This window comes from Podarcis liolepis (assembly GCF_965112155.1).
Source record: "Podarcis liolepis genome assembly, chromosome: 5".
NCBI classification, from domain to species: Eukaryota; Metazoa; Chordata; class Lepidosauria; order Squamata; family Lacertidae; genus Podarcis; species Podarcis liolepis.
The window spans coordinates 96776012-96920190 of NC_139556.1; the positions used below are offsets into that span (position 1 = coordinate 96776012).

A 144179-nucleotide genomic window follows, 5' to 3' on the forward strand; every position below is an offset into this window, starting at 1 on the left:
AATGAATGTGAAGTTACTTTCCAAAATGCATAAACTGTTGCTAGAATGGTATGCTAAAGATGAATAAATTAAATCAGTGATGATACAATAGACAAGAGATATTGGGCATAATATACCATTCTCATCTTGGGAAAAGTTATGGAGGGAAGATTTAAAATTCACAGCATGCTGTACATGGAAAACTTTGTGAGAATGATGTATCGTGGTATCTAACACCTACTAAATTAGCAAAAATGTATAGAACTGCTACAAATATTTGTTGGATATGTAAAGATAAAGAAGGCACCCTCCACGATACATGATGACCTGCAAGATAACAAAACTATTTTGGGAAATGATATATAATGAGTTGAAACAAATATTTAAAATAACCTTTGTGGAAAAACCCAGAAGCGTTTTTACTAGGAATCGAAGGTGCAGAAATACCGAAGGAGCAGAAACGACTATTTATGTATGCGACGACAGCAGCACCGATACTTTTGGCTCTGAGAAGGAAAAAAGATAAAGTCCTTACCAGAGAAGAATGGTTGATAAAAATGATGGACTACGCCAAAATGGCAAAAATGACCGGAAAGATTAGAAACAAAGAAGAATAACTTTAATAAGGAATGGGGAAAATTTGTAAGTTCCCTTGGAGTATGGGTATGTTCGTAGCAAAAGGAAGAACAAAGAAACAGTGCGGTCACTCAGAGGAGAAGATGGTGAAATGCAAACAGGGGACACAGAAAGGGCTGAACTCCTCAATGCCTTCTTTGCCTCAGTCTTCTCCGATAAAGAAAACAATGCCCAACCTGAAGAATTTGTTGCAAATGATTCAGCAAAGGAAACAAAGCCCAGAATAACTAAGGAGATAGTACAAGAATACTTGGCTAGTTTAGATGTATTCAAGTCTCCAGGGCCAGATGAACAGCACCCAAGAGTATTAAAAGAACTGGCAGATGTGATCTCAGAACCACTGGCAGTCATCTTTGAGAATTCCTGGAGAACAGGCGAAGTCCCGGCAGACTGGAGGAGGGCAAATGTTGTCCCTATTTTGAAAAAGGGGAAAAGAGAGGACCCAAATAATTACCGCCCAGTCAGTCTGACATCAATACCAGGGAAGATTCTGGAGCAGATGATTAAGCAAACAGTCTGTGAGCACCTAGAAAGGAATGCTGTGATCACCAATAGTCAGCATGGATTTCTGAAAAATAAGTCATGTCAGACTAACCTGATCTCATTTTTTGACAAAATTACAAGCCTGGTAGATGAAGGGAACGCAGTGGATGTAGCCTACCTTGATTTCAGCAAGGCATTTGACAAGGTGCCCCATGATATTCTTGTAAAGAAGCTGGTAAAATGCGGTCTTGACTATGCTACCACTCAGTGGATTTGTAACTGGCTGACTGACTGAACCCAAAGGGTGCTCATCAATGGTTCCTCTTCATCCTGGAGAAGAGTGACTAGTGGGGTGCCACAGGGTTCTGTCTTGGGCCCGGTCTTATTCAATATCTTTATCAACCACTTTGATGATGGACTCAAGGGCATCCTGATCAAATTTGCAGATGACACCAAACTGGGAGGGGTGGCTAACACCCCAGAGGACACGATCACACTTCAAAACGACCTTGACAGATTAGAGAACTGGGCCAAAACAAACAAGATGAATTTTAACAGGGAGAAATGTAAAGTATTGCACTTAGGCAAAAAAAAAAAAAAAAAAAATGAGAGGCACAAATACAAGATGGCTGACACCTGGCTTGAGAGCAGTACATGTGAAAAGGATCTAGGAGTCTTGGTTGACCACAAACTTGACATGAGCCAACAGTGTGACGCGGCAGCTAAAAAAGCCAATGCAATTCTGGGCTGCATCAATAGGAGTATAGCATCTAGATCAAGGGAAGTAATAGTGCCACTGTATTCTGCTCTGGTCAGACCTCACCTGGAGTACTGTGTCTAGTTCTGGGCACCACAGTTCAAGAAGAACACTGACAAACTGGAACGTGTCCAGAGGAGGGCAACCAAAATGGTCAAAGGCCTGGAAACAATGCCTTATGAGGAACGGTTAAGGGAGCTGGGCATGTTTAGCCTGGAGAAGAGGAGGTTAAGGGGTGATATGATAGCCATGTTCAAATATATAAAAGGATGTCATATAGAGGAGGGAGAAAGGTTGTTTTCTGCTGCTCCAGAGAAGCGGACACGGAGCAATGGATCCAAACTACAAGAAAGAAGATTCCACCTAAACATTAGGAAGAACTTCCTGACAGTAAGAGCTGTTCGACAGTGGAATTTGCTGCCAAGGAGTGTGGTGGAGTCTCCTACTTTGGAGGTCTTTAAGCAGAGGCTTGACAACCATATGTCAGGAGTGCTTTGATGGTGTTTCCTGCTTGGCAGGGGGTTGGACTCGATGGCCGTTGTGGTCTCTTCCAACTCTATGATTAACACTGTACACAATTAAAAACATTGGCAGCATTGTAACAACACTTGTAATGTAACAATAACTATGGTAAGAATGGAATTTTAGGAAAAAATGGAGAACATTATATGATGCAGTTGAATGGAATCCATGGAATCTCAGCTCAGGGAAGTCCAAGGATTCAGAGAATCATATATGTTTATGATTATGACTTTTATTTGAATGTGAATGTTAATTGTAAAATTGAACAATAATTTAAAAAATACAATGTGTTTAACTGAATCACTTCTGTGATATGTATTGATCCAGCCCTGCTCTGGAGGGTAGGACTCAAATCAATGGCTTCATTGATTGAGGGCCCTGCTCTTGCCACTTACCATCTGGCCTGGGGCGGGGCCTGAAGCCTCATAAGGACAGCGTACTGCTTGCTGCCTGCTGCCCAGGAGGACTCCCCTGAGTGAGTGCCTGAGGGCCCTGTTCCTTCCTGCCACGTACCACCTGGCCCAGGGCGGGGCCTGACAGGCCTCACTAGGACAGTTGTTATTGCCGGAGGGGCACAGAGTGTTTTTAAAATGTTTTTTAAAATTTTCTTTGGATTTTTTGTATGTGGGGGGTGGGGGTGGGATGGATGTTTGGTTGGGCTTGGGGAATTATTATTTTTTTATTTTGATGTTTTTGTAGTTTTTACATTTTTTTGTTTGTATTGTTTTATTGGTTTTGTTTGTTTGTTTAAGGTGTTATTTTGTTCTTAGGGGGAGGGGTCAGGGCTGCTGGGGAGTGGGTCCCAGCCCACAAAATGGCTGGGGCATGTTCCACAGGGGGGATGCACTGGGACAACTGATCTCAGTGATCACAGGTAGGAGGAGGAGTTACGCTAAGACTTGACCATGTCATTACAGAGGGGGCAGGTTTAATCGTTGTTTGAGGACTATTCCTGCCTCCGGGTCTGGTCCTGACTGGATGGATACTAGAATCAGCAAGGGATACCCACATACCCACGAAGGGGGGCAGATATATCCCAGCAGCCTTTGAAGTCTTTCAGGCAAAACCTCTGGCGCAGTTACTGTATGGGGCACAAATATGGATGGGGAACCACTGCTCAAGTCTTGAAACTGTTCAGTCTAAATTCCTAAGGCAAATATTCGGTGTCCCCTCCTGTGTCCCAAACGCAGCTTTACGACTCGAGGCCTGCCTCCCATCTGTAGAAACTCAGACCTGGCAAAGAACTCTCAACTATTGGCTTCGCCTTAATCTAAATCCACCCGGTCTACTGCCTCTAGTAATGCAAGACCCCCATAAAAGCATGTGGTTCAAAACTGTGCATCAAAAACTCCTTACATGCGGTCTGCATTCGCAATCCCTACTATCAATGGGCCTTAGTAAAGCAAAGAGCCTAATAGGCCAGCGCCTGAAAGACATTGAACGGCAAAACAACCTGACTATTCTAAAGAAAATGTGTCCATGGTATACTTACTTTCCCCCTGCCCACTTTGACTTCCCAGCTTCATATTTGTCTAAATTAACCATCCCAAAATACAGACGCGCCTTTACATTGGCTAGATGGGATGTTCTTCCCTCTGCCGTACTCGAAGGTCGTTACCAAAAGACTCCATTTGAAAAACGACTCTGCCCATGCAGAGATGGCAACACGGAAACAGTGTCCCACGTCCTCCTATCCTGCCCCCTTTATAAAGACCTAAGGAACGAGATTATTACTCCACTCATTCTCTCCAACCCCGGCCGTCCACAAGACATTATACTGTTCTTTCTCTTATCTGATACGGACAGTCAGACAACAGAGAAGGTCGCAAGGTACATCGAGAGAGCTGTGAAATTGAGGGCCACCATCTGAGTGACAGACGTGTTCATCTGACGGACCTCCTTTTGTTTGTTTTTATCCCCTCTTTATGTTTATTTTATTTTATTTTTAATTCTTGTATAGCTGTGGCCTATTGGCTTTGCTAATAAAGTTCTGATTGATTGATTGACCCACATGACCTGAAGGTGCTGCTGTCCAATGCCAGGTCAATGATTCATAAGACCACTGCCATCCATGACGTGATCATGGATGGAGGACTTGACTTGGCATGTGTAACCGAGACTTGGTTGGATGAAGCAGATGGGCCTGTCCTTGCCGCTGCTTGTCCACCAGGTTTCTCTTACGCACAGCAACCCAGGTCATGTGGGCTGTTGAATGATTTCTTTACATGTAAAGGTTCATCATTGTTCCACTCCATGTGTATGTCTTTAAGGGGCCACAGCAAGGGCCAGAGCAAACTAACAAGACCCAGCTTTACAGCTGTGAAACATAGCAGGTGCTGCTGAGTTGTATTTGATTAAGGTGTGTCAGCATCTGGGTGTAGTATATAAGGAGCAGCACCTAGCTCTCCCATTACCCTGGGGGATGGGTTGGTGGTTGGGTCATGTTTGTTTGTTAATATATTTAGTGTAAATGGAGTTTTTGTTTTTCTTATTAAAACCTTTTTAAAGTTATTTTTGAGTCTCTTTTTAATGCATGGTCTCCCCAGCAAGCTCTCTGCAGCGTTACCATACTGCAAAAAGCCAACATCTTTGGTTATGGGCCCAGCTGCTGAGTGGATGACTGCATATTTTTGGACTCTGAGAAAGGTTTGAAAACTCCCTCTCCTGTTAGCGTAGTTTTTGTGGGTCTGGAAGATATCCAGAATGGTTGACCGGGTTCCTGAAGCTGAGAAGGCTCTGGTCTTCCCACAGCTGACAGATGAGAACTATAGTTTATGGTCTTTTCGGGTGGAGGCGCTTTTGACCTCTAGAGAAGTATGGACCTATGTAACTGATGACCCTCCTGACCCTGTAACTAATGCTTGGTCGAAAGGAGATGCAAAAGCCAGGGCGATAATTAATTTGGCAGTCAGTGACCAGCAAGTAGTCTATATAAGAAATAAGAAAACTGCCAAAGAAATGTGGGACAGTCTTGCAGCAGTGCATGTTAGAAAAGAGTCAGCGTCTGCATTGACATTTTTCAAGCAGTTGTACCAGACAAAGTTGCAGCCTGGTGGTGATTTGGCAGCACACTTGAGACGTCTGGAGGCAATACGCGGCGAATTAATTCAAAGGGACATGGAGATACCTGATATTCAGTATGTTTTTTATCATCCTTTGTTCCCTTAATGAGGACTTTGATGGTATAGCTAGCCAGATATCTGCCGTTCCACCAGCACAATTAACTGTGGAAGGGGTAACGGCAAGATTAATGGGCGAGTTGGATAGAAGGGAGGCTTGTGCCATAAGCACTCCTGTTTCCAGAAAGAATGAGGAACGCCATATGCAAACCTGTGGTGATACAACTGCATTTAAAGCTGCTAAGCGTTGTTGGTTCTGCAATAAGCAAGGACATTTTGCAAGGGACTGCAGATCCAAAAGAAAGCAAAGTACTCCCAAGTCTGTTTCTGTTCGTCAATCACGGTCGTCAGCCCAGCAGCCGACATCGTACCGTAAAGACAGAAACGAGCCGCGAGCTTTTCATGCTCGGACAACAGATCGTAAAAGAATTAAAGATGCCAAGTGGAAGTCTTTTGTTATCGACTCAGGAGCATCTCAGCACGTTTGCAACGATCGAAGCTTGTTTATTTCTTTCGAAGAGGAAATTGGTAATGTACATTTAGCCAATTCACAAGTCCTGCAGTCGCTTGGCAGGGGTACTGTTAAACTTGACTCTTTAAACATTACAATAGCGAACTGCATTTACTGCCCGTCAGTGGACAATTTATTGTCAGTAAGGTGTTTTGCCTGTCAAGGCATAACTGTGCGTTTCATAAAGTCAGTGTGTGAGTTTTTCGATGGGAACAAACGTCTATTGTATGCCCGGAAATCTGATGGTTTATATAGACTGTATTTTCGCACCTACTCACAATCGCCTATAAATTGCAGAGCAGCACAGTCAAGCCAGGGGTTGAGGAATGTAAGGCCACATTCTTGGTGTGTCGACGGGGCGCACAGAATTCTGGGACACCTGAATTTTGCTGATGTAATTAAGACAAAGAATATTGTCAATGGCCTCAACTTAAAACCATGTAAATTCTTTATGCAGTGTCTATCCTGTTGCAAGAATAAGATTAAGGTTGCACGCAAGGGTAGGTGCTCAGATAGAAAAGTAACTGAGCCATTTGAGCGTGTACATTGTGATTTAGTTGGGCCACTCCCACCATCATTAGGAGGTTCGAAGTACTGGCTTACCCTGATAGACCAGTATAGTAGATATTGTTGGACTTATGCAATAGCTGAGAAGTCCCAAGCATTTGAGAAGTACAAGGTTTTTTGCAACTGGGTAAAAACGCACTTTGACAAACCTATTAAGAACCTGTTTTCTGACCGGGGCGGGGAATTTGTTTCTGAAGATTTTGAGAAATTCCTGGAAGCGCAGGGGACTACTCATGAGTTATCTTGCCCCCGAAGTCCCTGGCAAAATGGGCTTGTTGAAGTTGTGCAGCGTGACCTGCAGGCAGGGGTTAAAACTTACCTGCACGATGCTAATCTGCCCAAAGTCTTTTGGGCCGAAGCGCTTAATGCCTTTTGTTATGTTAGAAATCACAGTTATCATTCTGGTTTAGATGTCACCCCCTATGAGAAGTTGTTTAAGAAACGCCCTAATCTGAAATACCTACGCATTTGGGGTTCAGATGTAATTATGCATTATCCTGCTAAGCAGAAATTGGGTGAGCGTAGTGTCCAGGGAAAATTAATGGGCTACCAGCAGGGGGCGTACAGAATTTACATACCAGCAACTGGCAAATTTCATATTACCAGAAGCATGATACAAACTGTAAATTGGAATGGAGTTGCTGTTTTCCAAGATTCTGATGGTATAAATGATACTGAGGAAGAAGAGGAAGAAGCAGCAGCAGCAGCAGGAGAAAATGGTGCTTCTGAATTAATGGGGAAAGACAAAAAGCCTGTTGAATTTGATAATTTGTTTGATTTAAAGTCACAGGCACCCGAGGGGAGGTTAGATTCTCTTGAGTTTTCTGACCGTGAGCTTAGCCTACAGGCACCTCTTCAGTCTGATAATGATGATTTACAACCTGAAACTAGTAGTTCACTTAGTCCCATTAAGTCTGAGGAGTCTGACTCTCCTTTTGGACTGAGACGTTCAGATAGAAAGAGGCAGAAACCACAACGTTTCACAGATGAACATTTTAATACTATGTATGCCAATAAGGTGGTTTTGAGCCAAAAAGCTACAATGATGTTCAGAATTTACCTAAGCACCAAGCTGTAAATTGGCATAAAGCTATGAACTCTGAGATAGCTTCTTTAAAAGAGCATAACACTTGGTCTCTTGTACCACAAACCCCAGATATGAGACTTATTGATTCAAAATAGGTTTATAGAGTTAAAATGAATGACAAAAATGAAGTTGTAAGGTACAAGGCAAGATTAGTTGCTAGGGGTTTTCAACAAATTCCAGGAGAAGATTATGATTTGTGCTATTCACCAAGTGTAAAATATGAAACGGTTAAGCTTTTGTTAAAAGATGCATCACAACGTGGACATTCTGTTTATCACCTAGATATAAAAACTGCATATTTGTTTGCAGATTTAAAAGAACAAATTTTTATGCATGTCCCTGAAGGCATAGACGCTGCTGAAGGTTTGGTATGCAAATTAAATAAATCCCTTTATGGTCTGCACCAAAGTGGAAGGAATTGGCACCAAACTTTAGCAAAAGAATTGCTAGATATTGGTTTTTCACAAGGAAAGGCAGACAATTGTGTGTTTATAAAGGAAAGGGCAAATTCTGTAACAAAAATATGTGTGTATGTAGATGACGTGTTAATTTCTACAAAAACTAAACAGGAATATGAACAGGTAGTTTCACAGTTACAGAAGAAATTTGATGTGGTGGAATTAGGCATAGCTAAAAATTACTTATCGATGCAAATTGAGAAAGGCAAAAATGAATCTTTTCTGGTTCATCAAACTGCAAAAATTGATGATCTAGTTGAAATGCTACGTTTAGAAAATGCAAATGGGAAGGAAACACCTATGGTGTGTGGTTTCACCTTTACAGGTGAAGATAAGCCATTTCCTAACAAAACTTTGTATCGTTCTGCTATAGGCAAGCTAAATTTCATTCAAAGAATCTCAAGATCAGATATAACTTATGCTTTTCACTTTCTGGCAAAATTTGTGGAAAAGCCCACTACACAATGTTTCTCTGCTCTTAAGAGAGTGGTAATGTACCTTAAACATACCAAACATTATAGGTTGCAGTTTACATCCAGTATTGATAAAGGTTTTGAAATTTTCTGCGATGCATCTCATGCAGTAGAACAAAATAATTGCAGGGGTGTGTCTGGTATGGTGTTTTGTTACAACGGTTGTCCATTTGAATGGAAGTCCCAGACACAAACCATTATTTGTCTCTCTACAACAGAGAGTGAATTATGCGCATGCGTTCAGGCCACTCGTGATGTAGAATGGTATCTGCAAGTATTTGCAGACCTACAGATGCAAGTAACACTACCAGTAAAAGTTTACCTTGATTCCCAGAGCGGACTTGCTATCCTGTGTTCAGAGACCAATACGCAGCGCACTAGAGTCATAAGGTTACATTTACAGTTTGTAAAGAAACTAATTGCTGATGAAATGGTTGTATTTAAATATGTTCCAGGTGACAATCAAATTGCAGACATTTTTACAAAAGCACTTACAAAGGTTACACATGAAAAACATGTACAAAGTATGCTTTATGTTTTTGTTCCACAATGATGAACCACAGGGGAAATGTTGAACCTTTACATGTAAAGGTTCATCATTGTTCCACTCCATGTGTATGTCTTTAAGGGGCCACAGCAAGGGCCAGAGCAAACTAACGAGACCCAGCTTTACAGCTGTGAAACATAGCAGGTGCTGCTGAGTTGTATTTGATTAAGGTGTGTCAGCATCTGGGTGTAGTATATAAGGAGCAGCACCTAGCTCTCCCATTATCCTGGGGGATGGGTTGGTGGTTGGGTCATGTTTGTTTGTTAATATATTTAGTGTAAATGGAGTTTTTGTTTTTCTTATTAAAACCTTTTAAAAGTTATTTTTGAGTCTCTTTTTAATGCATGGTTTCCCCAGCAAGCTCTCTGCAGCGTTACCATACTGCAAAAAGCCAACATGGGCGGGGAGGGGGGGTTGCAGTGATTTTTAGGAAGTCATTAGTTTGCACCAGGCATCCTATTGGGAAGACCCAGTTTTCTGAGTGCATGTTCTGGAAGTTGGGCAATAGGGGCAGTACAGGATTCCTTTTGGTGTACCGACCTCCCCGCTGCACCAAGGATTCCCTGCCCGAGCTGCTTCAGGTCGTGGCGGATGTTCTCCTGGAGACACCTAGCTTGGTCGTCCTAGGGGATTTTCAAAATAAAAAAATTCCTTCCAGTAGCACCTTAAAGACCAACTAAGTTAGTTCTTGGTATGAGCTTTCGTGTGCATGCACACTTCTTCAGATACACTGAAACAGAAGTTGCCAGATCCTTCTATATAATGAGAAGGTGGGGAGGGGTATTACTCAGAAGGGTGGTGGGAATGGGAGATTGGCAGATAGCTGAGATGAGCCTGTTGACGACTCTTAACGACTGCAATAGGTCTTACAGGAAAAGGCAAGGGGTGAGAAGGTGAAAAATGGCTACTCATGTATAATGAGATAAGAATCCAATGTCTCTGTTCAGACCAGGTCTCTCCATGGTTTTAAGTTTGGTAATGAGTTGCAATTCAGCAGCTTCTCTTTCCAGTCTATTTCTGAAATTCCTTTGTAGTAAAACAGCTACTTTGAGATCTTGTATAGAATGTCCTGGGAGATTGAAGTGTTCTCCTACTGGTTTCTCTGTTTTGTGATTCTTGATATCAGATTTATGTCCGTTTATTCTTTGGCGTAAGGTTTGGCCTGTTTGTCTTATCTATCTGGTACGTAGGCTGAGACCCTATCTGCCTGCGGACTGTCTCGCCAGAGTGGTGCATGCTCTGGTTATCTCCCGCTTGGACTACTGCAATGCACTCTACGTGGGGCTACCTTTGAAGGTGACTCGGAAACTACAATTAATCCAGAATGCGGCAGCTAGACTGGTGACTGGGGGCGGCCGCCGAGACCATATAACACTGGTCTTGAAAGACCTACATTGGCTCCCAGTACATTTCCGAGCACAATTCAAAGTGTTGGTGCTGACCTTGAAAGCCCTAAACGGCCTCGGTCCAGTATACCTGAAGGAGCGTCTCCACCCCCATCATTCTGCCCGGACGCTGAGGTCCAGCGCCGAGGGCCTTCTGGCAGTTCCCTCATTGCGAGAAGCAAAGCTACAGGGAACCAGGCAGAGGGCCTTCTCGGTAGTGGCGCCCGCCCTGTGGAGCGCCCTTCCAGCAGATGTCAAAGCAATAAACAACTACCTGACATTCAGAAAACATCTTAAGGCAGCCCTGTTCAGGGAAGTTTTTAACATGTGATATTTTACTGTATTTTTTGTTTCCATGGAAGCCGCCCAGAGTGGCTGGGGAGGCCCAGCCAGATGGGCAGGGTATAAATAATAAATTATTATTATTATTATTATTATTATTATTATTATTATTATTATTATTATTCAGAAATAAACATATGGAAAAACTGACTGACAGTAAGAGCTTTTTGACGGTGGAATGGTCTCCCTTGGGACATTGTGGACTCTCCTCCTTGGAGGTATTTAAGCAGAAGTTGGATGGCCATGTGTCGTGGATGTTTTTAGCTGAGATTCCAGCATTGGAGGGAGTTGGACTAGATGGCCCTCAGGGTCCCTTCCAACTCTATAATTCACTGGGACCCGGGGGAATGCCATGACCTAGAACCAAATGTAGAGACCCACTGGGGTAAGCACAACATGTAGGCAGTTCGGATCATACATTGCATTCATTTTTTTAAAAAAAGATATTTATTAAAGTTTTTAAAATATAACAATAGAAATAAAAAATACAAAATACAAAATATATAAAAACAATTAAAAAACAAACAATTTCCATAACATATCTTTCTTACGCTTATTTCCCCAGACCTCCTCATACCTCCCTTCTTTGTATTCCACTTAGAATAGAATAGAATAGAATAGAATAGAATAGATTCTTTATTGTCATTACACAAGTGCAACATTGCACAAAGTGCAACGAAATTGGATGCCATCCCTTAAAACAACAAAAGCAAAACAACAACAACAACGAAACAAACCACATTCCAGCCACAACCACACCACACCCATCAAACTCCCAGGTCACACTATCGAGTTACAGCATTCAAAAAGGCCACAGCTCTTGGATAGAAACTGTTTTTCAGTCTATTTGTCTTTGACTTGATGTTTCTATATCTCCTGCCAGAAGGCAGTAGTGCAAACAGACCGTGTCCCGGGTGAGATGAATCCTGCAGGATGTTATTTGCTTTCCTAAGACAACGGGAACCGTACAGTTCTTCCAAAGATGGGAGAGGATGACCAATAATCCTTTGGGCTGTGGTTATGACCTTCTGGAGCACCTTCCTCTCCCTAGCTGTACAACTGGAGAACCAAGCACAAATACAGTATGTAAGAATGCTCTCTATGGAGCCTCGGTAGAAGGACACCAGCAGTCTCTCACTCAGATTGTTCTTCTTTAAAAGTCTGAGGAAATAAATTCTCTGCTGGGCCTTCTTCACCAGAGCAGTGGTATGTGCGCTCCAAGTCATGCCCTGATCGATAGCTACTCCCAAAAACCTGAATTCCGCCACCCTCTCCACCCGTTCCCCGTTGATATACAAGGGCTGAATGTCCGCCTTTTTTCCCCTGTAATCCACCACCAATTCCTTGGTCTTAGCCGTATTAAGAGCCAGATTGTTCTCTCCACACCAAACACAGAGCCGCTCCACCTCGTCCCGATAGGCGGACTCATCCCCTCCTGAAATGAGCCCTACCACCGTAGTGTCATCAGCAAACTTGATGATTTTGTTGCTGGAATAGATGGCTGTACAGTCATACGTATAGAGAGTGTAGAGCAGGGGACTCAACACACAACCCTGTGGTGAGCCGGTGTTAAGGCTAAGGGCTGTGGACATGTGTGACCCTACTCTAACCCTCTGGGAACGTTCTGACAAAAAATCCAAAACCCAGAGACAGGTGGAGTTGGAGAGTCCAATCGCCTCTAGCTTGGACACCAGTCTATGGGGGAGGATAGTGTTAAAAGCAGAGCTAAAATCCACAAACAGCAGCCTCACATAACTCCCCGGCTGCTCCAGATGGGACAGAGCAGCATGGAGAGTGGTATTGATGGCGTCTTCCGTGGATCTATTTGCTCTGTATGCAAACTGGTAGTTGTCAAAAGTTGATGGAAGACAGGAAATAATGTGACGGCGCACCAGTTTCTCAAAACACTTCATGATGATTGGAGTCAGTGCAACTGGTCTATAGTCATTCAAACTACTGATTGTGGATTTTTTAGGCAGAGGGACAATAGTTGACGACTTCAGGCAGGGTGGGACAATAGACTGGTGTAAGGACTTATTGAAGATCTTAGTAAAGACCCTCGCCAGCTGATCCGCACAGCCCTTCAACACCTTTCCAGTGATGCCATCAGGTCCAGCCGCCTTCCTCGGATTCGCCATCCTCAAAACCTGTCTCACCTCATGTTCCTCTACCGTGAATGAGGGGCCCCTATGGGCTGGTGGCTGTAATACCGGCGTCTCAGGTGGCTCCTTCTCGAAGCGAGCAAAGAAGAGGTTAAGCTCCTCTGCCAGCAAGGGGTCACCGTCATACCTCCTCATACCTCCCTTCTTTGTATTCCACTTCAATTTGTTAGTTCAGCAAATCCTTACCATTAAACTTTTACCCATTTGTAAACTTTTTTTCTTTCGTATCTGCATTACAGCTGGAAACCCCTTAGTTTCTTTCCAACATTCTTCTAACATTCATCAATTTTACAACATTTCTGTAAATAGTCTTTAAATTTCTTCCAGTCTTCTTTCATCAACTCTTCTCCCTTGTCTTGGATTCGGCCAGTCATTTCTGCCAATTCCATGTAGTCAATCACCTTCATCTGCCATTCTTCCAGAGTGGGTAGATCTTGTGTCTTCCAATACTTTGCAATGAGTATTCTTGCTGCTGTTGTAGCATACATGAAAAAAGTTCTGTCCTTCTTTGGCACCAATTGGATGACAATGCCCAGGAGAAAGGCCTCTGGTTTCTTCAGGAAGGTATATTTAAATACCTTTTTCAGTTCATTATATATCATTTCCCAGAAAGCCTTAATCTTTGCGGATCATAAATTGCTTTCAGAGAGAGACTACAGTACTAATATTTCTGCTCTAAGTCAGTTTCTAAGAAGCACTGTCCTTGTCCTTCTCCACTGATGGTACTCTAACGTGGAGTCAGAGGCACTTTCCACCCACAACCCATCCCAAGAACCAGATTTACAAGGAGTAAGAAGACCTGTGCCATTCAAGAAGGCCTGTAGCTGGCCACACTACCAAATCAACATGGCAAATTACAGTAGAATCTGATCTATAAGATGCAAGGCCAAAATGGAGGAGGTGCAATAATAATAATCAAAATATCTTTCAAACACGGATGTCCCGCCCCACAATGAAGTAGTAACCATAGTCGTAATTAGTACAATCTCTGTTTCTCATTGGAACATAATGAACCATGAGTCAAGCACATATGTTATGGCCACAAGTCCATATGCCAGGGATCATTGAGGGTTTTGAGGCATGATGGCATGCACTGGCTGAACACCAAGGAATGGTGGGAGGTACGACCTGGGGAATTTCCAAGGGATGAAGAATGTGAGCCCAGGGATTTGTGATCAGACAGGGACAGTGTGTGGCAGAGAAAAGTCCAGAAGCAGAAGCAGAGGCAGAAGTAGGAGATACGAGAGGCCAAGAGGCAGAGATGAGGCAGGCTAGTGAAGGAGCCAGGGTGCCCCCCTTCTGCTGCAACAAGCTCCCCTCTCCCGGTGTCTCCCAGGACCAGAAGAGGGATAAAGAGGGAGGAGCAGAGAAGGGTGCATCAGTGGAGTCTCAGTGGAGTGAAGATACGAGTTATCTTCATCTTGTTGTTGTTGTTTAGTCGTTTAGTCGTATCCAACTCTTCGTGACCCCATGGACCAGAGCACGCCAGGCTGTGCTGGTCCCCGTGGGAGGTTACCGTGGGGTGAAGTCCAGCAGCTGAGTTGAGGGTCAGCAGACAGTCCTCCACAGGCGAAGTGGGGTCCAAAGCGAGGAGCCGGGCAAGGACAGGAACTCTGGAGGAACAGGACTGGTTGCTGGCCGAAACAGCTCTTCAACGACGTAGCTCCCGCAACCTGGGACTGACGGGCTGACTGGCCTTTATCATCTCTGAGGCCAGGGGCAGTCCCAGCCCCCAGGAGACCCGCCTCTCCTGGCCTTAAGGTGAGTACTCCTCCTGGGAGAAACCAGTTCCCTCCACCTCTCTGCCCTGAGCCTCTGCAGCTTAGGAGAAGCTGGAGGGATACTGGACCTGGGGGGAGACTCACCTTCCCCTGACAGGGCTGGGAGAGGCGCACCTGTAGGCATTGTGTCCTCAACCACCTCCGGAGCCAGAGTGGATTCACCTGGTTCCTGCTCCTGAGGATCCGGTACAGGTGCAGGCGCTTCGGAATCAAGGCCCTGCCCCAATTCAGCCGGCCCTGGAGGCGGGGACTCCTGTGCAGCCTGGGATTCCTCCAGTTCAGCCTGTGAATCGGATTCCCAGGCCATCACACAGGCACTCCTGTCCTCCATTGCCTCCCACAGTTTGGTCAAACTCATGTTCATCTCTTCGAGAACACTGTCCAACCATCTCGTCCTCTGTCATCCCCTTCTCCTTGTGCCCTCCATCTTTCCCAACATCAGGGTCTTTTCCAGGGAGTCTTCTCTTCTCATGAGGTGGCCAAAGTATTGGAGCCTCAGCTTCACGACCTGTCCTTCCAGTGAGCACTCAGGGCTGATTTCCTTAAGAATGGATAGTTTGTTAAAGGTGATTGATTTATTGCTCAGATAAATCTTGGCGTCCAGCCCGCTTCGGCTGTGCAGCTCCTGGCCAGGCCTCGGACTTCAAAGGCCACATTCCGATGCTCTGAGCAAAACGCAGAGATCAGCAGCGGTAAGAGAAAGCTTCAAAAAACTCCAGTGCTTGCTTCAGTGTGCGTAAATAAAGTCCACTCAGGAGCTTAGCAGCTAAAAGCAGTTTTATTTACAGCAGACTATCCATTGTTGAACAGCATCGTGAAAACACGTCCACTCTCCTCAAAAGCGAAAGTAGAGAGTCAGAACAAAGACTTGAGAAACTCGGAAATGACGCAGAGTCTCCCCCCTCCCAACAGTAGGCAAGGCGTATACTCTGAGCTGTTTAACCCTGTAAGCTCAGGTTCCCTTCACATAGTTTTGATCTTCTTGCACTCCATGGGACTCTCAAGAGTCTCCTCCAGCACCAGAATTCAAAAGCATCAATTCTTTAGCGATCAGCCTTCTTTATGGTCCAGCTCTCACTTCCATACATCACTACTGGAAAAACCATAGCTTTTACTATACAGACCTTTGTTGGCAAGGTGATGTCTCTACTTTTTAAGATGCTGTCTAGGTTTGTCATTGCTTTTCTCCCAAGAAGCAGGCGTCTTTTAATTTCGTGGCTGCTGTCACCATCTGCAGTGATCAGTGCGCTCCCTAGCCACAGACAATTTAGCTCTACTTTCTGCCTCTCCTCCACCCCACCCTGTGCCATTCAATTCCTCACACACTTCACCTTGTATTGAATTCTTTCCCAGAAAATACAATATTTAATTTATTATGTCTTAATAAAAGGTTTCAGGAAAGCAAATGGCATTTAGATGGCAGTTGACAGTTTTTTTAATGTAATTAAGTGGTAAAACAGTATACAGATAGGCCTAAATGAAATGTAGAAAAATATCATACTGATTTATTTCACAATGATAACTTTATATTATAATACTATATGATGTAAAACGGCATTGCTTTCACAGTATCTGTGTTATTTGGTTGATATAAATAAGAAAACTATTAACATTATTCACAAGTCACGTTACAAGTTCTTATTCAACTCTGGCTTCAAGTAGGAATCTCCTCAGTGAAGTCTCATGTGATTAGAACTTTATTTTTCTAGCTTTAATCAAAGAAGACTCAGTAATAATTTCATCAAAGTCGGGTTTTGATGCTAGTTCATACTATAAGAGGTGTGACAAAAATGTTAGGCTAAAAAGCAACTCTAACAGAGAGCTTACAAAATGCCTAAGTTAAAAATGAACTGCACAACACTATTGTAGACATACTTCCAACTCTTCAAAAGAAAAGAACTGTTGCTAACACAGATAAAACATTTGCTTAGATAATTTCTGACAGTCTGTGATACTTCACATAACAAAGCAGACCAAGGTACTACTAAAGTATGCAATTCGTGTAAATCACCTGAAGTGTCTGTCAGTATGGAATTTAGGGGCACTCTCCAAATGCATATACGGTACTTGACCACCTCAACTAAAAGTGCTACAAATTCTGCAAACCTCGAGCTATCGGTTTATTATACATTTACTATATATGTAGCACATTTAGCTTACAGAGTCCTTGGCTGTGTGCTTCACTAATCTTGAAAATTAGTGCGATGGATTCACTAAAACAAACAAAAAATAAATCCAATTTTAGAATCAGGGAAATTGAAAGTTGAGAGACGTTGGTTTTCCCAGTTGGTGGACAATCTTTCTAAGTCTGGGAGAAAATAAGAAATAGAAAATAAGAAATAGAAACAGAAAACTGAGGCAAGTAGAAAAGAGGTGCGTAGGTGTTTGTGTACAGCATATAGTAACAGCTAACTAATATTGCACCATGTACAAGTCTTTAAGTACATGTGGGAGGATTATATAGAGCATAATCCCACTTAAGAGTAGACATGATGAAATTGCCTGACATGACTAATTTAGTTTCATTAATTCCAATGAGTGTACTGTGAGTATGATCTTACATAAATAAGCCCCAAAGATCCCAAATTTTGTTGCAGGACTTGCTGCTTCTGTCTCTCCTGTGATTGAATCACAATAGGTTCAGAATCCCCCAAGTGGGTCAGGTGTCTATTCCTCATCAGCAGAAGCGTGTAGAAACCTTTTTGAAATTATGATTTAATCATAGACATACGTTACAGCTCAATTGCCAGGGATTAAAAGAATAATATCAGCACCAATCATTCTGTGTGACTTCAAAGAGCAAGAAGGCATGGCAGGAAGCCTGAGGAGCAAGTGCAGAATGTTAATGAGAGATAAAGCACTGGCTCCTTTCCCAGCCGGATTTTCCCGCTGGATATCTTTTTTAATTAAGTGTGGCTAGTCCTCATGCCATCATATGACACATTAGTTGGGGTGTATGAAAACCTGGCTTCAGCACATGTGGAGATTTGGTTGATTATGACATCTCTAAGAAGCACAAAGACTGCTTCTCTCGGCAAGCTCTTCCAACATCTTTTGGGCACAGACTCATGTAACAAAGGCTCCACCAGAAAACTTTTTGATTACACATTCATCATAATTTGTGCTCATAATAATTTCAAGGTGGTTACATCCAACTCCATTTTCAATAATATTTATGCCTGCAAAGATTTTGAGGTGGTCATGCAGTTTCATTTCCATTCTATCACATCCTTTAACTTTCTACTGAAAACTACATATGCACAGTCTTCTTTTTGTTGCACTTTTGCAATAGATATAGTTTCCCCAGACAGCAATAATGCGGGAGTGTTCAGGAAGCATTACAGAAGAACTAACAAAGCGGAATATTCTTCTCAAGAATACGGCACAGAATTCACCCTCAATAAAAATCCTGCCTGGTGGAACCAGTAGAACTAGTAACTGGTTGACATTACACATTCTACCCTTAAAAACGATGTGGGGAAAATTGGCTGAATTGGGTTTGTTTGCTGAAACTTTTCAGCATACTGACTAAAACAAATAAATATATAACCAAAATAAAAACAAAGAAAGGAAAAGAGATAGAGAGAGAAATGCCAAGCCCTCTCTCAAAGATACGTCTTAACTCTTGTCTCACACAGAAGGGAGTGGCTCCCAGCTCTCTCTCACCTGGGTGCTTCCCTTAGTTCCCCCAGTCTCCCACCCTGCCTCTCACACAGGGTCTTTCACTGGCCAAACATCAACTTCATGTGTGTATTCAAAATATTCTAAATGTTCATTCCAGTATGAGTCAAGAATAGTCCTCTTCCAATCCAGGATGATGACTTTATCTCTCCGCCCCCCCCCCAAAAAAAATTCCAACCTTTCCTCCATATTTGAAAACAATAAATCCTTCATTTTTATTTAAACAGGAAACTCTCCACTGTAGTCATTTATTTTTAAAAATCCATAGTTATTTACTTGTTGTATATTCATTATTTTACACCCGTGTTTATATCTTGCAATTCCATTTCCTGTAGGGAAATTTATCAAGAGAAAAAGAAAAGAACTTCCATTTCTACCACTTCCATTCTTTTCCCAATAGGGTCACCAGAAGCTTGATAGGTTTTTCCTCTAAATTCTCACCAAATTATACCCAGAATCCTTTCTGCATCATCTTGTAATTCTCTGCTTTAGAGAGACTAAGCAGCTCTTACATGCAAAGGCATGAACTTCAATAAACATGGTTTGTTCTGAGATGGCAACTTTTCACATTGATTTCTGTAAGTCATTATTTCTCACTGATTTTTCGTAGGTATTTTATTTTCAAATGGTCACACCTGGAGGCAACAAAGACAGTTTGGTGTAGTTACTATGCGGAAGCTGGGGCTGGGGAAGAAAGGCATGGAGCACCAAATAGCAGTGGAGGCCCATCAGCTTGTGGAATGTTTGCATGTTCAAAGGGTATGTGATGAGGCGTGATGGTGCTGAACTGGCGTATGAAGATATATTTGTGTACTACCTCTGTCCATTTTAGAAAAGAATGTGATATGTTTTTCTTGGTTCCTAATGGAGATCCCAGCAATTTCTCTTGACCACCATGAACTCCCACTCTCAGTATGAACAGGAGCAGCTGAGTTAACATTAGTATAACTTTATTTTGCAGGACAGCCACTTGACCCCTCCATGCCCATCGCTAATTCAGTCTCTAATGTGATATGTCCTGTGGCTTTTGGGCACTGGTTTGCTCTTGAAGATGATCGGTTCCAGAAGCTGATGTTAGCCATGGATTTTGTCATAAAAAAATTAAGTAGCTTTTGGCATATCGTGAGTAGTTGTTTTCATTTCTCCTAAGCCAAACAGGTCCCCCTGAATACCACAAATCAGGGCCTTAATACCACAAATCAATATTCTGGAATCCATTATGATAGAGGATAGAGGGTTGAAGAAGTGACATCAGGTTTAAATTGACTTGAGATAAGGGCCACTTACTATCTCTCCGCCTGCTCAATTTCTTATGATTATCATTGAGATAAAATAAAATAAAAAGCATGAGTAAGAAGACTTTGTCCACCACAGAAGACTCTTTGGAGGAATGATGGGATAAAAATGGAACAATGACCTTCAGAACAGGTCATCTAGAGGGGAAAGAGGTGAGCAAAATAATATTTTCACTAAGGGAATTACATACTTTTGTTGCCATCATGGAAAACTAAATGTGTCTACTCTCTACTGACTTAGCAGTGGCAATGATGATGGTGCCTATAGTGAGGCCCCTGCAGCTAAAACCTTGGCTGGAATTTTTTTAATGAAAGAGAGACTTGCAACTTAAGCACTGTCCCTACTGCTCCCTCCTGTATGACCCAACTAAACTCTTTTTCCAAACTTAAGTTCAGTTCTCCACATTTCTTCATCCCTTCCGGATCTTTTTTTAAAAAGTACTCATGAAACTTCATCAGCATTTTAGTGCTAATTTCTCCTAATGCACACACATGTGTGCAATTTTGCCCGAAGCAGGGCCTGTGTGTTATTTTCACTATTGTATGCATTTTTAGGCACACATGACCATATCATTTGCATTTCCATTTTTGTACGCATCACTTGACTGGGAAACTACAGACAACTTTATATCAGTGTTCTAGGCACATTTGAAATAAGGAATTTCATTAGTGTGAGCAGTTTCTGACTTCTGGGCACAGTTCTAAGCCTAAAATTTCTGATTAAAACTGCAGAGTGGAAGGAAAGGAGGACCTTTTTCTGCCTCCTCACTTCCAGCCACTCTTTGAAGACTGGAGAAGAGACTGTCTTAAGAATATTAGAGGGTCAGGTAGGGCAAGCATGGCTTTGTTTTTTACAGTATTCAGATGAGGACTAGACCATGTGAAAAATGAATATAAGATTTTAGCTGCAGTTCATTCATTTTCAGTTTTGGATTCTTGTTATTAAAAAGGCACACCTAAACATTCCGTTGCTCCACCCATAATCTAGGTTTAAGGTGCTATTTAGCTCAGAGCTTTCATATCTCAGTTTCTAACACTGCATTATATCAGTCCAACTTTAATTTTCTAGCTCCTTATGTATTCAGAAAATGTAAGTAATTGATCTTTAAAGAGAAAACAAGGAAGGAGAAAAAACATCCTTCTTCAAGGTTTAGTTTTTTGTGTTGAAAGATAGAATTACTTGACTGGCAAACTGGAAGATTTAATAAATACAATTAAAAATTTAAAAAATGGAGAAGTGTACATTTTGAATGATGGCTGTCTTTCCCTTTGTGTATTAGGCAAATTTGCTTTTAAATGTGAACTTACTTGAATTCCCCCAACACCCACCTACCATAAAAGCCACTAACTAGTTCCAGGAGGGGTCCTCTGATTGTGCCCAGTTTTGGAATGATGCCTGGGAGCTGGGAAAATATTTTGGGCCATAGTTTTCTTTCACATTTTCAGCTAGGGATAATTCACAGAATCCAATCATTGTGAGATTCCAGAAAAGCGATGGACACCTTTCTTCTTCTTAATGAGAAACTAATATGCTAGCCCTGAAGAATAGTGCAGATCATGTTTTTTAAAGTGCTAATCCAAAGCACAAACGGTGTGACCAAGCTTCCTCATGGTAATGGCAGCATTTCTGCTATCTTTCCTTTAGCTTTATGAAATTCTCCCACGGCTCATGAAAATCTCCCACGGCCCCACAAGAAGGCCTTGTCCTGCTCAGAGATGGTGCTTTCATTTGCAAAGGAGGAGATAGAGAAGCATAAGGAGAATCAGTCTCTGCATGAGCCACAAGATCTCATTGATTTCTATCTGCTTCAGATGGAGAAAGTAAGTATCTGCTTTGAAGCTGAATACTGCTCATCCAATGAATCATTACATTCCCTGTTATAAGTGAATACTAATCTCTTGCCTGGAAACCAGCATCTTTTTTTCCTGAATCTCAGTTGAAAATGGCATTGAGTTCCCCCCAAATATTTCTCAAAGTCAATTTAGTTGCTCAAGTGGGTTGACATCCATTCATAAGCATCTATAGAAATGGCTAGGAAATGTGAGCTTAAAGGACTGGAAACTGAAGTGTGTTAAGGGGTCTTGCTTTGGAGCATTCCTTCTGTACATAAATTATTTTGGACTGATGTTCATCTGACATTCAAATGTGGACTGAAAAAACAGAAAATCCTAAACAAAATGCTCTTAAACTAGAGTATGACTTCAAATTCCTGTCTCATCCATCTTCACATACTAGAAAGGCCAAAATATATTTTCATCCTTCCCTCTTTGAACAATGTTTATCATGATGACAAATGAATGGTTAAATATGTTTAGTGTTAAGTAATTATTTCACCATAATTGTCACATTTTTATGCCAATTATTCTTTTCAAAAAAGGGGGGGTGCGACGATTATTGGTGAAAAACCAAAGCATGACCCTTAATCGAGGAAACAGTATTTATGAAGAAACATAATTATGTTTATATTGCTTATTACTTGTTACTAACTGTTTTTGATGTGATTAGGATGCACAGAATATGTGTGAACAGGTACAGGAAGGATAATAGGTAGTCTGAATTGGGGCAAGGAATTCTCATGCACTCTTAGAATGCCCTGTGACCATTATGTGGTGAATGCTTTGGGAATGATTTGAAAAAAGGAGCTTGACTATTATATGGTGGTGACCATTAGGCAGTGAAATATGTAGCACACATTTTGAATATCTGCTGCCAGAGTTTCCGTTGGATCCCTCTCTTCATGCCAGTATTGGGTTATTATGCCAACCCACAGATCCTGAAATCTAGTACCAGCAGCTACCACTGTAAATACAGGAAAATGTGTGTGGGTTTCCTATCATAACCAGCTATGAAGCAGAGGGCCGGTCCACCCACAAGGCAGGCTGTGACAGCTGCCTTGGGCAGTGGAATGCCAACAGGAGGCATCTCTGGGGGTGTGCTGCCTTGCCATCTGAAGAATTAGACGAGCGATCACAGACTCCTTTCCTCATGACTATGAGAAAACATTTAAAGGGCTGTACAGAACAAAGGTTCTCTATTATTGTTGCACTCAACAGGAAATGGGTTACCTAGGAGCGAAGAACTAGGGGCTGAGGTCCCTTCAGTGCCCCCCTAAAATATGTGAAGGGGCCTGGCTCCTCCAAAGTTCATGGCAATTGCCATTCTAATGATGGACATGAGCCACATTATGTGATTGATTATGCGAGGTGGGGCTCACTTGCCCCCTTCCTCATATTTTATTCAAGTTGGCACCTCTGATGGATTGCAACTAGCAAGTGCTCTGTGGAAGTAGCAATTGTACTGCACTGTGGTTCGATTCATCTGCAGGTAGAAGTTTGTTGGCTTTTGCAATTGAAAGGCATTTACTATCCTGGCCTTCATTGCTGAATTAATAAGAGCTTGAAAGAGTTCTTAATGAAGGCTTTGACACCTACATCAGATTGGTACCTTCCCAAAGCACAGGTTACAAGGAGTAGCAATTCCATAAGAGGGAAAGATATCCATATTAAATACCAGATGACTCTCGGGGTACTGGAAGTAGATCACAGTCTCTTGGGAGAAAAAATTAAGGAGAAAGAGACAGCAAGAGAAGGATGGAGGTATGGGCACTTCTGATTGCTCTGCTGGTGGCTCTTCTGATTCTGCACTACCTGAAACAGCTCTGGTCACGCAGGCATTATCCTCCAGGACTTCTCCAGCTTCCTCTCATTGGAGCCATATGGAGGTTTGGATTCAAGATTGATGAAAATATTCTCATTCAGGTACTTATTGCTTCGTAATAACTCAGTCTGATGCCAGCAATTCTTTTATCTATTTCCCCCAACAATTGTGATATTTCAGCTTCAACAGTAGAATGGGTTAAAATGGTAAATGCCATAAGCCTCCGTTGTCAGAAGTTGTAAGCAATACAAATAATAGTAATAATGTAAATAGTATTATTATTAATATTGCAAAGCACAAAACCATATAAAAGTTGAAAATATGCATTAAAACCTACAGATCAAAAATATTTATTGTATGGTGTTAAACTGAGGAAGGAGGAGAGAACACCCTCAAAGGGAGAATGCTTTATGAATATCTTGGAATATGCAGAGATGGCAAAAATTGATAAAAGATACAAATTTAGAATCTTTTAAAGAAGATTGGAAAATCTTTCCGGTCTATATAGAAAGTTATTTCCCATATGCAAAGACCACATAACAGCAGAATATATTAAGAAACATGTTAGAGAGGCTCAAATCAGATAAGATGGAACTTTAAAATGCAATAGTATGTAATTCGAGTTATAAACATTGATATTGGGTGAGTGGGAAATCACTTGTTTTGTTGAATTGGAATATAGTGGTACCTTGGGTTAAGTACTTAATTTGTTGCGGAGGTCCGTTCTTTTTTTTTTTTTTAAGAATTTTTATTAAATTTCCAGTTAACAAACCAATCATATCACATTAATTCCAAATTATACCAATACATAATAAACTCCAAATATTTAGCGGAATTTAAATTTTTTGTTGGGGGTACCCATGCGTATGTAACCTGAAGTGTGTGTAACCCGAGGTACCACTGTATAATTGCTGAGTAACAAATGTCACTTTCTATATGGAAAATTTCTATATTCCAATTGTTTTGTCAATTGGAACATTATTATTATTATTATTATTATTATTATTATTATTATTATTATTATTAACCACCCAATAATACGCCCCCACAGAAAAAAAATTAAAAGGGCATAGGCCTAGTTTAAAAGGAAGGTTTTGCCAGGTGAACTTCCCTGGTGAGAGCATTCCACAGATGGGGAGTCACTGCAGAGCAGGTCCATTCTTGTGTTGCCACCCTCTGGACCTCTTATGGAGGAGGAACACAAGGAAGGGCCTCAGAAGATGATTTCAGGTCCGGGTAAGATAATATCGAAAGAGGCGGTCCTTGAGGTATTGTGGTTCTGAGCCATTTAAGGCTTTCTAGGTCAAAACCAGCCCTTTGAATTGGGTCCAGAAACTAATTGGTAGCTGGTGCAGCCGGACCAGGAGCGATGTAATATGCTCTTGTTCCAGTGAGCAACCTGGCCGCTGAATTCTGCACTAGCTGAAGTTTCCAAACGGTCTTCAGAGGCAACCCTATGTATAACACATTGCAAGTAATCTTACCTTGAGGTTACCAAGGTTAAGAAATGTAACTTTCTATATGAAAAAAGAATAAAATATTATTACAGAAAAAAGACAGACCACAGCATTCATTCACAGCAGCCTCTCAACAGGTACTAACCTCCATGCACTATTCAATCTTTTTCACTCAAACCAGAAGCACTTATAAAAAACAAACTATAAACTAAAATACCAAAATCTTCTTAATGGATCTCTGCGGTAAACTAGGGTTGCCATTTTTTAGGAAATTGTTGAGCTTTTTTCATTGGGTTGCCGTACATCTGGGTGTTCCCTGACATTTTGCCGATTCCTGTCAGGACATGTCAGGAATTTTCCTGATGTATGGCAAGCCTACAGTAAGTGCTAATCTCCAGTTAATACTCCCACCAATAATACAAGGCCAGGGCTGTGAAATCAGCTTCAGAGAGTCATTTAGAAAGCTGTGAAACTAATGTCACTGGGAAATGAAGTCTTGCTACCACTTACAAGTTGACCCATAGAAAATACAACAACATTTTATGTTGCCTTGTGTTTCCCCCTGATTTCACATAGCTACCCATGCTGCCATTATCCTACTTTGTATGGTTTTGTGCTTTTCAGTATTAATCGGAATCTTGCCCCTTAATACTAGTTTTAATGTGTGTCGTTCATAGCTGCTGGTTGAAGGGCACTCATCTCCAAAACACATTGTGTAACACAAGAAGCTGAATTAATAAATCATGATCTACCTGTTGGACATCCCTGGCCTAGAATGCTGTGTACTTCTCCCCTTCCAACAGGCGGAAGGGCAACAAGTTCAACTGGCAATGAAGCAGGAGCACATCAGCCTTTCTCAGCAGCAGCTCACGTGTAACTAGAGAAGACAAGAGACAAACAGAACAGGCACCTTTCCATTGCCTCCTCCGCAAGCATTAACTCTTTGTCAGACCATAGTTTAGTTTATTTGCTTGTTTCTTAAATAAAATTATGAGCTTTTTCAGAGAAAACTCTTCAAAAAATACAAAATTACTCAACCATCGGATATGAACATATTAACTTTTAAAACATTGGAATTGGTAATAATCTCTAGCCCAGACATGTATCATCTTAATTCCTTGCCATAGATTTGCATGGTGGTGATGCTCCTGCTGTAACCCACCGTGGGTCTGAAACCTGACCCAGGACTCTAGCCCAGCCTGTGCCAACTTGTTACCCTCCAGATGTTTTGGACTACAATGCCCATCTGCCCCAACAACCATGGCCAATAGTCAGGGATGGTGGGAGTTCTAGTTCAAAAGCATCTGGTGGGCTACAGGTTCCACATCCCTGCACACACAAAGATTGTGGCAAGATCATTTTCTGGCAATGACTTGTGCATCTTCTTGTCTGTCACAGGAGGGCTGGTTACTATGAAGTGTCTCTGCTGCTCTGATCCTAGGCAGAGGTAACATGGCTAAGAGGGAGTAAAACAAATGGGTTGGAATTCTGGGAGGGAGGGAGGGAGGCAGGCAGGAAGGAAGGAAGGGGAGGAGGAGGAGGGGAAAAGATGATAGCAAGACAACTGCACATAGTGAGAAACTGCAGAAGTGAGGGAGGATGATGTTCTCGTATTAAGTTGAAATATCCAACTGCATTTTTTGAACACATCATTCCTCTCTTCTCTTTTGAACCAAATGGTAGCTGGGAAAGCAACATGGAAATATTTACACCATATGGTTTGGACATCTACCCATTGTAGTACTGTCTGGATTCCAAGCAGTGAAAGAAGCGCTCATTGACCACTCTGAGGAATTAGACGAGCGACCAGAGTCTCTTTTCCTTAGGACTCTGATAAAAGGAAAGGGTAAGTAGTGAAGAATAAGAATTTCTACTGGTATTTTCCCCAGATGAAACTTTTAAAGGGCTGTCCAGAAAAACAGAACAAAGGTTCTCTATTACTGCTGCACACAACGGGAAATGCATTACCTAGGAGCCAACACCTAGGGGCTGAGGTCGTTCAGAGTGGCTAGTTCTCATGCTATCAAATGACACATTCATTTGGGTCCATGAAAACCTGGCTTCAGCACATGTGAAGATTTGATTGATTATGACATCTCTAAGAAACAGAACACACCGCTTCTCTCAACAAGCTCTTCCAACATGTTTTAGGCATGGACTCATGTGGCAAATATAACATGTGAACTTTGCAATCACATAGTTACTATCATCATTATACATTATGAATTGCTTCTTGCATGTATGTCTCAAGGCAACTTACAGAGATATAAAAACAGTTTAAACTATGAATAATCATAGTTTAGAAGTCCCGGCTCCTAAGTGAGTCAGATTATTATTATTATTATTATTATTATTATTATTATTATTATTATTATATTTTATTAGGTTTTGACAATAAAAGAGTTTAAAAAAAATAGAAAAGACAAAAAAGATACAAAATTATAAAATACAAAAATACAGACATTACACACAAAAAAAGAAAAGAAAAAAATACATATAAAAAGACAAAAATTCCCTCTTTCTTAATTTCTCCTCTTTAGTTAACTTATTTTCCTGTCTCCCTCACGTCTCCCATTTTTGTATCCCTTTTAAAAGTTGGTTCAGCAAATTCATGTCCTGTTAGTCTATCTATTATTAATCCAATCTTGCATTTTACCTTGTTGCTAAAACCCCTGCAATTCATTTCAATGTCCTCAACATTCAAAAATTTTACAATATTTCTGCAAATACATTTTAAATTTCCTCCAGTCTTCTTCCACCGTCTCTTCTCCCTGGTCTCGGATTCTGCCAGTCATTTCCGCCATCTCCATATAGTCTATTAGTTGCATCTGCCATTCTTCCAAGGTGGGTAGGTCTTGTGTCTTCCAATGCTTTGCGATGAGAATTCTTGCTGCTGCTGTAGCATACATAAAGAAAGTTCTATCCTTCTTTAACACCGATTGGCCAACTATGCCCAGGAGGAAGGCCTCTGGTTTCTTCGGGAAAGTATATTTAAATACCTTTTTCAATTCATTATATATCATTTCCCAGAAAGCCTTGATCCTTGGGCACGTCCACCAAAGATGAAAAAAAGTACCTTCAACTTCTTTACATTTCCAACATTTGTTATCGGGCAAGTGATATATTTTTGCAAGTTTGACTGGAGTCATGTACCACCTGTACATCATTTTCATAATATTCTCTCTTAGGGCATTACATGCCGTGAATTTAATCCCGGTGGTCCACAACTTCTCCCAGTCAGCAAACATAATATTATGTCCTATATCTTGTGCCCATTTTATCATTGCAGATTTTACCGTTTCTTCCTCAGTATTCCATTTCAACAGCAGATTATACATTCTTGAAAGTATCTTAGCATTGGGTTCTAACAGTTCTGTTTCTAACTTTGATTTTTCCACCTGAAAACCAATTTTTTTATCCAAATTGTAAACCTCTCTTATTTGAAAATAGTGTAACCAGTCTCGCACCTTCTCTTTAAGTTTGTCATAACTCTGCAATTTCAATTTGTCACCTTCCTGTTCTAAAATTTCCCAATATTTTGGCCATTTAGCCTCCATATTGATTTTTTTCAAAGCTTTCGCCTCCATAGGTGATAGCCACCTTGGGGTTTTACTCTCCAAGAAGTCTTTATACCTTGTCCAGACATTAAACAATGCTTTCCTGACAATATGGTTTTTAAATGCCTTATGTGCTTTTACCTTGCCATACCATAAATATGCATGCCACCCAAATATATTATCAAATCCTTCAAGGTCCAAAACATCTGTATTCTCAAGAAGTAGCCATTCCTTCAGCCAGCAAAAAGCTGCTGACTCATTATAAAGTTTTAAGTCCGGCAGGGCAAACCCCCCTCTGTCTTTAACATCAGTAAGAATCTTAAATTTTATTCTGGGCTTTTTGCCCTGCCAGACAAATCTAGATATATCTCTTTGCCACTTCTTGAAGCAATCCATCTTATCAATAATTTGCAGTGATTGGAACAAAAATAACATTCTCGGCAATACATTCATCTTAATGACAGCAATTTGACCCAGCAAGGAAAGCTTCAGATTCGTCCAGATTTCTAGATCTTTTTTCACCTCTGACCAGCATTTCTCATAGTTGTCTTTAAATAAGTTCACATTCTTGGATGTCATATTCACCCCCAAGTATTTTACCTTCTTTACTAGTGTTAAGTCTGTCTCTTTCTGAAATCTCTCTTTCTCTATTGGCGTCAATTTTTTCTCCAAAACCTTAGTTTTCAATTTATTCAATTTAAAGCCTGCCACCTGACCAAAATCCTGGATTACTTCTAGGGCCTTCTTAGTGCTTAATATCGGCTCCTGTAATGTCATAACAAGATCATCTGCAAAAGCTTTACGTTTATATTGTTTAACTCCGACCTGAATACCCTGAATCAAATGGTCCCTTCTGATCATCTTTAGCAAAACCTCCAGGACCGAAATAAAAAGTAATGGGGAGATTGGGCAACCTTGTCGTGTTCCTTTCTCTATTTTAAACTCTTCTGTAACCATATTGTTTACAATCAATTTAGCTTTTTGTTCAGAACATATCACACCTATACCATTTTCAAAGTTTTGTCCAACCCCCATCCCCTGAAGATTTTTCTTCATAAAACTCCAGGAAATATTGTCAAAGGCTTTCTCTGCATCTATAAAAATCAAGACTGCTTTTGTGTTAATGTTCACCTGCAGCTTTTCTAAAATGTTAATTATATTCCTCGTATTGTCCGATAGATGTCTTCCAGGGAGAAAGCCAGCCTGGTCTTTATGTATCACCTCTGCCAAAACTTTTTTCAGTCTTCTAGCCAAAATGTCTGCAAAGATTTTGTAATCCACATTAAGTAGGGATGTGGGGCGATAGTTCTTAAGTTGTGTCTTTTCAGACTCAGTTTTCGGTATAAGTGTGATATACGCTTTTTTCCACGTCTCCAGTGCCTTTTTCCCCTCCATAATTTCATTGCAAACCTCCTTTAGTGGTTGAATTAAATAGTCTTTCAAAGTTCTGTAGTACTTGGAGGTTAGTCCATCAGGCCCTGGAGATTTGCCCAGTTGCATATTCTGAATCGCGCCTTCCACCTCTTGTTCAGTTATTTTGTAGTTCAATGATACCTTATTTTCTTGAGAAATTTTTTGTAATCCATTAGTTTTCAAAAATTGATCAATTTTTGACTCAGTCTGCGGCCCTTGTGTATAGAATTGTTTAAAATATCTCTGGAAGCAGCTTCTAATCTCCTGTGGATTCTGTATATTCTTTCCGTCCACTTCAAGATTGGTAACCGTGCTTAGCTTTTGTCTCTTCTTCAGCTGCCATGCTAACAGCTTCCCACATTTATTGGCTGATTCGAAGGTCTTTTGTCTCATCTGTTTAACTTTCCATTCAATGTCCTGATTTATCATTTTCATGTATTGTACTTGATATAACTTAATTTCTCTCAATATCTCTTGTGATTTTGGTTTAGCTCTAAGTTTTTTCTCTCCTTCTCTTATTTTCTCCAAAATCTTCTCTTTTTTCTCATTTTGAGTTCTCCTTTTTATTGCATTTTGCTGGATCAAAAACCCTCTCATTAGAGCTTTGCTTGCGTCCCAGATTGTTCTTTTTTCCACTGTAGTCTTCAAATTTATCTCAAAATAGTCTTTTATAATTTTTTGGGACTTCTTGATAATTTCTGGATCTCTAAGCAAGGCGTCGTTCATCCTCCATCTAAAGGAACCAGTCAATGTTGGTTTCATTTCCATTTTCACAGGGTTATGGTCGGAGCAGGTTTTTGGGCAGATTTCCACTTTTCGGATCCTAGGAGCCATTCCTCTGGTTATCCAGATTTGGTCAATCCTTGTCCAAGTCTTTTGGGCTTCAGAAAAGAATGTCCCCTCTCTGCCTAGGGGGTTCTTAGTTCTCCAAATGTCAATTAAATCCATATTGTCTGTCATTTCAAAAAAGGTTTTTGGTAGTCTTCCGTCTTTTGTCACCACTTGTCTTTCTGACTTATCCATATTTGTCGATACCACTCCATTCATGTCTCCAAACATAATGATGTTAAAGTCCATAAAATCCAACAATGTCTCATGCAGTTTCTTGTAAAATTCTGATTTCCCCTCATTTGGTGCATATATCCCTACTATCAAAAATTTTTCACCTTGGAATTGTATTTCAATAGCCACAAATCTTCCTTGGTCATCTTTGAAGACGAATTTAGGTGATAAACTTTCTTTTGCATAGATCACCACTCCTCTCTTTTTAACTTTGTCTGATGAAATAAATTTTTGTCCTAATCTTTTGTTAATTAGTACTTTCCTGTGTGTTCTAATCACATGGGTTTCTTGCAAACATATGAAGTCCAATTTTTCCTTTTTCAATAAGTGGAATTTTTTTCCCCTCTTGTCAGGGGAATTCAGGCCTCGAATGTTCCAACTTAATACCTGCAGAGACATTGTGTGGTTATTCTGCTTCTCCTCCAACTGCTCCCAATGCTTGTTCTTGGTCTGTGGGTAGTCTCACTTCTGGTTTGTCCAGTACCAATGGCGGCTTTGCTAGGTCCAAAACTCCTGGTTTTAATTTTGGTTCTTTTCTCTCTGCCTCTTTTTGTAATTCTTCCTCGTGATCCTTCAGGAATCTCTTTTTGTCCTCCTCTGATCTTATCTTCACCTTTTTCCCTCTGTAAGTAAACGATAACCCCTGGAGAAATTCCCACCTGAAGATGACACTGTTTCTTCTTAACAGATTCACCAGGTCTCCGTAGTTAGCTCTGAGGTCCAATATATATTTTGAAATATCTTTAAAAATTTCTATCCTGGAATCCTCTATTTCCAATGATTTCTGGTAATGTAGGCCCAGTATTTTATCTCTCTCTTCTTTGGATCTGAGTGTAATCAAACAGTCTCTTACTTTGTTCTTTCTTCCCCCTTTGTTCTCTTTGTCAAGTCTGAAGGCTGTCTTTATCTTGAAATCTTTCTCTGGATCAAGGCCCCAGAATTCTTCAAATTCCTGTGTAAGAAAGTCACTCAATTTTCCTTCTTCCAATTCCGGTACCGCCCTGATCCTTAAATTAGCCTGTTTATCTTTCAATTCAATTAAGGACAACTGTGCCTTATGGTCTTCTAATTGCTTATTGTTGTTGTTTAGTCGTTTAGTCGTGTCCGACTCTTCGTGACCCCATGGACCAGAGCACGCCAGGCACTTCTGTCCTCCACTGCCTCCCGCAGTTTGATCAAACTCATGCTAGTAGCTTCAAGAACACCATCCAACCATCTCATTCTCTGTCGTCCCCTTCTCCTTGTGCCCTCCATCTTTCCCAACATCAGGGTCTTTTCCAGGGAGTCTTCTCTTCTCATGAGGTGGCCAAAGTATTGGAGCCTCAGCTTCACGATCTGTCCTTCCAGTGAGCGCTCAGGGCTGATTTCCTTCAGAATGGAGAGGTTGGATCTTCTTGCAGTCCATGGGACTCTCAAGAGTCTCCTCCAGCACCTTATTGCTTATTAATTGGCTGTAATTTTCCTTCTACCGCCAGCACCTTTTCTTTAGCCTCATCGGCAATCTTCCTTGTCAGTTTAGATTCCTGAAGCAGTCGGTCAATGGCCTGAGTATTGGAGCTGATAGTTGTAGTATTTAAGTCAATTTTAGCTGACAGTTTTTCCAAGGCTCCAAATATTTTGTCTAATGATGCGTTTAATGTCTCTTCAGCACCCGTACTTTTTGCTCCAGGCTGCCCAGTATCTTCTTTTTCTAAGACAGGAGGTGCTACTATTGATTGTCTTCGTTGCTGCAATCTAGTTTTTATCCTTGTAGGCTGGGGTTTTTCCTGATCCATTACTTTATCTTTAGAATTCAAGGTCGCTCACACAGTTCAAGCTTCCTTTCTAGTGAGAAAGTTTCTAAACCAGCTGTAATGGAAAATCCCCAGCTATATCCCAGGCCTCCTCTAGGGGAACACCTTGGCAACAATGTTACTTTCAAGGCAACTTTTCCAAAAGCAGTCCTGCCCTTTATAACTTTCACTTTTTCAATAAAAGGCAACAGTTCAATAATAGGCAACAATTGCAAGGAGTCCTTTCCAGTTCACATGCAGAGTATTCACCAACAGTTACAAATGTTTATAAGCGGTGCAACACTTTCTCACTGTCTCTGGCAGACCAATATCAGGGATTAGGCAGTGGTCTTTTTTCCTCACTTTTTAAAATCCTTAAGTCCAAAGTTTCCTTCTCCCCCTCACTCCAAGAGGGAGTTCTTGTATCTGGCATTAAAATTTTGACTCCTCTGTTCTGCTTCTCCAGCTCTAGCTTCAAAAGTCTTTGCTTTAATCCTATTTACAAAAACCAGAAGACGGACTTCCTTTTTGCGCCTTCCCGCTTCAGTGCCAAATTCAAGTTCGCTGCGTCGATCAAAGGCAAGCCAAACCTTTGATCTCCCGATTTTTAAACAGTCTTACTCATGGGTTATAATTTAGAAGCCAAATTTTCAAAGGAAAAAGGTCAGCGCTCTCCGGCAACAGCTGCGCGGCTTCACTCCACGGAAGTAGCAATCGACTCTCAGCACCGCGCCACCCCCGTTCCGCTCCGGAGCCCCTCGCGGGGTCCCTTCGCTACTTGGGGGGCGCTTCTGGCACCCGCCGAGTCCCACGGCCGCAGGCTTCTCCCGCCTGCGGTTTTTGGACGGGTCCCCACTGCGCCGTAGCGGTAAGACCCCAGGTTCCGCGGAGCTTCTCCTCCAGATCAGAAGGAGACCGCCATTGCCATTGGCGCCACCTCCGAAAGTGCTAAGTAAGTCAGATTATCCTCTATCAGGACCAGGGCCTTCTCAGTAATGGCTCCAACCTGGTGGAATGCTCAGTCCCATGAGACCAGGGCCCTGCAGGATTTAACTTCCTTCCGCAGGGCCTGTGTTGTTGTTGTTTAGTCATTTAGTCGTGTCCAACTCTTCGTGACCCCATGAACCAGAGCACGCCAGGCACTCCTGTCTTCCACTGCCTCCCGCAGTTTGGTCAAACTCATGCTGGTAGCTTCAAGAACACTGTCCAACCATCTCATCCTCTGTCGTCCCCGTCTCCTTGTGCCCTCCATCTTTCCCAACATCAGGGTCTTTTCCAGGGAGTCTTCTCTTCTCATAAGGTGGCCAAAGTATCGGAGCCTCAGCTTCACGATCTGTCCTTCCAGTGAGCACTCAGGGCTGATTTCCTTAAGAATGCCTGTAAGACAGAGTTATTCTGCCTGGCTTTCAATTTGAATTTAGCCTGGTCTTTTATTCCCCTTCCTCCCCTCCCCTTTTTATGAAGACTACCCACTCTGGGATCCCACAGCTAATTCTCCCCTGGTCTCCTCTCTGGCCCAAATAGGACTAATTTAGCCAGCTAGTCCTGGTGATCATCTAATGTTTATTGGCTGGATTTCCCCCCTAAATTGATTTTTGAATTCTGAATTTATTGTTATTCACGTTTTATACGGTATTTTATGCTGTTTTTTGTTGCATCAATTAAGTGTTTTAAATTTGCTGTTAGCTGCCCTGAGCCCAGTTTTCTGAACTGGGAAGGGTGGGGTATAAATAAAAAATTATTATTTATCATAAAAGGTTTTAAAACAGTACAAAAACCAACAACAACTAAATATGGGTTAAAACAATAAAAGGTATACACCTATTGAAGTGACCTTTGTACACGACTGGGAAAGCTTGTTGGGGGGAAAATGTCTTCCTTTTTGGGGGGAAAGTGCAGAGTCATATTCTGAATGCAGTTCCAAAGAACAGGGACATTCACTCTGAAAGACACAATGTGAGTTACTGTGGGGCTGGCCTGCCCAATAATTCCCATCACTAACTCCACAGTTTATTACTGGTGCTAAGTGCTCCTCCAGAAAACGTTTTTTAATTGCACATTCATAATGATTTGTGCTCATAATACTTTCAAGGTGGTTATATCCAACTCCATTGTCAATACTATTTATGCCTGCAAAGATTTTGAGTTCTCATCCTGAAGCAAAGTTCTTAACCTGAAACACTATTTTTGGGTTAGCGGAGTCTGTAACCTGAAAGGTATGTAACCTGAAGTGTATGTAACCTGAGGTACCACTGTACAATATTAAAAAATAACCCATAGTTATTTACTTGTTGTATATTCATTATTTTACACCCAGTTTTATATCTTGTGATCCCATTTCCTGTAGGCAATGATTTTCCATCCTAATTTAGCAAGAGAGAAAGAAAAAAGCTCCTTCCATTTCCACCACTTCCATTGTTTTCCCAATAGCATCACCAGAAGCTTGATAGATAGAAGTGAAATTTGATCGTGACGGCCTTCCATGGAAAGATCTAAACTTGTCGACATCACACTGTATCAGATACCAGTTTTCTCTTCAAAAATCAAAACGGTAGAGCTGTCAAGAAGTCTCACTTTTTACTGATACTGTAAAGTGCGGATGCATGTGACGTCATTCTGAGCGTTTGCACATGTGTGAGCGGCAAAACCCTGAAGTAACCTGTTCCGTTACTTCCGGGTCGCAGTGGGAGGCAACCTGAAAAGATTTAAGATTTAACCCAAAGCGACTTTAACCCGAGGTATGATTGTTGTTATTTCTCACTGATTTTCCATAGGTATTGCATTATCAAATGGTCACACCTGGAGGCAACAGAGACGCTTTGTTGTAGTCACTCTGCAGAAGCTGTGGCGGGAAAAGAAAGGCATGGAGCACCAAGTAGCAGAGGAGGCCCATCAGCTCGTGGAGGCTTTTGCACATTCAAAGGGTATGTGATGCTAAGTGATGGTGCTGAGCTGGCGTATGAAGATATATTTGTGTCCTACCTCTGTCCATTTTAGAAAGGAATGTGATATGCTTTTCTTGGTTCCTAATGGGGATCCCAGCAATTTCTCTTGACCACCATGAACTCCCACTCTCAGTATGAACTGGACCAGCTGAGCTAACATTAGTATAACTTTATTTTGCAGGACAGCCACTTGACCCCTCCATGCCCATCACTACTTCCGTCTCCAACGTGATATGTGCTGTGGCTTTTGGGCACCGGTTTGCTCTTGAAGATGAACGATTCCAGAAGCTGATAGAAGCCATAGAATTTATCCTACAATTTGTATGTAGCTTTGGTTATGCTGTGAGTAGTCATTTCCATTCCTGCCAAAGGGCTTTAATACCTCCCAAGGGCTTTAATACCACAAATCAATATTCTGATAGAGGGTTGGAGAAGTGAGATCAGGTTTAAATTGATCTGAGATAAGGGCCACTTACTATCTCACAGCCTGATCCATTGCTCATGATTATCATTGAGATAAAAAACACACCAAACCCCCCCATAAAAAACAACAAAAGAAGACTTTGTCCACTACAGGAGACTCTTTAGAGGGAAGATGGGACAAAAATGGAAAAATGACCTTGAGAACAGATCATCTAGAGCCTACCAAAGGGAACTCATGGAACTTTGAAGTGTCAGGCATAGCTCTAATGGCTTTAGCCCAAACGTAGCAGAGTTTTCCTGCACAGCGAAGAAGCTAGTTGAGGAGGAAATGACTAGTCAGCTAGACTCAGAATAACTATTTACAGGATTTATTAAAAGGAAAAAATAAAACCAGCAGAGTTTCTGCATACAAAACAAAGCAAAATAAATCCTTTCTTTCTCTCTGTCTCTCATAACCATACACAGCACTTCTACTCCTACTCCTAACACACCTAACACCAAACTGTGCTAGCATTTCTAGATAACAGGGTTGAGTTCTGGTCGTTAACCAATCAGAGTAAGTAGTTTCTAGGTCAAGCAGACCTTGGCTTTCTGCCAAGAGTAAATTGACACTGCCTTGAGTTAATTGTGTGAAGCCAGAATCTGTAAGTTCCCATGAGAATCAATTAACAGAAACTGAACAGAACAGAGGTGAACAAAATAATCTTCTCAAGAAGGGAATTACATACTTTTGTTGCCATCATAGAAAGCTAAATGTGTCTACTCTATACCCACCTAGCAGTGGCAATCATGGTGAGGCCCCTGCAGCCACCACTTGGCTGGAATTTTTTTTTAATGAAAGAGAGACCAGCAACTCAAGCACTATCGCTATTGCTGAGGAAAGCAGCCCCCTTCTGCTAAACTCTTTCCTCAAATTTAAGTTCAGTTCTCCATATTTGGATACAATAAAGGAACTGGAGGCCCCTCGACTGTCCTCGGGTCCAGTATTGGACCACTTTGACCGGATATCTCCAGCCGATGTGGACAGATTCCTCCAAGCTGGAAAGCCCACCACCTGTCCTCTTGACCCGTGCCCGTCTTGGCTGATTAGAGCGTGTCCAGACGAGGTGCGGGGCCCCCTGGGGGATATCATCAATTTGTCCCTTGGCACCGGGATATTCCCAGGGGAACTGAAGGAGGCGGTGGTGCGTCCGCTCTTAAAGAAAACATCATTAGATCCCTCAGATCTATCCAATTACTGCCCGGTCTCGAATCTTCCATTCCTGGGTAAGGTGATTGAGAGAGCGGTTGCTGAACAGCTTGGTAGGTTTCTGGATGAAACATCTGCTCTGGATCCATTCCAGTCTGGCTTCCACGCTGGTCATGGGACCGAGACGGCTCTGGTTGCCCTAACAGATGATCTCCGCAGGCAGCTGGATTGAGGCGGGTCGGGGCTGCTGATTCTTCTAGATCTGTCAGCAGCCTTTGACATGGTCGATCACGAACTCCTGGACCACCGCCTTGCCGACGTGGGGATCCAGGGCACAGTCCTTCAATGGCTGCGCTCATTTCTCTCTGGTCGGGGACAGAGGGTGGCGCTTGGGGGGGAATTGTCATCACGCCACCCCTTGGTGTGTGGAGTGCCTCAGGGTGCAATTCTCTCCCCGATGCTTTTAAACATCTTTATGCGCCCCCTCGCCCAGCTTGTCCTGAGTTTTGGGCTGGGTTGCCATCAGTATGCTGATGACACCCTACTCTATCTGTTGATGGATGGCCATCCTGACTCGGTCCCAGACACACTGACCAGATGTCTGGAAGCTGTGGCTGGATGGTTACGTGCGAGCTGGTTGAAGTTAAATCCTTTGAAGACAGAGGTCCTCTGGCTGGGGCGGGACGATATGGGATCGAGGGGGCAACTCCCATCTCTTGCGGGGGTGCAATTAGTGCCAGCACCGTCCGTTAAGAGTTTGGGTGTAATCTTCGATACCTCCCTCTCTATGGAGGCGCAGATTACAGCTATAACAAAGGCGGCATTTTTTCACCTCCGCCAAGCTAAGCAGTTGGCCCCTTATCTCTCTCGTCCTGACCTAGCCACTGTGATCCATGCGACGGTCACCTCCAGACTGGATTATTGTAACTCGCTCTACGTGGGGCTGCCCTTGAGACTGACCCAGAAACTCCAGCGGGTGCAGAATGCCGCGGCCAGACTCCTTATGGGGTCTTCGCTGCGAGAGCACATTCATCCGGTACTATACCAGCTGTACAGGATCAGGTTCAAGGTGCTGGTTTTAACCTTTAAAGCCCTATACGGCCTAGGACCCTCGTACCTACGGGACCGCCTCTCCTGGTATGCCCCACAGAGAAACCTACGGTCTGCAAATAATAACATCCTCAAGGTCCCAGGCCTCAGAGTGGTTAGGCTGGCCTCAACTAGAGGCAGGGCCTTCTCGGCTGCGGCTCCAAACTGGTGGAATGCTCTGTCACAAGAGACTAGGGCCCTGCGGGACCTGACATCTTTCCACAGGGCCTGCAAGACAGAGTTGTTCCGCCAGGCTTTTGGTCAGGGCGCAGCCTGACTCCCTCCTCTGGCAACCTGCACAGAATTTTGCTTAACTGGTTGCCATCAATTTGATTTAATTAATTTTTATAATGAAATATTTTTAGATTGTGTGACTGTTTGACCGATTATTTGATTGTTGTTAGCCGCCCTGAGCCCGGCTTCGGCTGGGGAGGGCGGGATATAAATAAAATTTATTACTATTCTTATTATTATATTTCTACATCCATTCCTAATCTGTAAAAAGAAAAAAAGTACTCATGAAACTTACCATATTTGAATTTTCCCCCATCCCTATTCTCCACCCACCTCCAAGTACCACAAACGGGCACTAACTTGTTCCAGGAGAGGTCCTGAGATAGTGCCCAGTTTTGAAATTATGCCGGGGAGCTGGAAAAATATTTTGAGCCATACTTTTCTTTCACATTTTCATCTAGGGGTAATTCACAGAATCCAATCATTGTGGGATTCCAGAGAAGCTATAGACACCTTCCTTCTTCTTAGTGAGACTCAAACTAATATGCTAGCCCTGAAGAATAATGCAGATCATGTTTTATAAGTGCAATTCCAAAGCACAAATGGTTTGAGCAAGCTTCCTCATGGTAATGGCAGCATTTCTGCTATCTTTCCTTTAGCTTTATGAAATGCTCCCATGGCTCATGAAACATCTCCCAGGGCCCCACAAGAAGGCTTTCTCCTGCTCGGAGATGGTGCATTCATTTGCAAAGGAGGAGATAGAGAAGCATAAGGAGAATCAGTCCCTGTATGAGCCACAAGATCTCATTGATTTCTATCTACTTCAGATGGAGAAAGTAAGTATCTGCTTGAAACCAAATGATGCTCATCCAAGGAATCATTATATTCCATGTTATGAGTGAACAGAGAGAGGAGCTGAGGGAAGTCTGGGGGGTGGGGATGGGAGGGCTGGTTTTCTTTTCGGGGAGGGGAAAATAGGGGGGTGAATGAGGATGATACGTTTTTGATTAATTGTTATGTTGAAATCTTTAATAATAAATAAATAAATAAATATAAGTGAATACTAATCTCTTGCCAGGACACCAATACCTCTCTCTGCCCCCCCCCATTCCATTTTAATTGCTAAAGTGAGTTGACATCCTTCCTTGGGCATCTACTAAAATAGCTAGGAAAGGATAGATATTTTCATGTACAAATGTGGATGCAAATGAGTATCTGCTTCAAAACTGTAGGCAGCTCATTCAAGGAATCATTATATTCCCTGTTATATGTGAATACTAATCCCTTGCCTGGAAACCAGTACAGTGGTACCTTGGTTCTCAAACTTAATCCGTTCCAGAAGTCTGTTCCAAAATCAAAGTGTTCCAAAACTGAGGCATGCTTTCCCATAGAAAGTAATGGAAACCGAATCCATTCCAGACTTTTATAAACAACCCCTAAAACAGCAATTTAACATGATTTTTTCTATCTAATGAGGCCATTGATCCATAAAATGAAAGCAGTAATCACTGTACTGTACTATAAAATAAATAAAACAGTATTGTGGATGATAACAATTAAATTTAAAATTCTTTCTTACCTGTGCTGATGATAGTCATTGTTTGGATGGTGGGTTTTTATCCATTTCCTTAGTCACACAATCAATCAATCAATCAATCAATCATAAAATGAAGAACAAGCTACAGTCACAAAAATGAAAAAGCCACACAAACAAAAAAGGCAAAAAAATAGCAAAAACAAAAGCACCAAATATAAGCTCCAAATATCACCTCATGACACTTCAATCGGAAATGGAAGGCTTTGATTACAATGGGGGGGGGGGCACAAATTAGCAGCGCAACAGTGAAAATGGAAGCTCAGGAGCACATTCAGATTCCGAAGCAAAGTTCGTAAACTGAAACATTGACTTCCAGGTTTGCAGCATTCAAGTTCCAAGTTGTTCGGGAACTAAGCTGTTCGAAAACCGAGGTACCACTGTATCTTTTTTTCTGAATCTCAGTTGAAAATCACATTGAGTTCCCTCCAAATATTTTTCATAGTCAATTTAGTTGCTCAAGTGGGCTGACATCCATCCATAAGCAAATATAGAAATGTCTAGGAAATGTGAGTGTAAAGGCGTGGAAACTAAAGTGTGTTAAGGGGTCTTGCTTTGGAGCATTTTTTGGATTGATGTTTATCTGACATTCAAATGTGGACTGAGAAAACAGAAAATCCAAAACAAAATATTCTTAAACTAAACTGAGGATGCCTCCATGAAGTTTTAGATTTATTTTTCTGTCAAACGAGTGTGTTGGTAATAGTAGCCTGTTGGTTTTTGGTGAGTTTACCAGAAGTCTGGTAGGGACTTCTGACAGGAGCTTTACAATATTGTTTTTGATAGCGAAGCCTACCTCATGTATTTGACCTTCTTGTTCCGATAGACCTTTCCAGAAGAATGTGTAGCCTCCTTTTTCTTCCTTCAGTTGTCCCTTGCCTGCTCTTTGAGTCTCTTGAAGCACTGCAATATTGATGTTAAAATGTCACATCTCTCTTGCAATGATGGCAGTTCTGTGTTCAGGATGCTCATTATCTGTGTTATATCTGTCCATATATTCCGTGTTCCAAAGTTCAATTGTCTTTTACCACCGCTGGGTGGTGACCCCACTCGGCGTGGTAATCCAGTCAGGGAAAAAGAGAGGCAGACTATGTTTAGGGCACCTTTTCTAGCCCCTCCCCCATTTTGGAGTGAGCAGAGTAGATCCTAAAAAGGGCTGCTCAGTCATGGATACAGCTGCCGAGCTGCTCAACTGCCTTGTTCCTTGAGTCAGAATGACTGAATCTGTAACCATCGCCCATGTGCTGTTTCATGACTAAGGGCTTCCACATTTCACAATCCTGCTCCTGTTACCATATGCTGATCACCATGGAACTTTTGGTATTTGGGTTTGGGATTTGTTTTTTGGAAGACGCCTGTACATGAATTTGTTTTATGTCTGTAGATCAGTGCACACTGACCAATGAACAGTCTTCGCAGTAAGGCTCTGTTCTGATGGCATGAGTTGTCATGGCGACCAGTAAATTCCATTGTAACATACCGCTTGTTATCACCTGCCTGTTCTGCCGTTGATGACTTCTTGGATCATTCTTTGTCTAGCTCCTCCCCTTTGACCTTACCGCCTTGGGTGACCCTGCTGGGAGTATGAGATTCCCCATGGCTTCACTCACAAGTGTCATAGGAATGTGCAAGCTCACTCACCACAAAAAGGTGATGATCCAGTGCGTGAGGGCAGCAAAAGCAGGGGGGAGGGCGTGGCAGCAGCTTCCCATTTCACCTTAGGCACTATAAGAGGATACCCCACCTCTCATGAAGCATGTGTGGGTGGTATGGTAATAAGTGGGGGAAGGAAGATAAAGTGCTGAAGGACAGAATGTAATGCATGTAAATGACATGTCACTTTCCCCATTTTCAACACCAGAGCAGGAATGACCCAGAGTCCACCTATGAGGAAGAAAACTTGGCCCAGTGCATTTTTGACCTCTTTGTAGGAGGGTCGGACACAAGTACGTGTTCTCTGAAATGGGCACTCCTCCTCCTGGCAAGTCATCCAGATATCCAAGGTGAGAGAGGAGAGCCAGGGCTTCTCTTGACCACTAGGGTGGAGCATAGTTCTTTAAAGGTTTCATAAGGAAGCCTACAATAGTAGGGTTGGAAGGGACCCCAAGGGACTTCTAATACAACCCCCTGCAATGCAGGAATCAACACATTCCCCCCTACAGTTTGATACCATACCACAACCTGTACCTGTTTTGTTTTGCAAATCTGCTAGCAGTTTCTTTATGCAGCAAATGTACTAGAATGCCCCTGCTGTGAGATAAGTGACTGAGCCTCATTCCTGCCTCTCCGTGCTCCATTACATGAGGGATGCGGGTGGCACTGTGGTCTAAAGCACTGAGCCTCTAAGGATTGCTGATTAGAAGGTTGGCAGTTTGAATCCATAAGGCAGGTGAGCTCCTGTTGCTCTGTCCCAGCTTCTGCCAACGTAGTTCGAAAGCATGCCAGTGTAAGTAAACAGGTAGTGCTGCGGTGGGAAGGTAATCAGTATTTCTGTGTGCTCTGGCACTCATCATGGTGTCCAGTTGTGCCAGAAGTGGTTTAGTCATGCTGGCCACATGACCCGGAATGCTGTCTGTGGATAAACACCAGCTCCCTAGGCCTGAAAGCGAGATGAGCGAAGCACCCCATAGTCTCCTTTGATTGGACTTAACCTTCTAGGGGTCCTTTACCTTTACCTTTATATAAGTGATGCTAGCCAAAGATCAGATGAGGAAATGAGTATTACTGAAACTAAGTAGGAAATATTGAGGGCTGGGGGTGGAGAATGAATAGATGACAACCTTTGATCCAAGCCCTTCAGCAAATCCAGCCAGCTCTGGTAACCAGAAACAACTGCGATGAACTTCACTTTCAGCCTTTTCACACCTGGGATCTAGAGTGGGGAAGAACCATGTACACAGACGAGCTCTTTGGAGGACCAGGTGACCTAAAAATGCAAGAAACGGGGACTCATTCACAGAGATTTATGGAATATGTTCAAGGGAATTAAATGTCCATCTGAAATTAAATGCAGTATTCACAATAAAACTTCTGTTTCCACCATTTTCTTCAGATAAAATGCACAAGGAAATAGAAGATGTCATAGGTTCTGCTCACTCAATCTGCTATCAAGACAAGAAGAAACTGCCCTACACTAATGCTGTGATTCATGAAATACAGCGCTTTAAATATGTCAGTTTTTGGGGGTTCCCTAGGCAATGTACAAAGGATTTCAAGCTGCGTGGTTTTCTCATTCCCAAGGTATAACAGTGTGATATAGCTGCACTCCTGTAGCCCAAGAGCAAAGAGCAGCAGAAGGTTTCATATTGAGAGATGCAGCCAGCCATACAGGAAGTTCCTGTCTAGTCAAAAATCTGAAGGGCAAGAGCAGGAGCTCCATCTGCAGACATGTTTCACCATCAGCAAGTGCCATTCCATGGGGCAATTGTGGCAGGGGAGGAGCATGTAGTGGCCAGAGGTCTCACCTGGGTTGTGAGCTTTCATTTTAAAAGAGGTGGGGGAAAGCCCCCTTGTGTTCCTGCCTCTACAGAAAGTTTTTACAGTGATGAATACAAAGCCACCCACCAAAATAATATTAATAATAATAATTCAGATCATTCTCTGCAATGATTAGTCTTGGGATAGTGTGGGACAATAAAAAAAAAGTATTGATGTGAATGCATTCCAAGTCACTTGTTTCTTATTTGCAGGGGACTGTTATTGTTCCCGATCTGCGCTCTGTTCTTCTTGATCCAACACGATGGGAGACACCTGCAAAGTTCAACCCAAATCATTTTTTGGACAAGGATGGACAATTCGTGAACAGAGAAGAATATCTCCCATTTGGTGCCGGTAAACACAGAAGACCAAGCTATGTTGTGATCTGTAGATGTGCTTACTGGTCTGCTTCCAGGAAATGACATCAGCAGGACAGGATGGAGTGGGGCCAGAGCAGAAGGAGCATCTTTCTAGCTGGAGTGGCACTGCTGGTCAGCAGAATGGGGCAGGGCACTGGCACATTAAGGGGATCTCTAGGTTGGTGGCTTGGGAACCACACATGCACATACACTTATGTGGTCTCCATCTGCACCTCCCTACATTTGCCACCTCTGCCCTGTCCCTGAGAGAGGCAGCACTGCCAGCACCAGGATAGTGCTGTTCCCTGTCACACATCACCACTGCAAGCCACCCAACTTCTCTTCAGGCAGCAATGCTAGTTCCTACCAAGGTGAAGTAAACCTGGCAGGAGAGTTTGCTCCATGGTCTTAACCCCTTTCTGCATTGCTGATTTGGGCAGTTGACCAAAGTTTTCTTTCATTTTTTAAAATCAAGTTTTATTAAAAAGCTTTATACATAAGACACAAAAAAATCTTACTAATCTAAAAGGGAAAATAGAAAAAAAGATTAGGAAAGAAAAAATAGAAAAGAAATAAAGGAAATTACAGAGTCCTCTATCAAAATTAAATCTTCACCCTTATTCTGCACACAGAAAAGTGAGCCCTCCCAGTTCTCACTGGGAGCTAGACCCTCTTACACTGGCTTCTAGCCCTGGGAGATGCTCTCTGCCCTGCCCCTCCCACAGTACCCTTCATCTTCAATCCATCCTCTTCCTGAATGTATCTTCCTTGATATGAGATTGGGAACTTCAAATTACAGAACAAAACATAAGTATAGCAAGGAGAATCAAAGGTTAGCACTGACCAGGCTAGAAAACTGACAGCAGCCTTGATGTTTTCCGTATCCTAACTATGTCTATTTTGCCAAAGTGTTATGCAGACGGCTTATAGCTACAAAGCAATGAACACTGGAAAGTAAATTATTGCTCACTTACTGCCTTCTTCTTGTCTCCTCCTCAGGGTCTCGCATATGTTTGGGAATGCAGATGGCAAAGATCGAAATATTCATCTTCCTGACCAGCCTGCTGAGGGCATTCAGTTTTCAGCTGCCAGAAGGAGTCAAAGAGCTCAATCAAGAGGCTATAATAGGGATTATAGCACATCCCCATCCGTATAAACTCCGTGCTGTTCCCCGTTGCAACACATAAGAAAATAGGAAAATATTAGGGGCTGCACCCCTGCTTCCTGTACTCGGTGACCCCTTGGCCACTCTTGACACATGAACCCCCTAGCATTTCCCCTTCCCTTCCCATCTCATCCCATGCAGCTAATGAGGTCTCTTTTCACCTTCGCAGCTCCATTTCTGAAGCCACTTCTCTCTTATCTTCTGCAGCTCTGCTTTGCATCTGTTTTCCCCTTCACCCCATCTCCATAGGCGCCGACTCCATGGGGCCTGAGGGGGCCCGAGCCCCCTCAAAAATTCGTTTGGGGGGGCTCAGCCCCCCCAATAATCTCGGGCGGCGGTGGGCGCGTCCGTGGCTTTTATAGGGCGCCCGGCGCGCACCAGCTCGATAACGGGCACCGGCGTGGCGGGGGCGCCGGGCCGGGGGAGGGGGGCGGCCGGCCTGTCTCCTTGGCAACCCCATTGAGCAGCGCCGGCTCCCCCGGGAGGGCCATCTCCCCGCGCCGCCGATCGCCAACACCGCCGACGCTGTGGCTGCCCGAGCCCGAGCCTGAGCCCGAGCCCGAGCCAGAGCCAGAGCCAAATCCCGAGCCCGAGCCAGAGCCCGAGTCCGTCAGTCAGGAAGGAAGGAAGGAAGGAGAAATGGGGAGGGAGACGAGGGAGGAAAATTGCGCGCAGGGTGAAGAAAGGAGAAGGGCGAACGAGACGAGCTTCCAACCCAAAAAAGGGCTGGAAGACTGGGAGGATGAAGGATCGGGAAAGAAAGCGACGCCTTCCCCGCCCGTAACGTCGCCCGCTTGTCATTGGCAGCGCAGCGGGCGCCCAGAGGGGCTGGGCACCGGCGCAGGGCCGCTCCACAGCCGCGGAGGACAGCTGCGCGGCTAGCAAAGTGCGCCGCGTAGAGCGCGGCCCTTGTGTGGCCCGGTGGCCAGGCAAGCTCGGGCGGGGACCCCCATGCGAATCTAAGACAGGAGAAGAGGGCAGAGCAAAGGGGGTCCCTTCCCCAACCTCCGGCTCTGAGACTTCCCTGCGCCCCAGAAAAGCGAAAGGATTTTCTCTTCTTCTTTTTTTATAAATATTTTATTAAGTTTTCAAATACAAAGTTAGAAACATACACTGAAGAAAAAAGTAAAAGAACAAGAAAAAGAAAAAAAGAAAAAGAAGAAAAGAAAACCAACCATTCAACACATTTTTAATATAACTAACTGGACTTCCTCGCATCTCCCTTACCCTGCATTCTTTATAATAAAGATATCAGCAAATTATTACCTTGTTTCGTACCTTATTTTGTACTTTTCAAATACTATACCTCTAAATTTAACATACTTTTCATCAGTTACTTATATCTTAAATTAAACATAGTATTACCTTAGATTTTGACCTTTTCTTACTTAAAATATAGTTTCCTGTTTCCCAAATCTAATTGCTGAAGCTATAGTTTCCGAATCGTGTAAATTTTTAACATTCATACAACTTATATTGTTTTTGTAAATAGTCCTTAAATTTTTTCCAGTCCTCTTCCGTTGTTTCTTCTCCCAAATCTCGGATTCTGCCAGTCATTTCAGCCAGTTCCATGTAGTCCATCAATTGCGTCTGCCACTCTTCCAGTGTGGGCAAATCTTGTGTCTTCCAATATTTTGCGATAAGTATTCTTGCTGCTGTAGTTGCATACATAAAGAAAGTTCTATCCTTCTTTAACACTTTCTGGCCAACAATGCCCAAGAGGAAGGCCTCTGGTTTCTTGGGAAAGGCATACTTAAATACCTTTTTTAACTCATTATAGATCATTTCCCAGAAGGCCTTCACTTTTGGACAAGTCCACCAGAGGTGAAAGAATGTCCCTTCAGCCTCCTTACATTTCCAACATTTATTATCAGACAGGTGATATATTTTTGCAAGCTTGACTGGGGTCATGTACCACCTATAAATCATTTTCATAATATTTTCCTTCAAGGCATTACATGCCGTGAATTTCATTCCGGTGGTCCATAACCTTTCCCAGTCCTCAAACATGATGTTATACCCAATATCCTGAGCCCATTTTATCATGGCTGATTTGACTGTCTCATCCTGAGTGATTTTCTCTTCAACCTGCCCTCCATCCTCTTGCAGAAAACTCTTTGCCTGCCCTGCCCGTATCTCGTTTTTGCTTTTTAATTCCACACACGCACCCTTCGGACTTCGTGGCAATCGGGCGCGCGGGTGCGTTTCCTAAGAGAGTGAGGACCCCCGCCTCCTCCCCACCTGCTCCCTCGCCAGCCAGCCAGCCGCGCGCCCTAGCCGGAGAGCCCCGGCCGTCCCCGTCGCGCAATCGGCTGGATCTCCCTTCAGCAGGCCGTGCTCACAACTCGGCCCAGGGACCCCCAGCAGCGGATCTCCGGCCCAGCTGAAGAATCCGGCAACAAGCCCCCTCCTCCCCAATTGCTCCGCCGAAATACGCTCCAAAACCCCCCAGATAGGCCGCCGGCCGCCAAGTCTAGTGGCGCCCTGAGCGAGGGTCTCTCCCCAACACCGCCACCTCGAACTGCGTTCTCCCAGCTACCCGAGCGAACCAGCGGCAGGACCCCGGTATGGGCCCCCCCAATATTTTTTATAAGTCGGCGCCCCTGCCCATCTCCTCCTTTTCTTCAGGCCCTTTCATGCCCCTGCTTTCATCTTCATCCCTCTCCCAATGCCTCCTTACACCCTCCTTTTTGACAACTTCCTTTTCATCCCCATTCTTACTCTTGCTCCCTTTTCTCCTCCCCCTCCCCTTCCATTTCTCAAATCTCCCTTACATACACATTCCCACACCTCCTCCTCTCTCCCTCTTCTGCAGCCCCCTTCTAACACCCCCCATGCTATGTTATTGTATCTTTAAGATGAGTAAACTCCTAAGAGCAAGGCTATCAGCTTCTCCAGTTGAAGAATGTTAAGTTTCTTTGATGGATACTGTACATGTGTGCTTGTTAATAAAATATCTCTCTAAATCACTACATTGAACCCGGAACCTGGAACGCGGACCACGCAAGGTATCAGGAGTGAAATAGGTTGTGTGGAGGCACTATGCAATATCTGAAGGCTTCACATCCTTTATCACAGTTAAGAAATGGAAGGAGGAGAAGTTTGAAACAGACGTTCCCCTGACTTCCACTAGCCTTTCCTTCAATGGCAGAAGTTTGAGTAAAATGGAGATGGTGGAAAACTGAGATAACTGTGGCTTTAGGAATAATGGAGGGATGGAGGAACACTGAGCAATTGGTGTGTGTGTGTGTGTGTGTGTGTGTGTGTGTGTGTACCATTTTAACAAGGAGAAACAGCAGAGATGGGTACGGAAGCAACCACCCAAAAGCTAAGAAAACAGAAGAATGAAATGGAAAGTGGAATTAAAGAGGACAAAGAGACTTTGGAAAACAATATGGATGAAGGATTGCCAGAACAGAAGGATGAAATGGTGGAGCTGGAGGCAACAGATGGTGTAATGAAGAAGTCCTTCACAAAAGGTGACTAGAGGACTGAAACAGCCAAATGGCGGTGTTGTGATGTTGGAGGAGTGGAAGGAAGCCACAGATGAACAGATGAAGAGACATCAATTAGATGTTGGGGGCTCCTACTCCTTTTAACTTTTTAAACTTTTTAATCTTTTAACCCTCTTCTTATCAAAAGTTTGGCAACCTGGGGTTTTATATCAGACAACTTGTGAAGTTGGCACTGTAAATTAGATCTAACGAAGTTGAACAGCTTAACAGCCGCTGTCCAGCCTATTTCAAGGACTCATAACTCTAAACAATTTAATTAATCTTCTGAACTTTTTCCAAACTGACTCTGACTCAGGCTTTGACTCGGCGTTTTAAATGAACTAAGGGAGGTGAAACTGTGTTGCAGGAGTGTTCCGCTTGTGCTTGCCTCTGCCCTCTTGGCTTGTGGGCCCAACTGTGCTGTGTGCCTGCTCTGTCTTCCCAGTTGTGGGTCCGGCTGTCCTGCATGCCAGCGGTGCTCCTGGACTGAGACAGACTGGTTGAGTGCTCGGCATGGAGCCTGGGTTAAGATATATTACTCTGCAGAGGACTCAATTGAAAGGCACCTAGGGAAGCCAGAGAGGGGGGTTCCACCCTCAAGATGCCAGAGACTCTTAAGCCACAGGGCTGGCAGTTGGTTGTAGCAGAGGAGAGGTATCATCCTGTGGCCCTGAGAACACCAGCTGATGCCAGGAGGAACCCTTTCTCTGCCACTACAAGTGCTAGCGCAACAGCAAGAGGAGGGCCCCCTGAGACCATCGGGCATGGCATTGACATCAAACAGGGCATTTACTGAGCCTGCCCCTTCTTCCTTTGCCCATCCTGAGGTCGCCTGGTTGTTCAGGTTGGCAGATTCAGAGATCATTCAGAGATCATTCGAGTAGACTCGAGCTGGCGCGTGATGCTACAAGAACTTCGTCTGCTACAAGAACCTTTTTTCTTTCCTTTCCTTTCCCCCCTCCCCCCTTCCTTTGCCATTTGTTTTAGTTTTTTATAGTTCATTGATCCATGGTAATATTTAAGTTTTGCTTGCTTACTGTTAGATGTTTGATTTTTGTTCTCCTGCTATTTAGGTGTTTTTTCTTCCCTTAATGTATGTTATATGGCAATTCTGTTTAGCTGTGGAATGTTTTGGGGTTTATTTTTTAATTTAATTAATTGGTTTTTTTAATATTATAATAGTAGGCTGACAAAGAATATAATAGTTTCATACAATCAGAGAGGTAGCTGATGTTTAGCTGGTTTGTTCTACTCGACTAATTAGAATTATCAAGTTGTTGATACTATAAACAGAATAACTAGGCTGGGAAAGAATAACATCAATTGCCATCTATTGGAGGCTAGTATGAGGCTTGGGATTGCTACCGTGGAGGGGCGAGGGAGGTATGGCGGTGGGGGCAGATGTTATAGGGGAAGGGGATCGAGATACGGATATGCTCGTACCCCTTCCAATCTGCGCCCCATCCCGAGGGACGAGGGTAGGGTGAGCAAGGATTACTCACCTCCATCACTGGTGCTGTGCAATCCCAGGTCTATAGGCAACAAGACCGCCACCCTGCGAGACTTCTTTACCTCGCAGGGGGTCGACCTGGCTTGTGTATTGGAGACCTGGGTGCACGAAGGGGAAACAGTTACCTTACGAGAGATGGCGCCCCCGGGTTTCTCCGTCCTCCACCAGTCGTGGACTGTGGGCCGGGGGTGTGTGTGGCATTATTAATCCGGGAAGATTGTTCTTTCAGGGCTCTACCATCGCCATCGATCCCTGGCACTGAATGTGTTGGCTTAGTGTGGGGCTCCGAGGAGAGCTTGGCTGTCTGGCTGGTGTACCGGCCACCTAGCGCACCAGCAGCCAACCTGTCAGTTCCCTAACCTATTGGTATTGGGGGACTTCAACATCCATGCTGATGCCACTCCCTCCTCATAGGCTCTGGACCTGGTGTCTTCCATGGCGACACTAGGGCTCTCCCAGTTTGTTTCGGGCCCACACATCAAGCAGGCCACACGCCAGATTTGATCTTTGGCGTAGGTATAGATGTGATCATGTCTCCTTCGATGAAGGTGCCATGGTCTGATCACTACGCTCTGAAAGCCAGAATTGACTTTCCACCCCCACCCTGCTTAGGTGGCGAGCTGATCTGGGCTCGCCCGCAGAGGCTGATGGACCCTGATAGATTCCGCCAAGCCTTGCGGAACCTTGCTCCCCCTGGTGACTTATTGACTGAGCTTGTTGAGGGCTGGAATATCCAGCTCCTGCCAGCCATTGATGAGATCACACCTAAGTGCCCTCTGAGACCCCGCTCTTAAAGAAAACATCATTAGATCCTTTAGATCTATCCAATTACCGCCCGGATTCGAATCTTCCGTTCCTGGGTAAGGTGATTGAGAGAGCGGTTGCTAAACAGCTTGATGGGTTTCTGGATGAAACATCAGCTCTGGATCCATTCCAATCCGGCTTCCGCGCTCATCATGGGACCGAGGCAGCCAAAGGAACTTCCCTGTATGAAGTTTACAATGCATTTAAGTGGTAATAAAAATGAATGTGAAGTTACTTTCCAAAATGTATAAACTGTTGCTAGAATGGTATGCTAAAGATGAATAAATTAAATCAGTGATGATACAATAGACAAGAGATATTGGGCATAATATACCATTCTCATCTTGGGAAAAGTTATGGAGGGAAGATTTAAAATTCACAGCATGCTGTACATGGAAAACTTTGTGAGAATGATGTATCGTGGTATCTAACACCTACTAAATTAGCAAAAATACATAGAACTGCTACAAATATTTGTTGGATATGTAAAGATAAAGAAGGCACCCTCCACGATACATGATGACCTGCAAGATAACAAAAGCATTTTGGGAAATGATATATAATGAGTTGAAACAAATATTTAAAATAACCTTTGTGGAAAAACCCAGAAGCGTTTTTACTAGGAATCGAAGGTGCAGAAATACCAAAGGAGCAGAAACGACTATGTATGCTACGACAGCAGCGCCGATACTTTTGGTTCTGGGGAGGAAAAAAGATAAAGTCCTTACCAGAGAGGAATGGTTGATAAAAATGATGGACTATGCCAAAATGGCATGGACTATGCCAAAATGACCAGAAAGATTAGAAACCAAGAAGAATAACTTTAATAAGGAATGGGGAAAATTTGTAAGCGAGTGGTTGCTGAACAACTCCAGGCACGCCTGGAAGAAGCGGACCATTTGGATCCCTTCCAGTCGTGATTCAGGCCTCATCATGGGACTGAAACTGCCTTGGTCGCACTGGTTGATGATCTCCGGCGGGCTAGGGACAAAGGTGAGAGCTGTTTCCTAGTTCTGCTGGATCTCTCAGCGGCGTTTGATACCATCGACCATAACATCCTTCTGGACCGTCTTGAGGAGCTGGGAGCTGGGGGCACTGTCATACAGTGGTTCCGCTCCTTCCTCCTGGGCCGTGTTCAGAAAGTGGTGGAGGGGGATGAGTGTTCAGACCCCTGGGCCCTCACTTGTGGGGTGCCTCAAGGTTCTGTCCTCTCCTCCATGCTTTTCAACATCTACATGAAGCCGCTGGGAGAGATCATCAAGGGATTTGGGCTGGGTGTTCATCAGTATGCGGATGATACCCAGCTCTACCTCTCTTTCAAATCAGAACCAGTGAAGGCAGTGAAGGTCCTGTGTGAGTGCCTGGAGGCGGTTGGAGGTTGGATGGTGGCTAACAGATTGAGGTTGAATCCTGACAAGACAGAAGTACTGTTTTTGGGGGACAGGAGGCGGGCAGGTGTGGAGGATTCCCTGGTCCTGAATGGGGTAACCATGCCCCTGAAGGACCAGGTGCACAGCCTGGGAGTCATTTTGGACTCACAGCTGTCCATGGAGGCACAGGTCAAATCTGTATCCAGGGCAGCTGTTTACCAGCTCCATCTGGTACGCAGGCTGAGACCCTATTTGCCTGCGGACTGCCTCGCCAGAGTGGTGCATGCTCTGGTTATCTCCCGCTTGGATTACTGCAATGCGCTCTACGTGGGGCTACCTTTGAAGGTGACCCGGAAACTACAACTAATCCAGAACGCGGCAGCTAGACTGGTGACTGGGGGCGGCTGCAGAGACCATATAACACTGGTCTTGAAAGACCTACATTGGCTCCCAGTACGTTTCTGAGCACAATTCACAGTGTTGGTGCTGACCTTTAAGGCCCTAAATGGCCTTGGTCCAGTATATCTGAAGGAGCGTCTCCACCCCCATCGTTCTACCCGGACACTAAGGTCCAGCACCGAGGGCCTTCTGACAGTTCCCTCACTGCGAGAAGCCAAGTTACAGGGAACCAGGCAGAGGGCCTTCTCGGTAGTGGTGCCTTCCCTGTGGAACACCCTCCCACCAGATGTCAAAGAGAACAATAACTACCAGGCTTTTAGAAGACATCTGAAGGCAGCCCTGTTTCGGGAAGCTTTTAATGTTTGATGTATTATAGTATTTTAATATTCTTTTGGAAGCCGCCCAGAGTGGCTGGGGAAGCCCAGTCAGATGGGCAAGGTATAAATAACAAATTATTATTATTATTATTATTATTATTATTATTATTAGACAGATAATAACTGTACACAGAGAACACTGTACACAATTAAAAACATTGGCAGCATTGTAACAACACTTGTAATGTAACAAGAACTATGGTAAGAATTGAATTTTAGGAAAAAATGGAAAACATTATATGATGCAGTTGAGTGGAATCCATGGAATCTCAGCTCAGCGAAGTCCAAGGATTCAGAGAATCGTATATGTTTATGATTATGACTTTTATTTTAATGTGAATGTTAATTGTAAATCTGAACAATAATTTAAAAAATACAATGTGTTTAACTGAATCGCTTCTGTGATATGTATTGATCCAGCCCTGCTCTGGAGGGTAGGACTCAAATCAATGGCTTCATGTTACAAAAAAGAAGATTCAGAAATAAACATATGGAAAAACTGACTGTCAGTAAGAGCTTTTTGGAGGTGGAATGGTCTCCCTTGGGACATTGTGGACTCTCCTCCTTGGTGGTATTTAAGCAGAAGTTGGATGGCCATGTGTCATGGATGTCTTTAGCTGAGATTCCAGCATTGGAGGGAGTTGGACTAGATGGCCCTCAGGGTCCCTTCCAACTCTACAATTCACTGGGACCCGGGGGAATGCCATGACCTAGAACCAAATGTAGAGACCCACTGGGGTAAGCACAGCATGTAGGCATTTCAGATCATACATTGCTTTCAGAGAGTGACTACAGTACTAATATTTCTCCTCTAAGTCAGTTTCTAAGAAGCACTGTCCTTGTCCTTCTCCACTGATGGTACTCTAACGTGGAGTCAGAGGCACTTTCCACCCACAACCCATCCCAAGAACCAGATTTACAAGGATTAAGAAGACCTGTGCCATTCAAGAAGGCCTGTAGCTGGCCCACACTACCAAATCAACATGGCAAATTACAGTAGAATCTGATCTATAAGATGCAAGGCCAAAATGGAAGAGGTGCAATAATAATAATCAAAATATCTTTCAAACGCGGATGTCCTCCCCCACAATGAAGTAGTAACCATAGTCGTCATTAGTACAAGCTCTGTTTCTCATTGGAACATAATGAACCATGAGTCAAGCACATATGTTATGGCCACAAGTCCATATGCCAGGGATCATTGAGGGTTTTGAGGCATGATGGCATGCACTGGCTGAACATCAAGGAATGGTGGGAGGTACGACCTGGGGAATTTCCAAGGGATGAAGAATGTGAGCCCAGGGATTGGTGATCAGGCAGGGACAGTGTGTGGCAGAGAAAAGTCCAGAAGCAGAAGCAGAGGCAGAAGTAGGAGATAGGAGAGGCCAAGAGGCAGAGATGAGCCAGGCTAGTGAAGGAGCCAGGGTGTCCCCCCTCCTGCTGCAACAAGCTCCCCTCTCCCGGTGTCTCCCAGGACCAGAAGAGGGATGAAGAGGGAGGAGCAGAGAAGGGTGCATCAGTGGAGTCTTAGATAGCATGGAAAGGACCTGGGGAAGGAGGAGAGCTAAACAGCTGTGGGAAGGAGGGGATGTTCACCCTCCACAACTGCCTCATGGGGGCAAGACCTACTGAAAAGAGTTGCTGTGGCCTGGCACCTGTGAGCAGGCCTTGCTTCTTCTAATATTCTAATTATTCTAATAAGAGTTATCTTCTTCTTGTTGTTGTTGTTTAGTCGTTTAGTCGTATCCAACTCTTCATGACCCCATGGACCAGAGCACGCCAGGCTGTGCTGGTCCCCGTGGGAGGTTACCGTGGGGTGAGGTCCAGCAGCTGAGTTGAGGGTCGGCAGACAGTCCTCCACAGGCGAAGTGGGGTCCAAAGCGAGGAGCCGGGCAAGGACAGGAACTCTGGAGGAACAGGACTGGTTGCTGGCCGAAACAGCTCTTCAATGACGTTGCTCCCGCAACCTGAGACCGGACTGACTGGCCTTTATCTTCTCTGAGGCCAGGGGCGGCCCCGGCCCCCAGGAGACCCGCCTCTCCTGGCCTTAAGGTGAGCACTCCTCCTGGGAGAAACCAGTTCGCTCCACCTCTCTGCCCTGAGCCTTTGCAGCTCAGGAGAAGCTGGAGGGTTACTGGACCCAGGGGGAGACTCACCTTCCCCCTGACAGGGCTGGGAGAGGCGCACCTGTAGGCATTGTGTCCTCAGCCACCTCTGGAGCCAGAGTGGATTCACCTGGTGCCTGCTCCTGAGGATCCGGCACAGGTGCAGGCGCTTCAGAATCAAGGCCCTGCCCCAATTCTTTTTCTTTTTTTTAAGTAATATTTATTACTTTCCAAAAAATTTAAACACTAAAAAGACAATACAATACAATACATTACAATACAATACATTAAAACAAAAACAATAAAATAAATCAAACAATTTCATTATCCCATCTTTCATTCACTTATTTCCACGACCTCCTCACACCTCCCTTTTTTGTATTCCACTTCTGTTAATTATTTCAGCAATTCCTTTCCATATTCCTCTGTTTTCTATCCTATAATTATCTTAACTCATTCTAACCTTATCTTTTCCTTTAATACTCTATTAATCTATTTATACTTAATTCCTTATAATGTTTCTACTAAAGCCATGTAACTTCATTCCAACATTTTTCTAACATTCATTAATTTTACAGTATTTCTGTAAATAATCTTTAAATTTTCTCCAGTCTTCTTCCACCGACTCTTCTCCCTGGTCTTGGATTCTGCCAGTCATTTCTGCCAGTTCCATATAGTCCATCAACTTCATCTGTCATTCTTCCCGGGTGGGTAAATCTTGTGTCTTCCAATATTTTGCGATGAGTATCCTTGCTGCTGTTGTTGCATACAAGGCCCTGCCCCAATTTAGCTGGCCCTGGAGACGTGGACTCCTGTGCAGGCTGGGATTCCTCCGGTTCAGCCTCTGAATCGGATTCCCAGGCCATCACACAGGCACTCCTGTCTTCCATTGCCTCCCACAGTTTGGTCAAACTCATGTTCATCTCTTTAATTCCTCCTCACTTTCTGCCATCAAGGTTGTGTCATCTGCCTATCTGAGGTTGTTGATATTTCTTCTGACAATCTTAATTCCGGCTTGGGATTCAGACAGCCCAGCCTTTCGCATGATGAATTCTGCATATAAGTTAAATAAGCAGGGAGACAATATACGGTAATTGGTAATTACATTTATTGTGATGATGGGTTTCAAGAGTAACTCTCACTGGCTTGAAATCAACAGGGGAGCAGAATTTGTAAACTAATGGGAGGCTAGAGCAGGGAAACTAAGGGGAGTAGAAAAGAGGCACGTAGGTGTTTGTGTACAGCATACTAACAGCTAACGAATATTGCACCATGTACAAGTCTTTAAGTACATGTGGGAGGATTATAGAGAGCATAATCCCACTTAAGAATAGACATGATGAAATTGCCTGACATGACTAATTTAGTTTCATTAATTCCAGTGAGTGTACTGTGAGCATGATCTTACATAAATAAGCCCCAAAGATCCCGAATTTTGTTGCAGGACTTGCTGCTTCTGTCACTCATGTGATTGAATCACAATAGGTTCAGAATCCCCCAAGTGGATCAGGATGTCTATTCCTCATCAGCAGAAGCATGTAGAAACCTTTTTGAAATTATGATTTAATCATAGACATACGTTACAGCTCAATTGCCAGGAATTAAAAGAATAATATCAGCACCAATCATTCTGTGTGACTTCAAAGAGCAAGAAGGCATGGCAGGAAGCCTGAGGAGCAAGTGCAGAATGTTAATGAGAGATAAAGCACTGGCTCCTTTCCCAGCTGGATTTTCCTGCTGGATATCTTTTTTAATTAAGTGTGGCTAGTCCTCATGCCATCATATGATACATTAGTTGGGGTTTATGAAAACCTGGCTTCAGCACATGTGGAGATTTGGTTGATTATGACATCTCTAAGAAGCACGAAAGACTGCTTCTCTCAGCAAGCTCTTCCAACATCTTTTGGGCACAGACTCATGTAGCAAAGGCTCCTCCAGAAAACTTTTTGATTACACATTCATCATAATTTCTGCTCATAATAATTTCAAGGTGGTTACATCCAACTCCATTTTCAATAATATTTATGCCTGCATAGATTTTTGAGGTACCCATACACTTTCATTTCCATTCTATCACATCCTTTAACTTTCTACTGAAAACTACATATGCACAGACTTATTTTTGTCACACTTTTGCAATAGATATAGTTTCCCCAGACAGCAATAATGTGGGAGTGTTCAGGAAACATTACAGAAGAACTAACAAAGTGGAATATTCTTCTCAAGAATATGGCACAGAATTCACCCTCAATAAAAATCCCGCCTGGTGGAACCAGTAGAACTAGTAACTGGTTGACATTACACATTCTATCCTTAAAAACGGTGTGGGGAAAATTGGCTGAATTGGGTTAGTTTGCTGAAACTAAATGCTCATTCCAGTATGATATCCAATTGTATTCCAGGATAATATCCAGCTGTTCCTTGTTCTGCTAGGTGATATTTCCCCCCATCTTCAGCCCCAGACATTGCTATGAGTCAAGAATAGTCCTCTTCCAATCCAGGATAATTACTTTATCTCTCCCCGCCCCCCCCCCCAAAAATTCCAACCTTTCCTCCATGTTTGAAAACAATAAATCCTTCATTTTTATTTAAACAGGAAACTCTCCAATGTAGTCATTTATTTAAAAAAATCCATAGTTATTTACTTGTTGTATATTCATTATTTTACACCCGTGTTTATATCTTGCAATTCCATTTCCTGTAGGGAAATTTATCAAGAGAAAAAGAAAAGAACTTCCATTTCTACCACTTCCATTCATTCCCAATAGGGTCACCAGAAGCTTGATAGGTTTTTCCTCTAAATTCCCTCCAAATTATACCCAGAATCCTTTCTGCATTATCTTGTAATTCTCTGCTTTAGAGAGACTAAGCAGCTCTTACATGCAAAGGCATGAACTTCAGTAAACATGGTTTGTTCTGAGATGGCAACTTTTCACATTGATTTCTGTAAGTCATTATTTCTCACTGATTTTTCGTAGGTATTTTATTTTCAAATGGTCACACCTGGAGGCAACAAAGACAGTTTGGTGTAGTTACTATGCGGAAGCTGGGGCTGGGGAAGAAAGGCATGGAGCACCAAATAGCAGAGGACGCCCATCAGCTTGTGGAATGTTTGCATGTTCAAAGGGTATGTGATGAGGCGTGATGGTGCTGAACTGGCGTATGAAGATATATTTGTCTACTACCTCTGTCCATTTTAGAAAGGAATGTGATATGTTTTTCTTGGTTCCTAATGGAGATCCCAGCAATTTCTCTTGACCACCATGAACTCCCACTCTCAGTGTGAACAGGAGCAGCTGAGCTAACATTAGTATAACTTTATTTTGCAGGACAACCACTTGACCCCTCCATGCCCATCGCTAATTCAGTCTCCAACGTGATATGTCCTGTGGCTTTTGGGCACTGGTTTGCTCTTGAAGATGAACGGTTCCAGAAGCTGATGGAAGCCATGGATTTTGTTATAAAAATGTTAAGTAGCTTTTGGCATATCATGAGCAGTTATTTTCATTTCTCCTAAGCCAAACAGGTCCCCCTGAATACCACAAATCAGGGCCTTAATACCACAAATCAATATTTTGGAATCCATTATGATAGAGGATAGAGGGTTGAAGAAGTGACATCAGGTTTAAATTGACTTGAGATAAGGGCCACTTACTATCTCTCCACCTGCTCAATTTCTTATGATTATCATTGAGATAAAATAAAAAGCATGAGTAAGAAGACTTTGTCCACCACAGAAGACTCTTTGGAGGAACAATGGGATAAAAATGGAACAATGACCTTCAGAACAGGTCATCTAGAGCCCACCAAAGGAGACAGAGGTGAGCAAAATAATCTTTTCACTAAGGGAATTACATACTTTTGTTGCCATCATGGAAAACTAAATGTGTCTACTCTCTACTGACTTAGCAGTGGCAATGATGATGGTGCCTATAGTGAGGCCCCTGCAGCCAAAACCTTGGCTGGATTTTTTTTAATGAAAGAGAGACTTGTAACTTAAGCACTGTCCCTACTGCTAAGGAAAGCAGCTCCCTCCTGTATGACCCAACTAAACTCTTTTTCCAAACTTAAGTTCAGTTCTCCACATTTCTTCATCCCTTCTGGATCTTTTTAAAAAAAGTACTAATGAAACTTCATCAGCATTTTAGTGCTAATTTCTCCTAATGCACACACTTGTGTGCAATTTTGCCCGAAGCAAGGCCTGTGTGTTATTTTCACTATTGTATGCATTTTTAGGCACACATGACCATATCATTTGCATTTCCATTTTTGTACGCATCACTTGACTGGGAAACTACAGACAACTTTATATCAGTGTTCTAGGCACATTTGAAACAAGGAATTTCATTAGTGTGAGCAGTTTCTGACTTCTGGGCACAGTTCTAAGCCTAAAACTTTCGATTAAAACTGCAGAGTGGAAGGAAAGGAGGACCTTTTTCTGCCTCCTCACTTCCAGCCACTCTTTGAAGACTGGAGAAGAGACTTAAGAATATTGGGGGTCAGGTAGGGCAAGCATGGCTTTGTTTTTTACGGTATTCAGATGAGGACTAGGCCATGTGAAAAATGAATGTAAGATTTTAGCTGCAGTTCATTCATTTTCAGCTTTGTATTCTTCTTATTAAAAAGGCACACCTAAACATTCCGTTGCTCCACCCATAATCTAGGTTTAAGGTGCCATTTAGCTCAGAGCTTTCATATCTCAGTTTCTAACACTGCTTTATATCAGTCCAACTTTAATTTTCTAGCTCCTTATGTATTCAGAAAATCTTTAATGAGAAAACAAGGAAGGAGAAAAATCATCCTTCTTCAAGGTTTAGTTTTTTGTGATGAAAGATCAGAATTACTTGACTGGCAAACTGGAAGATTTAATAAATACAATTAAAAATTTTTAAAAAATGGAGAAGTGTACATTTTGAATGATGGCTGTCTTTCCATTTGTGTATTAGGCAAATTTGCTTTTAAATGTGAACTTACTTGAATTCCCCCCACATCCTATTCTCCACCCCCCCACCTAACATAAAAGGCCACTAAATTGTTCCAGGAGGGGTCCTCTGATTGTGCCCAGTTTTGGAATGATGCCTGGGAGCTGGGAAAATATTTTGAGCCATAGTTTTCTTTCACATTTTCAGCTACGGATAATTCATAGAACCCAATCATTGTGAGATTCCAGAAAACCGAGAGACACCTTCCTTCTTCTTAGTGAGAAACTAATATGCTAGCCCTGAAGAAGAATGCAGATCATGTTTTTAAAGTGCTAATCCAAAGCACAAACGGTGTGACCAAGCTTCCTCATGGTAATGGCAGCATTTCTGCTATCTTTCCTTTAGCTCTGTGAAATTCTCTCATTGGTCATGAAACATCTCCCAGGGCCCCACAAGAAGGCCTTGTCCTGCATGGAGATGGTGCTTTCATTTGCAAAGGAGGAGATAGAGAAGCATAAGGAGCGGGTGAAGCCTGTGACCGTGGGACTCGGCGGGCACCCTTAGCGCCCCCCCCAATCTGTGAGGGAACCCTGTAAAGAGTTCTGGAGTGAAACGGGGAGTCTGGCGAGGTGCTGAGAGTCAACTGCTTCTTCCGTGGAGTGAAGCCGCGCAGCTGTTGTTGGAGAGTGCTGACCTTTTTCCTGTGACAATTCGGCTAACAAACAACTACCTGTGAGTAGGTTAAGTTTGAAGATTGGGGAATTTAAGGAAAAAAGGACTAATTTGGCACTGAAGTGGGAAGGCGTAAACAGGAAGTCCGCCTTCCGTTTTTCTGTAAATAGATCAAAGCGAAGACTGTCTAAGCTAAGACCCTGAAAATCGTGTTGAAAAAGACTTAAATCTTAACATCAATTAAAAGAGAACTCCCTCCCTGAGGTGCGGGAGAGGGGAGGGAGAAGGGGAAGTATTTTTTGCCTGCAAAAAAAGAAGAGAGAAAGGGAACAAAGACCATCACTTAATGCCTGGGAACGGACTGTCAAGGGACAATGGAACTGCCGTATTGTGAATTGCGCTGTTAAAGGATAATGCAACTTTTTGACCGCTAACTATGTAAGAGAGATACTTTGACTCCGAAGGGTCTCTCCGGACTTGAAATTGTTGCCTTTCTTGGTTAAAGGGGGGATTTCTGAAAGTTGGAAAAGTTGCTTTATTGTTACAAGTCTGGACTGCTACTGTGTCCCCCTAGAGGAACTTTGAAATTGCTACAATTGGCCAGGGAATTTTCCACTCCAAATTGGCCAAGGGGAATTTTCCACTATAAAAACGTGGGATTGACCTTGATCCTTAGATAAAGTGTTATGGCAGACTTGACTCAGGAAAAAACAACAAGATCGGGTAAAATTAGACTGCAGCAGTGTAGACCATCAGCATCCGGCCTCCCTGCCCCACCAGGGGAAGATCCAGCTCAGGTGGCGCCTAAAGGAATGGCATCTGAAGGGGGTTTAGCTTCAGCACTAGATAAAATTTTTGAATCTTTGGAAAAATTAAGCAAACAAGTTGCTGAAGCGACAACTAAAATTGATCAAAACACGTCAAGCATCAATAACTTAGGGCAGAAGGTGAACTCAAATACAGAATCTATTGAGAAACTGCTGCAGGAATCTACTTTGAACCGAAAAACAGCTGAAGAAGCCAAGGAAAAAGCATTGGCTATAGAGGAAAAGATACCACCGATATGTAGACAGCTGGAGGACCACAAGTCATTGCTGTCTATGATTGAATTAAAAGAAAAACAGACAAATCTAAGGATCAGGGCTGTGCCTGAACTTGAGAAAGATAGTCTGATTGACTTTCTTACGCAGGAATTTGCAGACTTTTGCAGACTTTTGGAACAAGTTAGATTTTAAGATAGTAAGTGCTTTTAGACTTCGAAGAGGGGGGGGAGAAAGAACAGGGTGAGAGACTGTTTGATTACCCTCCGATCAAGAGAGGAGAGAGACAGAATATTAAGTCTGCACTTCCAGAAGACCTTGGAAATAAGTGAATCAAGAGTGGAGATATTTAAGGACATCCCTAAACATCTTTTGGATCTCAGGTCCAACTACGGAGATCTAGTGGCCCTGTTAAGAGGAAACAGAACCATTTTTAGGTGGGAATTCCCCCAAGGCCTATCTTTTACCTTTAAAGGGAAAAAGTTTAAAATAAGATCAGTGGAAGATAAAGAAAAATTTCTGAAAGAATACGGAGAAGACCTGCAAAAAGAAGCTGAAGAAGAGCCAAGAGCCTTAAAACCAGGAATACAAGACATAGTACCACTACCTTTGGCATTGGACAAGTTAGAGAAGGTGATACTACCAACAGAACAAGAACAATTACTTGGTGCAGTTGGAGGAAAAGCAAAATAAATACACCATGTCCCTGCAACTATTAAGTTGGAATATTCATGGATTTAACTCCCCAGAGAAAAGGAAAAAAAGTCTTTCATCTATTGAAAAAGGAACAATTGGACTTGATTTGCTTACAGGAAATATATGTGATAAGGCTTCATAGGAAAGTATTGATTAATAAAAGATTGGGTCAAGAGTTTATTTCATCGGACAAGGTTAAAAAGAGAGGAGTAGTATTTATGCAAAAGAGAGCCTATCACCGAAATTTATTTTTAAAGATGACCAAGGAAGATATGTGGCAATTGAAATCCAAACACAAGGAGAAAAATTTTTGATAGTAGGAGTATATGCACCAAATGAGGGGAAATCTGAATTTTTTAAGAAGCTGCATGAGACATTGTTAGACTATATGGATTACAACATTATCATGATGGGAGATATGAATGGAGTGGTATCTACAAACATGGATAAGTCGCAGAGACAGGTAGTTACTAAAGATGGCAGACTACCAAAAACCTTTTTTGAGATGACTGACAATATGGGCTTGATTGACATTTGGAGAATAAAGAATCCCTTGGGCAGAGAGGGAACCTTCTTATCTGAAGCCAAAATGACATGGACAAGAATTGACCAAATCTGGATAACTAAGACTCGAAAAGTGGAAATTTGCCCTAAAACTTGCTCCGACCATAATGCTGTGAAAATGGAGATGAAATTAACACCTACCGGTTCCTTCAGATGGAGGATGAATGACACCTTGTTTAGAGATCAAGAAGTTACCAAGAAGGCCCCAAAAACCTTGAGAGACTATTTTGAGATAAATATGAACACTACCATTGAAAAAAGAGTAATCTGGGACGCAAGTAAAGCAGTTATGAGGGGGTTTCTAATTCAACAGAATGTAATAAAGAAGAGAACTCAAAATGAGAAAAAAGATAAAATTTTGGAAAAAATAAAAGAGGGTGAGAAGAAACTGAGAGCGGAACCAAAGTCACAAGAGATTCTGAGAGAAATAAAGTTATACCAAGTTCCATATATGAAGATGATGAATCAGGAAATAGAATGGAAAATTAAACAGATGAGACAAAGGACATTTGAATCGGCTAATAAATGTGGAAAACTGTTAGCTTGGCAAATGAAAAAAAGACAAAAACTTAACACCATTACCAACTTGGAAGTGGAAGGAAAGAACATCCAGAATCCAGTGGAAATTAGAAAATGCTTCCAGAGGTACTTTAAACAGTTATATACACAAGGGCCACAGAAAGAGTTTGATTTAGACCAATTCTTAAAAACAAATCTCTCAAGAAAATAAGTTAATGTTGAACTACAAAATAACAGAACAGGAGGTGGAAGGTGCCATTCAGAACATGCAGTTGGGCAAATCTCCAGGCCAGATGGCTTAACCTCAAAATATTATAGACATTTGAAGGATTGGATAATTCAACCACTAAAGGAGGTTTGTAATGAAATTTTTGAGGGGGGAAAAGTGCCAGAGCCGTGGAAGGAAGCTTATATTACACTAATACCGAAAAATGAGTCTGAAAAGACACAACTTAAGAATTACCGCCCCATATCCCTGCTTAATGTGGATTACAAAATTTTTGCAGATATATTGGCTAAAAGATTGAAAAAAGTTTTAGTTGAGGAGATACATAAAGACCAAGCTGGCTTTCTCCCGGGCAGACACTTGTCTGACAACACGAGAAATATAATTAACATTTTAGAGAAGCTGCAAGTGAATATTAATACTAAAGCTGTTTTAATTTTTGTAGATGCGGAGAAAGCCTTTGACAATATTTCTTAGAGTTTCATGAAGAAAAATCTTCAGGGGATGGGGGTTGGTCAAGGGTTTGAAAATGGTATAAGTGCAATTTATTCAGAACAAAAGGCTAAACTGTGGAGTTTGGAACTGACAGGGTTAAAACTCCGTGGTGTCCTGTATCTGGGAGGAGCTTGATGCAGGGAAGTGCGTCACAGTGTGTGTCTGCTTTGAGACTTGCTTTCACTTCTGACTGAGGAGACTGAGAGAAGCAGCTTGGCACAGAAGCTGCGAGAGTGCTTTTGGAAAGCACAGGGAAATGGCTGAATGTTCTGATGGATTTATTGCTTTGTAAATAAACGCTTCTAAGAGATAAGCACCGATCTGCCTTTGGACTTGATTTATCCCTCATCTCACACGGAAGCAGAACCGCTGCGACTCTGCGCCCTGCCCGGGTCAGCTTCAAGCTTCCAAACAGAGCTGCACAGGGGAAGCGCTGACTGGACGGCAGGATTAATTTCCCAAGATAAACTAATAGTTAACAATGTGGTGACAGAGGAATTTAAGATAGAGAAAGGGACATGACAAGGCTGCCCAATTTCCCCATTGCTCTTTATTTCGGTCCTGGAGGTTCTGCTAAACATGATCAGAAGGGACGGTTTGATCAAAGGTATACAGGTCGGAGCCAAACAGTACAAATTGAAAGCTTTTGCAGATGATTTAGTATTGACGTTACAGGAGCCAGAATCTAGTACTAAAAGAGTATTAGAATTGATTCAGGAATTTGGTCATGTGGCAGGATTTAAGTTGAACAAGTTAAAAACTAAGGTGCTTGAGAAAAAATTTAACACCAATTGAGAAAGAGAGGTTTCAGAAGGAGACAGGTTTAACACTGGTTAAGAAAGTAAAATACCTGGGGGTTAATATGACCGCTAAGAACTTAAACCTATTTAAAGACAATTATGAGAAATGTTGGTCAGAAGTGAAAAAGGACTTAGAGATATGGTCAAACTTGAAACTTTCCTTGTTAGGTCGAATTGCTGTTATAAAGATGAATGTATTGCCAAGAATGATATTTTTGTTTCAATCATTGCAAATCTTGGACAAAATGGACTGTTTCAAGAAGTGGCAGAGAGACATTTCTAGATTTGTCTGGCAGGGCAAGAAGCCCAGAATAAAATTTAAAATATTAACTGATGCAAAGGACAGTGGTGGATTTGCCCTGCCAGACCTTAAACTTTATTATGAATCAACAGCATTCTGCTGGCTGAAAGAATGGCTGCTTCTTGAAAACACAGACATTTTGGATTTAGAAGGTTTCAATAATGGTTTTGGGTGGCATGCATATTTGTGGTATGACAAGGTTAAAGCACATAAAGCATTTAAAAACCATATTGTTAGGAAAGCATTGTAAAATGTTTGGATAAGATACAAGGACTTACTTGAAAATAAAACCCCAAGGTGGTTGTCACCGATGGAAGCAAAGGCTCAGAAAAAGCTCAATATGGAGGCCAAATGGCCGAAATATTGGGAAATTTTGGAACAAGAAGGAGACAAATTGAAACTGCAGAGTTTTGAGAAATTAAAAGATAAAGTGTGAGACTGGCTTCATTACTATCAGATAATGGAGGCATACAATTTGGACAAGAAAATTGGCTTCCAGGTGGAAAAATCAAAATTGGAAACAGAACTGTTAGAACCTGTCAGGGAACTGCCATCAGAGGCACGGGAGAAGGAGAGGGTCTCTGATTCTGCAGGGGAAGGTCCAAGCGCTAGAGGGAGACTCAGCCGGGAAGGAGGGGAAGAGAATGAGTGTAACACCAGGGATCCAGGAGAGCAACGGGACAGGGAGGTGCAGGGGCTCCAGGACTCTTCGTTGGAAGTTAGCGAGGAGAGCCCAAGCACCCCACTGCCCACGCCCACCCTGCGCAGGAGACTCTCGCGCAGTGAGAGGCGGAAACGATTGGGCATCAAACAACTCTTATGTTGGCAACGCTTTAAGAAACGCCCACAGACAGATTCTACGAGTGACTAAGGGCAGCCACGCTGAGATGGGCTGTGCAGTCCGGAGGGTTTAACCAGGCAATCTAATGCTCAAATGGAGCAGGATTACGCACGAGTAACTCCCAACCCATTATAGCAATCTGTCTGTCTCTGAAAGTTGCTCGTGCGCAACAAGCAGAAGGGGGGCATCATGAGTAAGACCGGAGAAGTCGGAGCCACGAGAGGGGCGGCTGGCGGCCAATCGCTGGAGGAGAGAAACCGCGATCTGGAAGAGCACATAGCCATCCTGACGGCGAGGCTGGACGAACGACGGTCTCAGGATGCTCAGGGGAAACCCACCCCCATAGCAAGGAAGGTACCGGGACTGGTGCACAAGTTTGGGGGAAAGCCTCAAGAGTATGGGGCGTTTAGAACAGAAATAGAATATGCCCTGAAGCTGCAGCAAAACGATTTTGAAAATGATGCAGGCAAGGTTGCTTATATTGTGGGGCACTTGCAGGACGGGGCGAGGGAGTGGATTCGACCGCTTATGGCGACGCAGAATGACGCCATGGAGGATCTACCGAAATTCCTTCAGGCGATGGACGCGATGTTCAGTTGCGATTTGCAACAGAGTGTGACCAAACGGGAACTGCTGAACTGTAAGCAGGGAGAAGGGTCAGTTAGAGACTATTGGTCACGTTTTGCCATGATAGTTCATCGCCTGGGGTGGCAGCTGGACTCGGAGCCCATACAAATGCTATTTGAGGAGGGGTTGTCACCAACGGTCAAAGATGAGCTTTCGCGGGCACCCCGCCCAGAGTCTAAGGATCAGCTGACCAAGGCAGCCCTTGCGATTGGCGTAAGACAGGAAGCGCGGGCTCAAGAGAGGCGGGAAGGGAGAGAGCAGCATTGTCATGACTACCGCATTCCTAGAATACCTAGGCAGCCTTCCCCGCCGGCGGAGCCAATGGAAATAGGCGGTGCGCGCGCCCAGGAAGTTTCAAACTCCAGCGAGAGTCACAGAAAGGAGGGAAAGGATGTAAAAACGACCAAGAAATGTTTCCTTTGCCAACGGCCAGGACATTTTGCCAGAGTCTGCCCACAAAGAAAGGCCTGGCAAGGAATGGTGGGGGCCGTGGGAGGCGAGGAGGGGGAACCCCAGACTCCGGAGCAGGGAAACGGAAACGCTTGGCTGCCGATCAGCGGGCACAGCAGCCGAGCCAACAACCAATGAATGTGCCCAAACCAGATTCTCCAAGTGTCGCAATTGCCATTGAGGTGGTACTAGAACTCCCTAATGGGCTCCCAGTGAAGGTTCAGGGTATGCTGGACTCAGGAAGCTCATGCAATTTTTTTAGCAGGGACTTTGCCTTAGAGCATCAGCTTCACCTGCTACCTTTGGATGTACCTCTGCAAGTCACCACCATTGATGGGAGGGAACTGATTGGGGGGGAAGTTACACACCAGACCCCACCTATGAAAATGAGAGTGTCTAGGCACTCAGAGCCAATTGCCTTCCACGTTGCCTCATTAGCGGGTCCCCCAATAATATTAGGGATGAGCTGGCTAGCGCAACATGATCCGGTGGTGGCGTGGCATCAGAGGACCGTCAGCTTTGGGTCTGACTACTGCCTGCAGCACTGCTTCGGAGGGGAAACGCCAAGGATGAGCGTAGCCAGAGTGGCTAGCACTGCAGTGGAGGGTAAAGGGGAGGTGCCATCACAATATGCTGATCTGAAGGAGGTGTTCAGTGAGAAGGAGGCAGATAAACTGCCACCCCACAGGCCGTTTGATTGCCAGATCAATTTGCTCCCTGGGGCGCAGCTGCCGGTGGGTAAGCTGTATGCCATGTCAGACAGGGAGATGAAGGAGTTACGGGACTTTATCGACAAGAACCTAAAGAGAGGGTTCATAAGAGAGTCAAAGGCAGTGGGGGGTAGTCCAGTATTTTTTGTGGACAAAAAGGGCACTGATAAACCGAGACTTGTAGTTGACTTCAGAAGGGTAAATTTGGTGTCAGAACCTGTGACTTTCCCTATGCCCAGAATCGACGACATTCTGACGAGAGTGAGGAAGGGAAAGATTTTCACCAAGCTGGACCTGAGGGGGGCTTACAACTTAATACGAATGAGAGAGGGAGATGAATGGAAGACCACCATGTTCACACCCCTGGGGGCCTTTGAATATCTCGTTATGCCTTTCGGATTACAGTCAGGCTCCGCCTGTTTTCAAGCGTTCATGCACCACGTGTTGGGGTCTCTGCTTTACAAGAATTGTGTAGCATTCCTGGACGACGTCTTAATATATTCAGAAAATGAGGAGCAACATGTGAGAGATGTCAGGCAAGTGCTACAACGATTGCAGAAACACCAGTTGTGGGTCAAGCTAGAGAAATGTCAGTTTCATGCCCGAGAGGTGGAGTTCCTGGGGTACAAGTTATCTGACAAAGGCTTAGCCATGGACCCAAGCAAGGTGCAAGCCGTATTGGAGTGGAAAACCCCTAAGACACGAAAGGATGTGCAGAGATTCCTAGGTTTTGGCAATTTCTACAGGAAGTTCATCAAGAAATTTGCACACTTGACAGCCCCAATCACGGACTGTCTCAGTAGTAAAAAGGTTTGTGTGGACAGAGGAAGCCCAGCGATCCTTTGAAAGCTTGAAGAAGGCATTCGCGTCGGAAGAACAATTACTACATGTGGATTTGGAGAAACCACTGCGGTTGGAGACGGACGCGTCAGACAGAGCTATTGGGGCGGTTCTGTTGCAGCCAGGACTGAGCAAGCAAGAATGGAAACCGTGTGCCTTTTTCTCGAGGAAGCTGAGCAAGTCGGAACAAAACTACACTGTGTACGACCGAGAGCTGCTAGCGATTTACGCCGCCTTTCGTCGGTGGTGCCATTTTTTGATAGGGGCCCAGCGCAAGATCCAGGTCTGTACAGATCATAAGAACTTGGAATACTGGCGAACAGCACGGGTGCTCAACCAGAGACAGATTCGCTGGGCGCAGGAGTTTTCCAAGTTTTCCTTCGAAATCCAGTATGTGCCCGGTGAGCTAAACGTGAGAGCAGACGCTCTCTCGCGTAAACCGGAGTACTTCGAAGGAGAGGGGCCGCCGGAGACCCGCCACGTCATACCTGAGGACCGATGGGTGTGTGTGGGAACTCTAGTGGGCACAAGAGAACTGGCAGGACTCACTAGGGACGATGAATTCGCACGAACAAAAATCAGGGAACTCCAAGATGGGCGGGGAGAACCAGAGGGGTTTGAGGAGAAGGAAGGGTTGTTGTACTACAGGGGGGCGATGTACGTACCGGGGGAGGCTTTAAGAAGAAGGGTACTCAAACAACTACATGACACCCCCACAGCGGGGCACTTTGGGCAACACAAAACCATGATGCTGGTGACCTGACAATTTTGGTGGCCACGGGTGAGGGAAGATGTACGCGAATATGTAAGAGGGTGTGACCGCTGCCAGAGGGCCAAAGGGGAACACACGATGCCAGCAGGTTTGCTGGAACCCTTACCCATGCCAAACAAACCCTGGGAGGTGGTGTCAATTGATTTCATGACAGATTTGCAAAAATAGAGGGGAGAAACAGCAGTTATGGTAGTAGTCGACTTGCTAACCAAAATGTGCCATTTTATCGCCTGCTCACATGCGGTGACGGCGAAAGAAACGGCACGGTTGTTTGTAGAACACATTTTCAGGCTGCATGGCATCCCCTTGAGTGTTTTATCTGACCGCGGAAAACAATTTACTTCCCGGTTCTGGAGGAAGCTCATGAGCCTACTGCAAGTCGAGGTCAGCTTCTCGACAGCGAGACACCCAGAAACTAATGGGCAGGCAGAAAGGGCAAACAGTGTACTCCAGCAATACTTAAGCTGCTACGTTAGCAAGAGGCAGAATGATTGGGTAGAGAAACTAGCACTAGCAGAATTTGCATACAATAATGCTGAACATGTGTCCACTGGTATGAGCCCCTTCTTAGCCAATTATGGGTGTCATCCCAGGGCATTCCCGGGTAATGAGGAACAGAGCTGGAGTGTGCCTGCAGCTGAACAGTTTGTGGAAGAAATGGAAGTGTTACATCAACAGCTCAAGATGAACCTAGAAAGGGCCAAGGCCAATTACAAGAAGCAAGCAGATAAACACCGAAGGGAAGGGGAAACCATAAGGGTGGGGGATCGCGTGTGGTTGTCCACTCAAGGGTTACCCTTTAAGGGAGGGTGCAACAAGTTGCAGCCCAGAAGACTGGGGCCGTTTGAAGTTATACAACAGATAAACCCCGTGGCGTTCAAGCTCAGGTTGCCCAACAACATGAAAATACATCCCGTGTTCCACAGGTCCTTGCTCTCACCACACAGAGACGGGTGGGAATTCGAGGGGCGGGAGGTAGAAGTCTTGCCACAACCGCAGGTAGAAGAGAGGGAACACCAGAGCTCGGCCGCAGAGATAATGGATTCAAGGTGGCGAGGGCGGCAGGTGCAGTACTTGGTGGCGTGGGAAGGAGTGCCCTGGTCAGAAAACACATGGGTGCCAGCAGAGGCAGTTGGCGACGAGCATATGGTGGAAGTGTTCCACCGACGGTTCCCAGATAAACCCAAGCCCTTAGAGCGATTCGGGGAGGAACAGTTCAGCACCACAGAGGAGGAAGAGAGTTTCGAAGGGTTTTCAGAATCCGAAGAAGAATCGGATTGGGAGAGTCATTCCTTAGGTGGGAACCTTAGCAGGTGGGAAGAGGTGTTCACACCCACATATGAGGAGGACAGCTCATTCCGGGGTTTCCTTGGCTCGCCGACCAGAGAAGAGGCTGCAATAGAGCCCCCGGGTCGGAGGGGGAGTGAAGGGGGCCCTGGGAGGGAGGTGGATGTCAGGGAACTGTCATCAGAGGCACGGGAGAAGGAGAGGGTCTCTGATTCTGCAGGGGAAGGTCCAAGCGCTAGAGGGAGACTCAGCCGGGAGGAAGGGGAAGAGAATGAGTGTAACACCAGGGATCCAGGAGAGCAACGGGACAGGGAGGTGCAGGGGCTCCAGGACTCTTCGTTGGAAGTTAGCGAGGAGAGCCCAAGCACCCCGCTGCCCACGCCCACCCTGCGCAGGAGACTCTTGCGCAGTGAGAGGCGGAAACGATTGGGCGTCAAACAACTTTTATGTTGGCAACGCTTTAAGAAACGCTCACAGACAGATTCTACGAGTGACTAAGGGCAGCCACGCTGAGATGGGCTGTGCAGTCCGGAGGGTTTAACCAGGCAATCTAATGCTCAAACGGAGCAGGATTACGCACGAGTAACTTCCAACCCATTATAGAACCTAAAACTAAGATTTGGTCAAAGATGTATAACTTGCTGTTGAAATGGAATACTCAGGATGAAACGGTGAAATCTGCTATGATTAAATGGGCACGAGATGTTGGACATAACATTATGTTTGCTGACTGGGAACAGTTGTGGACCACAGGTGTGAAATTTATAAAAATGATATACAGGTGGTACATGACACCAGTCAAGCTTGCAAAAATCTATCATTTGCCCGAAAATAAATGTTGGAAATGTAAAGAAAACGAAGATACATTCTTTCACCTTTGGTGGACGTGCCCAAAGATTAAGGCTTTCTGGGAGATGATTTATAATGAAATGAAAAAGGTATTTAAATATACCTTTCTAAAGAAACCAGAGGCCTTCCTGTTGGGCATAGTCAGCCAATTGGTGTCAAAGAAGGATAGAACTTTCTTTATGTATGCCACAACAGCAGCAAGAATACTTATCACAAAGTATTGGAAGACACAAGATCTACCCACCTTGGAAGAATGGCAGATGAAGGTGATGGACTATATGGAACTGGCAGAAATGACTGGCAGAATCCGAGACCAGGGAGAAGAGTCGGTGGAAGAAGATTGGAAAAAGTTTAAAGACTATTTACAGAAATATTGTAAAATTAATGAATGTTAGAATGATGTTGGATAGAAACGAAGTGATTTCTAGCTGTAATGTTATAAGGGAATATGAGAAAATGGACTATTAATAGGTAAAAATCTAATGTTACAATATTTTAAGATTGAAGACTAGGATGAACAAAGAGGGGAGAGATTTGCTGAACTAACAAACTGAATTGGAATACAGAAAAGGGAGGCGTGAGGAGGTCCGGGAAATAAGCAAATGAAAGATAAGTGATTGAAAGACTGAATTGTTTTTAACTATTTTTATTTTGTATTTTTCTTTTTTCTTTTTTTCTTCTGTAATATTTTGAAAATCTTAATAAATATCTTGTTTTAAAAAAAGAGAAGCATAAGGAGAATCAGTCTCTGCATGATCCACAGGATCTCATTGATTTCTATCTGCTTCAGATGGAGAAAGTAAGTATCAGCTTTGAAGCTGAATACTGCTCATCCAAGGAATCATTACATTCCCTGTTATAAGTGAATACTAATCTCTTGCCTGGAAACCAGCATCTTTTTTTCCTGAATCTCAGTTGAAAATGGCATTGAGTTCCCCCCAAATATTTCTCATAGTCAATTTAGTTGCTAAAGTGGGTTGACATCCATCCATAAGCATCTATAGAAATGGCTAGGAAATGTGAGCTTAAAGGACTGGAAACTGAAGTGTGTTAAGGGGTCTTGCTTTGGAGCATTCCTTCTGTACATAAATTATTTTGGATTGATGTTCATCTGACATTCAAATGTGGACTGAGAAAACAGAAAATCCTAAACAAAATGCTCTTAAACTAGAGCATGACTTCAAATCCCCGTCTCATCCATCTTCACATACTATAAAGGCCAAAATATATTTTCATCCTTCCCTCTTTGAACAATGCTTATCATGATGACAAATGAATGGTTAAATATGTTTAGTGTTAAGTACCATATTTCAGCATAATTGTCACATTTTTATGCTAATTATTCTTTTCAAAAAAAGGGGGTGCGACGATTATTGGTGAAAAACCAAAGCATGACCCTTAATTGAGGAAACAGAGTTTATAAAGAAACATAATTATGTTTATATTGCTTATTACTTACTACTAACTCTTTTTGGTGTGATTAGGATGCACAGAATATGTGTGAACAGGTACAGTTGTTGGGTTGAAATAAACGACAGATGAATGACAAGTGTCATATGGGAGGCATCTTCCGAGCATGTCTGGGGGGGTCCCTTTTATTGAGTATTATAGCATTGCCACATATGTGCTTGTTGCTGATTGGTTAACACAAATACAATGCAAGGGTTGAATATAGGCATTAATCATCAATAGATTAAAGGTTGGGAAAGGGAACACATGGTTGGACAGGTATGAAAACCTCCTTATTAAACTACTACTAGTGCTAGTGATTGATATTGCAAAACTTAAAAGGGCATAACAATCACATTCCGTAGATGTGGTCAACCATGCATGAAGAACAGGTCAGGGTACGATGTTTCATGAACTCAATGTGAACTGAACATTCTAGGGTGGATGAGGAAGGAATGCTTCAGCTCTGAGCGGTTTGCCAAACTCGTGTGCAGAAGCAGAACTTCCCATCATCACTGTAAGGATAATAGGTAGTCTGAATTGGGGCAAGGCATTCTCATGCACGCTTACAATGCCCTGTGACCACTATGTGGTGAATGCTTTGGGAATGATTTGAAAAAAGGAGCTCAACTATTATATGGTGGTGACCATTAGGCAGTGAAATATGTAGGACACATTTTGAATATCTGCTGCCAGAGTTTCCGTTGGATCCCTCTCTTCATTCCAGTATTGTGTTATTATGCCAACCCAAAGATCCTGAAATCTAGCACCAGCAGCTACCGCTGTAAATACAGGAAAGTGTGTGTGGGTTTCTCATCATAACCAGCTATGAAGCAGAGGGCCGGTCCACCCACAAGGCAGGCTGTGACAGCTGCCTTGGGCAGTGGAATGCCAACAGGAGGCATCTCTGGGGGTGTGCTGCCTTGCCATCTGAAGAATTAGACGAGCGACCACAGACTCCTTTCCTCATGACTATGAGAAAACATTTAAAGGGCTGTCCAGAACAAAGGTTCTCTATTATTGTTGCACTCAACAGGAAATGGGTTACCTAGGAGCGAAGAACTAGGGGCTGAGGTCCCTTCAGTGCCCCTCTAAAATATGTGAAGGGGCCTGGCTCCGCCAAAGTTCATGGCAATTGCCATTCTAATGGTGGACGTGAGCCACATTATGTGATTGATTATGCGAGGTGGGGCTCACTTGCCCCCTTCCTCATATTTTATTCAAGTTGGCACCCCTGATGAATTGCAACTAGCAAGTGCTCTGTGGAAGTAGCAATTGTACTGCACTGTGGTTCGATTCAGCTGCAGGTAGAAGTTTGTTGGCTTTTGCAATTGAAAGGCATTTACTATCCTGGCCTTCATTGCTGGATTAATAAGAGCTTGAACTCAGAGTTCTTTCTGAAGGCTTTGACGCCTACATCAGATTGGTACCTTCCCAAGGCACAGGTTACGAGGAGTAGCAATTCTATAAGAGGAAAGATACCCATATTAAATATCAGATGACTCTCAGGGTACTGGAAGTAGATCACAGTCTCTTGGGAGTTCAATGTGCCTGATATAAAGCACACTTCGTCACATCTGCGTGACACATATCAAAATGATTATAGCATTTGATTTTATTAGTGTCTGATTGTTTCACATTCCAAGGCTACTTACAAATGGTGTCGCACCCCTTGTTGCTTATTTGTTTTCAATAACTGAGCATATAAAAACAGACAATACTGCTGATGTCTTTGAAGAAAGCAAAAACTCCTTAGAGAAAGAGAGTTGAACCTGACCAGGCAACCTAGAAAGAATTAAGGAGAAAGAGACAGCAAGAGAAGGATGGAGATACGGGCACTTCTGATTGCTCTGCTGGTGGCTCTTCTGATTCTGCACTACCTGAAAGAGCTCTGGTCACGCAGGCATTATCCTCCAGGTCCTCTCCAGCTTCCTCTCATTGGAGCCATATGGAGATTTGGATTCAAGATTGATGAAAATACTCTCATTCAGGTACTTATTGCTTAGTAATAACTCAGTCTGATGCCAGCAATTCTATTATCTATTTCCCCCAACAATTGTGATATTTCAGCTTCAACGATAGAATGGGTTAAAATGGTAAATGCCATAAGCCTCCATTGTCAGAAGCTGTAAACAATAGAAAAAATAGTGATAATGTAAATAGTATTATTATTAATATTGAAAAGCACAAAACCATATAAAAGTTGAAAATATGCATTAAAAACTACAGATCAAAAATATTTATTGTATGCTGTTAAACTGAGGAAGGAGGAGAGAACACCCTCAAAGGGAGAATGCTTTATGAATATCTTGGAATATGCAGAGATGGCAAAAATCGATAAAAGATACAAATTTATAATCTTTTAAAGAAGATTGGAAAACCTTTCCGGTCTATATAGAAAGTTATTTCCCATATGCAAAGACCACAGCGGGGTTTGAAGTGTAACAAAACAGCAGAATATATTACGAAACATGTTAGAGAGGATGAAATTAGATAAGATGGAACTTTAAAATGCAATAGTATGTAATTCGAGTTATAAACATTGATTTTGGGTGAGTGGGAAATCACTTGTTTTGTTGAATTGGAATATAGTGGTACCTCGGGTTAAGTACTTAATTTGTTGCGGAGGTTCTTTTTTTTAAAAGAATTTTTATTAAATTTCCAGTTAACAAACCAATCATATCACATTAATTCCACATTATACCAATACATAATATACTCAAATATTTAGCTGAATTTTAAATTTTTGTTAGGGGTACCCATGCTTTGAGTTCAGAAAGGGTCCAATCATCTCATATTTCTGCTGCTTTCATGTTCAGAAGTCCCATCTTTCCATCTCTTTGTTGTTATCCTTTACAAATCGCGTCTTCCAATCTTCTTGCTGCTAACATTTTTTTTTCTTAATAACCTCTGAGTTATCTCCACAAGCGAGTTGAAGCAAACATTATTATAGTCCTGTGTGGATTTTCATGCTGATCCTAAAGTCCTATTCAAACGGCATGCACCATTTCAGCAGTTCCCATAAAATACAGTCTAAGCATCTGCTCATTAACCTTCCCAGACCAATTGCTCCATAAATCAGCCTTTCCAGGGGAGTTCTTGCCAAATCAAACGTAGAATTCAGATATGATAACAGAACAGTGGCTCCCTCCCCCTTTGACTGTAAATCTTGCAACAAAGTCAGTCTCATAATGGCGGTTCCCAATTAGAACTTCGTCATCCAAAAGCCTTTCGTTTCCTTTCCAGATTTTCCGCAAAACAGAGCCTTTAGTTGATAATTTCCACACAGTTTATTTCCCCATCTCACTTGCTATCAATCATGTGGCGGTTCTTCTTGGGGAGGGGTTGTTACATAAATCATATTGAAAAAGAGAAAGGTTCCCCTCCCCTTTCCAATCCATTTCAACATACCGACATAGTTGTGATTCTTTGATGTAGTCTTCTGTTCAGTCCAACCCGTCACACAGCTTCTCAGTGGTCGATTTAATTAGCAATCAGTACACCCTTTCCTTCGCTCAAAACATGTGCATTTACTCTTCTCCAATTATTTATCTTGAGCTAGGCAACTAGGATCACAATCAGAAGTAGCGTCCAGGAGATCCAAAAACTCACCTGAGGGCTTTCCGTCCAGTGCCCCCACACCCTCCTTCTTTCGAACTCAGGGGTGATTTATTGGCAACAGTGGATGAGGCAGCATTTTCCCATCCCCTGGGAAAACTCGGGAGGCTAATTTACTCCCATCATTAGCCTCTTAACCTGTGCGTTCTTACCCTGAAACTGTTCTTAACCTGAAGCACCACTTTAGCTAATGGGGCCTCCTGCTGCTGCCGCGCCGCCACAGCACGATTTATGTTCTAATCCTGAAGCAAAGTTCTTAACCCGAGGTACTATTTCTAGGTTAGCAGTGTCTGTAACCTGAAGCGTATGTAACCCGAAGTACCACTGTATAATTGTTGAGTAACAAATGTTACTTTCTATATGGAAAATTTCTATATTCCAATTGTTTTGTTAATTGGATTATTATTATTATTATTAACCACCCAATAATACGCCCCCACAGAAAAAAATCAGATTTTAAAAGGGCATAGGATGTCAATCAAATCAACCAAAGGCCTAGTTAAAAAGGAAGGTTTTGCCAGGTGAACTTCCCTGGCGAGAGCATTCCACAGACGGGGAGTCACTGCAGAGCAGCCCATTCTTGTGTTGCCACCCTCTGGACCTCTTATGGAGGAGGAACACAAGGAAGAGCCTCAGAAGATGATTTCAGGTCCGGGTAAGATAATATCGAAAGAGGCGGTCCTTGAGGTATTGTGGTTCTAAGCCATTTAAGGCTTTCTAGGTCAAAACCAGCACTTTGAATTGGGTCGAGAAACTAATTGGTAGCTGGTGCAACCGGACCAGGAGCGATGTAATCTGCTCTTGTTCCGGTGAGCAACCTGGCCGCTGAATTCTGCACTAGCTGAAGTTTCCAAACTGTCTTCAGAGGCAGCCCTATGTATAAGACATTGCAAGTAATCTTACCTTGAGGTTACCAAGGTTAAGAAATGTAACTTTCTATATGAAAAAAGAATAAAATATTATTACAGAAAAAAGACAGACCACAGCATTCATTCACAGCAGCCTCTCAACAGGCACTAACCTCCATGCCCTACTCAATCTTTTTCACTCAAACCAGAAGCACTTATAAAAAACAAACTATAAACTAAAATACCAAAATCTTCTTAAAGGATCTCTGCGGTAAACTAGGGTTGCCATTTTTTAGGAAATTGTTGAGCTTTTTTCATTGGGTTGCCGTACATCTGGGTGTTCCCTGACATTTTGCCGATTCCTGTCAGGACATGTCAGGAATTTTCCTGATGTATGGCAAGCCTACAGTAAGTGCTAATCTCCAGTTAATACTCCCACCAATAATACAAGGCCATTGCTGTGAAATCAGCTTCAGAGAGTCATTTAGAAAGCTGTGAAAGTAATGTCACTGGGAAATGAAGTCTTGCTACCACTTACAAGTTGACCCATAGAAAATACAACAACATTTTATGTTGCCTTGTGTTTCCCCCCTGGATTTCACATAGCTACCCATGCTGCCATTATCCTACTTTGCATGGTTTTGTGCTTTTCAGTATTAATCGGAATCTTGCCCCTTTATACTAGTTTTAATGTGTGTCGTTCATAGCTGCTGGTTGAAGGGCACTCATCTCCAAAACACACTGTGTAACACAAGAAGCTGAATTAATAAAACAGCTTATTACAGTATGTTCTTGATCTTGTCTTCCTTTTGTTCTATTGCATGTTGCAAAATGGCCTAGAGCAGGTATGTCCAACTTTCAAGAGACTGAGATCTACTCCCACTATAAAAAAACTGGCGGTGATCTACTAAATTTGCTGAGCTTTTCTAGGGAGCCAAAGTTGTTGAGCTTTCAGGGGGGTTCGGAGGGGCCCCTAGATCTACCACAGACACACCACGATCTTCTAGTAGATCCCGATCTACCTGTTGGACATCCCTGGCCTAGAATGCTGTGTACTTCTCCCCTTCGAACAGACGGAAGGGCAACAAGTTCGATTGGCAATGAAGCAGGAGCACATCAGCCTTTCTCAGCAGCAGCTCACGTGTAACTAGAGAAGACAAGAGACAAACAGAACAGGCACCTTTCCATTGCCTCCTCCGCAAGCATTAACTCTTTGTCAGACCATAATTTATTTTATTTGTTTGTTTCTTAAATACAATTTGAGCCTTTTTTCAGCGAAAACTCTTCAAAAAATACAAAATTACTCAGCCATCAGATATGAACATATTAACTTTTAAAACATTGGAATTGGTAATATTCTCTAGCCCAGACATGTATCATCTTAATTCCTTGCCATAGATTTGCATGGTGGTGATGCTTCTGCTGTAACCCACCGTGTGTCTGAAACCTGACCCAGGGCTCTAACCCAGCCTATGCCAACCTGGTACCCTCCAGATGTTTTGGACTACAATGCCCATCTGCCCCAACCACCATGGCCAATAGTCAGGGGTGGTGGGAGTGCTAGTTCAAAAGCATCTGGTGGGCTACAGGTTCCACATCCCTGCACACACAAAGATTGTGGCAAGATCATTTTCTGGCAATGACTTGTGCATCTTCTTGTCTGTCGCAGGAGGGCTGGTTACTATGAAGTGTCTCTGCTGCTCTGATCCTAGGCAGAGGCAACATGGCTAGGAGGGAGTAAAACAAATGGGTTGGAATTAGGGGAGGGAGGGAGAGAGGGAGGGAGGGAGGAAGGAAGGAAGGAAGGAAGGAAGGGGAGGAGGAGGAGGGGAAAAGATGATAGGAAGAGAACTGCACATAGTGAGAAACTGCAGAAGTGAGGGAGGATGATGTTCTCATATTAAGTTGAAATATCCAACTGCATTTTTTGAACACATCATTCCTCTCTTCTCTTTTGAACCAAATGGTAGCTGGGAAAGCAACATGGAAATATTTACACCATATGGTTTGGACATCTACCCATTGTAGTACTGTCTGGATTCCAAGCAGTTATAGAAGCGCTCATTGACCACTCTGAAGAATTAGACGAGCGACCAGAGACTCCTTTACTTAGGACTCTGATAAAAGGAAAGGGTAAGTAGTGAAGAATAAGAATTTCTAGTGGTATTTTCCCAAGATGAAGCTTTTAAAGGGCTATCCAGAAAAACAGAACAAGGGTTCTCTATTACTGGTTCACACAACGGGAAATGCATTACCTAGGAGCTAGGACCTAGGGGCTGAGGTCATTCAGAGTGGCTAGTCCTCATGCTATCAAATGACACATTCATTTGGGTGCATGAAAACCTGGCTTCAGTACGTGTGAAGATCTGATTGATTATGACATCTCTAAGAAACACAATACACTGCTTCTCTCAACAAGCTCTTCCAACATGTTTTGGGCATGGACTCATGTGGTAAATATAACATGTGAACTTTGCAATCACATAGTTACTATCATCATTATAAATTATGCATTGCATTTTGCATGTATGCCTCAAGGCAACTTACAGAGATATAAAAGCAGTTTAAACTATGAATAATCATAGTTTAGAGATCCTGGGCCCTAAGTAAGTCAGATTATCCTCCACCAGGGCCAGGGCCTTCTCAGTGATGGCTCTGACCTGGTGGAATGATCTGTCCCATGAGACCAGGGCCCTGCAGGATTTAACTTCCTTCCGCAGGGCCTGTAAGACAGAGCTATTCTGCCTGGCTTTCAATTTGAACTTAGTCTAATCTTTTATTTGCCTTACTCCCCTCCCCTCCCCTTTTTATGAAGATTACCCGCTCTGGGATCCCACAGCTAATTCTCCCCTGGTCTCCCCTCTGGCCCAAATAGGACTAATTTAGCCAGCTAGCCCTGGTGATAATCTAATGTTTATTGGCTGGATTTCCCTCCTAAATTGATTTTTGAATTCTGAATTTATTGTTATTCACGTTTTATACTGTATTTTATGCTGTTTTTGGCTGCATCAATTAAGTGTTTTAAATTTGTTGTTAGCCGCCCTGAGCCCAGTTTTCTGAACTGGGAAGGGTGGGATATAAATAAAAAATTATTATTCTTTATTATAAAAGATTTTAAAACAGTACAAAAATCAACAACAACTAAAAATGGGTTAAAACAATACAAGGTATACACCTATTGAAGTGACCTTTGTACATGACTGGGGAAGCTTGTTGGGGGGAAAATGTCTTCCTTTTGGGGGGGGGAAAGTACAGAATCATATTCTGAATGCAGTTCCAAAGAACAGGGACATTCACTCTGAAAGACACAATGTGAGTTACTGTGGGGCTGGCTTGCCCAATAATTCCCATCACTAACTCCACAGTTTATTACTGGAGCTAAGGGCTCCACAAGAAAACGTTATTTAATTGCACATTCGTAATGATTTGTGCTCATAATACTTTCAACGTGGTTATATCCAACTCCATTGTCAATACTATTTATGCCTGCAAAGATTTTGAGGTGATCATACAGTTTCATTTCCATTCTGTCACATCCTTTAACTTTCTGCTGAAAACTACAAATGCACAAACTTATTTTTGTCCCACTTTCGTTGCAATGTAGATAGTTTCCGCAGACAGAAATAATGCAGTAGTGTTCAGGCAGCGTTTCAGAAGAATTAACAAAGCAGAATATATCCACCATTGATGCATTACATCTTGTCAAGAATATGGTGCAGAATTCACCCTCAGTAAAAATCCCAAACCTGTCTAGCTGGACGAGTAGAAGTAGTAACTGGTTGACACCACACATTATATCCTTAGAAACAGTGTCGAAAAATTGGCTGAATTGGGTTTGTTTGGTTTTCTTTACTTTTTTATTGAAACTTTTCAGCAACATTAACTAAACAAACAACCAAAAAAGAAAAAGAGAGAAAGAAATGCCAAGCCCTGTCTCAAAGGTAGATCTTATAGGCGAAGGGGATCGAGATATGGATATGCTCGTACCCCTTCCAATCTGTGCCTCATCCCGAGGGATGAGGGTAGGGTTAGTAAGGATTACTCACCTCCGTCACTGGTGCTGTGCAATGCCAGCTCTATAGGCAAGAAAAGCGCCACCCTGCGAGATTTGTTTACCTCGCAGGGGGTCGACCTGGCTTGTGTGATGGAGACCTGGGCGAACAAAGGGGAAACAATTACCTTACGAGAGATGGCGCCCCGGGTTTCTCCTTCCTCCACCAGTCGCAGACTGTGGGCTGGGGGGGAGGGGTGGCATTATTAATCTGGGAAGATTGTCCTTTCAGGGCTCTACCATCGCCATTGATCCCCGGCACTGAATGTGTTGGCCTAGTGTGAGGCTCCGAGGAGATCTTGGCTCTCTGTCTGGTGTACTGGCCACCTTGCGCACCAGCAGCCACCCTGTCAGGCCTACTGGAGGTGGTGGCCGGCTTGACATTGCAGTTCCCTAACCTAATGGTATTGAGGGACTTCAACATCCATGCTGATACCACTCCCTCCTCACAGGCTCTGGACCTGGTGTCTTCCATGGCAACACTAGGGCTCTCCCTGTTTGTTTCAGGCCCCACACATCAAGCAGGCCACACTCTGGATTTGATCTTGGGCGTAGGTATAGATGTGATCATGTCTCCTTCGATGAAGGTGCCATGGTCTGATCACTTTGCTCTGAAAGCCAGGATTGACTTTCCACCCCCACCCTGCTTAGGTGGCGAGCCTATTTGGGCTCGCCTGCAGAGGCTGATGGACCCTGATAGATTCCACCAAGCCTTGCGGGACCTTGCTCCCCCTGGCGACTCATTAACAGAGCTTGTTGAGGGCTGGAATATCCAGCTCCTGCCAGCCATCGATGAGATTGCACCTAAGTGCCCTCTGCGACCCCGTAGAAACTGGGCTCCCTGGTTTACCAAGGAGCTCTGGAAAATGAAGCGGGACCTCAGACGGCTAGAGTGAGTATGGCGGGGTACCCGTGATGGAGCCTCAAGAACATCTTATAGGGCTTTTATGAAAACCTATGAGATGCCGGTGAAGGCTGCTAAGAAGTCTTACTTCTCGGCCTCCATTGCTTCCACTAGCTCTCGCCCGGCGCAATGATTTAGTATAATTAGGTTTTTAACGTCCCTTGAGGGACAGCCAAATTTAAATAACAATTTGACACACAGCTGTGAGGCATTTGCGAGCTTTTTGCAAGGCATTTGCAAAGTCTTGTTGCTCCGCCATGGCCTCCCTGCCAATTTGGATACAATAAAGGAACTGGAGGTCCCTCAACTGTCCTCGGGTCCAGTATTGGACCACTTCGACTGGATATCCCCAGCCGATGTGGACAGACTCCTCCAAGCTGGAAAGCCCACCACCTGTCCTCTCGACCCGTGCCCGTCTTGGCTGATTAGAGCGTGTCCAGATGAGGTGCGGGCCCTCCTAGGGGATATCATCAATTTGTCCCTTGGCACCGGGATATTCCCAGGGGAACTGAAGGAGGGAGTGGTGTGCCCGCTCTTAAAGAAAACATCATTAGATCCCTTATATCTAACCAATTACTGGCCAATTTCGAATCTTCCGTTCCTGGGTAAGGTGATTGAGAGAGCGGTTGCTGAACAACTTGGTGGGTTTCTGGATGAAACATCGGCTCTGAATCCATTCCAGTCCGGCTTCCGCACTGGTCATGTGACCGAGACGGCTCTGGTTGCCCTAACAGATTATCTTCGTAGACAGCTGGATCGAGGTGGGTCGGGGCTGCTGATTCTTCTAGATCTGTCAGCAGCTTTCGACATGGTCGATCACGAACTTCTGGACCACCGCCTTGCTGACGTGGGGATCCAGGGCACAGTCCTTCAATGGCTGCGCTCGTTTCTCTCTGGTCGGGGACAGAGGGTGGCGCTTGGGGGGGGATTGTCATCACGCCACTCCTTGGTGTGTGGAGTACCTCAGGGTGCGGTACTCTCCCTGATGCTTTTCAACATCTTTATGCGCCCCCTCGCCAAGCTTGTCCAGAGTTTTAGGCTGGGTTGCCATCAGTATGCCGATGACACCCAACTCTATCTGTTGATGGATGGCCATCCTGACTCGGCCCCAGACACACTGACCAGATGTTTGGAAGCTGTGGCTGGATGGTTACGTGGAAGCCAGTTGAATCTAAATCCTTCGAAGACAGAGATCATGTAGCTGGGACGAAACAATATGGGATTGGGGGGCAACTCCCATCTCTTGCACGGGTGCAATTAGTGCCAGCACCGTAGGTTAAGAGTTTGGGTGTAATCTTCGACACCTCCCTTTCCATGGAGGCACAGATTGCAGCTATAACAAAGGCGGCTTTTTTCCATCTCCGCCAAGCTAAGCAGTTGGCTCCTTACCTCTTTTGTCCTGACCTAGCCACTGTGATCCACATGACGGTCATCTCCAGACTGGATTACTGTAACTCGCTCTATGTGGGGCTGCCCTTGAGACTGACCCAGAAACTCCAGCAGTTGCAGAATGCTGCAGCGAGACTCCTTACGGGGTCCTTGCTGCGAGATCACATTCACCCATTGCTATACCAGCTGCACTGGCTCCCGGTGGAGTACAGGATTAGGTTTAAGGTGCTGGTTTTAACCTTTAAAGCCCTATGCGGCCTAGGACCCTCGTACCTACGGGACCGCCTCTCCTGGTATGTCCCACAGAGAAACTTACGGTCTTCAAATAAAAACATCTTGAAGTTCCCAGGCCACAGAGAGGTTAGGCTGGCCTCAACTAGAGCCAGGGCTTTTTCAGCTGTGGCTCCGATCTGGTGGAACACTCTGTCACAAGAGCCCAGGGCCTTGCGGGACTTGACATCTTTCCGCAGGGGCTGCAAGATAGAGCTGTTCCAGCAGGCCTTTGGCCAGGGCACAGCCTGACTCCCTCCTTCTGCAATCTTCGTGGAGCTCTGGCCCAATGGTTGCCAGTGGTTTGCTTTGAATTAATTTTATAATGAATGATTTTAGAGTGTTGCTTGTGCTGTACTTTTGTACTGTTTTATTGTTGTTAGCCGCCCTGAGCCCGGCTTCGGCTGGGGAGGGCGGGATATAAATAAAAATTATTATTATTATTATTATTATTATTATTATTATTATTATTATTATTATATCTTGTCTCACACAGAAGGGAGTGGACCCTCCCACCTCTCACCTGGGTGCTTCCCTTTCTTCCCCCAGTCTCCCATCCTGGGAAATCTTTCCTTCTCTGCCTCTCACACAGGGTCTTTCACCAGCCAGATATCACCTTCAAGTGTGTACCCAATAGTCTTCCTCCATTCCAGTATGGTGACTTTATCTCCCCAAAAATTCCAACCATTCCTCCATATATTTTTTTAAAAAAAACAAATCCTTCATTTCTATTTAAGCAGGAATCTCTGCACTGTAGTCATATACAATATTAAAAAATAATCCATAGTTAATTACTTGTTGTATATTTATTATTTTATACCCATTTTTATACCATACTGAGGTCTTATTAACAACTCACTCTCCACCTTAACAGTCTGCCTTGAAAACCTGCATCTGTCTCCTTAATAGAGGAGCATATTCGTTCCCACAATCAGAGAGGTAAATTTCACTTTGCAGTTGGCATTTACACCAAAGGGGCGAAGAAGTTAAAAGTAATATTAAATGAGAATTCTTAGCCATCGGAACAACCTTAGGAGTTTAGAATATTTCTTAGTTGCAAATAATAAAAACATGCTTTTTGTTTTGCCTGTTAATAATTTTGTTTTGCCTGTTAATAATTGCCTCTTCTTCTGCCAGCGTATAGCTTGCTTTCCAAGTGAAAGTTCAATTGGTAGATTTATATCCTGGCTATCATTAATCACCACATAATCATATCTGTCGGTGGAGTGTCGGCAGTAGACATTTAGTCAGCCATCTTTCTTCATGGAAGTCCCTTGTGGGTTTGTGATTTGAATTTACTGTTAGTATTTAACATTATGAGAAAACTCAGGTGATACCTGCAAGTCCACTCTTTGTTGCAGAAATCACCACTGTTTACATAGATAAACCCAACTCCCTTCTTAGCTTTGCTAGGAATAATTGGTGAATCAAAGCATCTATTTTGCTGATAAATCATAGAATCATAGAATAGAATCATAGAATCATAGAGTTGGAAGAGACCACAAGGGCCATTGAGTGCAACCCCCTGCCAAGCAGGAAACACCATCAGAGCACTCCTGACATATGGTTGTCAAGCCTCTGCTTAAAGACCTCCAAAGAAGGAGACTCCACCACACTCCTTGGCAGCAAATTCCACTGTCGAACAGCTCTTACTGTCAGGAAGTTCTTCCTAATGTTTAGGTGGAATCTTCTTTCTTGTAGTTTGAATCCATTGCTCCGTGTCCGCATCTCTGGAGCAGCAGAAAACAACCTTTCTCCCTCCTCTATGTGACATCCTTTTATATATTTGAACATGGCTATCATATCACCCCTTAACTTCCTCTTCTCCAGGCTAAACATGCGCAGCTCCCTTAGCCGTTCCTCATAAGGCATCGTTTCCAGGCCTTTGACCATTTTGGTTGCCCTCCTCTGGACACGTTCCAGTTTGTCAGTGTCCTTCTTGAACTGTGGTGCCCAGAACTGGACACAGTACTCCAGGTGAGGTCTGACCAGAGCAGAATACAGTGGCACTATTACTTCCCTTGATCTAGATGCTATACTCCTATTGATGCAGCCCAGAATTGCATTGGCTTTTTTAGCTGCCGCGTCACACTGTTGACTCATGTCAAGTTTGTGGTCAACCAAGACTCCTAGATCCTTTTCACATGTACTGCTCTCAAGCCAGGTGTCACCCATCTTGTATTTGTGCCTCTCATATTTTTTTTTGCCCAAGTGCAATACTTTACATTTCTCCCTGTTAAAATTCATCTTGTTTGTTTTGGCCCAGTTCTCTAATCTGTCAAGGTCATTTTGAAGTGTGATCCTGTCCTCTGGGGTGTTAGCCACCCCTCCCAGTTTGGTGTCATCTGCAAATTTGATCAGGATGCCCTTGAGTCCATCATCCAAGTGGTTGATAAAGATATTGAATAAGACCGGGTCCAAGACAGAACCCTGTGGCACCCCACTAGTCACTCTTCTCCAGGATGAAGAGGAACCATTGATGAGCACCCTTTGGGTTCAGTCAGTCAGCCAGTTACAAATCCACTGAGTGGTAGCATAGTCAAGGCCGCATTTTACCAGCTTCTTTACAAGAATATCATGGGGCACCTTGTCAAATGCCTTGCTGAAATCAAGGTAGGCTACATCCACTGCGTTCCCTTCATCTACCAGGCTTGTAATTCTGTCAAAAAATGAGATCAGGTTAGTCTGACATGACTTATTTTTCAGAAATCCATGCTGACTATTGGTGATCACAGCATTCCTTTCTAGGTGCTCACAGACTGTTTGCTTAATGATCTGCTCCAGAATCTTCCCTGGTATTGATGTCAGACTGACTGGGCGGTAATTATTTGGGTCCTCTCTCTCTCCCCCCCCTTTGAAAATAGGGACAACATCTGCCCTCCTCCAGTCTGCCGGGACTTTGCCTGTTCTCCAGGAATTCTCAAAGATGACTGCCAGTGGTTCTGAGATCACATCTGCCAGTTCTTTTAATACTCTTGGATGCAGTTCATCTGGCCCTGGAGACTTGAATACATCTAAACTAGCCAAGTATTCTTGTACTATCTCCTTAGTTATTCTGGGCTGTGTTTCCTTTGCTGAATCATTTGCTCCTGTCAGAGCTGCTTGAAGATCCTAGCTCACACAGGATCACGCTAGCCAGCGATCATTAAGTAAAAGTCTTTATTGAATTACAGTTTCCATTCTCACGCTGCTGCGCGCAACTCTACGTCTAGTAGCTAGATCGGCGAAGCTCCGTCTGAGTCTCCGCCCCGTGTGCACCAACTTAATATCCTAGCCTTGCTCCACCTTTTCCGCCTGACTGTCCTCCTCTGGGTCCCTCTACCCCCTGGGGTTTCTTCCTTCCGGGATTCTTCTGACGCTGACCCGGACCCTCCTGTCTCCTTGCGCCGGGCTTTAGGACCTGGCTCTCTTTCGGGGCTGCTTACTGCGCCGCCTTCCTCTGCATTTGAACTTGGCGCGCGCCCAACCTTCCACTTTCCTCTTAACCGTTTCTTCGCTCCCCGATGGAGGTGTGGCCACTCCTGACTCATGCCCTCCCTCCTGTGGTGAGCTGCCAGCGCTTCCCCCCTGGCTCCCTTCCTCTTCCCTGCTTCCTGGCGGTGACGCTGGTCCCGATTTCCAGCTGCTCTCCCCTGAGTCCCCTCTGGCTCTATCTTCCTGGGGTGCCCCCCTAGACTCCCCCCTTGCCCTGGCCACTGGTGCTCCTTTCTGTGAATCCTCTGATTCACTGGAAAGACTAGGAGATCTCGGGTCGTCGTCATCACTCATCTTTTCTTCTGCCTCCTCCCCTTCGCTCTCTGTTTCCTCCCTTGCCCGTGCCTCTGCTCCTAAACCCCTGACAGCTCCAAATTCTTCAGGTCGGGCTATTGTTTTCTTTATCGGAGAAGACTGAGGCAAAGAAAGCATTGAGGAGTTCAGCCCTTTCTGTGTCCCCTGTTTGCATTTCACCATCTCCTCCTCTGAGTGACCCCACTGTTTCTTTGTTCTTCCTTTTGCTATGAACATACCCATAAAAGCCTTTTTTGTTGCTTTTAACCTCTCTAGCAAGCCTGAGTTCATTCTGTGCTTTAGCTTTTCTGACTTTGTGTCTACATGTGCTGGCTGTTTGTTTGTATTCCTCTTTGGTGGTTTTCCCCCTTTTCCATTTTTTGTACACATCCTTTTTTAATCTTAACTCAGTTAAAAGTTCTTTAGATAGCCACCCTGGCTTCTTTAGGCACCTTCCATGTTTCCGTCTCATTGGTATTCTCTGACGTTGTGCTTTTACTATCTCCCTCTTAACAAACTCCCAGCCATCATGAACTCCCTTTCATTTTAGTTTTACTGTCCATGGGATCTCACCCAGCACTTCCCTAAGTTTTATGAAGTCGGCTTTCTTAAAGTCAAGAAATTGAGTCCTAGTATGCTTGGCTGCTCCTTTCTGCTGTATAGTAAACTTCAGAAGAGCATGATCACTCACGCCTAATGATCCTTCCACTTCTACCCCACTAACCAGGTCATCAACATTGGTTAGGACCAGATCTAAAATGGCTGTTCCTCTTGTTGCTTCTCCCACTTTCTGGACAATGAAGTTGTCTGCAAGGCCAGTGAGGAATCTGTTTGACCTTATGCTCTTGGCTGAGTTTGACATCCAACAAATATCCGGGTAATTGAAGTCCCCCATTACTACTATCTCCCTTCTTTTTGCATGCTTGGCCATCTGTTCCAGGAAGGCATCATCTATGTCCTCCGTTTGGCTTGGGGATCTATAGTAAACTCCCACAATGAGGTCACTGTTATTCTTTTCTCCCTTAATTTTGACCCAAATGCTCTCACTTTGGCTTTGAGGTTCTAAATCTTGGATCTCTTCACAGGTATACACATCCCTGACATATGACGCCACTCCTCCTCCTTTCTTGTCTGGTCTGTTTCTCTGAAATAGATTGTATCCCCCCATTATTACATTCCATTTGTGGGACTTATCCCACCAGGTTTCAGTGATGCCTATTATGTCATATTTAGTTTGCTGTACAAGAGCTCAAGCTCATCTTGTTTATTTCCCATGCTTTGTGCATTAGTGTACTGACATTGAATTCCGTTAATCATTCCCCCGTGTCTCTTATTTAAGGATTTTTTCCTTCCACCACTAGATCTGCATGCTGTTTGCTCCATTTGGTCTATGACATCATGATGACCTTCAGGAGCACTGTCTCCCTCCACCACATTAGTCAGTTTAAAGCCCTCCTGATGAGGTTTCTGAGATTTTTGGCAAAAACATTTCTCCCAACCATTGTGAGGTGCAGCCCATCGCTTGCCAGAAGTCCATCTTCAAGAATATGCAGTCCGTGATCTAAGAATCCAAACCGTTCCTGTTTACACCATTTGCGAAGCCAGCTGTTCACTTCCACTATTTTTCCCTCTCTCCCTGGGCCACGTCGTTCAACTGGGAGGACAGATGAGATGACAATTTGTGCATTTAATTGCTTCAATTTCCTGCCCAGAGCCTCGTAGTCTCTTTTGATCTTCTGGAGGCTATTGCTTGCAGTGTCATTGGTTCCCACATGAGCCAAGAGGAAAGGGTATTTATCAGTGGGTTTTATGATTCCTTGCAGTCGTTCAGTTACATCTTGAATCTTAGCACCGGGGAGACAGCACACTTCCCGAGACATCTTGTCAGGCCCACAGATCACTGCTTCTGTTCCCCTCAGTAGGGAATCCCCTATCACCACTACACGCCTCCTCTTAGGTTTGGTTGGGGTTCTTCCGTGAGCTGTCCGTTCCTAGGTCGCCTGCACATTCCCTGAGGACTGACTTTGCTGCTCGTCTTCATATACCTGATCGACTGTAATGAGGAAGAGATCCTCAAATGGAGTCTGCTCTTCATCTTCCATGCTAGGGGAGAGGACCTCAAAGCGATTGTTTATTTCTAAACAATCAGAGCGAACCCTGGGCCTCCTACTTCTTTGAGTCATGTTTCTCCATATATCTGGCTCCTGTGTTGGTGACCTAGCCTCCTTCTCAGGGGAGTCCCCTGTCACCTCCTTGGTGGAGACGGTGTGCTCTGTTGCTTCCAAGAAGAGCTCCAGCTCTCTAATTCTTTGGAGCGTAGCTACACGTTCCTCCAGTTGCTGGACTTTGTCTTTTAAGAGGGCAATCAACATGCAATTGCTGCAGGTAAAGCTGCCTGCAACCTTTGGCAAGATGGCAAGCATTGTGCAGGAACCGCAGGAGACTGCAGCTGTTCCCTCCCCCTCCATCTTGAGAACGTGTCGTTGGGAGTGGCTACAGCGGTCCTCCATCATAAAAAGCATGAAGACAGGACAAATAACTCCCCCCACAATAAAAACCTAGGTCTCCCCCAACAAATGTTTGAGACTAGCTCCCCTAAATCTAAAAGATGGATCTAACTGTGTGCGCCGCTAGGCCCCCTCTGACCTTTGCACAGGGAGAGCAGCTAATCAGCCACAAAGAAACACACACACCAATGCTTGCTTACAAAAAGCTAAATGTTGACACTGTACAGCAGGGCTTTCAGTAGACTCATGATATGCTCTGGTGTGGTCTGTTGCTCTGGCTGAGAAACTGACCCCCCAGGTCAGGGTGGCCAGAAGCAAGTTAAGGCCTTTATCCTTCTACAACACCTGCCATCCATTTGTCTCCCAATGAGAAGTGCATTTTGATCGTGACGGCCTTCCATGGAAAGATCTAAACTTGTTGACATCACACTGTATCAGATACCAGTTTTCTCTTCAAAAGTCAAAACGGTAGAGCTGTCGAGAAATCTCACTTTTTGCTGATACTGTAAAGTGCGAATGCATGTGACGTCATTCTGAGTGTCTGCACATGTGTGAGCGGCAAAATCCTGAATGAACCTGTTCCATTATGTAATGGTTGGGAGTTACTTGTGCGTAATCCTGCTCCGTTTGAGCATCGGATTGCCTGGTTAAACCCTCTGGACTACGCAGCCCATATTAGCGTGGCTGCCCTTAGTCACTTGTAGAATCTGTCTGTGGGCGTTTCTTAAAGCGTTGCCAACATAAGAGTTGTTTGACGCCCAATCGTTTCCGCCTCTCACTGCGCGGGAGTCTCCTGCGCAGGGTGGGCGTGGGCAGCGGGGTACTTGGGCTCTCCTCGCTAACCTCCAACGAAGAGTCCTGGAGCCCCTGCACCTCCCTGTCCCGTTGCTCTCCTGGATCCCTGGTGTTACACTCATTCTCTTCCCCTTCCTCCCGGCTGAGTCTCCCTCTAGCGCTTGGACCTTCCCCTGCAGAATCAGAGACCCTCTCCTTCTCCCGTGCCTCTGATGGCAGTTCCCTGACACATTACTTCTGGGTCACTGTGGGAGGCAACCTGAAAAGATTTAACCCGAAGCGACTTTAACCCGAGGTATGATTGTTGTTATTTCTCACTTATTTTCCATAGGTATTGCATTATCAAATGGTCACACCTGGAGGCAACAGAGACGCTTTGTTGTAGTTACTCTGCGGAAGCTGTGGCGGGAAAACAAAGGCATGGAGCACCAAGTAGCAGAGGAGGCCCATCAGCTCGTGGAGGTTTTTGCACGTTCAAAGGGTATGTGATGCTAAGTGATGGTGCTGAGCTCGCATATGGAGATATATTTGTCCATTTTAGAAAGGAAAGTGATATGCTTTTCTTGGTTCCTAATGGAGATCCCAGCAGTTTCTCTTGGCCACCATGAAACCCCACTCTCAGTATGAACTGGTCCAGCTGAGCTAACATTAGTTCAACTTTATTTTGCAGGACAACCACTTGACCCCTCCTTGCCCATCACTACTTCAGTCTCCAACATGATAAGTGCTGTGGCTTTTGGGCACCGATTTACTCTTGAAGATGAAAGGCTCCAGAAGCTTATAGAAGCCATAGATTTTCCCCTGCAATTTGCATGTAGCTTTGGTTATGCTGTGAGTAGTCATTTCCATTCCTGCCAACAGGTCTCCCAAGGGCCTTAATACCACAAATCAGTATTCTGATAGAGGGTTGGAGTAGTGAGATCAGGTTTAAATTGATCTGAGATAAGGGCCACTTACTATCTCACAGCCTGATCCATTGCTCATGATTATCATTGAGATAAAAAACACAACCCCCCCATAAAACAGCAACAAAAGAAGACTTTGTCCACCACAGGAGACTCTTTAGAGGGAAGATGGGACAAAAATGGAACAATGACCTTGAGAACAGGTCATCTAGAGCCCGCCAAGGGGAAGAGAGGTGAACAAAATAATCTTCTCAAGAAGGGAATTACATCGTTTTGTTGCCATCATGGAAAACTATATGTGTCTACTCTATACCCACCTAGCAGTGGCAATCATGATGGCATCCATGGTGAGGCCACTGCAGCCACCACTTGGCTGGAATTTTTTTTTTAATGAAAGAGAGACCAGCAACTCAAGCACTATCGCTATTGCTGAGGAAAGCAGCCCCTTTCTGGATGATCAACTAAACCCTTTCCTCAAATTTAAGTTCAGTACTCCGCATTTTTACCTCCATTCCTAATCTGTTTTAAAAAAAAAGTACTCATGAAACTTACTTGAATTTCCCCCCACCCCTATTCTCCACCCACCCCCACATACCACAAAAGGGCACTAACTTGTTCCAGGAGAGGTCCTGTGATTGTGCCCAGTTTTGAAATTATGCTGGGGAGCTGGAAAAATATTTTGAGCCATAGTTTTCTTTCACATTTTCAGCTAGGGATAAATCACAGAATCCAATCATTGTTTGATTCCAGAGAAGCTATAGATACCTTCCTTCTTCTTAGTGAGACTCAAACTAATATGCTAGCCCTGAAGAATAATGCAGATCATGTTTTTTAAGTGCAATTCCAAAGCACAAATGGTTTGAACAAGCTTCCTCATGGTAATGGCAGCATTTCTGCTATTCTTCCTTTAGCTTTATGAAATGCTACCATGGCTCATGAAACATCTCCCAGGGCCCCACAAGAAGGCTTTCTCCTGCGTGGAGATGGTGCGTTCATTTGCAAAGGAGGAGATAAAGAAGCATAAGGAGAATCAGTCTGTGCATGAGCCACAGGATCTCATTGATTTCTATCTACTTCAGATGGAGAAAGTAAGTATCTGCTTGAAAGCGAATGCTGCTCATCGAAGGAATCATTATATTCCATGTTATGAGTGAATACTAATCCTGAAAAAACAGTGAGAGGAGCTGAGGGAAGTCTTTCTTTTGAGGGAGGGGAAAATAGGGGGGGATTGAGAATGATATGTTTTTGATTTGATTAATTGTTATGTTGAAATCTTTAATAAAAAATAAAAAAATAAATACTAATCTCTTGCTAGGACACCAATACCTTTCTCTGCCCCCCCCAATTCCCTCATAGTCATTTTAATTGCTAAAGTGAGTTGACATCCTTCCATGGGCATCTACTAAAATAGCTAGGAAAGGATAAATATTTTCATGTACAAATGTGAATGCAAATGAGCATCTGCTTCAAAACTGTAGGCAGCTCATTCAAGGAATCATTATATTCCCTGTTATATGTGAATACTAATCCCTTGCCTGGAAACCAGTACAGTGGTACCTTGGTTCTCAAACTTAATCCGTTCCAGAAGTCTGTTCCAAAATCAAAGTGTTCCAAAACTGAGGCATACTTTCCCATAGAAAGTAATGGAAAACGAATTAATCCATTCCAGACTTTTATAAACAACCTCTAAAACAGTAATTTAACGTGAATTTTACTATCTAATGAGGCCATTGATTAATAAAATGAAAGCAGTAATCACTGTACTGTACTATAAAATAAATAAAACAGTATTGTGGATGATAAAAATAAAAATTAAATTTAAAATTCTTTCTTACCTGCGCTGATGATAGTCATTGTTTGGATGGTGGGTTTTTATCCATTTCCGTAGTCACACAATCAATCAATCAATCAATCAATCATAAAATGAAGAACAAGCTACAGTCACAAAAATGAAAAAGCCACACAAACAAAAAGGCAAAAAAAGCAAAAATAAAAGCATGAAATATAAGCTCCAAATATCACCTCAGAACACTTCAATCAGAAATGGAAGGCTTTGATTACAATGGGGGGGGACGACAAATTAGCAGCGCAACAGTGAAAGCTCAGGAGCACATTCAGATTCCGAAGCAAAGTTCGCAAACCGAAACATTGACTTCCAGGTTTGCAGCATTCAAGTTCCAAGTTGTTCGGGAACAAAGCTGTTCAAAAACCGAGGTACCACTGTGTCTTTTTTTCCGAATCTCAGTTGAAAATCGCATTGAGTTTCCTCCAAATATTTCTCATAGTCAATTTAATTGCTCATCCATCCATAAGCATCTATAGAAATGTCTAGGAAATGTGAGTGTAAAGGAGTGGAAACTTAAGTGTATTATGGGGTCTTCCTTTGGAGCATTTTTTGGATTGATGTTTATCTGACATTCAAATGTGGACTGAGAAAACAGAACATCCAAAACAAAATATTCTTAAGTTAACTATGACTTCAAATCCCTGTCTCATCCATCTTCATATACTAGAAAGGACAAAATATATTTTCATCTTTCCCTCTTTGAACAATGCTTATTATGGTGAAAAAAGAATGGTTAATACTTATAGTAACATTGCTTATTACTTGTTACTAACTGTTTTTGGTGTGATTAGGATGCACAGAATACTTGTGAACAGGAAAAGGTAGTCCAAATCAGGGCAAGGCAATTTCATGCACACTGAGAATGCCCTGTGACTATTGTTTGTTGAATGCTTTGGGACTGATTTTAAGGCTTGAGAAAAGTAGCTCGACTATTATGTGGTGGTGACCATTAGGCAGTGAAATACGGTAGCACACATTTGAAATATCTGATGCCAGTGTTTCCACTGGATCCCTCTCTTCATGCCAGTGTTGGCTTATTACGCCAACCCACAGATCCTGAAATCTAGCACTAGCAGCTACCGCTGTAAATACAGGAAATTGTGTGTGGGTTTCTTTTCATAACCAGCTATGAAGCACAGGGCCAGTCCACCCATGAGGCAGGCTGTGACAGCTGCCTTGGGCAATGGAATGCCAACAGGAGGCATCTCTGGGGGTGTGCTGCCTAGCCAGCTGCTAGTGGAGAAGCAAAGGGGACAGCTTCTGGCAAGATTTCAACAAAATCTTCCAAGATCTCACCGAGCCCCCTGTTGTTGCCACTTTGTGGACACTGCTGTGCAACCCAGGTAAGGCAGGCAGCAGCAACAGGATTTCTTCTTCATCTTTGGTGATCACTCGTAGCCAAGATTGTCTTCCATAAACACGGTTTTAACAATGAGTCCGCAAGTCACTGTGGAGGCTAATTCTGGATTCACACGTCCTTCCACAGTGGAGACATTGGTTTCCAGAAGGGAGATGATCCTGGTATGGATTTGCCAAGCATGCCTTCCTCTTAGCAGGTTTCTCCCTTGTGTCCTTAGTTTGAGTATCTTCAAAACCCACGACACCTTTGGTAAAGGCTGTTCTCCAACTGGAGTGCTCACAGGCAAGTGTTTCCCAATTGTTGGTGTTAATGCTACATTTTTAAAAAATTGCCTTAAGACAGTCTTTAAACCTCTTTTGTTGACCACCAGCATTACACTTTCCATTTTTAGTTTGGAATAGAGTAGTTGCTTTGGAAAACGATCATCAGGCATCCGCACAACATGACCAGTCCAATGAAGTTGATGTTGAAGAATCATTGGTTCAACACTGGTGATCTTTGCTTTCAGTCTGCTCAGATTAAACAGTTTTCCATCTGTTTAATATATGATATCTACTCTGGTGGGGAGTTTCCCTTCAACAAAGTGTAGGATCATGGCAATGAAAATAATGAATAGTGTTGGGGCAATAACACAACCCTGTTTAACACCTGATCCCACGGTGAATGGTTCACTCTGAGAGCCATTGTTATCCTTGATTGTGGCTGTCATATTATCATGGAGGAGCCAAATGTTGTTCACAAATTTATCTGGGCAGCCAATCTTCAGAAGGACAGTCCACAGGGCATTATGATTTACAGTATCAAAAGCCTTAGTTAGGTCAATAAATGCCATATACAAGGGTTGGTTTTGCTCTCAGCATTTTTCTTGAAGCTGTCTAGTGGTGGAAATCGTGTCCACTGTCCCCCTAGAAGGCCAAAAACCATTTTGGGATTCAGGAAGGGTCACCTTGGATATTGTTAAGAGACGGTTTGCTAAAATCCTTGCAAGAATTTTGCCAGCCGCAGCTAATAGAGAAATGCCTCAATTCTGTCACCTTTTAGAAAGAGATTGATAATTTTGCATCCCTAAAGTCTGCTGGGATTTCTTCTCTCTCCCAGATTGTTTCGATGAGCTTGTGAAGTTGTTGTGTAAGTTCAATTCCACCCACTTTGAAGACTTCAGCAGGTATTCTGTCAGGTCTACTGGCTTTGTTGTTTTTCATTTGGTTAATTGCTGTACACAACTCTCCCAGATTAGGAGATACTGCAAGCTCATCTCTAACTTGCTTTTGCAGAATTTGTGAGAGGACCTCAGCAGCTATGGGGGAGTTGCGGTTAAGGAGATGTTGGTAATGTTCTTTCCAGTGCAGTGCAGTAGCTTCTTTATCTTTTAGAAGTGTGGTATTGTCTGCTGAGCATAGGGGGCATATGCCATGATTTATTGGCCCATACATGGTCTTTGTGGCTTTAAAGAAATTCTGTGCATCATGAGTGTCAGCTAAGCGCTGGATCTCTTGACCTTTTTTTTAATCCACCAGGTGTTTTTTAGTTCTCTGGTTCTTCTTTGAACCTCAGCCTTAGCGTTGGCATAGGTTTTTTTTTTCTTAGTGGCACAGTTTCTGTCTCTTTGTCAGATCTGAAAGGCCTTCCTTTTCTTGTCAATCATGTGTTCAATCTCACTGTCTTTCTCATCAAACCAGTCCTCGTGTTTCTTGGTTTGCTATCCGATAGTTTGTTCACAGGCTGCAATAATGGATGTTTTTAGCTTGGTCCAGTGTTCCTCGATGTTATCAGGGAATTCTGAAAGCCGATGGTCCTTAAGAGTTGTTTGGAAGCAGATTCAGAAATTTGGGGAAGTGGCAGGATTTAAATTAAACAGGAATAAAACAAAACTGCCAGTTAAAAACTTGAAGGAAGAAGAAAAAAAGGAGTTGGAGCAAAACACTGAGATAGATGTCCATAAAAAGGTTAAATATTTAGGGATATGGCTAACATCAAGAAATATAAACTTATACAAAGACAGTTATGAAAAAAATTGGCTTGAGATAAAAAGAAACTTAGAAATATGGAGCAGAATGAATCTCTCACTGTTAGGAAAAAGAGTGGCGGTTAAAATGAATGTGCTGCCTAAAATGCTATTCCTCTTCTAATCAGTCCCAGTAATTGTGAAAGATGAATATTTTAAAAAATGGCAGAAAGAAATTTCTAAGTTTATCGGGGGGTGGGGGTGGCAAAAGGCAAGGATAAAATATAAGATACTTACAGACATAAAAGATAGAGGCAGTTTTGCCCTCCCAGACCTTAAATTGTATTATGAAGCTGCATGCCTGGTATGGATTAGGGACTGGATGAAGTTGGAAAAGCAAGAAGCATTAGAATTGGAAGGACATGACAATAGATTTGGCTAGCACACATACTTATGGTATGGGAAAGGGAAGGTTCATAAAAGTTTCTATAACTATATAATTAGGAAATCATTAATGAGAGTATGGGAGAGATATAAAGATTTGTTAGAACAGAAGACCCCTTGGTGGCTTTCACAACATGAAGCTTTACTGCTCAAACCACTTGGAAAGAAAGGAAAGTGCTTTACGTATGTTGATTTGCTAAAGCATCAAGAAGGAAAATGGAAACTAAGAGATTATGAGGAAATAAAAGACCACTTTCAGAGTTGGTTACACTACAGTGGTACCTCGCAAGACGAATGCCTCACAAGACAAAAAACTCGCTAGACGAAAGGGTTTTTTGTTTTTTGAGCTGCTTCGCAAGACGATTTTCCCTATGGGCTTGCTTCGCAAGACGAAAACGTCTTGCGAGTTTGTTTCCTTTTTCTTAACACCGTTAATACAGTTGCGACTTGACTTTGAGGAGCAACTCATAGAATGTGGTGTGGTAGCCTTTTTTAGTTTTTTAAAGACTTTGGTGATTTTTGAAGCTTTTCCAAAACTTTCCCGACACCGTGCTTCTCAAGACGAAAAAAATCGCAAGACGACAAAACTCGCGGAACGAATTAATTTCATCTTGCGAGGCACCACTGTATTGGCAACTACATGAAATATACAAAGAACAATAAGAAAGGATTTAGCTATATGACATCTAGATTCCAAAAGGAAGTTGTAGAAGGGAAGGTCAAGCTGCTGAAAGGTGCATATAGTATTCTGCTAGAATGGGAAACAAAAAATGAAGAGGTGAAATCAGTTATGATTAAATGGACACAAGATATAGAACACAAAATAATGCTTGAAGTTTGGGAAAGATTGTGGAAAACTGATTCAAAATATACAGATTTCTTTTTGGGGAAGGGGGAGGGAAAATGGGGGGGGGGAATGAGGATGATGTATTTTTGATAAAATGTTATGTTGAAATTCCTAATAAAAAATAATTTTAAAAAAGAGAGTTGTTTGGAAGCAATCCCAGTTATTGGGATCTTGAAGGGCTTGAGTGTTTATTTTGCACCTTGGTTTCCTTCCTTGAAGCCTGTGTTGAGGTATAATCTTGATAGCCATCGTGGAACTTATTAGTCGGTGATCTGTCCAGCATTTGTCAGCACTCGTCATAGCTCTGGTAAGGAGCACATCATGGAAATCTTTAGCACAGACAATAACATAGTCTAAGAGGTGCCAGTGGTCTGACTGAGGATGCCTCCATGAAGTTTTAAATTTATTTATTTTTTGTTGAATGAGTGTGTTGGTAATAGTAGCCTGTTGGTTTTTGGTGAGTTTACCAGAAGTCTGGTAGGGACTTCTGACAGGAGCTTTACAAGATTGTTGTTGATAGCGAAGCCTACTTCATGTATTTGACATTCTTGTCCCGATAGACCTTTACAGAAGAATGTGTAGCCTCCTTTTTCTTCCTTCAGTTGTCCCTTGCCTGCTCTTTGAGTCTCTTGAAGCACTGCAATATTGATGTTAAAACGTCACATCTCTCTTGCAATGATGGCAGTTCTGCGTTCAGGATGCTCATTATCTGTGTTATATCTGTCCATATATTCCATGTTCCAAAGTTCAATTGTCTTTTACCACCACTGGGCATAGTAATCCAGTCAGGGAAAAAGAGAGGCAGACTATGTTTAGCGCACCTTTCCTAGCCCCTCCCCTATTTTGGAGTGAGCAGAGTAGATCCTAAAAAGGGCTGCTCAGTCATGGATACAGCTGCCAAGCTGCTCAACTGCCTTGTTCCTTGAGTCAGAATGACTGAATCTGTATCCACCGACCATGTGCTGTTTCATGACTAAGGGCTTCCAGATTTCACAATCCTGCCCCTGTTACCATATGCTGATCACCATGGAACTTTGGGTGTTTGGGTTTGGGATGGGTTTTTTGGAAGATACCTGTACGTGAATTTGTTTTATGTCTGTAGATCAGTGCACACTAACCAATGAACAGTCTTCGCAGTAAGGCTCTGTTCTGATGGCATGAGTTGTCATGGCGACCGGTAAATTCTGTTGTAACATACTGCTTGTTATCACCCGCCTGTTCTGCCGTTGATGACTTCTTGGATCATTCTTTGTCTAGCTCCTCCCCTTTGACCTTACCGCCTTGGGTGACCCTGCTGAGAGTATGAGATTCCCAATGGCTTCACTCACAAGGGTCATAGGAATGTGCAAGCCCACTCACCACGAAAAGGTGATGATCCAGTGAGTGAGGGCAGCAACAGCGGGGGGTGGGGGTGGCAGCAGCTTCCCATTTCACCTTAGGCACTATAAGAGGACACCCCACCTCTCATGAAGCATGTGTGGGTGGTATGGTAATAAGTGGGGGAAGGAAGATAAAGTGCTGAAGGACAGAATGTAATGCATGTAAATGACATGTCACTTTCCCCATTTTCAACACCAGAGCAGGAATGACCCAGAGTCCACCTATGATGAAGAAAACTTGGCCCAGTGCATTTTTGACCTCTTTGTAGGAGGGTCGGACACAACTAGGGGTTCTCTGCAATGGGCACTTCTCCTCCTGGCAAGTCATCCAGATATCCAAGGTGAGAGAGGAGAGCCAGGGCTTCTCTTGACCACTAGGGTGGAGTATAGTTCTTTAAAGGTTTCATATCGGAAAGAGTTAAAAGTGAGTTTATCATGTAAATTATGGAAGGTAAACGATATTGAAATAAGCTAAATGTTTTTGACTTTCATGTCTGGAAAGATATTTTTCCCACCAACATTTTCCTTCATAGCTTCTAGAACCTATAATTAACAGAAGGAAAAAAGTAAAATGCCCAGAAAGCTGGGACTGGGGGGGAACCATTGGCCTTGCCCTAAATTCACTGAATGAGCAGGATAGTCAAGTAACAGAATAAAATGTCTCTAGGAAGTTTATCGTTGGAGATGAGTTTCATGGCAATGCTCTGTCATTTGTCATAAGGAAGCCTACAATAGTAGGGTTGGAAGGGACCCCAAGGGTCTTCTAATACAACCCCCTGCAATGCAGGAATCAACACATTCCCCCCTCCAGTTTGATACCATACCACAACCTGTACCTGTTTTGTTTTGCAAATCTGCTAGCAGTTTCTTTATGCAGCAAATGTACAAGAATGCCCCTGCTGTGAGATAAGTGACCGAGCCACATTCCTGCCTCTCCATGCTCCATTACATGAGGGATGCGGGTGGCACTGTGGTCTAAAGCACTGAGCCTCTAGGGATTGCTGATTAGAAAGTTGGCAGTTCGAATCCATAAGACAGGTGAGCTCCTGTTGCTCTGTCCCAGCTTCTGCCAACGTAGCAGTTCGAAAGCATGCCAGTATAAGTAAACAGGAAATATTGAGGGCTGGGGGTGGAGGATGAATATATGACAGCCTTTGATCCCAGCCCTTCAGCAAATCCAGACAGTTCTGGCAACCAGAAACTACTGAGATGAGCTTCTCTTTCAACCTTTTCTTACCTGGGATCTAGAGTGGGGAAGAACCATATAGACTGACTTAAACTCTTTGGAGGACGAGGTGGGCTTTGAATGCAAGAACCTGGGACTCATTCACAGAGATTTATGGAATATGTTCAAGGGAAATAAATGTCCAACTGAAATAAAATGCAGTATTCACAATAAACCTGTTTCCATCATTCTCTTCAGATAAAATGCACAAGGAAATAGAAGATGTCATAGGTTCTGCTCACTCAATCTGCTATCAAGATAAGAAGAAACTGCCCTACACCAATGCTGTGATTCATGAGATGCAGCGCTTTAAATTTGCCAGTTTTTTTGGGATACCTAGGCAATGTACAAAGGATTTGAAGCTGCGTGGTTTTCTCATTCCTAAGGTATAACAGTGTGATACAACTGCACTCCTGTAGCCCAAGAACAAAGAGCAGCAGAAGGTTTAATATTGAGAGATGCTGCCAGGCATACAGGAACTTCCTGTTTAGTCAAAAATCTGAAGGGCAAGAGCAGGAGCTCCATCTGCAGACATGTTTCACCATCAGCAAGTGCCATTCCATGGGGCAATTGTGGCAGGGGAGGAGCATGTAGTGGCCAGAAGTCTCCGCCTGGTTGTGAGCTTTCATTTTAAAACAGGTGGGGGAAAGTCCCCTTGTGTTCCTGCCTGTACAGAAAGTTTTTACAGTGATGAATACAAAGCCACCCACCAAAATATAATAATAATAATAATAATAATAATAATAATAATAATAATAATAATTATTATTCATATCAGTCTCTGCAATGATTAGTCTTGGGATAGTGTGGGACAATAAAACAAAAGTATTGATGTGAATGCATTCCAAGTCACCTGTTTCTTATTTGCAGGGGACTATTATTATTCCCGATCTGCGCTCTGTTCTTCTTGATCCAACACGATGGGAGACACCTGCAGAGTTCAACCCAAATCATTTTTTGGACAAGGATGGACAATTCGTGAACAGAGAAGAATATCTGCCATTTGGTGCAGGTAAATGCAGAAGACCAAGCTATGTTGTGATCTGTAGATGTGCTTGAGGGAGTGGGCTGGAGCAGAAGGAGCACCTTTCTGGCTGGAGTGGCACTGCTGGTCAGCAGAATGGGGCAAGGCACTGGCAAGTTAAGGGGATCTCTAGGTTGGTGGCTTCGGACCAGAGCCATAGCTAGGTGATCTTGCGCCCCTGACAGAACTGTCCAGATTGCGCTCCCTTGTTGTTGTTGTTTAGTCGTTTAGTCGTGTCCGACTCTTTGTGGCCCTATGGACCAGAGCACGCCTGGCACTTCTGTCTTCCACTGCCTCCCGCAGTTTGGTCAAACTCATGCTGGTAGCTTCGAGAACACTATCCAGCCATCTCGTCCTCTGTCATCCCCTTCTCCTTGTGCCCTCCATCTTTCCCAACATCAGAGTCTTTTCCAGGGAGTCTTCTCTTCTCATGAGGTGGCCAAAGTATTGCAGCCTCAGCTTCAGGCTCTGTCCTTCCAGTGAGCACTCAGGGCTGATTTCCTTAAGAATGGATACATTTGATCTTCTTGCAGTCTCGTCCAGCACCATATTTCAAAAGCATCAATTCTTCGGTGATCAGCCTTTTTATGGTCCAGCTTTCACTTCCATACATCACTACTGGGAAAACCATAGCTTTTACTATACAGACCTTTGTTGGCAAGGTGCTTTGTTTTTAAGATGCTGTCTAGGTTTGTCATTGCTTTTCTCCCAAGAAATTATCCCAAGAAATTAATTTCGTAGCTGCTGTCACCATCTGCAGTCTGCAGTGATCAGTGTAACATTTATATAGATATTAAAAAGCATGGGGGAGAGGACGGAACCCTGAGGCACCCCACAAGTGAGAGCCAAGGGGTCTGAACACTCATCCCCCCCCCCACTTTCTGGACACGGCCCAGGAGGAAGGAGCGGAACCACTGTATGACAGTGCCCCCAGCTCCCAGCCCCTCTAGATGGTCTATGGTGTCAAAGGCCGCTGATAAACATTCTGAATAACACTTTGGCAAAACAGACATAGTTAGGAATGGGAAAACATCAAGGCTGCTGTCAATTGTCTAGCTTGGTCAGTGCTAACCTTTCTTTCCCTATCTCATATCAAGGAAGATACATTAAGGAAGAGGATGGATTGAAGATGAAGGGTCCTGTGGGAAGGGCAGGGCAGAGAGCATCTGCCAGGGCTAGAAGCCAGTGTAAGAGGGTCTAGCTCCCAGTGAGAACTGGGAGGGCTCACTTTTCTCTGTGCAGAATAAGGGTGAAGATTTAATTTTGATAGAGGACCTTGTAATTTCCTTTATTTCTTTTCAATCTTTTCTTCGTTTCCTAATTTTTTTTTCTATTTTCCCTTTTAGATTAGCATGGCTTTTATTGTGTCTCACGCATAAAACGTTCAATAAAACTTGATTTAAAAAAATGAAAGGAGAACTTTGGTCAACTGCCCAAATCAGCAATGTAGAAAGGGGTTAAGACCATGAGCAAACTGTCCTGCCAAACTGTCCTTACTTCACCTTGGTGGGAACCAGCATTGCTGCCTGAAAAGAAGTTGGGTGGCTTGCAGTGGTGATGTGTGACAGGGAACAGCACTATCCTGGTTCTGGCAGTGATGCCTCTTTCAGGGACAGGCAGGGGTGGCAAATGCAGGGAGGTCCAGATGGTAAACAATGGAGGCCCCATAGTTGTATGTGCACGTGTGGGTCCCAAGCAGGGCCGTAACTAGAGGGTGGTGATATGGGCCCCCATCAGGGGCGCAGAATCGGCTAAAAATATGTCACCTTCTCTTTCTCTAGCAGTAGCAGCAGCAGCAGCTGGATCCCGCAGCCCTGCACCACAGCGGGTATGGAGGGGAAAGGAGCACAGCGCGGCTCCCTCAGACAGCACATTCGCTTTCCCACCTCAGCTGGAACGGACCATTGGGAATCTCGGGCATAGGGGATCCTGCTGCTGCTCCGAATGCTGCCACCAGTAGTAGGATGCTGCTTGCCTCCATGGCTGCTTAAGAGCACTTCTCTCCCCTCCACCTTTCTCACTTTCTCACCCACCCCTCTGCCTTTCTCACTTCCTGGTTTTTGCGCGACTTCTGAAGAATGCATGCTCCAATCGCATGGCTGAATCGTTACCTTAGGGTAGCAGCCAAGCAGGGCAGGGTGATCGCTCCAAGGGTGGATTGAGCGCTTGGATGGGGAACGAAAAGAAGAAAAAAAAGTGGGGGAGGAACAGGCGGGAGAGGAGAGAGTGGAGATTTGCCTTGAGCATCAATTGTTAAGTTATTATGCTTCTGTGTGTGCACAAACGCGCCCTCGTGCCAACTGGCTAACTTACAAATCAGCCCTATAATCTCCTCTCTGAAATGAAACATTCCAAGCAGGGAGGCTCATCGGCAATCCAGTAGCCTTTCTGAGAAAGGGAAAGGTTTTGTTTCCGACTGCAATCTATTTATATGGAATTGCACATTGCAAACAGCAATGCTAGCTGTTTATGCTTTTCCTCATGTGATGTGAATAGAAATATTGTTTTGCAAGGTGGAATAGCCTTTGCACAGAGAAAGAGGGAGGGGGAGTCCAACGCTTACAATACGAGCTGAAAATAGGGTGGTAGTCAACTAAGCTTTACTCAGAGTAGACCCATTAAAATGAAGGACTATGACTAAGTCAGGTCCATTAATGTCAACAGTTGACCTTCTCTGAGCTGACTACTGTCCAGAGTTTCTTTCAGATGAATAGACTGTGATCCTGGGTCCTAGTATGGCTCCACTGAAGGAGGGAAAAACATAGACTCTGTTGATGTGCATGAGCTAATTTAATTTGAAACATTCACTGAAAGCAAAATCTCTTTTGAGAATAAAAGTCCTATATGTTTCCGAAAGGTAATGTTCATGCCTTAGAATCTAAGGTGGCCTCCAGATGTTTGTGGGTTCCAATTCCCATCAGGCCCAGATAGCACAGCCAAAGGCAGGGATGATGGGTGTTGTAGTCCAACAGCATCTGAAGAGCCTACAAAAGCAAAGCAGGTCTGGTCTGATCAGATGTTTTCAAACTTGCTGAATACTCAGTGCCTATTGAACCAATGATATCTGTAGTCATTATTTAGCACTTGAATACTGAGCAGTTAGGCATAATCTTCATGGAACTTTGAAGTGTCAGGCATAGCCCTACTGGCTTTAGCCCAAACGTAGCAGAGTTTTCCTGCACAGCGAGGAAGCTAGTTGCGTCGGTAATGACTAGTCAGCTAGACTCAGAATAACTATTTACAGGATTTATTAAAAGGAAAAATAATACCAGCAGAGGTTCTGCATACAAATCAATGCAAAATAAATCCTTTCTTTCTCTCTCTCTCTTAACCATACACAGCCCTTCAACTCCTAACACACCTAACACCAAACTGTGCTAGCATTCCCAGATAACAGAGTTGAGTGCTGGTCGTTAACCAATCAGAGTAAGTAGTTTCTAGGTCAAGCAGACCTTGGCTTTCTGCCAAGAGTAAATTGACACTGCCTTGAGTTAATTGTGTGAAGCCAGAATCTGCAAGTTTCCCATGAGAATCAATTAACAGAAACTGAACAAATCTAATCCACAAATATCCTTGCAATAATCAGGTCAGTCAAGCCCCAAGCCAATATCCCAAGACCCAAGCATATCTGTGGAAATAGTTGAGGTCAGTTTCCTAAACCCTTGTCTTATACCATCCATCTACACATATTCTGGAAACAAAAGTTACTGAAACAATTTGTTGTTCCATACCTATATATCTCAATGAAAAAACATGTTTATTAAAAGTTGACTATTTATTTTCTGTTTCTATTACTTGTTTTCTATTTCTTATTTTCTCCCAGACTTAGAAAGATTGTCCACCAACTGGGAAAATCAAAGTCTCTCAACTTTCAATTTCCCTGATTCTAAAATTGGATTTATTTTTTGTTTGTTTAATGAATCCATCGCACTAATTTTCAAGATTAGTGAAGCACACAGCCAAGGACTCTGTAAGCTAAATGTGCTACATATATAGTAAATGTATAATAAACCGATAGCTGGAGGTTTGCAGAATTTGTAGCACTTTTAGTTGAGGTGGTCAAGTACCGTATATGCATTTGGAGAGTGCCCCTAAATTCCATACTGACAGACACTTCAGGTGATTTACACGAATTGCATACTTTAGTAGTACTTTGGTCTGCTTTGTTATGTGAAGTATCACAGACTGTCAGAAATTATCTAGGTAAATGTTTTATCTGTGTTAGCAACAGTTCTTTTCTTTTGAAGAGTTGGAAGTATGTCTACAATAGTGTTGTGCAATTCATTTTTAACTTAGGCATTTTGTAAGCTCTCTGTTAGAGTTGCTTTTTAGCCTAACATTTTTGTCACACCTCTTATACGCATGCTTGAAATCACTGGCATGCAGTGAAATTTTCCATAGGGGAACAGTTAGGGCCTGAGGTGTCGGCTTCCAAGGGTAATTGTGGGGAGGACGTCATGTATTTGACGTGTGCAAGCGGCAAACCCGGAAGTAACCCATTCTGGTACTTCCGGGTTGCCGTGGACATTCACTGGCGTGGACGCTATTCAGGGCGGATGTTCGCAGAGGTATTACCGTAGCACTGGGACTATTTCTCACTATGCCAGGAAGTGTAGCATCTTGTGAACATAGTTTTAATAACTTAAAACTCATACAAAACTACTTAAGATCAAGTATGAGTGAAACCAGACTAACAAGTCTAGCAATCCTGTCCATCGAGTATGAACTAGCATCAAAAACAGATTTTGATGAAATTATTACTGAGTCTTCTTCGATTAAAGCTAGAAAAATAAAGTTCTAATCATATCAGACTTCATTGAGGAGCTTCCTACTTAAGGCCGGAGTTGGCCTAACTTTGCTTTTAAAAAAGATTTCAAATAACAACTCTTCTGAATAAGAACTTGTAACGTGACTTGTGAATAATGTTAATAGTCTTCTTATTTATATCAACCACATAACACAGATATTGTGAAAGCAATGCCATTTTACGTCATATAGTATTATAATATAAAGTTATCATTGTGAAATAAATCAGTATGATATTTTTCTACATTTCATTTAGGCCTATCTGTATACTGTTTTACAACATTAAAAAACTGTCAACTGCCATCTAAATGTCATTTGCTTTCCTGAAACCTTTTATTAAGACATAATAAATTAAATATTGTATTTTCTGGGAAAGAATTCAATACAAGGTGAAGTGTGTGGGGAATTGAATGGCACAGGGTGGGGTGGGGTGGAGGCAGAAAGAAGAGCTAATTTTTCTGTGGCTAGGGAGTGCAATCTGGACAGTTCTGTCAGGGGTGCAAGATCACCTAGCTATGGCTCTGGTCCCAAGCCACCAACCCAGAGATCCCCTTAACTTGCCACTGCCTTGCCCCATTCATATAGATATACAGAACAAAACATAAGTATAGCAAGAAGAAAGAAAGGTTAGCACTGACCAGGCTAGAAAACTGACAGCAGCCTTGATGTTTTCCCTATCCTAACTATGTCTGTTTTGCCAAAGTGTTATTCAGAATGTTTATAGCTACAAAGCAATGAACCCGGGAAAGTAAATTATTGCTCACTTACTCTCTTCTTCTTGTGTCCTCTTCAGGGGCTCGCATTTGTTTGGGAATGCAGATGGCAAAGATCGAAATATTCATCTTCCTGACCAGCCTGCTGAGGGCATTTAGTTTTCAGCTGCCAGAAGGAGTCAAAGAGCTCAATCAAGAGGCTATAATAGGGACTGCAGCACATCCCCATCCTTATAAACTCTGTGCTGTTCCCCGTTGCAACACATAAGAAAATAGGAAAATATTAGGGGCTGCATCCCTGCTTCCTGCACTCGGTGACCCCTTGGCCACTCTTGACACATGAACCCCCTAGCATTTGCCCTTCCCTTCCCATCTCATCCCATGCAACTACTGAGGTCTCTTTTCACCTTCGCAGCTCCATTTCTGAAGCCAATTCTCTCTTATTTTCTGCAGCTCTGCTTTGCATCCATTTTCCCCTTCACCCCATCTCCTCCTTTTCTTTAGGCCCTTTCATGCCCCTGCTTTCATCTTCATCCATCTCCCAATGCCTCCTTACTCCCTCCTTTTTGACAACTTCCTTTGCATCCCCATTCTTACTCTTGCTCCCTTTTCTCCTCCCCCTCCCCTTCCTTTTCTCAAATCTCCCTTACACACACATTCCCACACCTCCTCCCCTCTCCCTCTTCTGCAGCCCCCTTCTAACACCCCCCCATGCTATGTTATTGTATCTTTAAGATGAGTAGACTCCTAAGAGCAAGGCTATCAGCTTCTCCAGTTGAAGAATGTTAAGTTTCTTTGATGGATACTGTACATGTGTGCTTGTTAATAAAATATCTCTTCTAAATCACTACATTGAACCCGGAACCCAGAACGCAGACCACACAAGGTATCAGGAGTGAAATAGGTTGTGTGGAGGCACTATACATTATTTGAAGGCTTCACATCCTTTATCACAGTAAGGAATGGAAGGAGGAGAAGTTTGAAACAGACATTCCCCTGACTTCCACTAGCCTTTCCTTCAATGGCAGAAGTTTGAGCAAAATGGAGATGGTGGAAAACTGAGATAACTGTGGCTTTAGGAATAATGGAGGGATGGAGGAACACTGAGCAATTGGTGTGTGTGTGTGTGTGTGTGTGTGTGTGTGTGTGTGTGTAACATTTTAACAAGGCGAAACAGCAGAGATGGGTACGGAAGCAACCACCCAAAAGCTAAGAAAACAGAAGAATGAAATGGAAAGTGGAATTAAAGAGGACAAAGAGACTTTGGAGTACAATATGGATGAAGGGTTGCCAGAACAGAAGGATGAAATGGTGGAGGTGGAGGCAACAGATGGTGTAATGAAGAAGTCCTTCACAAAAGGTGACTAGAGGACTGAAACAGCCAAATGGCAGTGTTGTGATGTTGGAGGAGTGGAAGGAAGCCAAAGATGAAGGGATGAAGAGACACCCTAAGCGGGCAGAGATAGAGTTGGGAGAGAATAATAATAATAATAATAATAATAATAATAATAATAATAATAATAATAATAATAAATTTTATTTATATCCCGCCCTCCCCAGCCGAAGCCGGGCTGAAGCCAGATAACAACAATAAAACAGTACAAACGTACAGCACAAGCAACACTCTAAAATCATTAATTATAAAATTAATTAATTCAAGCCACTGGCAACCATTGGGCCAGAGCTCCGCGAAGATTGCAGAAGGAGGGAGTCAGGCTGTGCCCTGGCCAAAGGCCTGGTGGAATAGCTCTGTCTTGCAGGCCCTGCGGAAAGATGTCAAGTCCCACAGGGCCCTGGGCTCTTGTGACAGAGTGTTCCACCAGATCGGAGCCATGGCCGAAAAAGCCCTGGCTCTAGTTGAGGCCAGCCTAATTTCTCTGTGGCCTGGGACCTTCAAGATGTTTTTATTTGAAGACCGTAAGTTTCTCTGTGGGGCATACCAGGAGAGGCGGTCCCATAGGTACGAGGGTCCTAGGCTGTATAGGGCTTTAAAGGTTAAAACCAGCACCTTAAACCTGATCCTGTACTCCACCGGGAGCCAGTGCAGCTGGTATAGCACCAGGTGAATGTGATCTCGCAGCGAAGACCCCGTAAGGAGTCTCGCTGCAGCATTCTGCACCCGCTGGAGTTTCTGGGTCAGTCTCAAGGGCAGCCCCACGTAGAGCGAGTTACAATAATCCAGTCTGGAGGTGACCGTCGTGTGGATCACAGTGGCTAGGTCAGGGCGAGAGAGGTAAGGAGCCAACTGCTTAGCTTGGCGGAGATGGAAAAATGCCGCCTTTGTTGTAGCTGCAATCTGTGCCTCCATGGAAAGGGAGGTGTCGAAGATTACACCCAAACTCTTAATGGACAGTGCTGGCACTAATTGCACCCCCGCAAGAAATGGGAGTTGCCCCCCCAATCCCATATCATCCCGTCCCAGCCACAGGACCTCTGTCTTCAAAGGATTTAGCTTCAACCAGCTCCCACGTAACCATCCAGCCACAGCTTCCAAACATCTGGTCAGTGTGTCTGGGGCCAAGTCAGGATGGCCATCCATCAACAGATAGAGTTGGGTGTCATCAACATACTGATGGCAACCCAGCCCAAAACTCCGGACAAGCTGGGCGAGGGGGCACATAAAGATGTTGAAAAGCATCAGGGAGAGTATCGCACCCTGAGGTACTCCACACACCAAGGAGTGGCGCAATGACAATTCCCCCCCAAGCGCCACCCTCTATCCCCGACTAGAGAGAAACGAGCGCAGCCATTGAAGGACTGTGCCCTGGATCCCCACGTCGGCAAGGCAGTGGTCCGGAAGTTCGTGATCGACCATGTCGAAAGCTGCTGACAGATCTAGAAGAATCAGCAGCCCCGACCCGCCTCGATCCAGCTGTCTACGAAGAACATCTGTTAGGGCAACCAGAGCCGTCTCGGTCGCATGACCAGCGCGGAAGCCAGATTGGAATGGGCCCAGAGCCCATGTTTCATCCAGAAATCCACCAAGCTGTTCAGCAACCACTCTCTCAATCACCTTACCCAGGAACGGAAGATTTGAAACCGGGCGGTCATTGGATAGATATAAGGGATCTAATGATGTTTTCTTTAGGAGCGGGTGCACCACTGCCTCCTTCAGTTCCCTTGGGAATTTCCCCGTGTCAAGGGACAAATTGATGATATCCCCCAGGAGGGCCCACACCTCGTCTGGACACGCTCTAATCAGCCAAGACGGGCACGGGTCAAGAGGACAGGTGGTGGGCTTTCCAGCTCGGAGGAGTCTGTCCACATCGGCTGGGGATATCCGGTTAAGTGGTCCAATACTGGACCCGAGGACAGTCGAGGGGCCTCCAGTTCCTTTATTGAATCCAAATTAGCAGGGAGGTCATGCCAGAGCAACAAGACCTTCACCGCAAAAAAGCTCGCAAATGCCTCGCAGCTGTGTGTCAAATTGTTATTTAAATTTGGCTGTCCCTCAAGGGACGTTAAAGACCTGATTATACTAAATAATTGTGGCGGGCGAGAGCTAGCGGATGCAATGGAGGCCGAGAAGTAAGACTTCTTAACAGCCTTCACTGCCATCTCGTAGGTTTTCATAAAAGCCCTATAAGATGTTCTTGAGGCTCTGTCACGGGCACCCCGCCATACTCACTCTAGCCGTCTGAGGTCCCGCTGTGTCTCCCATCTCTGAAAGCAGAGCTTATTGTATTTAGTCGTAGCTCTGTAAAAGTTTTTTGAAGTTGTGCAAAAGTCAGTTCATTAAAATAAGATATGTGTTCATTAGCCTCTCTAAGTTTAAAATACAATGGGGCACATGTAGATGTGCACATAGAGTTTAGATAGTTTTTAGTTGCCACTGCCCTTATAGTTCATTTAAATATCTTTTTCTGGGAATATAAGGGAAGTTCTTCAATCTCAGTCACTGAGAGGTCATATTTGCCCATCAGTTGGGCAGCATGAGGTACCCAGTTTTTAAGGGGTAATCCATTCAAGAGCTCAATCAGGCATTTTTTGGTAGCCTTGTGTTGTCCATCTGTTGAACTCTAAACCAGTAACAGAGAATTCTTTTATCTATTTGGCTCTCTATGCTCAACATGCGAGTTTCCAACCTGACCATGGCAGATTCCACGTCTTTGGGTAAACCTAAAAGAACTCTTAAAAAATAATTCCGTGGGGGTTCCAAAACAGAGACCTTTGAGGTACCCCAAACCTCTGCACCATATAGAATCTGGGCCATTGTTTTTGCTTTATACACAGATAGAGCTGGGTTGACCAAATTCCCACCTTTACAGGCAGCGAATTTCAGAATAGCTTTTGCTGATTTAAAGGCTTGCAATTTAATATTGGATAGCTGTGTATTCCAAGATGCCATTTCTGAATAAATCAATCCCAGATATTTAAACGTATTTACTTGGTTTATGATGTGTTCATCCAGGTGCCAAACATGTTTTTAGAACGCTTCCCAAATACAATGACCTGCGTCTTATCATAGTTTATAGATACAGCATTCCCCGTGCAATATGAACTTAATTTTGCAAGCAGCTGTCTCAGGCCCACCTGGGTTCTAGATACAAGTACTAGGTCATCAGCATACATTAAAACTGAGAGTTTTTGGTCGAGAATTGTGACAGGGGCAAACTGTAGGCCCTCCAGTTCTTTAACCATGTCATTAATATAAAAATTAAACAGGAAATGTGCCAAAATGCATCCCTGTTTGACTCCAATAATGGTCTTAATTCTAGCGGTGAGATGGCCAGCCAGATCTAACTTTATTTGTATTGATGTGTCAGTATATAATGTTTTGATGAGAAATAATAGACGGGGGTCTATATTTGTCTTTTCCCATTTTTGCCACAATGCATGTCTTGGGACCGTATCAAAAGCTGACTTTAAATCGATAAAAGCAACATATAATTTTTGCTTCAAATTATGGAAGTATTTACATACAGAAAGTTCACCACAAAGCACTGGTCCAATGTGGATTTCCCTCTTTGGAAGCCTGCCTGGACTTCAGATATCACCTTATTTGTATCTGCCCATTCTTCTAGTCTCCCAAGAAGGAGCCTGGCATATAGTTTGGAGGCTACATCTAACAAACTAATGGGTCTATAATTGGCAGGGTTTTAATTGTCACCCTTTTTATATATTGGGGCAATTATACTCAACTTCCACCCTTCAGGTATGCGACCTGAGCTGTTGATGTATCTGCAGCATCAGCAGATATATAGTGTCCAGATTAAGGGAAGTAATAGTTTTCTCCTGGGACTCGGCGACATTTGTAAAGATAAAGCTCTTTCTATGCATTATAACACTAAGACACCAGATGGCGCAGTGGAGTCCCATTTTTCGCCAAAGGAACTTCCCTGTATGAAGTTTACAATGCATTTAAGTGGGGAAGGATATCAGTAATAAAAATGAATGTGAAGTTACTTTCCAAAATGTATAAACTGTTGTGGTATAAACTAGAATGGTATGCTAAAGATGAATAAATTAAATCAGTGATGATACAATAGACAAGAGATATTGGGCATAATATACCATTCTCATCTTGGGAAAAGTTATGGAGGGAAGATTTAAAATTCACAGCATGCTGTACATGGAAAACTTTGTGAGAATGATGTATCATGGTATCTAACACCTACTAAATTAGCAAAAATGTATAAAACTGCTACAAATATTTGTTGGATATGTAAAGATGAAGAAGGCACCCTCCACCATACATGGTGACCTGCAAGATAACAAAAGCATTTTGGGAAATGATATATAATGAGTTGAAAAAAATATTTAAAATAACCTTTGTGGAAAAACCCAGAAGCGTTTTTACTAGGAATCGAAGGTGCAGAAATACCGAAGGAGCAGGAACGACTATTTATGTATGCGACGACAGCAGCAACGATACTTTTGGCTCTGAGAAGGAAAAAAGATAAAGTCCTTACCAGAGAAGAATGGTTGATAAAAATGATGGACTACGCCAAATTGGCAAAAATGACCAGAAAGATTAGAAACCATGAAGAATAACTTTAATAAGGAATGGGGAAAATTTGTAAGTTCCCTTGGAGTATGGGTATGTTCGTAGCAAAAGGAAGAACAAAGAAACAGTGGGGTCACTCAGAGGAGAAGATGGTGAAATGCAAACAGGGGACACAGAAAGGGCTGAACTCCTCAATGCCTTCTTTGCCTCAGTCTTCTCCGATAAAGAAAACAATGCCTGACCTGAAGAATTTGGAGCAAATGATTCAGCAAAGGAAACACAGCCCAGAATAACTAAGGAGATAGTATAAGAATACTTGGCTAGTTTAGATGTATTCAAGTCTCCAGGGCCAGATGAACTGCATCCAAGAGTATTAAAAGAACTGGCAGATGTGATCTCAGAACCACTGGCAGTCATCTTTGAGAATTCCTGGAGAACAGGCAAAGTCCCGACAGACTGGAGGAGGGCAAATGTTGTCCCTATTTTCAAAAAGGGGAAAAGAGAGGACCCAAATAATTACCGCCCTGTCACTCTGACATCAATACCAGGGAAGATTCTGGAGCAGATCATTAAGCAAACATTCTGTGAGCACCTAGAAAGGAATGCTGTGATCACCAATAGTCAGCATCGATTTCTGAAAAATAAGTCATGTCAGACTAATCTGATCTCGTTTTTTGACAGAATTACAAACCTGGTACATGAAGGGAACGCAGTGGATGTAGCCTACCTTGATTTCAGCAAGGCATTTGACAAGGTGCCCCATGATATTCTTGTAAAGAAGCTGGTAAAATGCGGTCTTGAGTATGCTACCACTCAGTGGATTTCTAACTGGCTGACTGACCGAACCCAAAGGGTGCTCATCAATGGTTCCTCTTCATCCTGGAGAAGAGTGACTAGTGGGGTGCCACAGGGTTCTGTCTTGGGCTCGGTCTTATTCAACATCTTTATCAACGACTTGGATGATGGACTCAAGGGCATCCTGATCAAATTTGCAGATGACACCAAACTGGGAGGGGTGGCTAACACTCCAGAGGACAGGATCACACTTCAAAACGACCTTGACAGATTAGAGAACTGGGCAAAAACAAACAAGATGAATTTTAACAGGGAGAAATGTAAAGTATTGCACTTGGGCAAAAAAATTGAGAGGCACAAATACAAGATGGGTGGCACCTGGCTTGAGAGCAGTACATGTGAAAAGGATCTAGGAGTCTTGGTTGACCACAAACTTGACATGAGCCAACAGTGTGACGCGGCAGCTAAAAAAGCCAATGCAATTCTGGGCTGCATCAATAGGAGTATAGCATCTAGATCAAGGGAAGTAATAGTGCCACTGTATTCTGCTCTGGTCAGACCTCACCTGGAGTACTATGTCCAGTTCTGGGCACCACAGTTCAAGAAGGACACTGACAAACCGGAACGTGTCCAGAGGAGGGCAACCAAAATGGTCAAAGGCCTGGAAACGATGCCTTATGAGGAACGGCTAAGGGAGCTGGGCATGTTTAGCCTGGAGAAGAGGAGGTTAAGGGGTGATATGATAGCCATGTTCAAATATATAAAAGGATGTCACATAGAGGAGGGAGAAAGGTTGTTTTCTGCTGCTCCAGAGAAGCGGACACGGAGCAATGGATACAAACTACAAGAAAGAAGATTCCACCTAAACATTAGGAAGAACTTCCTGACAGTAAGAGCTGTTCGACAGTGGAATTTGCTGCCAAGGAGTGTGGTGGAGTCTCCTACTTTGGAGGTCTTTAAGCAGAGGCTTGACAACCATATGTCAGGAGTGCTCTGATGGTGTTTCCTGTTTGGCAGGGGGTTGGACTCGATGGCCCTTGTGGTCTCTTCCAACTCTATGATTCTATGGTTGTATGAGTAACACTGTACACAATTAAAAACATTGGCAGCATTGTAACAACACTTGTAATGTAACAAGAACTATGGTAAGAATGGAATTTTAGGAGAAAATGGAGAACATTATATGATGCAGTCTATGGAATCCATGGAATCTCAGCTCAGGGAAGTCCAAAGATTCAGAGAATTGCATATGTTTATGATTATGACTTTTATTTGAATGTGAATGTTAATTGTAAAATGGAACAATAATTTAAAAAATACAATGTGTTTAACTGAATCGCTTCTGTGATATGTATTGATCCAGCCCTCCTCTGGAGGGTAGGACTCAAATCAATGGCTTCATGTTACAAAAAAGAAGATTCAGAAATAAACATATGGAAAAACTGACTGACAGTAAGAGCTTTTTGACGGTGGAATGGTCTCCCTTGGGACATTGTGGACTTTCCTCCTTGGAGGTATTTAAGCAGAAGTTGGATGGCCATGTGTCGTGGATGTCTTTAGCTGAGATTCCAGCATTGGAGGGAGTTGGACTAGATGGCCCTCAGGGTCCCTTCCAACTCTACAATTCACTGGGACCCGGGGGAATGCCATGACCTAGAACCAAATGTAGAGACCCACTGGGGTAAGCACAGCATGTAGGCATTTCGGATCATACATTGCTTTCAGAGAGTGACTACAGTACTAATATTTCTGCTCTAAGTTGGTTTCTAAGAAGCACTGTCCTTGTCCTTCTCCACTGATGGTACTCTAACGTGGAGTCAGAGGCACTTTCCACCCACAACCCATCCCAAGAACCAGATTTACAAGGATTAAGAAGACCTGTGCCATTCAAGAAGGCCTGTAGCTGGCCCACACTACCAAATCAACATGGCAAATTACAGTAGAATCTGATCTATAAGATGCAAGGCCAAAATGGAGGAGGTGCAATAATAATAATCAAAATATCTTTCAAACGCGGATGTCCCGCCCCACAATGAAGTAGTAACCATAGTCGTAATTAGTACAATCTCTGTTTCTCATTGGAACATAATGAACCATGAGTCAAGCACATATGTTATGGCCACAAGTCCATATGCCAGGGATCATTGAGGGTTTTGAGGCATGATGGCATGCACTGGCTGAACACCAAGGAATGGTGGGAGGTACGATCTGGGGAATTCCCAAGGGATGAAGACTGAGAGCCCAGGGATTGGTGATCCGACAGGGACAGTGTGTGGCAGAAAAAAGTCCAGAAGCAGAGGCAGAAGTAGGAGATAGGAGAGGCCAAGAGGAAGAGATGAGTCAGGCTAGTGAAGGAGCCAGGGTGTCCCCCCTCCTGCTGCAACAAGCTCCCCTCTACCGGTGTCTCCCAGGACCAGAAGAGGGATGAAGAGGGAGGAGCAGACAAGGGTGCATCAGTGGAGTCTTAGATAGCTTGGAAAGGACCTGTGGAAGGAGGAGAGCTAAACAGCTGTGGGAAGGAGGGGATGTTCACCCTCCACAACTGCCTCATGGTGGCAAGACCTACTGAAAAGAGTTGCTGTAGCCTGGTACCTGTGAGCAGGCCTTGCTTCTTCTAATATTCTAATTATTCTAATACGAGTTATCTTCTTCTTCTTCTTGTTGTTTAGTCATTTAGTTGTGTCCAACTCTTCGTGACCCCATGGACCAGAGCACGCCAGGCACTCCTGTCTTCCATTGCCTCCCACAGTTTGGTCAAACTCATGCGGGTAGCTTCGAGAACACTGTCCAACCATCTTGTCCTCTGTCGCCCCTTCTCCTTGTGCCCTCCTTTTCCAGGGAGTCTTCTCTTCTCATGAGGTGGCCAAAGTATTGGAGCCTCAGCTTCACAATCTGTCCTTCCAGTGACTCACTGGAAGTCAGGGCTGATTTCCTCAGCTTCACGATCTGTCCTTCCAGTGACTCACTGGAACTCAGGGCTGATTTCCTTAAGAATGGATCGGTTTTCTCTTCTTGCAGTCCATAGATATAGTTTCCCCAGACAGCAATAGTGCGGGAGTGTTCAGGAAGCATTACAGAAGAACTAACAAAGCGGAATATTCTTCTCAAGAATATGGCACAGAATTCACCCTCAATAAAAATCCTGCCTGGTGGAACCAGTAGAACTAGTAACTGGGTGACATTACACATTATATCTGTCAGGGAACTGCCATCGGAGCATCAGGTGGTGGAGGGGCTCAGGGAGGAAGAAAGAGACTCAACAGCTGAAGCAGGGACCAGCAGGGGGAGGAGTGGATCTCTGAGGGAATGCGAGCAGGAGGGAGGGCTCAGGGACGCTTCCAGCGAGAACAGTGGGGAGGTATCTGAGTCTCCCATAGGGAGACCCACACCTCGCCGGAAACTGTCACGCCGTGAGTCCAGGAGACGCGTTTCCGTTAAGGAGCTCCTTTGCTGGAAACGCTTCCGCAGACAGCCACTGTCGGACTCTACTAGTGACTAGAGCAGACATGTCTGAGGAGCTCCGTCACACACGGAGGTTTGTGGGGTCGCACAAACTCTGAGGGAGCACGTTTTTACGCACAAGCAGCTAATCAATCCCTTACAGCAGTCCGACAGTCTCTGTACGCTGCCTGTGCAAGAGAAAGCATCATGAGCGAACCAACCGGAACCGGAGGAGCGGGGGCTGGAGCTGGTCCAAGCTTGGAAGATAGATACCGAGCGTTGGAGGTCCAACTGGCGCTGCAGACGGCGAGGCTGGAGGAGAGAAGGGCTCAGGATGCAGACAAGAAGGGGAGAGCCACTCAGTTCCCCAGAAAGGTACCAGGATTGGTGCAGAAATTTGGGGGGGACCCCAAGGATTACCATGCCTTTAGGACAGAGATGCAATATGCCATTAATGTGCAGTTCGATGAGTTCCCTGATGAGGAATCGCGAGTTGCTTTCGTAATTGGGCATCTTGAGAAAGGGGCGAGAGACTGGGTTCGACCCCTAATGGCAACGCACAATGACGTACTAAAGGACACGATGAAGTTCTTTCGTGCAATGGATATCATGTTTTCCAGCGATATTGAGGAAGGGGTGGTGCGCAGACAGCTAATGGCTTGCAAGCAGGGAAGTCGATCTGTCCGTGAGTACTGGACTGAGTTTACCATGCTGATTCACAGACTGGGTTGGGATTTATCGGCGCCACCCATTCAGATGCTATTTGAAGAAGGTCTTTCTTCGGCGGTGAAAGACGAGCTGTCACGGAGCCCCAGGGCGGGGTCTATGGATCAGCTGACCAAATCTGCGCTGACCATAGGAGCGCGGCAGGAGGCAAGAGCCTTGGAGAGGCGGGAAGGGAGAGGGGAACGTTGGAAGGAGTTCCGCATTCCAGACATTCCTGAGCCAGCTTTCCCGCCGGCAGAGCCGATGGAAATCGGAACAGCGCGCGCGCGCGCATTTTCAAAAACCAGCGAGGGGGCTAAGAAGGAGGGAAAGGGCGCCCGGAAATGCTATCTCTGCCAACAGCCAGGCCACTTTGCCAGAGTCTGCCCCCAGAGGAAGGAATGGCAAGGGATGGTGGGAGCTGTTGAGGGGGGAGAACAGGGGGGAACGGAGCAGGTAAAAGCCAACGCCTGGTTGCCACAATCGGGGCACTGCAGCCAGGCCAAAGAGCAGTGAAAGTGCCCGTGCCAGAAGCTCCTCGACCTGCTCTAGTGATTGAAGTGTCGCTAGAGCTGCAAAATGGGCACCCCCTAAAAATAAAGGCGCTATTGGACTCAGGCAGCTCCTGCAATTTTATGAGCAAGGAGTTTGCTGCTGAACACCAGATACAGACTATCCCTTTAAGCAACCCCCTGCAGGTGACCACGATTGATGGCAGGGAGTTGTTGGGAGGAGGAGTCAGCTTGCAGACTGTCCCAATGATAATGAGGGTGGCCAGGCACACAGAACTGATAGCGTTTAATGTGGCCACCCTGGGAGGCGCTCCCATTATTTTGGGAATGAGCTGGCTAGCTCTACATGATCCGCTGGTTGGCTGGCATCAAAGAGTGGTGTCCTTTGGTTCAGCACATTGCTTAGAACACTGCAAAGGGGAAAAGGGTTCAGCAGGGGCCCAAGCCACCCTAGCAGGGACTGAAGTAATGGAGAAGGTGAAGGTACCACCACAGTATGCAGATCTCAGCGACGTGTTCAGCGAGAAGGAAGCTGACCAACTACCACCTCATAGGCCCTTTGATTGCCAGATCAATTTACTCCCTGGAGCACAGCTTCCCGTGGGCAAGTTGTATGCAATGTCAGACAGAGAAATGCAGGAGTTGCGAGGGTTTATTGACAAGAACCTGAAGAGAGGCTTCATCAGAGAGTCCAAAGCAGCAGGGGGTAGCCCAGTGTTTTTTGTGGACAAAAAAAACGCGGACAAGCCGAGACTTGTATGTGATTTTAGGAGGTTAAATGCAGTGACTGAACCAGTGGCTTTCCCTATGCCCAGGATTGATGATATTTTGACCAGGGTGAGGAAGGGAAAGATTTTTACAAAGCTGGATCTAAGGGGGGCGTACAACCTGATACGCATAAGGAAAGGGGATGAATGGAAAACCACCATGTTTACCCCTTTGGGGGCATTTGAATACCTCGTTATGCCATTTGGATTACAAGCAGGCTCAGCGTGTTTTCAATCTTTTATGAACCACGTACTGGGCCCTTTGCTCTACAAGAATTGCGTGGCTTTCCTAGATGATGTGTTGGTGTATTCGGAGAATGAGGAGCAACATGTGAGAGACGTCAGAGAAGTGTTGAGCAGACTGCAAGCCAACAGGCTGTGGGTGAAACTGGAGAAGTGTCGGTTCCATACCAAGGAGGTGGAATTCCTGGGGTACCGCCTGTCAGACAAGGGATTGGCCATGGATCCCGGCAAGGTACAGGCAGTGCTGGAATGGAAAACACCCAAAACCAAGAAGGATGTGCAGAGGTTCCTAGGGTTTGGAAACTTTTATCGTAAGTTCATCCGCAACTTCGCCCATCTGACGGCGCCCATCACTGACTGTCTCAGCAGTAAAAAGAAGTTTGTATGGACGGCGGAGGCGGAGCGAGCGTTTGAGGAGCTGAAAAGGGCCTTCGCCTCTGAAGAACAACTTCTGCATGTGGATTTACGAAAGAAGCTAAGGGTTGAAACAGACGCATCTGACAGAGCCATAGGGGCGGTGCTTCTTCTGCAGCCGGGGAAGGAGGAGTCAGAGTGGCGACCGTGTGCCTTCTTTTCGCGAAAGCTGAACAAATCCGAGAGGAACTACACGGTGTACGACCAAGAACTTCTTGCTATTCATGAGGCGTTCCGGAGATGGAGGCATCTGCTAGTTGGTGCACAACATAAGGTGCAAGTGTGCACGGACCATAAAAATCTAGAGTACTGGAGAACTGCGCGAGTGCTCAACCAAAGGCAGTTGAGATGGGCCCAGGAGTTCTCCAAATTTAACTTTGAGATTTGTTACGTGCCAGGCCCAGAGAATGTTAGGGCGGACGCTCTCTCACGCAAACCTGAATATTTGGAGGGGGAGGGAGCACCCGAAGAAACCCATATCATTCCAGAGGACCGCTGGGTGTGTGGGGCGACTTTGGTGGGGCAAAGGGAATTGGTAGAGGGTACGGTGCATGATGCATACGCCCAGGACAAACTCAGGGGTCTCAGGAGGGAGGAAGACAAATCCGGTGGTTTTGAGGAGAGAAACGGGGCATTGTATTATAAGGGAGCGTTATATATACCTGAAGGGGAATTGAGGGAGAAGGTACTCAAGCAGCTGCACGATAGCCCCACAGCAGGGCATTTTGGGCAACACAAGACCATGTGGCTGGTTACCAGGGAATTTTGGTGGCCCAAGGTCAGGGAAGATGTGCGGGAGTATGTGAGAGGGTGTGAACAATGCCAAAGAGCCAAGGGGGAGAGGCGGGCGCCGGCTGGTTTATTAGAACCACTGCCCACACCTGAAAGACCGTGGGAAGCAGTGGCAATAGATTTCATGACTGATCTGCCAAGGTCTAGAGGGAAAACAGCCATCATGGTTGTAGTAGACCTGTTAACTAAAATGGCCCACTTTATAGCCTGCTCACATGCGGTCACAGCAGAAGAAACAGCCAAATTGTTTGTAGAGAATGTGTTTCGGTTGCATGGCGCCCCCTTGAGGGTGGTTTCAGACCGAGGGAAACAATTTACTTCCAGGTTCTGGAGGAAGCTCATGAGCTTACTGCATGTAGAGGTTAATTTTTCAACGGCCCGTCATCCAGAAACCAACGGGCAGGCGGAAAGAGCAAATGGGGTTCTCCAACAATATTTGCGGTGTTATGTTAATGACAGAGAGAATGATTGGGTGGAGAAGCTGGCATTGGCAGAATTTGCCTACAACAATGCAGAGAACCTGTCCACGGGGATGAGCCCCTTTTTGGCTAATCACGGGTGCCATCCCAGAGCCTTCCCAGGGGGGGAGGGGGAGAACTGGAGCGTTCCAGCTGCAGAACAGTTCGTTGAAGAAATGGAAGCGATCCATCGCCAGCTCCAACTCAACTTAAACAGGGCTAAGGAGGAATATAAGAGGCAGGCAGACAAAAACCGAAGGGAAGGTGAAAGCATCAGGGTGGGGGACCAGGTGTGGCTGTCAACCCAAGGGTTGCCGTTCAAAGGAGGTTGTAAGAAATTAAGACCCAAAAGGCTGGGTCCGTTTGAAGTCATGCAGCAGGTCAATCCAGTGGCTTTCAGGCTCCGGTTACCGAACCACATGAAGCTGCACCCAGTTTTTCACAGGTCGTTGCTGTCACCGTATAGAGGAGACAGTGAAGGGAGGGTCACTAGGGGACCAGCAATGGAGGAGAAGGAACACAGCTACCATGTAGCGGAGATCCTCGATTCCAGGTGGAAGGGAGATCAAGTAGAGTATTTGGTAATGTGGGAAGGGGAACCGGAGTCGGAAAACACCTGGGTTAGGGCAGAGGATGTCAATGACGAAGTTTTAATAGAGACTTTTCATCAGAGGTTCCCACGTAAACCTCAGCCTGTAGCGAGGTTCCGAAGGGAATACTTTGCCACCACCGACGAGGAAGAGGAGTTGGAGGGGTTCCCAGATTCTGAAGAGGAAGAGGATTCAGCGAGCCAGGACGACGATCGATGGAGGGAATTGTTCGAGACGTCGGAAGATGAGGAAGATTCCTTTCGGGGTTTTAGCCCTTCACCTCCCAGGGGAGAGGAAATGGGAGGGGGTGAGGGGGGCCCTGGAGGGGAGGTGGATGTCAGGGAACTGCCATCGGAGCATCAGGTGGTGGAGGGGCTCAGGGAGGAAGAAAGAGACTCAACAGCTGAAGCAGGGACCAGCAGGGGGAGGAGTGGATCTCTGAGGGAATGCGAGCAGGAGGGAGGGCTCAGGGACGCTTCCAGCGAGAACAGTGGGGAGGTATCTGAGTCTCCCATAGGGAGACCCACACCTCGCCGGAAACTGTCACGCCGTGAGTCCAGGAGACGCGTTTCCGTTAAGGAGCTCCTTTGCTGGAAACGCTTCCGCAGACAGCCACTGTCGGACTCTACTAGTGACTAGAGCAGACATGTCTGAGGAGCTCCGTCACACACGGAGGTTTGTGGGGTCGCACAAACTCTGAGGGAGCACGTTTTTACGCACAAGCAGCTAATCAATCCCTTACAATATCCTTAAAAACGGTGTGGGGAAAATTGGCTGAATTGGGTTTGTTTGCTGAAACTTTTCAGCATACTGACTAAAACAAACAAATAAATAAATAACCAAAATAAAAACAAAGAAAGGAAAAGAGAGAGAGTGAGCGAAATGCCAAGCCCTCTCTCAAAGATACGTCTTAGCTCTTGTCTCACACAGAAGGGAGTGGCTCCCAGCTCTTACCTGGGTGCTTCCCTTTCTTCCCCCAGTCTCCCACCCTGCCTCTCACACAGGGTCTTTCACTGGCCAGATATCAACTTCATGTGTGTATTCAAAATATTCTAAATGTTCATTCCAGTATGAGTCAAGAATAGTCCTCTTCCAATCCAGGATAATGACTTTATCTCTCCGCCCCCCCCCCCCACAGAAAAATTCCAACCTTTCCTCCATATTGGAAAACAATAAATCCTTCATTTTTATTTAAACAGGAAACTCTCCACTGTAGTCATTTATTTAAAAAAATCCATAGTTATTTACTTGTTGTATATTCATTATTTTACACCCGTGTTTATATCTTGCAATTCCATTTCCTGTAGGGAAATTTATCAAGAGAAAAAGAAAAGAACTTCCATTTCTACCACTTCCATTCTTTTCCCAATAGGGTCACCAGAAGCTTGATAGGTTTTTCCTCTAAATTCCCTCCAAATTATACCCAGAATCCTTTCTGCATTATAGAATCACAGAATCATAGTATCATAGAATCATAGAGTTGGAAGAGACCATAAGGGCCATCGAGTCCAACCCCCTGCCAAGGAGGAAACACCATCAGAGCACTCCTGACATATGGTTGTCAAGCCTCTGCTTAAAGACCTCCAAAGTAGGAGACTCCACCACACTCCTTGGCAGCAAATTCCACTGTCAAACAGCTCTTACTGTCAGGAAGTTCTTCCTAATGTTCAGGTGGAATCTTCTATCTTGTAGTTTGGATCCATTGCTCCATGTCCGCTTCTCTGGAGCAGCAGAAAACAACCTTTCTCCCTCCTCTAAGTGACATCCTTTTATATATTTGAACATGGCTATCATATCACCCCTTAACCTCCTCTTCTCCAGGCTAAACATGCCCAGCTCCCTTAGCCGTTCCTCATAAGGCATCGTTTCCAGGCCTTTGACCATTTTGGTTGCCCTCCTCTGGACACGTTCCAGTTTGTCAGTGTCCTTCTTGAACTGTGGTGCCCAGAACTGGACACAGTACTCCAGGTGAGGTCTGACCAGAGCAGAATACAGTGGCACTATTACTTCCCTTGATCTAGATGCTATACTCCTATTGATGCAGCCCAGAATTGCATTGGCTTTTTTAGCTGCCGCGTCACACTGTTGGCTCATGTCAAGTTTGTGGTCAACCAAGACTCCTAGATCCTTTTCACATGTACTGCTCTCAAGCCAGGTGTCACCCATCTTGTGTTTGTCTTGTAATTCTCTGCTTTAGAGAGAGTAAGCAGCTCTTACATGCAAAGGCATGAACTTCAATAAACATGGTTTGTTCTGAGATGGCAACTTTTCACATTGATTTCTGTAAGTCATTATTTCTCACTGATTTTTCGTAGGTATTTTATTTTCAAATGGTCACACCTGGAGGCAACAAAGACAGTTTGGTGTAGTTAGTATGCGGAAGCTGGGGCTGGGAAAGAAAGGCATGGAGCACCAAATAGCAGAGGAGGCCCATCAGCTCATGGAAGTTTTGCACGTTTGCACGTTCAAAGGGTATGTGATGAGGGGTGATGGTGCTGAACTGGCGTATGAAGATATATTTGTGTACTACCTCTGTCCATTTTAGAAAGGAGTGTGATATGCTTTTCTTGGTTCCTAATGGAGATCCCAGCAATTTCTCTTGACCACCATGAACTCCCACTCTCAGCATGAACAGGAGCAGCTGAGCTAACATTAGTATAACTTTATTTTGCAGGACAACCACTTGACCCCTCCATGCCCATCGCTAATTCAGTCTCCAACGTGATATGCCCTGTGGCTTTTGGGCACTGGTTTGCTCTTGAAGATGAACGGTTCCAGAAGCTGATGGAAGCCATGGATTTTGTCATAAAAATGTTAAGTAGCTTTTGGCATATCATGAGCAGTTATTTTCATTTCTCCTAAGCCAAACAGGTCCCCCTGAATACCACAAATCAGGGCCTTAATACCACAAATCAATATTTTGGAATCCATTATGTTAGAGGATAGAGGGTTGAAGAAGTGACATCAGGTTTAAATTGACTTGAGATAAGGGCCACTTACTATCTCTCCGCAAGCTCAATTTCTTTTTTTTTTTCCAGGTAAATATTTATTGATTTTCCAAAAGTAAAAACAGAAAAGAGGATAAAAGAATAAAGAATAAGATTCCAAAGCAAAAATTAGAAAAGGAAATAACAGCACAGAATAGATACTCCGTATATACAATAGGAATTTTACATCTGTCCAATTAACATAGTCATCTCTTTGTGGACTTCCTTCAGCCCGCCCGTGAATCTTCCACAATAAGAATCAAAAGTACACATTACCTATTATGTATTGTCGTTGGATATTCGTTTTACCTCTATTTTCCTTAAACAATACCTCTTCCTCTTTCACAGTGCTTCTCTAAATCCCCTTAACGTTATTTGACCTTCACTGAGGTGTTCCAAGTAATCTACATATTTCCCCCAGTCCTTGACAAACTTTTGGTCTCTTAGGTGTCTAATCTTTCCCGTTAACCTGTCCAAGTCCGAGTAATCTAGTAGCTTCAATCTCCACTCCTCTATTGTTGGCATTTCCTTTTTTTTCCACTTTTGAGCAAGAACTATCCTTGCAGCCGTTGTTGCATAGTACATAAATTTATGATCTTTCTTTCTAATTTCATTCCCTAATATTCCTAACAGAAAAATTTCGGATTTTTTAGTGAATGTATACTTTAGGACCTTTTTTAATTCAATATAAACTTCTTCCCAGAATTCTCTCACTCTCCTGCACTCCCACCACATGTGGTAGAAGGCACCATCCTTCTCCTCGCACTTCCAACATTTGCTGTCTACTTTATACATTCTTGACAATTTCACAGGTGTTATATACCATCTGTAAAACATCTTCATGACGTTCTCTTTCACAGTCATGCACGCCGTAAAATTCAGTCCCTCCTTCCATAAATTCTCCCACTCTTCGAATTGTATAGCATGTCCCACATCATTAGCCCACCGAATCATTACTGTCTTAACTTCTTCATCTACCAAATTCCAATCCAACAACATTTTATACATTCTAGATATTACTTTCTCCTCGCAGTTTATAATTTCCCTCTGGAATTTTGATTCTTTATCTGCGTATCCTCTATCTTTGACCTCTTTTCTAAACATTTCGTTAACTTGGCGGTGGTGCAACCAGTCATACACATAACCCTTAATCTGCTCATACGGCTTTAATTTCCATTTCCCATTCTCTTTCATTAACAGTTGCTCATATGTTGCCCAGTCCCCACTCATATTAATTTTCTTGAGGCTCATCACTTCGAGAGGTGAAAGCCAGTGTGGGATCTTAGGTTCGAGTATGTTCTTATACCTTTCCCATACTTCAATAAGTGGGCCTCTGAAAATGTGATCTTCAAACCCCTTATGTATTTTCCTCTTACTGCACCACAGATAGGCATGCCAACCGAACCTGTTATTAAAACCTTCTAAGTCAAGTAACTCCTTGTTCTTTAGCTTGACCCAATCTTTCACCCAACAGAGGCATACTGCCTCGTAGTAAAGTCCCAGGTCCGGTAAGGCAAAGCCTCCCCTTTCTTTCTTATCTGTCAACAGTTTGTATTTTATACGAGGTTTTTTGCCCTGCCATATAAATCTTGATAATACTCTCTGCCATTCTTTAAACACTCTACTCCCCTTAATTATGGGAATGCTCTGAAATAGAAATAATGCCCTCGGTAGTACGTTCATCTTGATAGTATTGATCCTTCCCCAGAAGGACAATTTCAATCTTCCCCATATTTCCAGATCTTTTCTTATTTCTCTCCACACCGGCTCATAATTGTTTTTATATAAATCTATATTTTTAGGCGTGAGCCAAATCCCCAAATATTTTATTTTCTTGACCACCTGTATCTGTGACTGTTCTTGGATTATTTCTATTGTTCTTTGATCTATGTTCTTAACCATCATCTTTGTTTTCCCTTTGTTTAGTTTGAAGCCTGCTATTTCTCCAAATTGATCTATTTCCTTTAGAATTTCTTCTGTTGTAGTTATTGGGTCTTCCGTCATTATAACAAGATCATCTGCAAATGCTTTGGTCTTGTAGGCGTGTTGTCCAATTGTCACTCCTTTAATTTTCTCATTTTGTCTAATTGAGTTTAGAAGAACTTCCAAAACCATTATGAACAGCAACGGGGAGAGTGGGCATCCCTGTCTTGTACCCTTCTGTATCTTTATTTCCTCTGTTACAATATTATTTATAATCAGTTTAGCCCTTTGCTCTCTGTATATTGCGTTCACCCCATTATAGAAGTTCCTGCCTACTTCCAGGTGTTCTAAATTCTTCATCATAAAGTCCCATGCCACATTGTCAAACGCTTTTTCGGCGTCTACAAACATCATTATCGCCTGCTTATCAATTCTCACCGATAAAAATTCAAGCATATTAATTATATTTCTTATGTTGTCTCTCATGTTCCTGCCTGGGAGAAACCCAGCCTGATCTTTGTGAATAATTTCCACCAATATAGACTTCAGTCTTCTCGCTAGGATACCTGCGAAAATTTTATAGTCCGTATTCAACAACGAAATTGGCCTATAATTTTTAACCTGGGTTGGGTCTGCATCCTGTTTCGGAATGAGGGTAATGAACGCCTCCTTCCAGGTCTCCGGGATTTCTCCTTTTCTTAAAACATTATTCATAGTCTCCTTCAAAGGGTTCAAAAGCACCGATTTCATCTCTTTGTAATAACTTGCTGTGAATCCGTCAGGTCCCGGAGCCTTCCCTCTTTTTAGGTCTTTAATTACCTCCTCTATCTCTTCTACTTCGATTGGCTTATTTAGACGTTGCTTTTCATCGATTGGGATTTTCTGCACCCTTTTCTCTTTCAGAAATCTTTCTATCTTCCTTAGGTTGTTTCTATCTTTCTTTTTATAAAGGCTTCTGTAATAGTTTAGAAACTCTTTCCTAATTCCTTTTGGATCGGTGACCTCTTCTCCCTCTATTACAATTCTATTTATTGTACTTTGTTCTTTTCTCTTCTTAATTTGCCACGCCAACCACTTTCCAGATTTATTTGAAAATTCAAAGCTCTTTTGTCTTAGCTTTTTGATGTTCCACTCTATCTCTCTGTTTAATATCGCTGCAAATTGGGCTTGGAGAACTTTTATATTTTCTTTTATTTTCTGAGAGTTGGGTTTCTTAATTAATTTTTGCTCGCTATCCATAATTTGCCTTAGAATTTCCTCTTTTCCTTTCTCTCTGTTCCTGTTTTTGATCGCGTTCTGTTGAATAAAATATCCTCTTATCACAGCCTTGCTGGCATCCCAGACTATATTGATATTTGTACCTTTGTCTCGGTTGTCCATAAAGTATTCTGATAGCTTTTTATGAGCATTTTCTACAATTCTTTGATCATTTAAAAGATAATCTTTTAACCTCCATCTAAAAGTTCTTCTATCGTAGCTCTCCAATTCCCATTCTATCGGACTGTGATCGGAGATCACTCTCGGTTTTATGTCAATTTTTGTTACCCTGGGACATAGATCATTTGATATCCAAACCTGATCAATCCGTGACATCGAATTGTGTGGCTCGGAGTGAAATGTATACTGCTTATCCAAAGGGTGTCTGAGACGCCATATATCCGTCAGATTACAGTTTTTCACCATTGAGAAAAATGATTTTGGCAGCTTCCCTTCTTTACTTACTCCTTCCCTCAATCTGTCCATTTCTACGGAGATTACACCATTCATATCTCCCATGAGAATGATTCTCTGATCCATATATTCTGTAATTTTCATTTCAAGGTGTTTATAGAATTCAGACTTATTATTATTTGGTGCATAAATCCCAATCACAATTAAACTCTCTCCTTGCCAACTGATCCGAACAGCAACCATCCTCCCCTCCTCATCTCTAAATATTTGTTTGGCTTCAATCTTATTTTTGATATACAACACAACCCCTCTTTTCTTATCTTTATCGGAGGACTCAAACTCTATTCCCAATCTTTTGTTAATTAGCAGTTTTTTGTGCTTATTAGCCACATGCGTCTCTTGGAGACAGATGATGTCCAAATTTTTCTTTTTCAAAAATTGCTCAATTTTATTCCTCTTTTTTTTCTCATTTATTCCGTTAACATTCCAACTCAAAATTTTTAACCCCATATTGCCTGACATTCACTAGACTTTTCTCTCTTTCCCTTCTTTCCCCTCTTTCTTCCCTCTCTCCTTCCTTTATTGGTTTTCTGTGTTTTCTTCCTCCCCTTCTTCTTCTTCCTCTTCTTCTGATCCGCTTCCGTTCGTTTCTTGATCGTCCTCTGTCCTCTTATTTCTAGGTGATCCTTCCTCTACTTCTCTTACTCCACCCTCCTCTGTTCTTAATTCCTTATACTTCCTCAGGAATTTCCCGGTCTCTTCTGAGTTCAATAATCTATGTCTTTTCCCTTTGTATTCAAATGATATTCCCTCAGGGAACTCCCATCTGAATTCAATTCTATTCCTTTTCAAAGTCTGTGCTAGTGGTTTATAAAAGTCTCTTCGTTTAAGTAGTCTAATTGGGACATCTTTAAAAATAATTATGTAATTTCCCCCTATGTTTAGTCTTTTTTCTCTGTTCTTTTGCAACACCTTATTTCGAAATTCTTTATCTCTAAATGTTATCAGACAGTCGCCTGTAAATTTTTTGGGTTTTGTTGTTTTAACACGCATTCTGAATGCATTCTGTACATTTCCAGCCATTTCTTCTACTGTCACATCCATCCAAGCTGCCAGTTCTCTTATCAATATTTCTTTTATATTCTCACCTTGTGTCTCCGGGATGGCTCTCAGCCTAAGATTCGCCTCTCTCTGTCGGAGTTCATTCATTGCAATAACATCTTTTATCTCCTCTTGCGCTCTATTCAAATCCGACATTTCGGCTCTAATTCTTTCCTTATCCCGTTTAATATCTTTTAACTCCAATTTTGTCTTCTTTACCCCTTCCTCTACATTTTGCGTTCTTTTAAATATTTCTTTAATCTGGCCTTTGATTTCGTTTACTGTTTCATCAATTTTTTTGTCCATGTTCCCAATTTTACTATCTACTTGTTCTAACTTCTGCTCTAGATTATTTTGACTCTGTTTAATTTCCACTAGCATTTTCATAATGTCTGTCTTAGGATCAGGTTCTTGTTTAGATCCCCTCCTTTCTCCGGGGGTCCCCCCATTCGTGCCTTTCTTCGCCGTGTGTGACATCTTGTGTTCCTATATTTCCTCCGTCTCCCCTTGCCGTACTCTATCTCCCACCTCCGCAACTTCCTCTTTCACTAACACTTCGTATAAATATATTGTTTCCCGCTCAAGCATTTACCAAACACATAACACTCCCCAACGTTACCCTTTTCTGCCCAGAGCGGTTCCACAATCCAATGACCAAACAATCTAGTATCTGTTGAAAAAAGGTGGGGTAAAGTAGAACCAAGAGAAAATTCGAGGGGGGGGGGAAACGTGAGATGGTGTCAATAAATTGTAAATCCGTTAATTTTAGTCTGTCCACTAGGGGTCACCAAGTCTCTTCAAAGTATCACAATTTCCAAGATATCACTGTTTCCTGTTTTCGAGAACGTTCCAAACGGTCTGTCTTTTCTATCTTTCCAGCAGTGCTGAAGAATAAAAAAGGGAAGGGAAAGGGGAAAAAAGGGGGGAGAATATGTTCGTGGAAAGACCAAAGTATATATGTGTGTCTCCCCGCACGGGAGTGAGTATCAGCGCCCTTTTCCTCAGTCCACCACACTCTGCAGTCTGTTAGCAGCAATGGAGCTCAATTTCTTATGATTATCATTGAGATAAAATAAAAAGCATGAGTAAGAAGACTTTGTCCACCACAGAAGACTCTTTGGAGGAACGATGGGATAAAAATGGAACAATGACCTTCAGAACAGGTCATCTAGAGGGGACAGAGGTGAGCAAAATAATCTTTTCACTAAGGGAATTACATACTTTTGTTGCCATCATGGTAAACTAAATGTGTCTACTCTCTACTGACTTAGCAGTGGTAATGATGATGGTGCCTATAGTGAGGCCCCTGCAGCCAAAACCTTGGCTGGATTTTTTTTAATGAAAGAGAGACTTGCAACTTAAGCACTGTCCCTTCTGCTAAGGAAATCAGCTCCCTCCTGTATGACCCAACTATACTCTTTTTCCAAACTTAAGTTCAGTTCTCCACATTTCTTCATCCCTTCTGGATCTTTTTTAAAAAGTACTCATGAAACTTCATCAGCATTTTAGTGCTAATTTCTCCTAATGCACACACATGTGTGCAATTTTGCCCGAAGCAAGGCCTGAGTGTTATTTTCACTATTGTATGCATTTTTAGGGACACATGACCATATCATTTGCATTTCCATTTTTGTACGCATCACTTGACTGGGAAACTACAGACAACTTTATATCAGTGTTCTAGGCACATTTGAAACAAGGAATTTCATTAGTGTGAGCAGTTTCTGACTTCTGGGCACAGTTCTCAGCCTAAAATTTCCGATTAAAACTGCAGAGTGGAAGGAAAGGAGGACCTTTTTCTGCCTCCTCACTTCCAGCCACTCTTTGAAGACTGGAGAAGAGACTGTCTTAACAATATTAGAGGGTCAGGTAGGGCAAGCATGGCTTTGTTTTTTACAGTATTCAGATGAGGAGTAGACCATGTGAAAAATGAATATAAGATTTTAGCTGCAGTTCATTCATTTTCAGCTTTGTATTCTTGTTATTAAAAAGGCACACCTAAGCATTCCGTTGCTCCACCCATAATCTAGGTTTAAGGTGCCATTTAGCTCAGAGCTTTCATATCTCAGTTTCTAACACTGCTTTATATCAGTCCAACTTTAATTTTCTAGCTCCTTATGTATTCAGAAAATGTAAGTAATTGATCTTTAATGAGAAAACAAGGAAGGAGAAAGAACATCCTTCTTCAAGGTTTAGTTTTTTGTGATGAAAGATCAGAATTACTTGACTGGCAAACTGGAAGATTTAATAAATACAATTAAAAATTTAAAAAAATGGAGAAGTGTACATTTTGAATGATGGCTGTCTTTCCCTTTGTGTATTAGGCAAATTTGCTTTTAAATGTGAACTTACTTGAATTCCCCCCACACCCACCTACCATAAAAGGCCACTAACTTGTTCCAGGAGGGGTCCTCTGATTGTGCCCAGTTTTGGAATGATGCCTGGGAGCTGGGAAAATATTTTGGGCCATAGTTTTCTTTCACATTTTCAGCTAGGGATAATTCACAGAATCCAATCATTGTGAGATTCCAGAAAAGCAATGGACACCTTTCTTCTTCTTAGTGAGAAACTAATATGCTAGCCCTGAAGAATAGTGCAGATCATGTTTTTTAAAGTGCTAATCAAAAGCACAAACGGTGTGACCAAGCTTCCTCATGGTAATGGCAGCATTTCTGCTATCTTTCCTTTAGCTTTATGAAATTCTCCCATGGCTCATGAAAATCTCCCACGACCCCACAAGAAGGCCTTGTCCTGCTCAGAGATGGTGCTTTCATTTGCTTTTTTTTTTTCAAGTTAAAATTTTTTTTATTATGATCCAACATCTAAAAAACACATATTTCTTATTAATAAAAAACAAAACAGAGAAAAATAAACAAATACAAAAATCAATATACAATCATTTATATTATTTGACTTCACCACCACCACAACGTGACCTCTATCTAAACCATATGTATCGCAGTGTCTTTATTAACCCGCTTGTTCTACCTCACGATTTTTATATTATACCTATTGTGATTTTGATGTTTCCTGACATTGTCTCTATGTATGAAAAAAAATTTTTCCAGTCATTAATAAATTTAATATTTTTCTGTTGCCTTATCTTCTGAGTCATTATTGCCAAATCAATGTATTCAATTAACTTAGTTTGCCAATCCTTGATTGTGGGTATGCTGGGTTTTTTCCAATTCTGCGCTAGCAGTATCCTAGCGGCTACTGTCGCGTATTGAAATAGGGTTTGATCATTTTTATTAATCTCATTTCCCACCATTCCCAGGAGGAACGCCTCAGGTTTTTTTGGAAAGGTATACTTTAGAATCTTTTTTAGTTCATCATAGACAGCACCCCAGAATTTCTTTACTTCCTCACAGGACCACCACATGTGAAGGAAGTCTCCCTCTTTCTTTTTGCATTTCCAACAGGTCTTGTCTCCGGTTTTATACATTTTAGCTAATTTTGTTGGAGTGATGTACCAGCGGTACATCATCTTTTCCATGTTTTCTCGGAGGCCGACACATGCTGAAAATTTCATATCCCTGTTCCATAATTTTTTCCATTTTTCATAATCTAGGGGGTGTCCTAGGTCAATGGCCCACTTAATCATAACCTCCTTGATTTCCTCATCCTTTGTGTCCCAATCTAATAGCTGGTTGTACATTTTGGCTAAGATTTTGGACTTCCCTTCTATTATTTCTAATTGGAATTTGGACTTGTTCTTACTCATTCCGGCTTTTTTATGCTCGTTCCATAGAGAGTTAATTTGATGGAAGTGTATCCACCCCAATAATTTGTCTTTTAACTCCTCATAAGGTCTAATTTCCCATCCTTTCTCAGATCTTTTCAAGAGCTCGGCATATGTCCACCTTTTACCTTCCATATTTAGTTTTTTATTTGCTAGGATATCAATGGGTGACAACCACAATGGGGTGTCTTTTTCTATCAAGTTCTTACATCTGTTCCATACCTCTAGCAACGCCCCTCTTATGATGTGATTTGAAAAACCTTTATGCGCTCTCCCCTTGTCATGCCAAAGGTACGCGTGCCACCCAAACCTAGCATTAAAACCTTCCAAATCCAACAAGTCGGTGTTTTCCAAAACTATCCACTCCTTAACCCAGCAGAGACACGAAGCCTCATAATATAGTTGTAAATTGGGGACCCCAAAACCGCCTCTATCTCTTCTGTCAGTGAGCAACTTATATTTAATTCTGGCCCTTTTACCCTGCCAGATAAATCTGGAAAGGGTCCTCTGCCAGTCTTTAAACATTGTTGTGCCCCTGATTACTGGAATATTTTGGAATAGGAATATCATTTTTGGGAGAATGTTCATCTTAATGGCGGCCATTCTCCCCTCCCATGAGAGGTGTAATCTTCTCCAGCTGTCTAGGTCTCTTTTACATTCTTTCCAAATTCTATTGTAATTATCCTCCACTAGGTTTATGTTTTTAGTTGAGACCCAGATACCCAAATATTTAACCTTTTTTGATATCTTTATTCCTGATTCCAACTCAATTTTGCTTTTTGATTGTTCATCTAAGTTCTTTACCAACATTTTTGTTTTTGTTTTGTTTAGTCTAAACCCAGATAGTCTCCCAAATTCCTCCATTAAGCCCATAGCTATGTTTATCCTTTCTAGAGGTTCTTCTATTGATATTACTAAGTCATCAGCGTAAGCCTTTACTTTGTATTCTTTTTTACCTATTTTGATCCCTCTTACTTCCGGTGTTCCTCTAATCTTATTTAGTATAACCTCCAAAACCAAAATAAATAGCAGGGGTGATAATGGGCATCCTTGCCTTGTACCTTTTGTAATTGTGAATGAGTCTGTTAGGTTGCTATTAATGATAAGTTTCGCTCTTTGGTTGGAATATATCGCTCTAATACCTTCTAGGAATGGCCCTCTTATTCCTGCCCTCTCCATACATTTAAGGAGGAATTGCCAAGACACGTTATCGAAAGCCTTTTCGGCATCTACAAAGATTAAGGCGGCTGGAATATCAATCTTGAGATCCAGATATTCAATTATATTGACTACATGTCTAACATTATCCTTTATCTGCCTACCAGGCAGGAATCCTGCCTGATCCTTGTGAATTGTTCTGTTTAGATATTTTTTTAATCTGTTTGCCATTATTCCTGCAAAAATCTTGTAGTCGTTGTTGAGTAACGAAATTGGTCTGTAGTTTTTTATATTAAGCATATCTGAATCTGCTTTAGGTATTAAAGTGATATGTGCCTCTCTCCAAGAATCAGGTATTTCCCCTCCTTGGAGGATGTTATTAATTACATTACAGAGTACCGGTATCAAATGTTCCTCTAAAGATTTATAGTATTTTTGGGAGAGACCATCTGGGCCAGGGGCCTTTCCGGGTTTCATTTTCTTTATTGCATCTCTAACCTCGTCTGGGGTTACTGGTTCGTTAAGGGATATCTTTTCTTCTTCCGACAATTCTTCATTTCCATTCCCATCCAAGTACCTTTCTATTTCACTTATATCTTCTCCCTCTTTCTTTTTATACAGGTTTCCATAATATTGAAGGAACTTTCCCTTTATCTCGCTAGGATCCTCTATTATTTGGTCTTCGAATTTAATTTTATTAATCACCATTTGCTTTTTCTTTTTCCTTAATTGCCACGCTAAAAGCTTACCAGTTTTATTTGCTGATTCAAAGAACTTCTGTTTCATCCTTTTTATACCCCACTCTATTTCTTGATTCAGCAGTGTTGAGTATTGGGTTTGTAATAATTTATAAATTTGTTTAAGTCTCTCGTCCCCGGGGCTTGTTGTTAATTTATCCTCTATTTCTTTTAATTGTTTAGTTAGTTCTTCCTTCTTTGCCTCTCTCAAATTCTTTCTATATTTGTTCTGTTGAATCAGGAAGCCTCTGAGGACTGCTTTACTGGCATCCCAGACCACGTTGATTTTAGTTTCTTTGTGGAGGTTAAGGTCAAAATACTCTTTCAAAATATTCTTTGCCTTATCGACAATCTCATCCTGTTCCAGTAAGTAATCGTTCATTCTCCATCTGTATGGGCCTAGTGGTGAATACTTTATTTCCAGGAGGATTGAGTTATGGTCCGATAATGTTCTGGGCTCTATTATACATCTCCCCGATCTTAACGAAAGCTCTCTGGAGACCCAGATCTGGTCGATTCTGCCCCAGCTCTGGTGTACTCCAGAGAAGTGTGTGAACTGTTTTTCTGTTGAGTTTTTAAACCTCCAAATGTCAATTAGGTCTAGGTTTTCTTGAAGGTCATCAAAGGTTTTAGGGAGTTTCCCCTGTTTCCCCCTCCTTCTTTTTTCACTTCTGTCCAATTCAGGGTCAGGGACTCCATTCAAATCACCTAGTAAGATTAGGTTATGGTTTTCTAATTCTAATAATATTTTTTCTAATTTTTTAAAGAACTCCGATTTGTTTTTATTGGGGGCATATACAGATACTACATTGAGCCTTTCTCCTTGGTGGGTGATTTGAATCCCGAGGATCCTCCCCTCCTCATCTTTACAAATTATTTTGGGGTCCAGTTTCTCTTTAGCATAAATGACCAACCCTCTCTTTTTATTCACCGTTGAGTTAATAAACTCCATTCCCAGCTTTTTATTAATCAATATATGTTTGTGTTTTTTGGCCACATGTGTCTCTTGGCAGCAAACCACGTCACATTTTTTATTTCTCAAAACTTTCTCTATTTTATTTCTTTTTTGCTTCTCATTTAGACCGTTAACATTCCATGTTAAAAAAGTTAAGGACATTATTAGGGTAAAGCGTCGCGTTTATATCTACTTTCAATTCTTTGTTTCTTCCTCTTCCTCTGTTTCCTCCTCTTCTGCTCCACTTTCCCCCTCTTCTTCCTCTCCCTCCCCCTCCCATCTTAGCAACCTCTCCCTCCCCCCTCCTTCGCTTCCCCCCTCTTTGGCAACCTTTCTGTCTGTTACTCCGTTCTCCTTTTTACTAAGCTCCTTCTCATATCTTCTCAAGAATTTCTCTATCTCTGGGGGACTGGTCAATTTAAATCTTTTGTCTTTGAAAAAAAAAGCAATTCCCTCAGGGAATTCCCATCTAAATTGAATGTTATTCCTTCTCAGGACGCCTGTTATGTGTCTATATCCTTCCCTCTTGCGTAGTAGTCTGACCGGAATCTCTTTCAGGACAATTATTGGTCTACCGCCTATTATTAATTTTTTATGATAACTCGTTTTGAGTATCAAATTTCTCATTCCCATTGAGTTAAACATTACTAAACAATCTCCAATGGGTTTCTTAGGCTTATTCTGGTATGTTCTTGTTTTAATCCTAAAGGCGTTTTCTATCGTGTATGCGACCTCCTCTTCCTTTATTTCTAACCAATTTGCCAATTCCGTAATTAATTTTTCTTTGATGTTCTCTCTCATTTCTTCTTCAATACCTCTAAATTTAAGGTGCATTTGTCTTTGTCGCATATCCGACATCGCTATATTGTCCCATATCTGCTCCTGTGATTTATTCAACTCTCGCATCTCCTCTTTCATTTTCTCCGTCTCCCTTTTCTGTTCTTTCATGTCTTTTTGAATTTTTTTATTAGTATCCTCGAATGCCTTTGTTTTAACCGATAGTTCTTGGACTTTCTTTCCTAACTCTCCTATAGCTCCCTCTATTCTTTTGTCTATCCTCTCCTGCATTTCCTCTAATTTATTTTCTATGTTATTTTCATTTTGCTTAAGCTCCTCCTTGATTTTTAGCCACAGAAAATCCAAGTCCTTGATTTCTTCTTGTCTAGAAACTTTCCTTTCACCCGGGGTTCCCCCTCCCCTTTTCCCGTTCTTCCCTTGCATTTTAGTCCTGTTTATTCGTTAAATTCTTCAAGGCTAAATCTCTCCCTTTAAGGGCTCACAATCTCCTTATTTTATTCTATACAACTATCCCAGATAGTCCCAAATAGTCTGCTTAATTGCAGCAGGAGGTGTAGTCGGGGTCCTAACACAATCCCAATTGAGAAGTAAACAAAGAAGGAAAAGGAAGGGAAAAAAAATAGAATAGAATAAAAAAAAAAGAAAAGGGCAATTCCAATCGGTAAATTAAGATATTTTGGTAATTATTTTGGGTAGCAGGTTCAAATTATATTATATCCCCTTCCACCTCTTTTTACTCCAGCAGGGGGGGGGGTCCTTGTCAAGCCACCCCACCCCTATTCCTGTTCATGTGCCACAATTAGGATCTTGGCATTACCTCATGTCTCAGGCGCGCCAGAAAGGAGGACAACAGGACCGAAGAGCAAAATAGCAAAATAGCTCAACAAAGTGACATATCTCAGAGGTACCAAAGTGCCTAGAGATTTTCCAAAAAGACAAACCAGGGAGAGGGGGCAAGGGGGAGCAGGGGGGGCGAAAGGGGTAGTTATTTAAACTTTGCAGACTAGGTAGCAGCAACAGACTTAGGAGACAGGTCTACAAGTATAACTATAACTATACAAGGGCCTAATCCACTACTAAAGTTAGGGGGGGAGAGGGGGGGTATAGGGGCTAATTGGATAGGGGGTATACAAAGTACATGTACAGGGGGTATTGATACGACTAATATCAGTAGTTGTCTATCTCCAGCGTCTTTCACACCATTCGTGTAACATTCTTACGCTCATACCCTCTTACATAAATTCATTGAGTCTCATCTTTCCTAAGTGAGTAAGGAAGGGGGAGTAATTTTTAACCAGAGATCGTTGTATTCGTTGTGGACTCTCAGCATTAAAAATCTTCAAGCGGCAACCGTGGTAATTCTCCCGTCTCTTCCCCCTCTGTACTTCTCTATTCCTCTTAGAAAGCAGTATGAGTTTGTTAAGTTACCAATTGCGAGTCACCCGCGAAGTTCAAGCAAGGTAAAGGTCCCAATTTAGGAGTTCCAAAGTTCCAAAGTAAAGGTCCAAAATTAGGAGTTCCAAAAACCCAGGTTTGAGAGTTCCATAATAAAAATCCAAATATAAATCCAGACGTGGGTCCACGCCAAGTACTAACAGAGGTACGTGCGGCTCAGGCAAATAGTCTTTAAACAGTCTTTAAACAGTCTTTAAATAGTCTTTAAACAGTCTTTAAGCCTTCTGCAGATAGTAGCTCAGTTAGTTCATTTAATTCAATCAAAAGAGAGACTTCTGAGCATACGCAGTTCGGTCGTTATGCATTATTCCGCTTTCTTACTGACCGTGATTTCGTGAGCCTGCGCCATTTTGCTCTCCGTCGGGTGGGGACCAAACTAAAAAAAAAAAGAACAGCTACTGTCCGGACTCACCCATCTCTACTCCAGCAATTCAGGTTTCAATCACAATGGGGTTCCGTTTTTAAACTGTGGTGGCTCGTCGCTTTTCTCGGTGGGAGCTTGAGGCATCGTAGCTTGGAGACGGCATTCTCCCTGGTTATGCGCCTGCGGCTCCGCCCCAGTCTCTCTCTCCCTGCAAAGGAGGAGGAGGACCCGCGGATATAGAGACACCGCTCTCGCGCTGCTGGGAAACCTTCCCCCAGGGGTACCCCCCCTGGGCTTTCGCTTTTTGGGGGGCGCAGTGCCTTTGCGACACCCCCTTATCTCCAAGTTACTCGGAAAGCACTTAGCGTGGCTTTCCGCGCTCCCTCACCGTCCGCGGCCGGAACCGGAAGAAGGCTTTCTCCTGCATGGAGATGGTGCTTTCATTTGCAAAGGAGGAGATAGAGAAGCATAAGGAGAATCAGCCTCTGCATGATCCACAAGATCTCATTGATTTCTATCTGCTTCAGATGGAGAAAGTAAGTATCTGCTTTGAAGCTGAATACTGCTCATCCAAGGAATCATTATATTCCCTGTTATAAGTGAATACTAATCTCTTGCCTGGAAACCAGCATCTTTTTTCCTGAATCTCAGTTGAAAATGGCATTGAGTTCCCCCCAAATATTTCTCACATTCAATTTAGTTGCTAAAGTGGGTTGACATCCATCCATAAGCATCTATAGAAATGGCTAGGAAATGTGAGCTTAAAGGACTGGAAACTGAAGTGTGTTAAGGGGTCTTGCTTTGAAGCATTCCTTCTGTACATAAATTATTTTGGATTGATGTTCTTCTGACATTCAAATGTGGACTGAGAAAACAGAAAATCCTAAACAAAATGCTCTTAAACTAGAGTATGACTTCAAATCCCCGTCTCATCCATCTTCACATACTAGAAAGGCCAAAATATATTTTCATCCTTCCCTCTTTGAACAATGCTTATCATGATGACAAACGAATGGTTAAATATGTTTAGTGTTAAGTACCATATTTCAGCATAATTGTCACATTTTATGCTAATTATTCTTTTCAAAAAGGGGGGGTGTGGTGATTATTGGTGAAAAACCAAAGCGTGACCCTTAATCGAGGAAACAGTGTATGAAGAAACATAATTATGTTTATATTGCTTATTACTTGTTACTAACTGTTTTTGGTGTGATTAGGATGCACAGAATATGTGTGAACAGGTACAGTAGTTGGGTTGAAATAAACGACAGACGAATGACAAGTGTCATATGGGAGGCATCTTCCGAGCATGTCTCGGGGAGTCCCTTTTATTGAGTATTATAGCATTGCCACATATGTGCTTGTTGCTGATTGGTTAACACAAATACAAGGCAAGGGTTGAATATAGGTGTCAGAGCCGCTTCCAGGTCCCAGCTCACAGAGGACCACGCTAGCCGGCAGTACTGTACAAAAGTCTTTATTGAGTTACAGTTTCCATTTCAAAGCCACAGCGCGCGGCTCTACTAGACCGGCGAAGCTCCGTCTGAGTCTCCGCCTCCTGTACACCAACTTAATACTCTCGCCTTGCTCCACCTCTTCCTTCTTTCCTTTCTCCTCTGGGTCCCTCTACCCCCCGTGGTCTCTTCCTTCCTGGACTCTTCTGACGCTGACCCCCCCGACTCTTCTCCCTCTTTGCGGCGGGCTTTAGGACCTGGCTCTCTATCCGGGCTGCTTACTGCGCCGCCTTCCTGTGCATTTGAACTTGGCGCGCGCGCGCAGCCTTCAACCTTCCTCTTGACCGTTTCCTCGCTCCCCGATGGAGGTGTGGCCAATCCTGACTCCTGTCCTCCCTCTTGCGGAGAGCCGCCCGATCCCGATACCTGGGACTCCTCCCCCCTGCTGCGCTCTGGTAGGGACGCTGGTCCCGATTTCCAACTGCTGCTCTCTGAACCCCCTCTGGTCCCTTCTTCCTGGAGTGTTCCCCTAGGCGCCCCCTTGCTCTGACCACTGGCGCCCCTTTCTGAGAATCTTCCGACTCACTGGAAAGACTCGGAGATCTCGGTCCGCTGTCGTCGCTCATATTACCTTCGGATTCCTCCCCCTCGCTCTCTGTTTCCTCCCTTCCCTGTGCCTCTGCTCCTGAACCCCTGACAATAGGCATTAATCATCAATAGATTAAAGGTTGGGAAAGGGAATACATGTTTGGACAGGTATGAAAACCTCCTTATTAAACTATTACTAGTGATTGATATTGCTGGACAGGTATGAAAACCTCCTTATTAAACTATTACTAGTGATTGATATTGCAAAACTTAAAAGGGCATAACAATCGCATTCCGTAGATGTGGTCAACCATGCATGAAGAACAGGTCAGGGTACGATGTTTCATGAACTCAATGTGAACTGAACATTCTAGGGTGGATGAGGAAGGAATGCTTCAGCTCTGAGCAGTTTGCCAAACTCGTGTGCAGAAGCAGAGCTTCCCATCATCTCCCCCTTCCTTTTTTTTTTTGCGAAATGTTGCTATGTGATTTCAGGGTGAATGGGACAAAAATACTTCGGGATACGTGGTTTGCCAGCGCATGCCCGAAGTAAGTCTGCCCACATCTCCCCTATTATTTACTGTTGGTGCTGCCACTTAGCAAAGTAGGCAGCAATGATTTTATTAGGTGGCTGAGGAGGAGAAAGAAACTGAGACCAAAGACGCATGAGACCAGGAATGCATTGGATGAAGCAGCATAGCAAAATTAATGTACATATTATGACAATAACATATTGAAAAAGATTACAAAGCCAATTCAGGTTTGGCAACCAGCCAGTGAGCCACTGGGCGAACGAATCCCAGAGGCCAGAAAATCCAACGTCCTGTTTAATATGATGTGTAAGATTTTGCAAATGAGAGATTTGCTTTTGAATGGCTTTAGAATTATCAGTAATATTGAAGCAACATATGTCATTCACTTGTTCACAGCCACAATAATGACGCATGAGCAAATAGTCAATGGCAGCACGATTTTGTAGAAGTCCATGATGAAGTTCACTCTGCTCTTTATTCAAAAGGTGAAGAGCTTGTGAAGTAGAATTCAGAGCTTTTGCTGCGGAGCAAGCTAAAATGTTCATACTATTCCGTAAAGCCAATCCAGGGTCTCCTAAGAGAGAAACAGCTAAGAAAATATATTCAGATCTACTGGGAAGAGAGACAGAATCATCACAATCATTAGTCAATTCCACAGAGCGGCGATATCGAGAGCGGGACAAATGATGCTTTTTGGGTAAAATGATGGACAAACGGCTTAAGCAGCAGGGTGTGCTATGGCTGATGTTTGCTGGAATATAATTGAATGTATAGCCTGGGCACGACCAGAACCAGCCTTCAGACAGCTCTGTATATTTATATACATAAGAAATATTTACATAATTGGAGCAGTTAAAATTATCCTTGCCCATTTTCACACAGTTGGTTATTGTGCAATTGACCATACGGGCGCAAGTGACATTAAAGGAAGCCACGTATGGGGTCAACAAATCAATGGCCAGAGGTGGGCGTTGGCGCACTTGGGTACCCCAGTTATGGTAACCGGAATAACCAAGGGTGCGGAGAGAATCATTTTGGGGTAGGGATGAGTAAAACCAGGTATCATTTTGCATATCAAAAGGGTCATGGCAAGCAGGGATAAGGCAAGAGCCAAGGATTTCACCTATTGATACCTGCTGGGTTAGGCAAAAGGAAGAAACATTGAGGGTTTTTGCAAAAGATTCCCACACATTTATTGGTGTGGAACCACCACTATTAGGAGCAGAAGCAGAGAGGGGCAAAAATAAAACGCTGAAAATGAGCACTATCATGGAATTTATATTAAGGCAGGAAATGAGACACAGAAGCAACCATATGGTTGTCATGGCTTGACAACCATATGTCAGGAGTGCCCTGATGGTGTTTCCTGCTTGGCAGGGGGTTGGACTCAATGGCCCTTGTGGTCTCTTCCAACTCTATGATTCTATGATTCTATGATTCTAAGCAAATTATCAGGAGCTGCTTCTAGCTTTTTTTTTTTTTTTTTACATATTTCATTGTTTTCGGAACATGAAGCTCAGGGACTATGGGAATGGAATAGCTAGCTATCATTTTGTGTCCCAGGTAATGAAAAGGAGAGGATTCCTGACCTTTTCGGGAGCAATTTGCAAACCATAAGCTGACAAACAGGCTACCATATCATGTTTCCATTGAGGGGGAAAGTGGGGGCCAATAATCAAAATATCATCCATGTAATGCAGACTAAGAGGTGTGGATACTGAAGACAGAAAGGCTGGAGGGCTTGATTCACATAATATTGGCACATATTGGCACATTGTAGGAGAATCCAGCATTCCTTGTGGTAGGACTTTCCATTGATACCGTTCCGTGGGCTGGCTGATATTTAACACAAAAATAGTGAAAGCAAAGAATTTACGATCCTTCTCCTGTAAGGGGATGGAGAAGAAGCAATCTTGCAAATCTATGATAGCCAATTGATAAGAATGGGGGATCACATTCTGATTAGGCAGACCACACTGCAAAGGCCCCATGGGTTCAAGGATGTCATTAATCTTCCTTAAATCCTGGAGAAATCTTCATTTCCCACTTCTCTTTTTTATGATGAAGATGGGGGTATTATAGGGGCTAACAGAGAACTCAATATGGT

The 144179-nt window shown here is 43.4% G+C and overlaps 1 protein-coding gene across 3 annotated transcripts; it reads left to right on the forward strand.

Annotated features, from left to right (window-relative positions):
- The first annotated feature begins 23346 nt into the window (after positions 1 to 23346).
- LOC310707292 (cytochrome P450 2J5-like) lies at positions 23347 to 108789 on the forward strand. 3 transcript variants are annotated; one of them, XM_083504307.1, is made up of 10 exons: positions 23347 to 23544; positions 26584 to 26746; positions 35479 to 35628; positions 35831 to 35991; positions 39244 to 39420; positions 42040 to 42181; positions 43231 to 43418; positions 43868 to 44009; positions 45014 to 45290; positions 108301 to 108789. In XM_083504307.1, the coding sequence occupies exons 1-9, from the start codon at positions 23377 to 23379 to the stop codon at positions 45199 to 45201; spliced, it is 1479 nt and encodes a 492-aa protein (XP_083360433.1). In that variant the 5' UTR covers positions 23347 to 23376; the 3' UTR covers positions 45202 to 45290; positions 108301 to 108789. The 3 variants fall into 3 exon arrangements, with proteins under 3 accessions (XP_083360433.1, XP_083360432.1, XP_083360434.1); XM_083504306.1 differs by lacking the exons at positions 39244 to 39420; positions 42040 to 42181; positions 43231 to 43418; positions 43868 to 44009; positions 45014 to 45290 and adding exons at positions 93265 to 93441; positions 100374 to 100515; positions 101598 to 101785; positions 102270 to 102411 and having other exon boundaries at positions 108023 to 108789; XM_083504308.1 differs by lacking the exons at positions 23347 to 23544; positions 26584 to 26746; positions 35479 to 35628; ... (4 more) ...; positions 43868 to 44009; positions 45014 to 45290 and adding exons at positions 74841 to 75289; positions 79735 to 79897; positions 91780 to 91929; ... (3 more) ...; positions 101598 to 101785; positions 102270 to 102411 and having other exon boundaries at positions 108023 to 108789.
- Positions 108790 to 144179: the final 35390 nt, after the last annotated feature.

Excerpts from the sequence above, each read along its gene's own strand:
- LOC310707292 (XM_083504307.1), top strand. The coding sequence starts at position 23,377 with ATGGAGGTATGGGCACTTCTGATTGCTCTGCTGGTGGCTCTTCTGATT. Across the intron at positions 35,992-39,243 it reads TATGTAGCTTTGGTTATGCT|CTTTATGAAATGCTCCCATG; the intron begins GTGAGTAGTCAT and ends TCTTTCCTTTAG. Across the intron at positions 42,182-43,230 it reads AAGTCATCCAGATATCCAAG|ATAAAATGCACAAGGAAATA; the intron begins GTGAGAGAGGAG and ends CATTTTCTTCAG.